At 35.1% G+C, this 144,179-nt stretch overlaps 1 long non-coding RNA gene across 1 annotated transcript; it reads right to left on the bottom strand.

Moving 5' to 3' along the window:
* Positions 1-40,180: 40,180 nt before the first annotated feature.
* LOC139080195 (uncharacterized) lies at positions 40,181-120,582 on the bottom strand. The gene is made up of 4 exons (XR_011534484.1): positions 120,474-120,582; positions 53,194-53,224; positions 46,785-47,018; positions 40,181-42,866 (listed from the first exon to the last, which is right to left on the bottom strand). It is a non-coding gene; the product is annotated as an uncharacterized lncRNA (long non-coding RNA).
* Between the last annotated feature and the right edge of the window lie 23,597 nt (positions 120,583-144,179).

Genomic DNA, 144,179 nt, shown 5'->3' with positions numbered 1-144,179 from the left:
TTTCTTTTTGATTTATTCACTTAAGAATATGTCTTGGGGACTGACCCAGTGGTGTAGTGGGCAAGTTCACATGCTCTGCTTTGGGGGCCTGGGGTTCATGGGTTCAGATCCTGGGTGTGGACCTACATGGCGCTCATCAAGCCATGTTGTGGCAGCATCCTGCACAGAAAATAGAGGAAAATTGGCACAGGTGTTAGCTTAGGGCAATCTTCCTTAAGCAAAAAGAGGAAGATTGACAAGGCAATAGACGTTAGCTCAGGGCCTATCTTCCTAACCAAAAAAAAAAAAAAAGAAGAAGAAGAAGAAGAATACGTCTTGAACAACTTTGCAGGTCTATATATTTAAGTCTACCACACTGTTTTTATTGACTGTCTGATATTCTATAGCATAGATGAACACTTCTGTTACTGACAGAAATTTGTCTTTGCTAATTTTCATGATTTCAATGTTGCCAAGAATAGATTCCTAGAAGTAGAATTACCGACTTTAAAGAGTATAAGCATTTTACATTTGACAGACATCAGTAAATGGCTCTGGAGAAAAAAAAATTCTTCCTTGATTTATACTCCAAATAAAAGTTTAATAGATGATGCACCTCACCCCATCACTAACACTGTTCTTGTTAAGATCTCAATTCTCCAAGTTGCCAAATTCACAAGCACTATTCTCTTCTCCTTTTATTTGACACCTCTGCCACCGACCACTTCTCTTCTGTTCAAATAAGTGGGGGCTTGATTTCTAACAGAGTATATGGAGGAAACCCAGCAAAAGTGCTCCCAGAATTCCCTTTAATCTCATTAGTCAGGACTGGGTTTCGCAGCCGCTTCAGCTGTAAGGAATCTTGAAAATTGAGTAATAGGATTTCTGTGTTGGTTTAGATGAATCATAATTCATATCCCTCTATAGCTTTACTTAAATGAGTGTTAAACTCTGAATTGAAGATAACTGAAATCATTTTACCAATCAGGGGCTACTGATGAGGGGTCAGTGTTATAACATTAACAGAGGGAAATTATATAAAATCGCCACATGGCATAACATTATGCAGGAAGTTATAAAAGTGACACTGATTAGGTATCAGATGGCCTGGGTTTGGTCTTAGTTCTATCCGTAGCTATGTGACCTTTATTATGTCAGTAAACTTCTGGTTTTTGCATCTGTTAAATGAGGCTGATAGTACCCGCTTTGAATACTTTTCAGAGATGCTGCAAAAATAAAAATGAGATAATGGATATGGATGTTGCTCTCAAACACTGAAGTATCATATGGATTGATTTTGATTACACATATATTAACTGTCATTTTGCTAATAGAAAATACAAGTATTGCAAATAAGACAAAACAATTATCTTTCTATCATACTCATTTCCTGAGCCCCATCCCTAGCATGTCCCTCAAATTTGGATTTCCTTTGAAATGAAGAAGGTACATTTCAATTTGTTCTTTGTGACTTTGTCGTCCTCTGCACAGTTTAAGTAGGAAAGAATGAGGGAAAGAGCACAGGTCAGGACCTTTAACTTCCCATCTATTTCTCTTTTATTGCAGCATAAAAGCCCCTTGAATTAAAAATATGGCCAATTCTGGGATTACAGAATGAGGAAAGCGCCAAGATTATTCTTGGCAACAAGACAGAGACGGAAACACACAGAGAATTGAAGGGAGAAATAATGCAGGCTGCTTCTTGCGCAAGTCTTTCATGTTGAATGAATAGTGACGACTGGGAGCCAGGACTTACTGGGAGTCACCTTACTCGGAGCAGAAGTCCAGGCCTTCAGTAGAACCACGATCCTAAATTCTTTTGAGTCTCTTGAGCAAACAATTCTCTGCTTGAGCAGATATCTATTTATATTGTATTGCTTTTGTGTGTAAAGAACTTTTTCTGATTATGAAAGAGTTGCTAGAATAGTCTAAAAGGTCACTTTCATGGTATGGGGGTGAGAGGTGGAGATGGAAGGGGTTTTAGTCTTTGGTGGAAACCTAGAGAGGTATGAAGAAAAAATAGGTCAAGCACAGATGGATTGATTATTTACTGGGCTCAGAGGCTGTCAACAGGAACTTAGAGGGAGGTCCTAACGGGAGACTTAGAAACAAATTCTGTCTGCTGCTGGATGTCGGAAACCGCTGATCAAAAACAAACGGGTTTCAGTGATGATGGTGCCTGCCACGTGATCACAAGTAAGACTAGAGTCAGATGCTGAAGAAAATAGGTGAAGAGATCAAGTTTTATCTAAAGAAAGTATCGGTCTTATCCTAGCTAGGGACAATGCTTCACACAAATTCAACAGATCCAACGTATGTAGACAAAAATGAGGGACCCAGGCTTTTAACCCTCCGAGAGAGATGTAAGAAGCTAATGACAGATCAGTACTGGAAAGTTATATTTCTAATTTAGAGACAGATGACTGCCGCACAGGTAAATACCTTTCTTACCAATGATGCTCTAACCTGGCTACCTCTTGACAGTTTCACCCAAGCCCGCAGACACACCATGGATCCTGACCACTCAGATCCGTGTTGCTCACACTCATATCTAATATTTTATGTTACTCATGGAATTGACTTCTCCCTTTCCTGTACCACTTGCCCTGCCCATAAGAATGGGTCCCATGACTGAGTCATACCTATGAACAGCATATATTGGAGAATCTATTTGTCTTCTTTGTAGTACATCTGCTAAACATGTTACTGATATCTAAGCATTACCAAGCATGGTTTTAATAAGTTCCATGAAAGCAGGAATGAGGCCTGTCTTGTTAGCCACGTTGTGCTCAAGTACAACATAGCAGGTGCTCCATGAAAGATTGATTGAATGAATGAATGAATAAATGAATGAATCAGACTGATAGGAGAAATAGTGCATTTCTGATTACCTTTTCAACAGACATATCAGTGCTAGATTCAATATCATTTGTATATTCCATAAATCTGGAACATTCTTGGTTAAACAGGATTTTATGGCCTAACTTGGGAACACAACTGACAAGTAAAACGTTGCTTCTGTGAGAAATGTGTTCTTAACAACTGGTCTGCACATGAACTTTCAGAACATAAACCATGTGGATGTTAGGGACTGCCTGTCTTTAAATATATTTATCGAGTGTTTTTTTCCCCCATCTCAAAATTTTTACCTCACAGGATATGTCTTACCATGTTGATTTGAGATTTTTCTTGCTTTTTGTTCCTTTTTTCCTTTAAAAATGAACCCTCTGAAGGTCTTGGCCACGTGTCAATGCTGTATTCACAAGGATTAAGGATCAGCAGGACTGCTGTGCAGCAATTCAGAAATTGAGTACATCCTGTGGACTGGCAGCACATAGCCTGCTATTGTGCAGGAGGCACCGGTGTTCCAGTAAAGGCATGTTAAATTTAGCATCTGTCTTGTGTTTGTCATTGGGGATGGGGTGGAGGTGGTTGGCTGTAATCTAGATCCATTTGCCAGTTTTCCTGGAGACTTTAAAGGATTCATCTAAAGGGGAGCATTTCGTATATTCTTATTTTCTGTAAATTGTAACAACTTTGTAATGGAAACACAAACACACTCGTGCACAAACATGCATATACTGCACGAGCTGGATTCTTTATGGTTAACATCTCTTTTGTTGTAAGGACTCTGTTTAATTCCATATAAACTCTCAGGCCACTCAAAAAGAACCCCTGGAGGCCATCAGTCTGGTTATTTTTATTCATAATCGAGGCCTATTTATAACACAGAAATAAATCATTTTGGATGTAAGTGGGAGAGGGTAACGAAGGAGTTAACAGTGAATCATTTGTTGTGATGACATGCGGAGGGATTTTTTTCTAATAGACATTCACGCAGGTGGGTAACAACAGATAAACTCATTTATTTTACATTCCCTACTTATCCCATCCATAGTCTAATTATGCCAACTACAACAGAATCAAGGAAACTTTAAGATGGAAGGAACTTTGGAAATCATCTAGATCAAGCCCCTGTTTTCTGACAAAGAAAAACTGAGATACAGAGAAAGGACAAATGAATTAGAATAAGACAGTGATGGCACAAGTGAGAACAGGACACTTGACTTCTAGTCTAGTGCTTATTGTACTGCTTTACATTACTTTTGCACCTCACGAGTGTGATATAAAGCCCTTCTCTACACTCTGCTTTGAGACTTGTATCTCTATATTCTTGAAACTTGCAGATGCATGGGGACTATTTCCAGAATTGGTTCTTATAGTCCTTTGCCAAGCTTTCTAAAGGGATAGAAAAAGTTGACAACCCATCCTCTTAGTGTTTGGCCCCTTGGCATTCAATCTTATATACAGAGTGAGGAAGGACAAATGCCAGGGTAAGGAAGGCAGTGTCCTAGGGAATGACCCTAAGGAACAATTCACAAATTAAATCTATGTAGAGGAGGAAGAATTATTCCTCGACCCTCTAGGTTCTTCTGGCTGGTCTAAGAATTGAACTGACATGAGACAGAACAACTCTCTGCCTCATGTCAATGAAAAAATCAAATAAATAAAGTTTAATAACGTGTATACGTGTGAGAAAACCAAGAAAACTGAGCAACTCGCCGAAATAGCCAAAGCCACCACCTTAAATAACATCTTCAGCTAAAGACAAAAGATGATGTTGGGAGCAGTGGTTTTAATAGATCTTTTAATAAGGGGTGAGCAGACATCCTACAGGAGAAGTAGAACAGGAATGACTTCTGTCTTCAGGTGGGCAGAGGAATGAATGGGCAAAGCCGAGGGTGATGGAAGTAGTAAACACTCTCCACACACTTAAACACTACGAATTTATTTTCTCTACTAATAAAAATCATTTAAACTCATAAGCTCTTTTAAAATACATCTGTTCTTGAAGAAGTATTTTCGTAGATTGAACATTTCACTTTTGGGGATGAATTTTTAAGCCACATAATCCACTTTCAATGAGACAAAATATTTAATATTCAAGGCAATGCAAAAGGCATGTGCTAATTATGAAGCCTCAGGGATCCAAAGATGAACAAGGCACATCCCTTGTCCTTATGAGATACATGATTTTCCCGTCCCATCTGTAGTATTTGTAGTATTATTTACTTTGGTTTTTTCTTTGAATCCAATTTAAACCAACTCACTTTTATTTTTAAAACTTAGTTTAATCCTGAGCAATAATGCCTGTCAAGTCATGAATTTCAAATGCATATTTTATTTCTCCTATCATACATATATTAAAATACATACACACAACTATTAACATAAAATAGAACTTTTATTGTTGCCTCATCTAGAATTACTCATAAAATACCAGTGTCATACAAATAATGTTTAGAGAAGCATGCTCTTGGAGACACAGACCTATGAACAAATACCGTATTTCCTCTCCTCCATAGCACCATTGAACGAAACACAATTGATATAGTAACATCATCTAGGGGAGCAAAACACAACACTACCACATCAATTACATACATCACATGTAAGATATAAATTCAGAAACTACTAAATAGGGGCCGGCCCCGCGGCAGAGTGGTTAAGTTCGCACGTTCCACTTCAGTGGCTGAGGGTTTCACTGGTTCAGATCCTGGGCACGGACATGGCACCGTCATCAAGCTATGCTGAGGCAGAGTCCCACATAGCACAACCAGAGGACCTGCAACTAGAACGTGCAACTATGTGATGGGGGGCTTTGGGGAGAATAAGAAGAACAACAACAAAAAAGGAAGATTGGCAACAGACGTTAGCTCAGGTGCCAATCCTAAAAAAAAAAGAAAATACTAAATAAAAAAAGTACATTATAGAATCAATGAGTTAGGATGATGGAAAAAGGCATGGACCAGGTAGAGTAATACCACAAATGAGGGAATGAATTATTTCAAAAAACAGCATTTTGATTTTAAGCAGTAGAGAGAAGGAGGAATCATTTTAAGATGGAAAATATGTAGTGCTGGAAAATCCTAGATGATATCTTACTCTAGGGACTTTGAAAAGGCAAGGAAGCAGATAGAGAGTATTGGGTACAGATAAGAATATTCTAGAATGTCAGAAAGGTGAATAGGAAGTTTTATCCAGGAACCTGTAGGCCTGAATCCAAGAGTCAGTAATGAAAGTCATTCACTGTGTCACTACTGACACCAGTCCTGTAGAACTGCTGAAGTCTGTCCTATAATTTATTCAGCAGTTGGTTTTGGGGACTCCAGCTACGTTTTCAGCAAAGGTAGAAAAAAAGATTTTTCTTGCTCTTAAAGTGGCTTTTTGGTTTTTTTATAGCTGATTTCATTTTTTCTAGAGGTTGAAATAGTTGCATCAATGGTATCAAAGGTAGGTAGGACAGTTAGGTCTGAATATGGTCCCAGATTATGAAATGTCTAAGGAAAAATAGTCTAGAGATCAACCATTATCCTTAAGATTCTATACGTAAGTCAAACCTGTCTAAATTACCGTATCACCCATCTAATAATAAGTCTTTATTCTTGTTGTTGTTTCTTTTTTTTTTTCTATTTTAAGATTTTTCCATTTAAAAAGCAGTTTATGTGGTAAAATACAGAAAAAATCCAATGTATTTTCCTTACAAGTAGTCTTTAAGCTGGCAGACATTAGAAAAATCAAGTAGTTTTAAATTTAGTTTTTCAGTAAAAATTGAATGCATCTAAATAAAACAGAAATTCAAAGATCATAGCTGAAAGTACAGATTCTTATTTTAGTTTTAAACTTGAGCCAAGCCATTATTATAAGTTCCAAAGTCCAATACATTTATTTAGATCTCTAATTTATTTTACAGAATTTCAATTTGGAATCATCCTTACTTCTCTTCAGGAAAATACTTAGCAATCATTTTGAATGGAAAATGTGATATGCTGAAATTCAGTAACCATGTGGGTTGTGATATTGGAGTATGTAACATCCTTCTGACTTTCAAAAGCTGTAAACCTTACCTTTCATTCATGTTACTCTGTTCACTGAAGTGCTAATTGTGTGATTTTTTTTTTTGAAGAAAGTTAGCCCTTAGCTAACATCTGCTGCCAATCCACCTCTTTTTGCTGAGGAGATATAAGGATCAGTATAAGGGATCAAGACTAGTTCTTACTTATTTTTTAGTCTATTTATTGGCAAAGATGTTCTTTTGGTTAGTGTTTGGTCAACTTGGACTTCATCTTTATTATGTATCAGAATTAAGTCATTTAGATTATGTTACTCTCAGGAAAAATTGCATTAGTTTTGTACATTTCACAATCATAAGAAGACCTCCTTCTCACTGATGCATTCATGTCCATTAATGCATTGTTTTTAGTTTGGGATCTGTTTTCCTCTTCCTCCCTTGTGACATGGAATAAGGGATTATATCTCTAACATGTATTTACAATATTGGGGCTGATTTTCACTTGTATGCAAAAGGAAATATAAGTGGAGCTTAATACAGCTGGAAAACAAGTAGTCAAAAGAATTTGTATGCAAGGCTGTTTCACTTATCCCCATCAATTTTCAGTGCAAATAAGAGTATGCAAGCCGGTTAACTGTACCATGAATATTCATGCCGGGTTGTCTGTATTTAGAATCCATATTTTCACATAATGTTACATTAACATATGTTTGTTTATGTAACTTTGTTTCTCTTTGAATAAAAATAAATAAGTGAATATATTACAAGATTGGCAAGAAGAGAAGAGTAATGGGGCCTTGGCAGAGAGTATGTAGTTCTCAAACCTGGTTGATGATCAGAATCACCCCGCAAGCCATTAAAAATAAGAATTCTCATTTGTATCCAGTGGGGAATAATTACAGGGCAGTAGTGATTTCGCTTCTCTGGCCACCTCTTCCCAGTGTCAGTAGCTCCAAATCCTGAGAAAGTATACGAGGCTCTCTTTTTCCCGTTAGCAAAACTGCTTTCAGGTTGTCAGAGTCTCACAATCCTTGTTGAATTTGTCTTGACTGTTAAGTCACAGTGTCAGAACAGTGTTGTCTCAACTAGTTGTACACAGGTGGCAAGTGATGAGGAGCACATGCAGTAATGAAGAACACTGGAGTCTGGCAGATTTACGGTGTTAATGTATGAATGCTCTATATATGTTATATTTTGATGATGAAAAAGGCATAATTTTGCTTTATTTAAACTATACACATTTTAATTCCATCTAAGAAGTTCCTTAACTTAAGTTTATTAAAATGTTCCAAGTTACTAAGATAAAATATCTGCCCAGGGGCGTTCATGAGAAAATAACACAGGTTAACCATCAGGACACTCGGAAATCAGGTGGGAATAATAGACGTAATTCGATTCAACTGAATGGAAGGATGTATTTATTGTGTTACAGTCTTCCCTCTGTTTATCTTTCCTTTTCTTTTACATTGAATTTTTGTTCTATGCTTTCTCTTTCACCACCTTCAATTTATCCATTTGAATTACTAAAAGAAACCTAAATTCTAACTGTAAACACCCTCCTTTCTCTTCAGCGGAAGACAGCTTTTAAGGGAACAGCCTCTGCCATTTTGGCAAATTGTTCAGTTTCCCTGAGTCTCTCCCATGTATGCATGTTATAAAGCTCTTTTGATTTTCTCCTGTTATTCTGTCTCACATCAATTTAATTTGTAGCCCAGTCAGAAGCACCCAGAGAGTAGAGGATTTTCTTCCTACCCTACCCTGCCACTGTTTTCCAAATTATCTGTACCAATTTGCATTCTTACTAGCGGTGTATGAGAGTTCCCATTATTGGAGGGTCAGTTATGGGAGATCACCGGAAAAACACAGTAAACCAGAGTAAGGTATTATGCAGATTTAAGTCCCTGCCTTCTGCATTGACAAGAGTTTCTAGAGATAAGGTCATCCCTTCCTCTTCCTGGTACACAGAGGGAGACATGTTTACAGATGGAGATTTCCCTTACAAATATAAATGTCTCTTACAAAGGGGAACTTCTGCTTTTCAGAGTTTCTCTCACGTCTGCAGTTTTTAAAAGTAACCAGCCCAAAATAATCCTCATGTCAAAGAGATGCATTTTGGGGTGGCCAATTATGATTCCCCACAGCAGCTTTTTGTAAAGCTAAACATACACTTACAAGATAATCCTGCAATACTACTCACAGCTATTTGTTAAAGAGAAAGAAAAGAAAATACATGTCCACACAAACACTTGCATGTGAATTTTTATTGCATCTTTATTTGTAAGAGCTAAAATTGGAAATAACACGTGTCCATCAACTGAGGAACACTTAAAATATATATATGTGTGTATTTATATATATGGATATATGTAATAGAATACTACTCTGCAAAAAAAGAACAAACTACTACCATGCACAATAATGCAAATGAATCTCCAAATGCTAACTGAAGGAAATCAGACTCGAAAGGCTTCATTCTTTATTTCTGTAACATCTGGAAAAAGTAAAACTGTAGTGACTAAAATCAGATCAGTAGTTTCCAGGGCTGTGGTAGAAGCAGAAGACTGACAACAAAGGAGCATGAGATGATATTTTTAGGGTGATGGAAATTTTGAATACTTGATTGCTTTGGTAGTCGGAATATTATATACATTTGTCAAAACTAATTGGAGGGAACACCAAAAAAAGGTGAATTTTGGTAAATTTTAATGTATGTAAATTCTATCTCAGTAAACCTAACTTAAAAAACAAAAACACTGACTTAGAGAGGAAAAAAAATGTGACTCATTATGGAACTAAAATCATAACACACAACTTTAAATTTCTCTACTGTTAGCCAATGCATTCAGAGGCGACCAGCAAAAATATACAGCTATAGCAAGGTTGAGAATTGGAAGTGATTCCAATGTGGTATTATAGCATAAGATCCAGTCCAGTCTTGAACAAAAACTTCATGTGGAGGACTGGGGTAAGAATAGAGTTATTGGATTGTGTTCTAGAACAATTCATGGGTAGCTACTGAACTCAATGGCTCCTATTGTTGGGGTTCACTCAGTCAGAGCTGCCATTTCACTCATCTCCTATCCATCTATATTAAAATGAAACATAGAGGAGTAGTAATGAGAACAGAGAATCTTGAGTAAACATTGTTGATGTGCTACATATTTGTTGTGTAAATTGGAGTCGAGTTACTTACCATTTCTAAGGCTAGATTTTTCTCATCTATAAAATTTGCATACTAAAATCCACCTCATAGTGTTAGCTAATAAGTGGAGTAAATCATTTTGTAAGCCACACAGCCTTATTCAAATACCATTATCAGTAGAAGTCCGAAAGCTGCCCTTCCAGAGTCCTGGAATCGTTTCACTATGTTCCACATTAGTAACAACCAGATTAATTGTGTCAGTTTTCAATAGATTTAAGATGATGAAAAGAATCTGGTAAATAATAAAAATGAGTCAAGGCATAGAAAGAGACATTGTGAAGAAAGGTTAAAGTGGTGGGAGGGAATTAATGTAAAAAAAAAAATAGTTGGCTTTGGTTCCATCATTGTTTTCATATGAAGAATGGAGGTCAACTGTTAGTCATCACCAGAGTCATAAACAAAATGGAATAGGCACACATTTACAAATTACAGAAAACACAATAGAGTTCAAGTAAGCATAAAAACTTTTTGAATATAATGGTAATTACATACTGGAACATCCTTCAAGAGGAAGCTTTACTTTCCTGGAAGTAAGTTAAAGAAACCATCAGTAAAAGGATTTAGAGTTCAGATACATAGCGAGTGGGTGGGCCAGGTCACTTAGTGAGGTGGCATCTACCTGTCTGCTTTGACAGTGAGCACAAAGGTGATGTTTATTTATGAAGGGTAACTATGCAGGGCTGTCTGAGAGCTCATGCTTCACCTCCTTCTCAAGGTTACTTCTCATGGTCTGGTCGTGGACTACTTCAATCAGAATCATCCTACTTTCTTGTTAAAAATAGCAGATATCTGGAGGCCACCATGAATGCAGCACTTAGATTCTCTGAGCATTGGAACTAAAATCTAAATTTAATAAGTGCCTAAAGTGATTTTGCTGCAGAATAAAGATTGAGAACTGCTGTTTTAAACAAATAACCTAATGATCTGAGTCACTGCTGTATTCCTATAAAATTATATGTGTTAAACTTGTTTTGTATTTCCCAGATGTCACAACTTCCCTAGCTCCTCCCCAGTTTAGTTAGCCTCCATAATACCTTTATTGGTAATTAATATTTTCAACCATCTTTATGAGCAATTAAAGTTTTGCTTGTCATTTGATTCTTTAATTATCCAGTTGTTTTAAGAGAATAAACAAACAGTGTCCCCTTCCACCCTACCAGCTGGCACACATACTCTTTTCCATACATAGTGTATTTGGTTGGCTTTTCTAAAGGTAGTGAGAAGAAGGGTGTTGGTAAAAATAAATATTTAATAACTGCACAAGAAATTATTAAAAGCATATACAGTTATTTTTTTCTTAAGTAAGACTGTAGGAGGGGCACAGGAGATTTTACGGCATGAAAATATTCTGTATAATACTGTAATGGCGGATACATATCATCACGCATTTGTCAAACCCATAGAATGTACCACACAAAGAGTGAACTCTGATGTAAACTATTAACTTTAGTTGATAATAGTGTATCAATATTGGCTCATCAGTTGTGACAAATGTACCGCAATAATCAAAATGATAGGAATAAGAGAAACTGGGTAGGGAGAGGGGAGATATAGTTATGTCTGGTTTTCCCTGTGTCCTCCCCTCTCTTACAGATTCAAGAAAAGTTGTTGATTTTTCAGTCCGTTCAGTTTTTTCCTTGTTGTTAGGATGGAGAGGTAACTTTCAAGCTCCTTACATATGGGACTAGAAACCAGAAGTCTGAGTTACATATTTTTGCTAACATAATTTTAAGATTCTAATTTCCAAAAATAATTAAAATAAAAAACTAGCATCCTTCTGAGATTATGACAAAGAAGTATGACTCATTTTTAGACTAAATAGACTATCTTGTTTAAAATTTTTCCGTACCTCAATATACAATTTTTTTCATATCAAAAAAACAAGAATTAAAATAAAACTTGGTTGAAATAAATATCTCAGGCTTAGATGAATGTGTATTTCTAGAAGAGGTAAAGTATAAAGACAGAAAAAAATGAAATCATCCTCTTCTCTGGTTGAGATTTATGGAGCTTATTTTCTGGTGGGGGAAGACTGACATAAAATAAAATAAAAACGAGGAAGGAATATAGACTACATAATATAGTCAAATGGTAGCTTGTGAACCGGAATAAAAGCCAAAGAAAAAGGAGAGGTAGCATGTATGAGAGGGTATTCAATTTTGAAAGGGGACAGGTAATGCCTCACTTAAATGTAACATTTGAGGGAAGACCTGAAGGATACGATGGAGCAAGCCCCGTGGATCTATCCGGGAGAGTATTCTAGACTAAGGGAAGACCAGGTGCAAAGACCTCAAGGCTGTGGTATGAAGTTCCAGGAAGAGCTGGAGGGGAGCCAGCTAAAGCCAAAGTGGTAGGACATGAAGCAAGAGAGGTAGTATGGGAGATTTATTGAGTGGGACAGGTAATTTGCAGCAGAGTTTACCAACAGGTAAAGATTATAGACCAAACTAAAAAATTAGAAATAAAGAAAAAAAATATGTTATTTATTACATGCTTCCAGATATCAGAAATATTTGTGGGCACATCTTCTTTTCCTACCAGATCTTAAGTTGCTTGAGTATGGGTATTTAGTCCAATAAATCTTTAATTTCTGTAGCAATTGAGGTACTTTGTTGCAAAGAATAAGCACTCAATGAAATTCTGTTGAATAAATGAATGCCTGATTGGATGATCTCAGTGAAAATGTCAATAAATAGATAAAGAAACTGTCTTAAGCAGAGTGGGAGTCTGTTGGCTTACTTGAATGAGAATTCCAGCATCTGAGTTGGCTTCTGACACTGCAAGAGCACCAGAGCCTCATTTCCTTCCCTGTCCTCTCAACTCTGCTCTCTTTCTTGTGTTAGCTTCATTCTGAAACTTCAAGTAGTGAAAGGACACTGCAAATAACTCCAGCCTACATACTTTTGAAGTCAAGACTACAGAAAACATTTCAAAGAGAGAGAAAGATTGAGACAGAGGTAACAAATTAATTCTCTCCTCCATCAATGAAGAGAGTCTTGGGCGTGGTTCAGATTGGCCCAAATTGAATGAACTAATCCCTATAGCCAGGGAGAGGGATATGCTGGTTGACTAACTGGCTAATCAGGGTCCACTTCTACAGCTAGTCCACCAAGAAAATTTCATTCATATTTTATGACAAGAAATTAGATCCAGAGCAGTAAAATAGCAGATGTTCACTAAAAAGAGGAATTTAAATCATCTAAATCTCCATTCCCACTCCTGTGCAGGACCAAATACTGTGAAATCACAGAGGACATGCTAATCTTCCAAACTAGTTCTAACATGAACTCTATTCGTATACCAGTGTATCCCAGAGGTTAATAGAAGGAGATTATTATCATTAAGGAGATAATAATATGCATAAAGATGAAAGTTTAAAATAATACATGAAATTCTTTTCTCCAATTTCAGGAACAAGTGAACAATCTATTATTTAGTTGTTAAGACTTGAGAGTAGTCTTGTCTCTTCTGCATTCATCTGCTCATTTTATGTCATCAGTTTTAGGACTTCTGTGTAAAATTTAATTTAAATCTTAATTTATTACTAGGATCTTGTGCAGATGGTGCATTCTCTGTGTATTAGTTTTCCATCGTTGCACTAAAAAATTACCCCAAAACTCAGTGGCTTAAATAACAAACATTTTTTCTCTAACAGTATTAGTCTGTTAAGAATCTGAGCTTGGTTTTGCTTGGTGCCTCTGGCTCAGGTCATGTTTTCTCATGGCTCAAAGTCTCTCATGAGGCATCATTCATTTATTGGCTGGGGCTGCAGTCATTGGTCATCTTGACCCTCAATTGTGGGAGAATTTGCAGGCCTCATGCTCACAGGGCTCTTGGCAGGCCTTAGGTCCTAATTGATTGACCGTGGACATCAGTTCCTTGTCAAGTGGGCCTTCCCACAGGGCAGCTCACAACATGGCAATTGGCTTCTCCCAGGGTGAGGGCTCTGAGAGAAAGTGAACAAGAGATGGTGCCCAAGATGGAAGCCAGTCTCTTTGTAATTTAATCTTGGAAGTGACATCCCATGTCTTCTGCACTATTCTATTTGTGAGAAGAAAATCACCAGATCCAACTCATGTTCAAGAGAAAAGGACCGTACAGGGACATGAACACCAGGAGGCAAGAATCATCGGGGACCATCTCAAGGCTACCTACCATGATCTAGGCATCTCATCTATCTATAAAGTAGTGAACAGAAGGAGATCCTCAATAAATACTTATTAAGTGACAAGTGCTTCTATAATATTAATGATATCTCCATAGAAAAATGGAATGTTTTATCAGAATGTAATCTTTCTAACAATTTAATTTTAGAAAAAAGTATACCTATATTCAAAAAGTTTTTGTATTATTTAATATATTAGTGGCATTAACATATTTTGACATGTCTTCAGAGTGTTAAATATAATTTGGATGTATAATAAGCAAAATTAGGTGATACTTCATTTTAACAGGATTATGCTAATAGATTTTTATTCTTCCTAGCTGACTACTCTGATTTGAGGTATTTTAGTATATTTGTTCTTCTCTTAGTTTCTTTTATCCTTAAATTTTTCTAACATTTGTAAATCTTATACAAATATCATTGGTATTTACTTTGAGATTCTCTAGAATTCTTGGAATATAGACTTTCTGAATTTTTATTTCACATTGGAAGTATAACCTGTAAAGAAAAACAGTTCAGTGTATACAAAATTGGAGCCTATAAGTGTATTTTCAAATCACAAATTTCTTAAATAGCTAGATAATGAAAAAGGCCACAGGACAAGAATATTTCTCTCTTTTTCTGATTTATTTTCATGCCTCAATATTCACTTTTTAAGCAGCACGGTTGAGAAGAAAGAACACAAACTATGTAGTAAGAAGTTGATAAATCCTGATTTTGACACCTATTCAATGTGGTATTGGTCAATAACTCTGAATCCCCACATGAAAGTCAGAAATAGACACAGCTCACATAGTTGTAAAGTCTGAAGAAATAAGGCATATAAAATGCTTCATAAATTGCCAACTGATAGAGAAATAGAATTTATTACCAGGCAGGCAAAAAGACAAAAATCATAGATGGACAATGCTCTCTAAGGCCTTGATACTTTCTTTAATAAACTAGGATTGCTGGATTGTAATAGTAATAGCCATTTTTTTACCATTTATTGAATGCTTTTCCTGGATTAGCTTCCATGATAAACACAAGGAATATGAAGATGAAAAATGCACAAACCTTGCCTTCGTGGCACTGAAGGTTTATAGGTGAAAATTGTAGCACAACTAGACATTTAGTGAAATTAGGGAAAATTTCAACAGTCCAATCAAGATTGATTCATAAGTCTTTAGTTAATAATTGTAACTAAATCCTGTCATAAGCAAATATAACCTCTTCCAAAATCAATTCTGAGGTTAATGACTAGAGAAAGAACATCTTTTAATTGTATCATTTTGTAGGTTTTATTTCTGGATGTAATACATTTTTTCAGACGCAGCAGTAATCTTCTTTGAAATTCTTTGGAAATTCTCTGTGTTATTTATGGTAATAAACATAGATACTGAGGACATTGAAATTTTAAGACTCAATATTGACAAGAAAATTAGTTCTTTCCAACTGTGCTAACAAAGGACAATGTTTCCTCATTCGTTAAACACCTAGCTTTTGTAGTTGTTTGGGTGAAGTCTTCCTCAAGGAGAAAATAATTCAATAATTTACTTAAATAATAACGGTGTGTCCATTATAACAGTTGATCTTCATATCATCTATGTTAGTCAGCTTTGGCTAGGTAACAGATCACCCACTAAGTCAAAGAGGTTTTTATAAACAAACATCTCTTTCTCATGTTGCATGAGGCCTGTAGTGTTTATGGCTCTGCTGTACGTGTATGCGTTGACAGGGGTCTGCTCCACTTGACATTTTATTCTGTAATGTAGGCTGAAGGAACAGCTTGTATCTAGGATAGCCCATTCTTATAGCCGAGGGCAAAAGCACAAGATAGACCAGGTTGAACTAATCTCCTTGCATTAAAGCATTTGTTCATCCATGGCATGCTGTTGTATCCACTCAAAAGTCATTGACCAAAGCAAGTCACACAGACAAGCCTGATACCTTTGGGTTGGGAAAGAAGGATAAATTTTCACAAAAATAAAGTCCACAACAAAACCCTATTAAGTAGATAGAGTAGAAATTATGTCCTCATTTAAAGGTGGACAAATCAAAATATGCAAGTTAAGGGTCAGTATTGCTTAATGGTTGCGAACGTGAGATGTGAGCCAGATAGGACACTGATTTCTGGCTCTGCCATTTACTAGCTGTGTGATGTCTGGTGATGATCCCTTTATCTGTAAAATGGGAGAATAATCTACATTTCAGTATAATTATTAATATTCAGTCAGATAAAATATGTGAAGAACCCAGTACAGTGTCTACAATATACCAATCACCTTATAAATGCCACCTTTTACTTTCACTGAGATAGATTTCCTTCACGAGTGAGAGGGCAGAACTGCAATGGAACTCAGAACTAGTGTTTCAGTCTTACGTTCTTTCAGAACGCTTATTTGTCTCCGTGTTAAATGGTGCTTCTCAGATGATATTTTACTATTGTCTGAATCTGATCAGTACTACATGGGGATTTCAAAAACATTATGCAGAATGGTTCCAAGGGAGCATGAGACATTTGCACTCAGTATATATGTATTCTTGTTTTCTAAAGTATGGATAAATAAGAATGTTTTGTTACAGTTTTTTTTAAAAGAAGGTGATCATATATCCCACAACATCATGAATCACTGGATGATGGCCATATTCTTTCTTTGTAAGTAAACTGGTTTCAGAAAAATAAATCACTTGACAGTTTTTCTTCTCTTTTACTAATGGATAGACCTTTTATTAATATTCTGATCAACTCCCTTGAGACTTGCGTTAGCACATTAGGTATTCTCCTTTTTGAATTTAAACATTTGAATAAATTTGTCCTTTATCTTGACTTTCATTAAATGAATGTGATTTTATTTTTTAAAAAAGGTGTTTTTAAGTAACTTAGTCACGTTTCTCACAAATAATAATTTTATAGTATGAATTATAAAAATCAGTTACCTGGTGTCAAATTATTATATGTTTCTGAAACAGTGGGTAAAATACTGGTTTGCAGGAAAATGCAATGGTACGAGGCCTAAACAAAGCTATAACTGAAACAAAACCTAATAAATTACCTAAGAAAACTCGTATGAATAGTGTTTACTAAGATTAAAGAGCTCTCTCAGGTTATAAAACTATTTTGGATATAGATTCTAACTTAGAATAAATGTCTGAAATGCCAAAGGAATCAAGTAAAGAGCAAAATAATTTAGACACTTTCATTTTTCAGTTAAATGGAACTAATTCCCTAACGTGATAATGGCCCAGCATTTTGCTCCCCTGCACTCCCAACAGCAAAATGTCAATATTTGTATAAACAAAGTGAGACAGACTTTGGGCAAGTTGCTGTAGAGAACTAAAATAAAATCAAAAGCATCAGTTCGTTTCCTTCGGTACAATTGATGACCAACCATTTAGAAACATGATATAAAAATCAGTGGCTAAATCTCTTGCTTCTGACAAAAAAAAAAGAGTTGGTGGTATAGTCAGGATGATAAAATCTGTTTTTCCAGTTCACTTGCTGATATCATTGCCTTCTTATACACTGCAAAATACAATTTTTTTTTTTTTTATAATTCCCCATTACACACATAGAATTCAACCATTGCTGGAACAATGAGCTGCTGAAATTAGAAATTCTAAAGCAACAATGTGAAGGGGCATCCTCAGCATCATTTCAGTTGTGTGAGAACTTGAGATGTTTGGCAAAATAGCATTTAATGATAAAAAGTACTATGAATTACTTTGTGCTACAAGAGAATTGGGGACTAAGTTGGTTGGGTTATATCATCTTCCCCTAGGTCCCTTGAAGCATTAAAATATAGCAAGTCTATGAATAATAATAGATACTGTTGACTCAGTTACATATAAGTAGTATTGCTATGTGTTTTGGGTTATGAAAAATAATATTTACCGGAAGAGCTGAGGACAGAAGAAAATGTGTTGTTAGAATCATAGAGAATTCATAAACTGGTCACTCTTGGATAATTTAATTAAATTTGGTGCAAGCATATGCTTTAGAAAATGTTGTAAAAGAAGAGAAATAAAGACTCAAGGTCTTAACCTAACTTTTGGTTTGGGTCTGAGAACCACGTCTGTGCCATTCCTTATAACCGAATGTAGCTCACGAAATGTGAAGTTCAACATTAAAGCAGGTTGGTATTCAGGTATAAAATTGTAAAACTCAATTAATGTATCCAACAGTTTATGCAGAAGATTTGTTGATTTTATGCAAAATTGAGTCTCATTTTCAGAATACTTAGAAGAAGAAATAAGAATATGGTTCATGGAGATAAAATTTATTTTTGCAAGGCTGTCTCTACACTATGCCTCCATAACCTCAATCTTCATTTTCTATTCCAAAAGTGTAAATAATTGCGTTAGTTTGGTAAGATTATGGAATAAATAACATTTCTTTACTATTATTGTAATGTTGCATTTCACAATTAATAAAACTTGGCTTCCAGATAGGCAGTCTTCCTTAGTAAGACCTTGAACCTGCTTATTTTCTTCAGTTGCTAAGACATGCTGTTCCAAAACAGTCCCTATCTCCTGACTCCTTACTTGAACCTTTTTCTCTCTCTTAGAAAAAGACTTGTCCTTATACATTAGAGAAGAAATAGAGTCCCTCAGATTAACAGTTTCAACTGACCACTCTTGCAATTTATAAATGTATCTATATTCCAAAAAAATCTTTACCTTTTTTTGCTCAGCTTCACATGAAGTGGTGTCTGTCTAATTTGTCCAAAGCCAATCTATGCATTTACGTCTTCAACTCCATTCATCTTCTATCTTTGCAAATTTTTATCCTATCTCCTTTTACTTTATATCAGTTATTCCTTCTTGCTCTCTGGAATCTCTTCAATCTCTCTCTTCCTCTCATTTCTTGCCTCTCAGACTATAAGCGTAAACTAAGTAACAAACAAATAAGTCAAAACCAAAGTCATCCAACCAAACAGAACCTTTTCTAATGACCTTTCAACTGCCACACCCAATGAATTTTATTATTTTTTTTTTTTTGGCTTTTAACTTACTGCACTTCTTGGCTATTAGTCTCTTTTGATATTTTCTACTCCCTTGTCTTTTTTATACAACTTTTTCTTGGTTTTCATTACAAATTTCTAGCTAATCTTTCTGTTTATTTCCTCTATGATTTTTCCTTTCTCTATCTGTAATGAAAATTGGAGTTCTTGGTTTCTGTCCTTAGCCTACTGTAAATCTTATCCACATGTTCACTGTGGGTGAACCTATAGTTGCATATTGTTTTATCAGTGCATTTACGTTTTGTCATGGGTGCCTAAAAACATGGCAATTAAGATCATAAATTTGGGAGTCAGATTATGAATTAAGTTCTATCATTTATACATACAAGCTTCTGAATTCCACCTCTATCCAAGGTTTAGATGGATGTTCCTATTCTAAATCTGCCTCTATCCTTTTGCCGTCTAATTGGTATTGTGACTGTATGCTTGTGGCTCTCCCTGACCCCATTAGGCTACTACAGTGTATGTGGGGGAGACACAGGGACTTAATTCTATTCCAATAATTAGCACAATGTCTAGAACATGGTTGTGTGAAGCTAACAGTTCCGGCAATCTGTCCTGACTTGCATCTCCTTGTTTGAGCTGAGTACTTCATCTTCTCTGATCCTAACTCTACTGCAGTGATGGTCAAAAGCTTTTAAAAGATGCTTAGGTGCTTATTCTAGCATCATGTTGTAATAGTGGTAAGATGAGAACTGGATTCTATTTATCTTTTGTCATCAATGCCACCATTAATCAATATGACTTTTTAATGCATTAAACTTTAAATTAGTAGTCTCTCAAATCACGTGCTCAAGGAAAATTATTGAGGCACTAGAGAAAAAATAGAGATTCTATTTACATTCAAATATATTATGTAAGATAAAAACAGAAAAAATAAGCATTACTAATATTTCCTATTCATATTAATAGTAGTATGAGTATATACTTTGTAGCTGAATATACACACCTTGAGTTGTGGTTCACAAGGCTGCTGCTGGTCAACATGGTGCCTTTGTGTGAATTAGATGTAAACTTCTCTTCCTGCAGGCAGTCACAACCCCACAACAAGGCACACAGCTCTATGAGCAGAGTGCTCAGTGTATTTCTATCCCAATCTCCCCCTTGGGCATATGCTGTGGTGCAGGATACAACCCGTAGACATTTATGGGGTCTTCTTGATTGCTCAAAAGAATTTTATTGATGGGGTGAACAATTATCTTCTAGCCTTAAGCAAATATGGACAATTTTCAAAGTCGTTCTAAATTATAATCTTACAGTTTAAATTTACAGTCATCAAAAATGATCATTATTTCTAAATAGGCATGATATTACTTAACCAGTAAATAAACCAAATACATAGTGAAAATAATTTCTTTAATGTTCATGGCTGTAAGAACCCTATTTCGAACTCACTTATAAATTCCTTAAGTTCAATAGATTTAACTCATGTATATAGTGAAGTAACAGATGATAATTTATATTTAATATGCACTTATTTTACCAAAGCAGGGTCAGAGGTGTTTTATATGAATTAAAAATTCATCTTGGAATGAGATATGTTGGATGCAGTTTCCAGATGTACAGAGGAGGGAAATGAGGCTCCTAACTTGTCCAAGGGAACATGCCTGGTAAAAGAGAAAAGGATTCCATAGATATTTAAAGGGCAGTTTAAGAAGTTGACCTTGATCCACCTTCACATGACTAGAAAGCTGGTTTAAGGGGTGTAGCCCATTAGAGTTATGTTAGGGCTACCACAAATGCAATTGCTTATTGTGGGTTCATCATCCATTGATTCATTGATGTGTTAAAAATATCCTTATTGAATACCTACTATGTGCCAGTAACTGTTCTAGGCACTAAGGATAGAACTATGAAGAAGACATTTCAAATCCCTAAACCTCATGTAGCTTGGCGGTGGGGAGGGGAAGTCTTAAGGAACATATTCTTTCCAAAAGTAATAAATAGAATAAAGTCGTTTCTTTCCTCTAGTCCTACAATATGGTTTTGCTTCTTTTTTTTTTTTTTTGACATTTGATGTTCCCTATGTAGTTATCTAAATGTGTGGAAAGGGTTTTCATATTTTTTAGATCATTTAACTTTGTATAAATGCTTCAGAGTTTGAAAATGCAAAACTAATGTAATTTTCATAGTGATGCACTTGGCTTTCACCATTTTATCCTTGTATTATGTTTGATCCTGTGGAGTCTTTCAAGTCTTGATCTGGAAGTCTACTTTGTATGCTACTGTGCTTCATTAAAATCAACACACTGTAACACTGAGCAAAGCAGATATTGAGCAGCAAAGAGAAATGTTTTAAGATAACAATTTAAATTCCTGTGATGCAGTTCAGTTTCCCATAGTTTTACCTTCTGAATGAATGCATAGATTGATGAGTTGAAATAGCAAGTGACTTTTTTGTGGACAGAATCCTGACAGCTCTGAGCGTCTAGAACATGGATGCAAAATGGGAGGTGAACAACGGTAGTAAAAGATACTTACTCAACATCTAAAACAGCATTCTTGTTATAAAAAGCTTAGACATTTTATTTCATGAGTGAAGAATACAGTCACTGGCAACTAAATTGACAGGTACATAAAGTTTACTAAACTTTTTTTTCCTATTATTTCTATTAACCTTAAATCCTTAGTAGAATTGCAGAAGATGGAACGTTAGAAGCAATGAGAAAAAGAATTAAGGCTCATCAATATGGTTGTACTGAGAAGTGAAAGAAAGAAAGAGAGCAACGATCAAAATCATGACTGTCTGGACGACAGCCTGGAATTATTAGGAAGAGGAGAAAATAACCTTTCACAGCTCATTAACTCTTGAGGGCATTATCGTCTACACTATAAGATGATAAGTTCAAATGACTCCATATTGTGCACTCTGTCTAAATATTCAAGAAAGTGAGTAACATAGACTTCTAATATCAGAACAGTTGTAATCAATGTACTGTGACATTAATTTAACATTATATAATATATATTATAAAACGAAAGTTTTAAAAACTCCTTAAATGAAGGTAGGTCTGCAAGTTCTTTATGACTACCTCACTCCCTGAGAGTAGTATAACTTGTATTTCTGGGTGTATGTCTCTCTGCCAAGACTAACAATGCCCTTGGACAGCAGCTGCATCTCTGTTACTGTTAATACTTTGATAAGCCAGTAACGTGATACCTGATAGGAGAAGTGAAAACAATATCATTTAGGTAACAGATTATAGTATAGCCTTTCAAGCAACCAGACTACATTGTGTATCTTATAGATCTGTTTGATTTCCAAGAGTGGATAACCAAAGGTTTTAAGATGAGACTACTGCATGTCATCAAACGAATCAAAATCCATTCTTGGATACTAACTTTCAGGGAAATAACTATCTTATGAAATGATGAGGTAGAATTCTTGATAAAAAGAGTATTGATTTATATCAGAGTCCAGTTAACATTTACCAAACGTAAATGAAACGCAAAGATGTCTGTAATATAAGCAAATATCAAACCATTCTATATTTTTTATCCCACCATATAGTTTCTCAGGAGAAAGAACTTATAATACTAATATGTGAACTTTAAATTTTTTACACTTGAGTCTCCTTATCCATCAATGAAGAAATTGATGAAAACTTCGAACACTACAATTGTTAGTATCTGACTTCTAACCATTTATTTTACAATATCTTACTATTTTACTATATTACAATATTTTACTAATATATTTGGTTTGAATTTTTAATACTTAATATAGCTAATAATAGTCACCACCTACCTTCTACTAGCACAATACACTTCTGACCTTGCCATTTTACTCAACTGTTAAAATATGTTACTTTGGCACAATTACTTGAACTTTTGAACAAAAGCAGAAAATGAGTATTTGATCCCATTGGAGAGATCAGCACCATACATAGCTAAGAAACTATGTAATTATACTTACCCAAAAGATTTGTAAGCATATAAAATAACATCACCATTTTCACAATTCTCTTATTATTTAAAAAGTATGGCCATTTTTGCAAAAAGTAGATCTGTGAGTAGTTCCTCTTTGTTTCATGAATTGTGACTACTAGAAAAAGAGAGAAAAATTCAAGAACATTTTAATCAATAGTAATGCTGACCAAAATATTGAAGATGTTTCTATTTAGTGGTAAACTTTGCTTGTAGAATCAGTGACGATTCCATTTTCTAAAAACATTTTAGGGATTTGCCAATATATGTAACGGTACCTGAAGGCTATATAAACATAATGGCAGCACGTCCATAATGGAATCGGTAGTCTTTTCAGCAATTATGCTGGAATAAAGATACAAACCATGCTACCTTATTGAAAGTTAGCATTTCCTAACAAAGTCTTCTTTGATTGATTACAAATAAGTTGAATTTTCACTCTATCTTAACCTTTACACAAAAATTGGGTCTATTACTGCTTTCAGCTCATGAAAAGTCCACATAATTTCCACATGCTTCCCATATTTCTCTAATTGAGTAGTCCCTGTGCTCTCTAATTGGGTAATTCCTTAAATTTCCATCAGTAAAGGCATTTCTTTGGATTGAGACATTGTTTGAAGTCTTCTGTTAAAACAATGAAAGTCCAATCAAATTCCAGGCAGCTTTTAGAAACTCATAAGATAGTGAAAAAATTTATATGGAAAACAAAGGAGTTAGAACAGCTAATACGATTTTTTTAAAGATAAATGAAGTTGGAAGATTCATCTGATTTCAAGACTTACTATGAGGCTACAGTACTCAAGACAGTGCAGTATTGGCATGACAATAGTCAAATAGATCAATGAGGCAGAAGATACAGTACAGAATGCATATGGTCATAAGAAAAAGTTATTCACAATTTATGTGGTCAATTGATCCTCTTGAAAAATCCATATGCAAAAAAGGAAATCTTAACCTTTACTTCATAATGCATAAAATGAAACTCAAAATATATCATAGGCTTAAATCTAGGAAATAAAACTATAAAACTTCAAGAAGAAAAGAGAGGAAAAACTATTTGTGATGTTGAGCTGGGCAAACATTTCTTAGATAGGACACAGAAAAGCACAAAACATAGGGAAAAAATAAATAACTGTGATTTTATCAAAATTAAATCTTCCGCTCTTGGAAAACATTACTGAGAGAATGAAAAGGCAAGCCACAGACTAGGAAAAAGTATTTTCAAAAAAGTCCTCTATACATGATAAAAAAACATGAATCTAGAATACATAAGGACTTATAAAATTTAACAAAAAGAAGATAAAGAAATACAACTTAAAAATGGGCAGCAATATCTCAAAAAGCAATTCCTCAGAGAAGACATAGGGATAGTAAATGACAAGAAAAGATGCTCAAATCAGTAGCCATCAGTAAAATAAAAATAGATAAAACCACAAATAGATAGTCCTACATACACGCAAGAAATGCTGAAACCAAAAAACAAGCAAACAACCTGACAATAATAAGTGTTGGTAAAGATATGGAGCAATTAGAATCCTGCTCATACATTGAACGAAGAAATGCAAAGTAATATAGTCACTTGGAAGAGCAGTTTGGCAGTTTCTTATAAAGTTACAAATATGCTTTGAATACAACCCAACTCAGGTATTTATTCAAGAGAAATGAAATGTTCATACAAGTATCTGTATGTTAATGTTCACAGAAAACTTTTTGCATTAACCAAACACAAGAACAGACACTGAATTCCGTCAACTAGTGAATGCACAAACAAATTGTGGTATGTCCATACAGTGAAATATCACTCAATAATGACAAAAAAATAAGTACTGAGATATTCAATAAAATGGATAAATGTTAAAAGAATTATGCTAAGTGAAAGAAATCAAACATAGAAGTTTATATGCTATACAATTCTATGTATATGATATTTGAGAAAAGATAAAACTACAGAGATAGAAAACAGATTAAGGATTGCCAGAGGCTGAATTGGGGAGACAGAAATAACTGCAAAGAGAGCCATGGAAACTTTTCAGGGTCGTGGGAACTTTTATATTTTGAGTTTGGTGGTGGTTGCACAATTACATACAGTTGTCAACATTCATCCAACTGTACACTTCAAAAAGACTAACTTTATCATGTCTGTCATATACTTTAATAAACCAGGTTAATGAAAAGAGGAAATAAAAATCTCCCCAATTGATTCCATTTCACTCCAAAATACTGCGCTATTCACCAACCTACACATTAGGGCTTAATTGGATTGATGTTTCACAAACATTAGAAGCAGACCCAATCTGGACCGCAGTGCATAACACAATTGAAGGGGAAAATGAAGGTTCAATGTAATAAAATAACCATCAATGATTGGATCTAAACCTGAGGTAAAAATATTATTCCCAAGACACAATAAGAGGTCAGGAGCCACCGATCCTAAAATAAGGTAGGAAAATGTCCAATGCCTGGTAGAGAACATAAATAAAGCTAGGTACTGGGCAGTGATTATTGAGCATTGATTGTGTGATAAAATTGCAGGTGAGCTGGCAAAATTTAAACTAGTGGTTACTAAAAAAGCAACATTAGGTAGGCACAACTATGCAATCATTGTTTTTTGTTTGTTTTTTACTTGCTAGCTATCACAAAGCAGGGATCAAGGGCTAGGAGAGAGTAGATCATACAATAAAGATGATTTGATGTGAGTGAGTCAAGAAATGTCTAGAGCAAAGGACTTGGCTGTGGGACCTACAGTTGGCTTAAAGCAGGTCCATGGAAGATAAGGGGAAGACTAAAGATGTTTCTGCTGCAGAAGGAGCACAAGTAGATGAAGATAAGTGTGGGAAAGCGACTCATTGACTTGACTTTATGGTTTCATGCCTTCTTATGTTTTCACTATTAAAGACACACATTAAACTTAAAGAAAATAATTGTAGAACATTAATTTAGATGCGGTGTATTTATCTCTGCCTCTATCTCTACAGCTATCTATTTATCTGGAGGTATATATACCACTGTGTTAATACAAAACCTTTTATTTTAGGAGCTGTTTTTATTCTATAATATAAAAAGTTTGACTTATTAAACACAAAACAACAGCAAAGAAAAACCTAGGATAACTATTGCCAAGTTATAAAGGACTATCTCATGTTCATAAAATGTTATTATCTGTTCTTGCATTTTCTCAAATACTATGTTAAAAATAAAGTGAATATTCACATATTCTATTACAATAATTAGAAATATTTTGTATGTGATTGAGACCCCCCAAATTTTTAAATTTGATCATAATGTAGTAAAATTTCATAGTCTATATTAAATTCTGGACAACCTAAAATAAAATTTGCTTTTCTCTTCTAACAAATCATCCTTTTGAGTCCTCTTGCTAGTTTAGCTGACAAATATTTTCAATTGACTAAGATTTGTGTCACAATAATTATTTTAAATAATCTCTTAGCCTTAAAATAAGAGCATAAGCTACTTGTTTCCATGAACATCTCTACTTGCAGTATAATTTTAAAAATAAATAAAAATAATTGAACCGTTAGTATTTTTTACCTAAGAAATGCTGTATTAGGGCTGAATTTCTGACTCTTTCTATGCAGAGGTTTCATTTCTATTACTACAACTGTTAATGAAGAGGTGCATTACCGGTAGAGTAAGTCCCATGAGCTCAGCTTTTTCAGTACTAAAATAAATCAACAAGGCTAGAACCAGGATGAGGTTAGCATGGCAAGGTCAGAAATACTAGAATAAATCGAATAGGGGAGAAAATAGCAAAGTAGAAATAAGTTCCAAAGGTCTAGTAAACGGAGCAGGTAAAGCACAGCACAGGGATCAGGCAGCTTTAGCTCCAGGCTGACCTTGGACTAGAATCTGACTCTGACTGTAGAGTTAGTTCTATTTTCAGCCTGACTGCCTTCTAACTAAATTTCAACGTATTTGATCTTTTTTCTATTTCCCTCCCTCCCTCTCTCCCTCCCTCTCTTCCTTCCTTCCCCTCTTTCTTCCTTCCTTCCTTTCCTTCTTTCCTTCTTATACTTATTCAACAATTATTTAATGAGCACTTACTACATGCTAGGAACTTTAGTAGACACATGTAAGTATTTAAGTTATTTTAATATTAATAGTGCATTATTTTATTTAATGTTTAAAATGTTACTTAGCAACAGAGAGTTTATTCTAAAATAGTGCTATTACTTTTCTCATTGTAACAATACATTTGAGTATAACATGTACAAGTTATTACATAGTAATCAGCGGTTTCATTTATTTTATTTTTTCTATCAATTGCTTGAAAATTTCCACTTGCATAATTTTTGGGATTCTGCTTTTGAGGTTTTCCTCTTCCTTAAATGGTCCGAGAACCTAACACTGTTTATGGGGAAGCGATCCTGTGTCTGATGCCTGGAACAGATGCAAATGGAAAATGTGCAGTCGTGATTTCTCCTGACACATTTTTGCTATCTAAACGGTGGAGACAGCACTGCAGAGATGAAACACTGTCCTCACTGAAACGATAATTAAAATGTTTAGTACAAATCACACGGATCACTTGGAGCAGCACTTCTCTCATCCATACCCTTAGAGCTCCTGTCTACATTTTCAGTGTTTAACAGACATTCACCTCCTGTGGCTCCATGGATTGCGTCCTCACTCACTCTACTTGCTTCTTTATGATACTCTGAAATGATGAAATACAAGTGAGAATACACTCTGCAACATATGCAGCTTTTCATTCTTTCCCTTTCCTTCTATTTTGCTTATTTGGGTGATATCTCCTAAGATGCGGTGTGACGTGGTTATGCCTCCCAGTTCCAGACGTATTGATTGCTTGCACTGAGGTTTTGGAATATAAGGATAAAGAAGTAAAAAACAGTGTGCTATGAGAGAGGGAAATAGAAATTAAAAGACATATTCCTCTTGCCGCATTAATTGAAATTAGCATGATATAGAGTAAGTTGCTCAATATTCTTGATCATACAAGCCTTGGATCTCCAAATCAGGAAGAAGGAAACGGAAAAGAAAACATCTTACAGCGCTCTTTCACAGACCGATGGGTCTGTTTATTTTCAAAGGATAGATTTTTTCAAAAGCTTTTACTCTCAAATTGATTCACATTTTCGACAACATAGGCCTTATAATTAGTGAAAATTCATCTGAAATAAGATTGCTATCCCTCTTAGTTTTATGTATTGTTAGAATTGTGTGCTGTCATACTTTTGTAAGTCTTCATGGAAATCCTATATGGACTTCCAAGACAATGAGCTATCTTAAACAGGAAGGCTGGCTATTAGCAAATACAGTATCAGAATAATTTTTAGTTATTTATGTAGAAAATATTAACTAATTTTTAAAAAATTAAAAACAAACCTTGAGATATCATTATCAATTATATGTTTAGCACTGTATTCAAACAGGGCAGCGGCCTTAGCTAGACGTTATATGTGGTTGGTTATTAGTGTTGCTGTTACCGGCCAATGTACCTCTTTGCTACACAATTTTTTACATTTGGGGAGCAGTGAACATGAGGTCTGAAACTTTGTGGACTTACTTGGTGCAATTTTAATTCACAACCTGGGCACATTTGAAATGATTTCATGTGGTTGCCTATAGATTTTTTTCAACGAGAGATGGAAGCAAAAGAAAATGTACATACATTCTTTTGAGCTTATATATACTAACTGTAGGTAAATTTTTTTCTCTTTTCTTCGGAAACAAGAGAAAGGGTAGAAATCTTTGATGTGACTCATAACTCTAGGATATCATATTATTTTTTAAACAGTCTGAATATCTCATCAAAGCAGGTTAATGACAACATAAAACATAATGTGGGACAGGATAATCCATTTAAATGGTATTGTCTATTTTTTTCCTCAAAGTTATGAGACTCAAAAGAACAAAAAGGCAATTGCTGCATACCACACATTTTCCAAAGACAGCCAAGGCTTTGAAGACCCAGGCTGTTAAGGGCTTGATTCAGGTTCTGTGAGTCTTGCAAGTGAATTCTGAGAGCCCTCTTTAAGGAAAAGAATACAAAATTATGAACTCAAAGTGAAGTTTGAAAGTGAAGATTTATTTAGAATAAGAAAAGAAATTACAACAAATTACAGATTTTAAAGAACAGCAAAACATCACAAAACCCAGAAAAAAGGCATTTTTTATTACCCAAACCATCTCTATATTACTTTTCACCCCTTTATCTTTCTGTTGTTTACTCTTTGATCATCTTTTTCATATAAAAAGGATTTTATGATATTGTTATGTACAGAGGAAATAAAAGTAATTCAGTCACTTCTCTAGAAGTTTGGTCTAAATTGGATTCTTTTACTATTGAGAATTGAGAAAAGTTTCAGCTTCTCACTCCTGTTACTGACGAGCCTGTGAAACCACGCTAGCAATAATGTAGCTGTACAGAGATATGCTGCAAACCACCAAAACAGACTCGACTCTGCCAAACTTAACTCCCTTTAACCAGATCTCCGAAATAGCCTCCCTTACTCTCATGCTTTCTACCAACACCCTCTATTCTACACACCTCATGCTTGAGGGGAATCTACCTAGCTATCAGAAAGGAAAGAGATGGTCATTAAACCAATTGTGGTAAATTCTTTGATCTTTTGTAAATTTTACTGGAATGTGACTTCCAGGTGAACAAATTGCTAAGGTCTTTTCAGGGCTTTGGAAGGAGACTTTGTAAAAGTGGAGTGCTGAAGCTTAAACTTCTTTCACTTCACAGTATACCTGCCTTTGATGCCATTGCCAACCCTTCCCACATCCCCTAAATACACACACAAACACACATATACCCTGTGATTAACGAGTGTGTTATAGAGAAAACCTCCTCAAAAGTCTTCATTTAAAAGGTGTTTTTGTTTTTGTTTTGTCCTATCAGGAAATGGAGCTGGAACTGCCCCAGATAAGCAGGAGGGAAGTGAGTCAGTGACGGTGGCCTTATCACGAATGGCCCAGTGGGGAAGGTGTTCTCCAAAGGCTGCGAGAACAAACACTACTGCCAGTTGCCCCAGTCATGGGAATTGAAGCCCTAGTCAAATCTGGCACCTTTCTTATGGTGAGTACTAAATATGAGCTTAGGGATGCTAGACTTTAGATGTTAGACACCAGCAATCTTGGCAAAGAAACTGTGCCTCTGGTATGGAGAGATTGAAGAGAGGGTCTTTGACTGGACCATGTGGCTCATTTTGTTTTTTTGGATGAAGAGTTTTTTATTGTTAGACCAACAAAATATATTTAATATGACAATACTTTAATATACAAACTGCAATCACAACAGCACCCACATAGCAGCAAGAGGATGGGGTACAATGGGGAGCATGGTATGAGGGAGGAAGTTTTGCAGGGTCCCTACTGCTTCCCTCGCCTGCAGTCACTCTGTGGCCTGTGAGAGCATTAAGTCTGAGCAAAGGGCAAATCAAGGCATCAGAGGCAGAGAGGTACTGATGCAGACACTGAGACAGACCAAGCACCGCGCATCCTCTAACACATCATCTCCTCCCCATGGCAGACTTCAGGGAAAGCCAGATCCAGTTAGGAGGTAACAGGAAGTTGGTTGTGATTGAGAGGAGAGTCAACTATCATTCCTCAGCATCCCGAAGATCACATGCACAAGGACCATGCACAAGGAGCAAAAGGAGAGTTACTATGACAAACTGATGACAAGGATAAATGATGGTAAAAATGATACAGATTGAGGGGCCAGCCCAGTGGCGCAGAAGTTAAGTTCACTTGTTCTCATTCAGCGGCCCAGGGTTCGCCAGTTCAGATCCCAGGTATAGACCTGCGCAGCACTTGGCAAGCCATGCTGTGGTAGGCATCCTACGTATAAAGTAGAGGAAGACGGGCACGGATGTTAGCTCAGGGCCGGTCTTCCTCAGCAAAAAGAGGAGGATTGGCAGCAGATGTTAGCTCAGGGCTAATCCTCCTCAAAAAAAATTTTAAAAAAATGATACAGATTGAATTTCCCAACTACTTGGCAGGCAGAGGCTATTCTAGAATTAATTTTGATTAAGAAAATAAAGGATAGTGGCATTTTTCTACCTCAGGAGCTATGCTACAGATTCAAACCTGTTACAAATACACCAGTATCATTTAAAAAGAGATCTGTAATATACCTAAAACATTGAAATAGATCAAAAGGATCACTTTTTATTCTCTCAGGGTCGTGCAGTGGCACTTCATGCCTCTAGATGCCTGTCCCTTCATTTGATTTCCCGTTTACTATTCCTTAGTATATTTCACAGCTCTGATGGAAAGGTGTTAATTTGTAGGAAACTAATAGTGATGCAAGTAACTATTTTTCCTATAGAAATGAAAAGATTCCTGTCCCATAGCCTTGCAAATGAATTTTATTTGGTAGAGATTCAAGTGATATCAGCAAAATTACAGTTTAAATGTCCTGTAGGACATTAACTAGTTTGGTGTCTAAATTAGCAATCTAATTGAAGCATCTTTCTGCCATAAAAAATTCCTGTGCTCTCTCCAATTCACTTTGGAGCTGACTTACAAAGTTGCTTGTTCCCTCATTAATGAATTAAGTAGATCTTGGACATATGCTCACTTTGTATTTGTAGGAGAATCAGGCTTTAAGTTTTTGGAAATTATACATATTATGAAGAGAATTTCTTGGTACTCTTCTTGATACTTAGATCATGAGATGGGAATAAGAACTTTGCTTCCTGCTAAACTGACTGCCAGAATTTATTGTTCCTGGAAGAATACCATCATATAATTCTCCTTGCTGGCCATGGCTTTCACAATTTTTGAAGCAAATTATCTACGAATGAAAAGAGAAAATGGGAAATTGCATAAACCAAATAGGTAATTATTAATATTATTGTTAATATTTTTGACTAAAGGTATTCAGAAAATTAAAAGAGTTAAGGGAAAGCATAGAATGATCACTTATTTATTAAAAAATGTTACTGCATTAGAGTGAGTCTGTAACCATGAAAGATATGTGACAGTATCTCTGGATATGTTTGTATTTTTTAAATTAACGTACATTAGCATTGACATCGTTTTTGCTGTTGGCATGAAATTCTATTAGCTTTAACATATGCTTGTTTTCATGTAACCACTACCGTAATCAGGGTACACAATTGTTCCATTACTCCACGCTGGACGTTAGATCCTCAGAACACATTCATCTTATAACTGGGAGTTTGTGCCCTTCAACCAGCATCTCCTCATTTCCCCACCCTCCAGCTCCTGGGCAACCACCAATCTACTCTCTGTTTCTATGAGTTCAGCTTTTCAAAAATTCCACATATAAGTGAGATCATACAGTACTTGTCTTCCTCTGTCTTATTTCACTTGTGATAATTCCCTAAAGTTTCATCCATGTCTTTGCAAATGGTATATTTGGATACTTTTTTATCAGGTTAAGGAAATTCCCTTAATTTCTAGCGTGCTGAATTGTTGGGGGGTCCTTTGTTTTACTTTTTTAAATAAATGGGTGTTGAATTTTGTCAAATGTCTTCCTTGTATCAGCCAATATGATCATATGTTTATTTTTCTTTATAAATATGGTGGATTACATTAAATAGTTTTCAAATGTTGAACCAATCTTGTGTTTCCAGGATAAATTGCACTTGGTTGTGATGTATTATTCCTTTTATATATTTCTGGATTTGATGCACTAATATTATGTTGAGAATTATTTGAATCTATGTTCACAAGGAATATTTGTCTGCAGTTCTCTCTTCTTGTGCTGTCTTAGTGGGGTTTTGAGATCAGGATAATTCTGACCTCATAAACTGAGTTGTAAAAGGTCCACTCCCTATTGTATTATCTGGAAGAGATTGTGTAGCCGTGGTGTTATTTCTTGCTTATGTTTTATAGAATTTTCCAGTGAAACTATTTGAACCTTCAAATCATCTTTTTCAGAAGGTTTTGAACTGCAAATTACATTTCTTTAATTATTATATGATTATTTAGCTTACCTATTTCTTCATGGGTGATTTTTCATACCACAGGACTTTCAGAGAATTGCTTTATTTCCTCTAAGTTATTATATGTATGTGTCTAAATTCTTCATATTATCCCATTATTTTTCCTTAATTATCTGTAAGGTCTGTGGTGATAGCCCTCGTTCATTTCTGAGATTGGCAGTTTGTGTCTTTTCTCTTTTTTCTTTGTCAGTCTAGTTAAAGTTTTATCAATATCATTGACATTTGCAAATATAAATATATAGAATATATATTGCAAAGAATATAACATTTTCTAAATAACTTAAGGGTGAGTATATCTTCATGATATATATGCTTCTATAGATAGGTAGATGTACATATAGATGTAGATCGATTGATAAGTATGATTGGAGCAAAACACGAACCATTGGGTGAATCTGATCCTGTGTTAATTTGGTAAATTTTCTTTAAATTTGAAATCATTATAAAAATAAAAAGTAACAAAATAAGTCAACAAGTAGAAATACTAAATATGGAAAAACAAGAGCTAGAGAATCAAAGTACCATACCATCACCAGGGCATTTTAGATTTTACAGAGGAGTAGTGGAGGACGGGATTTATTTAGTTGTGCTTTGTGAACTATTATGTACAATGCTAGATGTTAATTAATATAAATTAACTCTAAATGGAAAAATTTAAGAATTTAAAAATTACTGAGTATATTAAAAAAAAAGAAGGGGGAGAGAAGCAGAACACGTGTCTTATTTGTGTGAGACTCTGCAAGTGTCCTTGCTTTGTCAGTTTCTCCATCTACAGTTGCTTCCATCAATCAAGGTCCACGCAGCCCAGTGTCTGCTTTCAGAAGTGGGGGTGGGAGGTCTCTCCATATTCTTTATTTCAATTCTACCAATAAATTTTAAATAATATGAAAAACATTTAGACCATTCTGTTTGTTTACTATATCTATAAGTGAGAATGGCTTACTGAATTCTACTCATCCAAACCTAAATGACACAGGCTGCTTGAATTCAGCTAATTGACTTTCTCTTTTCTGTCTTTTTTCTGTCCCTGTCTTTTTTTTCCCCCATGAGGAAAATTAGCCCTGAACTAACATCTGCCACCAACCCTCCTCTTTTTGTTGAGGAAGATGGGCCCTGAGCTAACATCTGTGCCCATTTCCTCAATTTTATATGTGGGGTGACTACCAGAACGTGGCCTGATAAGCGGTGAGCATGTCCACACCCAGGAGCCAAATGGCCAACCCCGGGCCACCGAACCAGAGCTCGCAAACCCAGCCGCTGTGCCACCAGGTGAGCCCCATCTGTCTACATCTTTTTCTATTTCTCTCTCTCTCTCTCTGTCTTTATCTCTGTCCCTCTTTGTCTCTTTCTCTCTCTCTATCACTTATCTATCTATTACTGATCTATCCATCTGTTACATATTAGGTATATATTATAGCTTATATATGTATTCCATTTTCTTAAGGAATAGATCAGTGACTTTTGCAATGCAAGTGCTGTCTCCATTGCTAAAGTGTTTCAGCCCAAGTATATGTTAAATCACAACTCAAAGAGTCAGTGAAGAGAAAGCGTCTCAGTTTATGAGTTTAGCTTTACACTCAAAAAGAGATGGGATGCTGTCTGTTCTTAACAAATGCGTTCTCAACACCAACAGTTTTTACTAGTTTCAAAGCGTCTTTTGCAAGTACTTTTTAAATAACCGATTTAAGGGACTATGCCATATCTACCAAATTCCATTAAAACATTTAATTTTTTTCAGACTCATTAGCATGTTTCCTATATACACAATTCAATGTATTTAATAATGAGTCTTTTCAGGAACTCAGAAGTGACCTAAAGTCTGTTTTATATTGATTATCAGCCTTTGTATACTGTGTATGTATAAAAACTTAAATGATTATTGATTTTAATTACTAAATATTGAAGATCTCTTTAGACATTATGGAAAGATGCATAGTCATACGCTGAGAATACAAGAGCAGCTTTAATGTTAAAAGTAGTGAAAACAAGATGGGCCCTGTCTTTCCTTATAACTATGGCTGGAGATTTACTTTTGTATGTGATCAAGGTTGCTAGGATAAAGTTAGTACAAGAAGAATTCTAAATAGCTAATTTAAAAAATCTCATTTGAAGCTTTTATTCAGAATAAATGCATATGTGTCTTGTCAAAAAGGAGACTAATTAGTTTTGAAATATTGCTCTAAAGAGACCAGGCATTCTTTCAGGGTGGGAAGAGAGTGATGGTAAATTTTATCTTACATTTCATCAAGCAAATAAATGTGCTATGATGGCTAGGATTACTGCTCATCATCATTGAAGCTTAGAAAATTAACCATTTTTATCTATCAAGAAATAAATTGGAATATTTTGGTAAGCTACTCTGCATCTCACATATGAATGTCCCTTATTTGCAAAACAAGTAATTCCTTCCAAAAATCATTTTTATGTTTAGGAAGCATTAAAATATGCTCTTTGTCTGTCAAGTTTAATGATGGTGGCATTTTACATATTGAAAAATAAAAAAAAATCTTGACAGGTTTTTTTCCCTGCTAATGCCGTATAAGCAGTTTTTCCACTTGTTAAAAATTGTTTTATTCCTCTAAAGTTTACTTGTCAGAAACTATAAAAAATAAAAATGGATTTCATACTTTAAATTATGCTAGCCTCAGGTAAAATATCTTTTAAAGCCCACTACTTCCTTCTTTTCTAGAATTAAAGTCTACTGGTAATATGGAGACACATTATTATTATTCTTATTATGGCGTAAATGATACATAAAGCAGCAATGTGAATATTAAGTAGAATTTATAAACCAAGGGAGATGTTGCTTATTTTTTTAGCATGAATACTAATAATAGAGTATAAACAGGCTATAAATATAACAATTTTATTTAGGCCATCAACAGTGTATTGACTTATAGTTGTGATTCCTTTATCAGTATGTTTGAACTGAAATTATATGAAAAATAAATTATCAATTAGAAGTATAATAATACTGGGAAGAAGTTCCATCTGGAATTATGATGAACTTTATTTATTATCAAATCCAACATTCTTAAAGGCCATTTGGGAGTAATTTATGGGAATATTAAGTAATGAGCTATAAGAAATGGCCTATCAGTGGAAAGTATGGTATAATTTGCAGGAATACAGTATTTTAGCAACATTAAAAATGTAATACACATGAAAAACGGGTCTGTTATTTTGTGGTAATTTAAATGGTTTACTGTATTTATGAGAATATTTTTAGTAGACTACAATAACATTTTACTTGCAATTAGCTTAATTTTCAATAATGTGATAATTTCTCAGTATATTTCAATTTTTCTTAGTATATTTAAAACAAAATAATTCTCTTATGCAAATATATTTTTATGAAAATATATTTTCCATTACTTGAATAGTAACAGTGTTTGTTCTATAAGTACATGCTCTCCTAATTTTTTTACAGACTTTATGAATGTTGCCTAGAACTTAAAATCTAAGCATGTTATGAAGCATGATCATGTTTGGCTTTATAGACTTATCCTTTGACGATAAACTGACATGACTCAGCAACCGACACTTTGTTTGACACACCAGAGGAAAGACGATGGGCACCCTGAGGACTGGTTCAACAGTGAAGGCCTCTGAGGAAGGCTGAGGGTAAGTTCGTTCACGGAGGAAATGCTGTATGCTTGGAGAGAGGCAGTCGTGGAGGGAGTGGAGAAACACACTGGATGGAAGACAGCAATGGGAGAGAAGGGGGGATCCTTAAGACAATAATCCTTTCTCCAGCAAAACCTAAATGTGTTCAGACTATGATCTTTCAGTTTCTGTATAATCAAAGAAAGAAGTCAACATACAGTTAAAAATGCCTACTGACCTGCCAGGGGCTTTGACAGCTCAGCCATAGTTATTTCATTCTCTGTTCCTGGTGAGAGACTAAAAGTTAGTAAGTTGAATGCAGGCTGCCCAGTACCTATAAATGAAGCCAGTGTATCAGGCAGGTCCTATCCAGAGGTACAGGTGCTGTTGGCATCGAGAGAATGTATGATATCAAGAATGAAACTGGGCAGAGAATGGACACGATATTGATAAGCAAAAAAAACAAAATCCCACTGAAATTGTAAGAAAAGAAAAACCATGTTACTTACATATAAGTATCTGGAATACAAAGCCAGAATATTGACTAAATCAAGCTGACAAATACAAAGACAGCTTCAGAACATCCAAGAATTTTCACTGTTCTTAAAAGTTCCATGAACCATAATGTTGGGCTTGTCAACTGTCTTTAAAGAACCAGAAAAGATGGGCATAACACCAATGTTCTTGAACCTTCTTAGGCCTGAGGTCTTCATGTGTATAGGAAGGTTTTGAAGTGAGAACTTTCTCCAGGCTCAGCCCTTTCCCAGTGAGCAAAACACCAGAACTGATTGTAGTGTCAGTACAAATCACAAAGCATTTTTTGATGTCTTCAATATCCTTGCCCATAGTCATGGAGATTAAATACTGGTTTTGTGGGTGGAGGTTGAGGTCATTGTACATTGACGTTGATCTGATTCTCTTTTTGAGGGCTAAAAGGTTTGGAAAAATAATGAAAAATTATCCCAATGGCTGAGGAATGAGGCCTTCTGGATGGAGGGTTTCAGTGAGGGTTTTTATTTTCCTTTTAATTCAAATTCAGACTTGACCAAGCAGATGGAAAAGTTGTGTTGACTATGGAAGGCATAGAAAAGGAGGTACACATGGACAAACATTACACCAGGTATAGTCTGTAAAAGTAAGCTGTAAGACTTCTTGGTTATTTATGTATTCCAGTAATTAGCTGAAACATCCCCTCTGGCCATTTATCTGTGGGTTTCCAGTGGTATATTTAGATGTGAAAAGTTCCCAATGTTATCTTGCAAAACAAATACAAACTGAGAACGTTGGCTATTTCTTAAATGCCTGGGTTGGTAGAAAAGGAACTTCTTTAATAAATGGGAATATCTTTATAGGAAGTTGTTAAAAAAGATTGAGAGGTTGATAAAAGAGATTAATTGCACCAATTTGGTGAGGACATTCATTTATGAAGAGTATGGTAGAGCTGTAAGAAAATGGTTCTAATGAAATACGTCTTGGATTTGTCCTGAGATATTCAGGGCTTATGAGTGTATGTAGCAATATTTCAGTCTACTCAGATGCCTTTGCCCTGAGAGTGTGTATCACAGGTGTTTGTATACTACCGGCCAATTAATATCATTAATATCTGGACTGGATAGTGTTCTAGCAGCTGTGTGAACAGCAGTGAACTAGTCAAAGTCCATTCTCCTCAGAAAGTTGAAACTCACAGTTCTGATATGGAGCCATCAATAGTCACTGTAATTATATTTAAGTTTTGGAACACAGTCTGCTGAGGGGGTGCTATTGCCAGCCTCCCCATCAGAAGAACAACTTTATTTGCTCTTTCTTCACCTCAGGCTCACCTCTGAATGGCTCTGGATCTTGCTCTGTTGCTGTGGCACAGATGACTCTTCTTACTGCCAGTCTTAGATCATCATAGTCAATTGTAGATGTGCTTATACCATCACAAAGTTCTCAGATTGGAGAATTTTGTCGAATAGATTCTCCTCTGCTGTCCCCAAATTAGATCTGTGACAAGATCTACCCTTTGATTTAACTTTTACTATATTTGTGATGAATTTTAATTATTGAATTTCTTGAAGAAAGTAGCCTGAAGTCTTTACCAAGAATTACATGTTTGACTCTGCATTAGCTGCTCCAGGATATAGTGGTCCAAATGCAATATTGGATGTCCCAAGGATGACCCAAAGTAGCATCTGATTTCTCAAAGTTAGTCTTGATTGTCAACAACACTCAGTACTATACAGTTTAATTTATTTTTACTAGAAGTACCTACCTGCAAAAGCAGATATTGGAGTTTAGAGAGCAGGTGTCTGGATTATACTGTGGGAAATAGACTTTCCCACCATGTGGGAAAATCTGTTTTGATGATTTAAAACCAAGGGTCAAGGGAAACCATCACTGGGGCAGAAATGAGGAGGGTTGTGGATGCAAGGCTAAGAAGTGACAAAAGGCCAGAAATTTTTCTTACTTTTTCTGATAGTTACTAAGTAGCTTAGGACAGAGAAATGGAGCATCAGAGTATTTGACAACATTCATGGAAACTCAAGAATTTCTGAATATTCTTGAATTCCTAGGGCTTTCCAGTTAGGACCATGAATAAGTAGGAATTTCTCCTACTGACTTTCAGTACACACTAATACACATTTCTTAGGGGTGGGCTGGAGATGATGCAGTAACAACGGCACCTACCCAGATCAGGGATTAATAATAGATCTATCAAGTGCATTTGAATGAAACTTCCATTCAGGAGATCATATATGAATCCAATCATTAAATACTTCTAAGTCTGAGTTACATGAAAGATTTTCTGGAAGGAGGCATCTGTGGGGGATCAGAATTTGCCGCCCCAAAGTGTGTCTCTTTAGCTTGATTATTTTTAAGAACAAAAGACTCAGAAAGAAAATTTGACCTTCCCCCTTACAGCCTAAAGGAATTTAACATAGAGGGCCTGTCTTAGGAAGGAACTAATACGATAGATAACTACAATGTTAGAAAGTAAAAGATAGACAGGAAGGAACCTACCCCTTCCCATGGCCCATTGTCTTTGCAAGCGTGGCAAACATTTGTTTACCAAACATTTGCTTTTCCATCTACATGTGAATTGCCTTCCTTTGCTTTGAAATCCCAAACCACTACCCACAACATCCTCTCTCTTTAGCTCAAGATGGTATATAAGGTGGTGGCTTAGGTCATTTTGGTGAGTTATTCAGTTTTCCTGGGTTTATCCCTCATTTACATGTTATTAAATATGTTTGAATTTCTTCTGTTATTCTGACTCATGTCAATTTAATTCTCAGACCAGCCAGAAGAATCTAGAGGGTAGAGGGGTCTTTCTTCCTCCCCTACGTGTCCATAATCTCTCAAAGGATGCCTTAGGGAATACTTACACAATGTTAATAGTTGAGTTTTAATGAGAAATAAAGTAATTACTATAACAGATATATTTTTAATCTTTGAGGACACATTATTGGAATAAAGAAAATGCAGAAATAATTTTATATCTCTTTTTAAATCATACAATTATTTATTTTAATAAAATTAACATTACAGTGTATTGCATTCTAATTTTGTAGCTAAAGAAGGGATGTGTGTGGTATTTCCAGAAGTTGGGTTGTAAACACAGAATGCTGATGTTGATGGGGTAACATAATATTTAAAAGCCTCCATCAGCAAGTGCTTTGCCTTCATTGCCCTGTTATTATCCATTTCAGTGCTTATACATTACCCACTCTTCAACAACTGTAAGACATCTTATGGTTAGGCATGTAATTCAATATCTTAATCATGTTCTGCACTAACATCAGCCTGGATCTATCACATTCACTGTACTAAGTGGCAATCAGTGCATTTTATTAAACACGTCAGAGTAGGACTCAGCTAAACTTACTGGTACACCATCTAGTGAAACACCACATGGTGGGAGCTCACTCAAATTGTAGACAAAATACTCAGGTAAAATAAACAGGCTCTTCATCCTTAAATTTGAAAGGTCAAACCTGTAAAATGAAGGCAAATTTCATATGTAGTTATGCCTTTACATTCTTTAATGAATGACACAGATGGAAAGGAATTATTGACAGGAGCTTCATATTGCAAATCAAATGAGGTGCAGAGGTCTTAAGGTCAAGCTTGACTAGAACATGGTGAAATGTACATAATTTCAAGGGATATGGTTAGACATATAAATGAAGTGGGGTAATGAGATATATCAAAAGAGAGACAATTGGAGAACCACATTTAAGAATTGTAATGAGGGGGCGAAGCCTTAGAAAAGTTAGATTTTTAAGAAAGAAGAAATGCAGCCAGGCAAGGTAGCACATTTTGATCCTTGTTATTTTATGTAATCACTAGGAAAGGTTCTGCCCACTCTCATAAACCCAGCATGCTCTTTGCTTTGCCCCCAGCAATTATTTTATGATCTTCTTGCTTTGGAAAATTGTTTTTATTTCTTTAATAACACGTCCTAGTAGGGTAAGGTGATTTGGTCAAGAAGTGGCTGATGCTATTGAATTAATTAAAACTGCACTTTAACTAAGGTAATTCTGTGTGAATTTATTTGCATTAAAATAACAAATAGATCCAAAAGTCATGGACAAGAATGGAAAACAAAATAAAAACAGCAAACTCTTTCTATTGAATCTAATTAAGAAGGAGAATTTTATCTTAACAAAAATATTTTTAGATTACAATAGCAAAATTTACAATGATGAGGCACAAATTAGTCAATAGAGTCATTAAACTTAGTTATAAACTTAGAAATTGATTATAATTATTTTTAATTTGGAAAATAAAGCAAATTTATAGAGAGTAAGCATCGCTTCCAATTCTCTCTTTTTTTTTGGTGAGGAAGTTGGTCCTGAGCTAGCATCTGTGCCAATCTTCCTCTATTTTGTATGTGGGATGCTGCCACAGCATGGCTTGATGAGGGGTGTATGAGGGGTGTGTAGGTCCATGCCCAGGATTCAAACTGGTGAACCCTGGGCTGCGGAAGCGAAGCTTGCAAACCCAACCACTATGCCACTGGGCCGGCCCTCCAATTCTCTTTTTCAGCTAGCTTAAGTAAATAAAAATAACTTATCCTTACATGTGTAACATAAACTCATTACTACATAGAGGAGGCAAAAATCTACCTCTCCTCATCTTAGCTTTACTACTGGGACTCATACAAAAAGACAAATTAACAAAAGAAAAATAATTTATTAATGTGTGCAGCACACGTCATATGGGAGAAACCGTAAACCAAACATAACTCAAAATGACAGCTTAGAATTACAGCTTACATAGCATCTTCAAAAAAAACCCCACACATTTGTAGAGAAATGACAGGACAGAGGAAAGCAGTTTTAAGCTTCCAAGGGTGGCAAACTATGGGAAGTAAATATATGGGAGGAAAATAACAGATTAAGGTCTGTTTGCAGACTCCTCTGGTGCAGTCTCTGGATTGGCAAGAGTCTGTCTCCAGTTAAAGGAGACCTTATATCCTGCCTCCAGGCAGAAAAAGGGGAACTTTCCAGGGGTTTTACTCCTTCTTAATTAGCTTCAGCTCAAAATGATTTTTATGTCAAAGAGGAATGTTTTGAGGTGACATATTCTGGTTTCCTTTAGTGAGAAAAAGAAAAAAGTACAGAGCTAGCCTTGATGGCCTAGCAGTTTAAGTTCCATGAGAGCTCCGCTTTGGTGACCTGGGTTAGGTTCCCAGGCATGGACCCACACCACTTGTCCGTCAGTAGCCATGCTGTGGCAGCTGCTCACAAAGAAGAACCAGAAGAACTTGCAATTATACACAACTATGTCTAGGCCATGGGGGTTGGGGAGGAGAAGAAAAAAAAGGAGGAAGATTGGCAACAAATGTTAGCTTAGGGTGAATCTTCCAAAAAAAAAAATTCAAGCAATGTTTTAAAAAAAGAAAAAAATACTGATAACCAAAAAAAGGCAAATAAAAATCACATTCAGTTTCAACAAAGAAAATCCCTATTAAAACTTTGGCATACATCTTTAGCTTGATACAAGTTCATTTCCCGAATCTTTGTAATATTAACTTCATTGTACCACTCTATTAAATAAATGATATTCTTCTAAATGCCAGAGGAGAAGACTGGTGTCAGAACCAAGTTCAGATCTTGAAGTACTTATGTAGCTTCAAATTATTGCTTGATTTTGTGGTTCTTGTCATTTGCTTATTTATTTCCTGTGAAGGGGATCAAAATGCATGTTTTATTACAAATTTGATTTAACATTGCAATTTTTAATTCTAGAATTTGCATTCATTTTATACTTTCTATTTCTCAGCTGAGATTTTCTGTCTTTTCATTCATTACGATTGTATTTTATTTTTATATCTAATTGAGCATAGTAATAATAGATGCTTTAAAGTGCTCATCTGATCGTTTCAACATCTGTATCGAGTTCGGGTTGTCTCCATTGGTTATCTTATATCTTGAGAATAGATTATGTTTTCCTGGTTGTTCATATATTAAGTAATTGTACATTGAATATTAGACATTTTGAACATTATATGGTGGAGACTCTAGATCCACTTACATTACTCTGAAGAACGTTAATTTATTTTTTTTAAGCAGGCAATTAATTTGATTGGATTCAAACAAACTTTTGATTCTTGTGTGGCAGCTTGAATAACAGTTCAATTCTTCCTCCTCCCAGCTCAGAGCTGGGTTTTTTTCAATTTGTCTCACACTGATGCTGTTCAGGGTTCAGCCAAAGTGTTGGGAAAAATTTATACACAAAATTTGGGGCACCTCCTTTCTGGATATTTTTCCCTTACTTTTCAACAGATGTGATTTTCCTGAAATCTTTTTGTGCTTCAAGTCAGAAAGACTGTGGCTCAGCAGAGTTTAGCCACATCTGAGGCACCGTGACTTCTTTCCCTTAGGCTAAAATTAGGGAAAAAAATCCAGAAAACTCACACCTTGTCTTCTTTGTGTTTCCTTCTTCCAAGTTTCAACTCTTCTCTAGGATTTGCCTGATTTTGCTCACTCTCCAGAGCCTTCAAGTATTTTTTAATGTTTTTTTTTCAGAGTTTGTAGCTGTTATTTGTAGTAAAGACAGTTGGTTAAGAGCTTGCTTGACCATTTAAAAAGAATTATATATATATACACACACATATATATTATATATATATGAAGTGTATGTGTGTGTGTGTGTGTGTGTGTCTTCGTATGTAGAGACAGAAAGAGTTAAGATGTAGCTGGCCACAGTTTGGTTTATTAGTCTTGTTCCTTGGGCACTGAAACATGAACTATTCCAGGAAATCTGCTTATACTTTGCCCCAAATGGGCATATTACAAACAGCAGCTAGCTGCCAAGATAAATATCTGGATGGTCAAGCATCTCCTTAACTGACTGTATTCATCACTTATGGTAGATAAACAAGTTCTAGATGTCTTCACTGTGCTCCCAGGTTGTGCAGACTGTGGAGAGGGCCATCAGACCCCACTCTGGTCTGACTCCCATTGGAGGAGTCCCTTATGTGGTTTCCCTTTCTGAGAGGAAACTGGCCCAGGAGATCCAGTGGGCCCAGGCCCAGTCTGGCTAATCCAATACCTGAAGGGATCAGTGAAGTTCTGCTCTGGCTACTCTAAATAATTGAATGTCTTAGGTAATAGTCCTAATCTCTTTCCTCTCCCTTTTTACCTTTTCTTCCTAGATGATCTCATCCATTCCCAGAACTCTAATTACCGTCTATATGCTAATGATCATCAAATTTATATCAGCAACCCACTTCTCTCCCATGAGTTCAAACTGGAACACCCAACTGCCTAATTTACATCTACTTTGACTGTCTTACAGACATCCCAAATTTAACATGTCAAAAACTCTTAATTTCTACCTCCCTCCTCCCCACACCTCCATCTCCCCCAAACTTTCTCTAATGAATGGTTCAAGACAAAGACATGGGTTGGTCTCACTCTAATTTTAAAAACTCCTAGAAATCTATGTGGAAAGAAGACAAGTAACCCATTGGGAAACTAGGCATGTGAAGAGGTAGTTCCTTGGATAAATGTGTAAAAAGATATCAAAATTTACTCGTATGAAGAGGAATGCGTGTATTCTAAAATATCATTTCTCACATATCCAATGGCAAATTATCCAACAATTGGAAAACTACTATATCTGTGAGGTCAGCACACAAACAGTGGAACAGCTCCTCTGAAGGAGGTAAATATCTGGCAGTATTTACCAAAATTTCAGATGCATTTACCCTTTGATCTGGAAACCCTACCTCATATAATCTAAAGAATAATTGGAGTATTCTAACATATATTCAAAGTTGTTAAGTGTGGCATTCTTCAGAATAGTAAATGATTGGAAATAATTTAAGTATCCAGCAATAAGGAGCTGGTTAAGAAGACTGTCTTTTATCCTGCAAAGAAATACACAGTTAAAAAAAGGGGGAAAAATTTTAAGTGCGACATATGAAACCGCAAACTGTAAGAAAACATTTGATAATATAAACTTTATTAAAATTAAAAACTTAAGCTCTTCAAAAGATATAGTTAATAAAATGAAAATGCATGCCAGTGGTTTCAAAAAACTATATATAAAAATAAATAAAATACATATTTGACAGATGGTTTGAATCCAGAATATATTAAAAAAAACTCATACAACTTAATAATAAAACAAACAATCCACTTAAAAAGAGGGCAAATTATTTGAACAGGCAGTTTACAAAAGAAGATATCCGAATGGTCAATAAACTCATGAAAAGGTACTCAATATCACTAGTCATCAGGGAAATGCAAATTGAAAACACAATGAGATCCCACTTTCTACCCATAAGAATTGCAAAAGTTAAAGGAAAAATAAAATCCACTGAGAAGGGCATGTGCTGGAGATAACCAGAGCACTTAAAACCCTTGCATTTTTGATAAAATACAGGACACATAGCCACTTTGGGGAATAATTTGATAGTTCCTTTTAAAGTTAAATGTATACTTTCCATATGACTCACGCACATTCTTAATATTTTCTTGCTAGAAATGAAAACATATGCCCACATAACAACTTGTATGTAAATGTTAATAGCAGGATTGTGAGTAATATCCAAGATCGAAAACATATCAAATGTCCATCAACCAATTAACGAATAAAATGTGCTAATGTCTATACTACGGGATACTACTTGTAGTTGGAAGGGGTTTGAGGGATTTTGGAGTTGATCAAGGGCAAAAATATGACCATAAGACCCAGCAACACATGACGAGCTTTATCAAGTGGCTCTCAGAGTTGCATGAGAGGACAAGTCCTTCACAGCATGAGAATGTCCTGAGGTTGACAGCAAGGGGCTACCATCCAGGAGGGGAGGAGAGCAAGGAACTGCCAAGGGACAGGGGGACCAGAGAGGGGACTTACACGCTAGGTGATGTCTCTCAGCAGAACAGTGGGGAGTCTCTGGATCAGTGCCCAGTGACCTACCAATGGCAACAGTGACTGAAGTTTTTATAACCATAAGGCTTTGTTTTATTAATGATCAGCAGAGGCTGGGTGTAGTTCCTCAGGGTATGCAAAGAAGGCAGATCCTAAATGGCTAAAAACCTACTCATTTTAAAACAACTGAATGTGTAAAAATTTGAGTTTGGCGTGTCAATGAATAAAAGGCATAAACTGCAAGAAAAGTAAAAGGTTATTTGGGGTCTCAGGAATTACTATTTGGGAGACACAGTTTCCAGTAGAAACTCAATGTGCTCCGAAGAGGACAAAGAAAGCCAGTGTTCATAAAGACAAAAAGAGATAAATTATATAGGTTGTTTTGCAGAATTTGTGATTGTGCTGGCAACAACTGTTACTTCATGGCCATAGGTGATTGGTTGCTAAGGCTATCTCTAAGGCAGAAAGTTCTCATTTCTGGGAGAAAGCATATCGCAGTTTTTTTTTTTGAGGAAGATTAGCCCTGAGCTAACATCTGCTGCCAATCCTCCTCTTTTTGCTGAGGAAGACTGGCCCTGAGCTAACATTCGTGCCTACCTTCCTCTATTTTATATGTGGGACGCCTGCCACAGCATGACTTGCTAAGTGGTGCGTAGGTCCGCACCCAGGATCCCAACTGGGGAGCCTTGGACCACGAAAGTGGAATATGTGAACTTACCTGAGGTGCTACCAGCCTGGCCCCAAGAAAGCATATGTCTTGAATGAAGGTCAGGATGCCAGCAGTGAAGCATAATTCAAAAGTTTACATACTCTCTGGGTAAAGAGGCGCATATGCCGCACTTCCCTGATGGCTTCCTGGGTCCATTTAAGGTACTCTTGATGCATGTGACTCCATTTTGTAATCTTCTTCCACAAGTGCCAGTGGGATATTGAGCTGATGGATGTCAGTGTGCTGTGAAGAAAGAAACAACTTAGGGGCCGATATACAGGGTCCAGCTTTGGCTCATATACAGTAATGAAAAGGGAAAGTATTGATATATTCAATACCATGCATAAATCTCAAAAGCATTATTATAAGTAAAGTAAGTTAAATACAAAAGAGTATATACTGTTTTATTTTGTTTATATGAAATACTAGAAAAGACAAAACAATAAAGGCAGGAAGCACATCAGTGGTGTTTAAGGCTTGTGGTTGAGGACAGACAGCAAAGGAGAAAGAGGAAATTTGGGCGGAGATAAAGCTGTTCTATAGGTTGATTGCGGTGGTGGTTATAGGACTGCATGGAATCAACAAAACTCATAAAACTGTATACTTAAATAGGAGAGCTTGATTGTTTGTAAGTAAAAAAAAATCAATGATGAAAGAAACTTCTTAGTTTATTACTCCTACCTGACCTTTGTGCTCCTGCAGTTTGCTTGTTACTATTCCCCACTATATTATGATGCAGCCAAAGGTTGATCTAGATTAACGGATATTCTAAAAATCCGTTACATTATCTTTGGAACTCAATTTTCAAAGCAGTTTGCTTATCTAGGAAATTTGGTTCTACTTAAATTATGAGGCTAATTTTTTAAAAAAAAATCAAGACAAACAGCTATCTCTTCTTCCTATCCTGTAATCTTACCCACAGCCCATTCTATGTACTCTCAGCTCTAGTTTAGCGCAGATTTAACCTGACTTAGGTCTTTCAAAATTTCTCTGGAGCCGGGAATTGTTAAATTGTGTGGTTTCAAGGAGGATGATCAAAAACAAACAAAATAAGGCTTACTGTAATCTGAAATAGAAACACAGCTAGTAATTATGTTCCATACATATAATATATTTCTATTTCATTTTAGAAAGAACTCTTCTAAAACAACAGGTAATTGTGGGGATGAAGCAAATACATAAGCTTAAAAAGATTTTCTGAAGGTCTGTTGTACACACGTAATAAAATGTTCAAAAAAATTTAAAATTTATTATTTTGAAAGCTCACTCTTATATTTACGGAGTAAGCCTTTTTTGCAAGGATATGTTTCATATTATTTCGTATTTCTTCCCTCTCTACTGTGAATTCAAGGTGGATAGTTCACCTTGTTTCATAGTAGACGTCTTAATTTCCCCTTGTCCATATGTGATAGGTAATATAAACTATAAGGTCACTTTATACTTTGTTATTCATGAAATCAGGAGATCTGGGTTCTGGTCTAGTTTTATATCATCTCAGGTTAGTCTCTTTTGCTTTGAAAACCAATGCCCTCATCTGTAAAACGAGACAGATGATATCAGCTCTGTCTGCTTCATAGTGAGGTTATGAATATCAAGTGCTTTTGAAAGAGCTTTAAGCATTGAAAAACCATCTATAAATAGAAGATGTGCTTAGCTTCAAAGTGGAATAATAATAAACATACCATACAAGGTCATTTTTATTCATTCATGTATTCAACAATTCTTTTATTGTTGTTTTTCCTACTGAACAAATACTAAGCATCTCCTGTGTCTCAGGGATTTTCCTATGTGCTGGAGATGAAGAGATGTAAAGGACAAGAGTTTATCCTTCAGGCATTCAACGTCTATGTAGACTGGAAGACTGGAAGAAACTAATTAAAATACAAAATCATGATTGCCATAATAGACATAATAACAGAAGGCAGAAGAATTAGAAAAATCCAATAACTCTGCCCAAGAGAAAAGATTCACAACAAATGCAATAAGAGATGAGTCTTTGTAGATTGATGTGATTAGAAGTTTTTATTTTGGGTAAGAGAATAGGGGTAAAGGTCAAAACTTAAGTTGGAGTCTGAGGGTGGAACATCTGATAGACCGTTCTTTGTGTTGAGGTTTTGCAGGAAGGATATGCATTTCAGTCAAGATTACTATGAAGACTCTAAGCTGGGTAAACCAGAGACAGTTATAAAAAACAGGCCTCTGAATGGTTCAGAGTAATAATTTAACCACATAGTTTTATGCTTTTAGAAGATTATTGACAGCCAGCCTCACTCTAAGGGCCGCAGGAAATAGAAGTCTGGTGCTACGGGAATGATAAATGCATGTCTTGTTCATTGAGAGGAATTTTCATGTCTAATTACAAAGTCCTACAAAAATTCCAATCCAATCTGGGAGAAATTGATAGAGAGGAATGAAGACAAGGTATAAGTATAAAACTTCCTGAATGATGGATGTGAAGGGATTTAGACAATGACACCCAAAACATACCAGTTAGGTGTGTTGATTATTTTGAGCTGAAGATGAAAGCTGAAGGAGAAATGGCAGACGCAGGAAGGGCTCTCTAACTTCCCTTTCTACCTAAAAACAAGCTGTAAAATTTCCCATGAGAAGGGTGCCCTTCCTATACCAGAAGGAAACAAATATTCTTATCACCAGAGACTTTGAGTCAATGCCAGAATGAACCTGTGCAAACAAACGAACTAAAATAACCCTTATCATCCATTATTTTCCATGTATTTTCTAGTCACCGACCTACAACTTACTGTCCCTCACTCAAGCTCTTTTGTCTTGTCACATCCCCACAGTTTACCATGTTTGTATAAAAAGATATACAAACATTTGAGCCTAATGGCTTCTTTTGGTCTTCATTTTCCCTTTAAAGACTCCTGTGTACATATAAAAAAAACTTAAATTAAATGTGAGTATTTTTATCCTATTAATCTTTATTATGTGTTTAATTATTAGGCCGGCTGCAGAACCTAAGAGGGCAAAAGGAAGTTTTCCTCCCCTACAGAGGTAATTAGGATAGTCTATAGGCTACCTTAAGTTGTCCAAATTTTGCTTGACTATGGAACTGACTTAGACCAAATGGGAAAATAAGGGTTTTATTTTCTGAGATATTAGCATTTCCTCACTCAAATGCTAATATCTCCACATTTTGAAAAATCTTAACCAGGAAAAGTGATCCGAGCATTAATATTTGGTAAACATATTGAATTTTATGTGTAGGCAATGAGGACATTTGCAGAAAAAATTACCGTTAAATTAGTTTTGGCAAATGATTATTCTGGCAGAATCAAAGTCAGCAGATAGAAATAGGGATGAGCTTGCAGTTGACAGGAGAAAGGGAGAGTGGTTAAAAGTAACTTACTGACTTATAAGTAAGATCATCCACGGGGAGAAGGGTGGTAGTGGTGGTAGAACAGAGATAGTGAGAAAGGACTGTCCTGAGAAAAACTTCTACAGTACCATTGACAGTATGCAACAAGACTGGTGTGGAGAGGAGTCAGGAGGAGGAGTTAAAGATTCTGGTTGTGGAATCTGTGTAGTTAGCAGTACCATTAACTAAGATATACCGTATAAGTGGAGTGGGAATGGCACGGAAGATAATGAGTGCAATTTGGACATGTTCGTTTTCAAGGCACTTGTGCGATATCCAAGTATAGATGCCAACATGATAGTTATAAATATGATTCTGGTCCTCGAGAGAAAGATCTAGACTGGAAGTAAATATTTGCAATCATCAACTTGGTTCAAGACATGGAAGAAAATGGAATGATTTTAAAAAGACTATCTTAATTGAAAAGAGGGCAACATTAAGAGCTAGCCTGAAGATCAGATACCAACAAAGGATTCTGAGGAAGAAAGTTGTAAAAGAAAGTAGTGTTAAAGTTAGTGAAAAGAAGGTCTTAAGAAGGAGGAGAGGGAAATGGGGTACAGACAAAATAGCCAAATGTTCCAGTGATATTGGTAGATAAAAAATAAAAAAAGATTTTTAAAGTAGAAAAATCAAGGACACTGGTAACCTTAGCATAATATTTTGGCATTGTGGTTGAAGCAAAATTCAAATTTTAAGGAGTTAAGTAGTAAATAGATGCTGAGAAAGAGTACAGAAAATGCATATCCATGTTTCCGAAGGTTTGTTTAAAAATAATAAATACAAAAGATTGTAGCTTGAAAGGAAATTGGTGTAAAGGGAAAGGAATTTTTGTAATTGACTAATCAATTATGAATTGATTTCATTTTATGGAAGGGGTATATTGCTAATAATAGAGAATATCAAGACTGGACTCTGGATCCAGTTTTGCTACTGTTGAGGCAGGCAGCGTGTTGTAATGGTTAAGGTATGAATTTTGGAAGTAGGCATCAAGTATCCAAATCTCACTTAACAGGTCAGTACCTCAATTCATTTACATATAAAGTAAAGGAAATGATTATTCCTATCTCACAAATTTTTTGTGCCTGGCACATAGTAAATACTCAATCTGTACTAATTATTATTAGATATTATTGTAGATTTCTTTCTATATAAGCATAGAGTACTTTTGAAGCAAATACATATGTATTTATTAGCTAAGAATTTGGCACCAAGTCAATTCCTGGTCAAGATTTTATGCCAACGCAAATACTGTTCTCTCCCTACATGAGAGGATTACTTTTTCCAGAATTAATGGAACCTGTTAGAGCATGGAACTGTCAATTAGGCCTCCTTTAACTCCCCAGCAAGTTTTATCCATGCTAATAACAGACTATCACTAGAGGTCAAGATCTTTTCTCAATGATAAGGACACACTCTGAGCATAAGGAACTGGTTTTTAATAAGTACAACTGGTCTTTTAATTTGAGGTTTCTGCATAAGTTTGCTGCCCCAAAGCAAGTTCCTTGGGTATATTTTTAGTTTAAATGGAAAAAGCATGCTAGATGCTCAATTAAAAAAACAAAAGAGAGAGAGAGAGTAAAGATGGCCAGAATCTCAACATTCTTAATTAAGTGCCTATAGACTAAACCATAGTGATTAAACATGGGGGTTACGGGATCAAACTTATTAGTTCAGACTCGGCTCTAAACATGCCTGTGGGTGTGACAACAAGAGAGCTGAGTAGAAGTTCCTGTAGTTTTAAGCAGTCTGATCTATAGCTCTTTTCCAAGATGCCCACTCTGATCCTACTTGACAACTTTTTAAAGGGAACTATATCATTTCAATTAGGAGAAGACGCTAGACATGATTCCATGGCAGTTGAAAGCAAAGTAAAGCATTGATGATAAACCCATGCCATCTCCATTGATAAGTTTCCAGAGATTTAGTCATCTTCCTCCTCCTGGTACAGGGAGGGAGAAACCCTTACAAATGGAGATTTTCCTTATAAATGTAAATGTCTCTTCCAAAAAGGTAAGTTCTACTCAGTTTTTAGTTTCTCCCATGTATGCTATTTTTTAAAAATTAACCAATTCAAAATAATCCTTATGCCAAAGAGGCATATTTTGGGGTGGTATATTCTGCTCCCCTTCAGGAGTAAACATTTCTAATTTAGTCTGAGAACAGAGAACTGTCAAAAAAGGATTTATCAGGCAAAGAAGAAATGCAGCAGTGCATAGCAACTTTTTGAGAGAAATACTCTATCTTGCAAAAGCATCTTTCTTTTTGGCTTGACACACAGGAGACAAATTAAAAGCTTCCTCTGATACTTCTGACTATTCAAATCTGTGCCAGTAATATAAACTAAATAAAAATAAGGGAATGTCATTTTGCTTTCCATAGTCATGTAACATCACTTAAAAATATTTATGGCTTAAAATATTTGAAGTCTATGGTAAAGATAGTTAGAAAATCACATTGGTTTCTTTTTCCTGGTGAAATACACAAGCTCAAGGAATGTATATTTTGAAGTGAGTTTATGTTAAATTAAAGTGAATTCATGGTAAATTAATTTTATTTGGTTCAGCACCTTAGCAGAAGTGCCTTCTATTGGGAGACTTTGGTTCTTCCTACTAAAGAGGTCATATGGGAAAGTGGAAATTTTACTGAACCGGGCTCATTTTGCCAGCCACACAGTATGCCAATGACTGTGATGATGAGTTTGGTGGCAGTAAAAGGGTTTATTCACAAGGCAGCCAAGTGAGAAGACAGGAGAACAAGTCTCAAATCTGCTTCCCTGAAAATGGGGATTAGGGATACTTAAGGCAAAAAGGGGCAGGGTGGTCTGAAGTGTGGAGATAGATGATTGGAGGTAAGAATAAGTGAGGTAATTGATGATCTACAGAAGCATAGTCAAGCTTTGTGGCTCTTCATAGGATGCGTGTTCATAACATGGTGGCATTAGCATGATCTGAAGGGGGAGTTTTTGACCCTCCTGACATGAAAAGTTCACCTATCAGCCGTGCATACAGGCCCACTGATGGGTCGGTCGTCTCAACTCACCTGAACTGGACAAGAAGTCAATTCTTACTTCCTGAAAAACAAATTAAGCACCTGTTACCATGGTGACCCAAGCATCAGGGATGTTATCTATAAGGAACCTAGTGGGAGTCGGATAATATATTCCTTGTCTGCATGACTTTTAAGAAAAAGCAGCACAGCTAATAGTGGGTGGTGCCAACAGCTAAAGGCTACGATTAATAACTACCTAGAAAAAACTTTAGTTACTAGCTACCTAATCATTAATGGCTATCTGGCCACTGGTTTCTAAAAGTGAACACATTTTGGTGTTGGGACACTTGGGTTCCAGACTCAACTTTGCTCTGTAACCTTAAGCGATTTACCCATTGAATCCATGTCTTCCTTTCTGCCTCTCTAGGTGACACCTAAATGTTCCATAAAGATTTTAATATCTACCTTGACTCCCCACAAGATATGATACACTTAATAATTGGGTCAAACATTCTGATGGTTACTCTGATGAACAGGAAGTAAAAAATTTCATTGAGGTATTAAAGCAATGACAACAATTCTAAATTCTAATTTCACCCATAAGCCTGAACTTGAAGGAAATAAAACATAAGCACCAATTTTCTGTCTCTTTGCAAATCTCTTATGCCTAAGCCCTCTTTCTTATTCATAAAGGCATTGATACATTCATACACAATCATGGTTCTCTCCTTCCTTAAAGTATTTCTGCTTTGAGAAATATTTTTAGGAATGAATTCTTAATGTTTTATGAAATATGAAACAACTCAAAATAGTAATATTGCTGACAAGAATTTTTAAGTTAATAGATTTACTCAGCATGTTTTCATTAAGCAGTGATTAACTCAAAAATCAAGTTATATTTATGCCCATACATGTGTCTCAACACGTATGCATAGTAAAATGACATGCAGAAAGGAAATAAACCAAAATATTGGCAAGTGCTGGAATTTGTGGATTTTGATTTTCTTCTTTATGCCTTTCTACGTTTCCTAGATTTTCTGTAAGTATCACTTTTACAAGTAGTAAAGACATCTGCTAGACTGGAACCTGATGGATAACAGGAAAAGTCTGGATATTTCCGTTGGAATGTTTTGATAACTTAGTAGGCCTGAAAAGGCTGCTGAGCATCTCTTTCATCCCCATTCCTGATTTTGGAAAGACAAATTTTCTAATGCTCAAGACCATTAGGGAAATTCTTTCAAGTATATGTAGAAGTAATTTCTGTATAAGCAGATAATAAAAATGAAAATTGAGTGACTAGAAAACATGGTTCCTTTTCTGCTACTGTATTTAGAATATATTTTTGCCTTTAAGGAATCTAATATTAATATCTTTATCTGGTAATATTTGTTTGCTGGTTCAGTTTTATGATTTTCTCAAATTCAGCTTTTTTCTGTGTAACTTCTTTTAAAAATAGAAAATTATATTAACACACTTCCAAAGTCCTGTTAGTTTGAAAACACTAATGGGCTAACTCTCTGTAAAGTACACAGTGACTAACTCTTCCACTGTCTGGGGTTTGAAACAGTCTTTGGAACTAGGCAAAATGGTTTCATTTATCATCCAAGGATTCATCATAAACTAATTCTTTAAAAATCCTTTTCAGATGCAAGATGTGGCTCCAGGACAAGCAAAAAGATCAAAGGTGTACAAAGGAACACAAACCAGGTTTTAGATCCAAGAATACTAACTAATTTCAACTTCCAATACTATTAGTCAACAATTTTTTTAAAAAAAAATATTCTGGACAGTTGGTTCTTGCCATGGAGCCAATTTCTTTCTTTTTTTTTGTTTCAAAATCAAGCAAACAAATATTGAAGTGACTGCAATTCCATGTGTAAAAGAGGGAAGTGGAGTTGCTTGGGTTGAAATGGGCACTGACTACCTGTCTCTCAGTTCCTGCCCTTCCTACCCAAGCTGGAAATAAGGGGTTCTTTAGAATCCTTAGGATTTCTGAAAGCTCAATTAGAAAATTCATCTTATAGTTTAAGATTTATCACAGTTTCCTAATTTTATACGTAGAGTTTTGGTTATTTTGGAGGGAGTAGATGGGAGGCAGCAACTGAAAGAGGGAAGCAGCTAGTCAGGCTGTAACATCTACATTTGCCCCAATTCTTAGCTATGCTAAATTCTCCATGTCATACTAGTAGAACTCAAAAATGCTGCTTTGTAAATTACTAGTATCCGATAGGATGAGAGGCATCAGCAAAATCTCATCCTGTTATTCTCTCAGCAAATAAACAAACTAACAGATTAGTTAATTTCAGTGCAAATTCCTATTTCGGAGGCAGGCTTTTGTTGGAGTTCTGAGTTAATCTGGCAATTAACAAACTGGGCAGACTACCACTTTTGGCTGAAATTCACAGGCATTTAAGTATATGTAAAAAAATGCAAAAGACATTGGAAATAGTTTTCACCTTGTGGAAGAGACCTGAGGATAAGGGATGGGATGTGCTCAAGCATCACTGAACTAAATATTTTCATAATTTGAAATGTGGTCCTAAGGTAGAATTTTTTTAGAGTTGCCACATAAGTGGGCACTCAACAAAAGTGACAACAATAATCACAACTACAATTATAACATAGGTGGACTCACTTTATCCACTTTTACTTAAAATTTCTCTTTTCATATTTTACATCCAATAACCAGCAAGGCATATCTTCAGAGAATATTGCAATAAATACTTAATGTCCATATTATATTCATGAATTTTTTCAAAGAGCATTGATCCTATTTCTAGTTTTTGACTGGTTACATGGACCAGGTCATTATTTATATTGATAATAGACTCTTACCTTTAAAGATCTTAAATCAGCCTTTATTCACATGCAGTTTTATTTGCTTTGTAAAACCAGTAGTACCATTATTTAGAGACATCTTCAACATTTTTTGCATGAAAAAGTGAGTTTACTATTTAACATCCATGTGCTTATCATTTAGAGAATAATCTCAGCGATTTCTCTTGAGATTTCATTCACTGGAAAAAGGACTTTTTAAAAGCTCTGGACTTCGAGGCAAAACAATTGGCATTGTCTATTATGCCTGGATAAATGTTTGTACTTTATGGTAGTTTCCTAGCATTCTCTTTTTAAACAATGCCTCGTCTCAAAATCAACATTGCACTCAGTGATGTTTCTATTTTTGTTTTCCTTCATCAGTACCAGAGGAAGAAGAACATAATGTGTCCAATAGAAAGCCTGTTCAGGGTGATGTGGAACTCAAGGGAAAGCTAACCATGTAATGATTTCAAGGCAGTTTAAATTCTTGCCACCTAGTTCACTTCTGTGAACAATCGGTGTCTGATGAGTGCCGAAGGGCTGAAATATGGTGAACTTCTGCTACATTTACAAGAATAAAGCAGTACACACGTACAAAGCATGTGAGACGAGAACTACTCCATGCCTTTGCCAGAACTCAGCTCCAAAACAAGACCAAATGAAACAGAATGTAAAAGAAGTTATAACTATGAGTAAATGTGCTACTTTGATTTTTTAATATGAAATATCAAAAGAAAAATATGCAAGTGAATATGAATCTATTTTGAAATTGAAATATATATTTAAAAAACAGAATGGAAATTTGGAATTGTTTAATGTTAAATTTGAAGGAAATGTACATGAAAATAACTCAAGTTTTACAAAACCAAGCTTGTACACGGAAAAATCCCAAAGATTGAATAGGAAAACACTAGAAGTAAAATGCAGTTTTACTTAAAAGTGTGGTAACTTGGAGGCTGAAAACTCTTCAACTAAAAAGTTATTTATGCAAATTTTGACTTCTTACCTAAACATTTTTTAATGTTTAAAAACGACATTTGTTGGTTTCCGAGTGATGGGACATTTCAGACAAGAATTACTAGTTGCATAGTTTCCTTTTCCTTGAACCAGTATGAAACCCTTTTTTAACAAAATGTCTTTGGTAGTGAATCACTGGCAATGAAGAGCTCAAGGCCTTGTTTAAAGAACCTCAATCATGCCAAAAAGCTGAAGAGGATATGAAAGAAAATCTGGACTGAACATGGGCTAAGAAATTAATTTAAGACATTCTTTTTCCTCTTGCTTCTTCCAACAAAGTAATAACAGTTGGGAGTCTTTCACATAGAATTGGCCTCATGCAGTCCATGGAATTGAAGCTGAAATTGTTTCAAAGACCTCAACCTACACTCTCCTTAAATATGCAAATAGAAGACTTTAAAGATGGAACTAGGAAAGTCCGGTTGTTGGAGGAGAGAAATGGAATCCCAGGTAAACACTCAGACTCAGGGCTGAAAACTACTTTAGGTTATAAAATCTAAAATACTTCGCCTTATATTCTAAGGAAAATTTTGAACATATTATTGTGGCAAAAATCAGATATCGTTAATGGAATCTCTGTTAAAGTGAACATAAATAATGTATTCATTTAAAAAAATTACAATTTTAGGTTTAGCATTTATCTGCACAAAGGAATTACATTAAAAGATTGCATTTCATATAGTACTAAAAGCTAAATGTTTATATATAAATAGATAAATATGGGTTATAAATAAATATAAACATACAATATATTCATACTCCAAATCATGTACTCCCATACCACATACACAAGGTATATATGGGTATGTGTGTGTGTGTGTGTATATATATACATCATATATGTATTATATTATATATTTATGTTCTATATGTCTAATAGGTTAATAAATCTATAAATCTCTCTATATATTTCCCTAACAATGTCAACTTCTCTCAAACTAAGACACACAAAAAAGATTTCTTCACATAATGCCATGAAATATGAGGCAGAAAGAACTAAGACAGACTCACGAAAGTTGGTTAAGATGAATAGTCAAAAATTAAGATCAAAATTAAGATGCTAAGAATGCCAAGCTGAGAATACATAGATATCATTTTTGTAAAGTAAGTTCAGGATCTGTTATACCCCACAGTCTGTTTCTAGGATCTGATTATTTTACTTTGTTTATATGTAAAGATGGTATAAAAAGATAATGAGAATATTTAAAAGTTGAGGATGTGGCTAGGATTATGTTATTAAATAATTAAATGTAAAATAATTTTTGCAGTCCTCCAAATACTCAGTATGTCCAAAATTCCCAGTAATAATAATAGCGAACGTGTGACCATTGTTATGTGTCAGACAATATTTTAAAAACACATTAATTTATTACTCACAACGACCTATGAGGTTTTACAGTTGACATCAATAATAGCTTGCTCTCCTTCCAAACTTGATTCATGCCTGCTGGGAGATGATAGTATGGTGCAGAGTTCATTGTTATTGAGCAATGTCCTGCTCTCTTCGCAGGGAAAGCAGCTCTCAGATACTCCTCTTTCATCTTGACTTAATTTTCTTTAATTACTATTTTAAATAAATACGGTCAAATATATTACGTATAAACTCTTTATGTTTATTGATCTAATAAAATTATAAAGCCAAACAGATTTTCAAATTAAAAATGAACAAATTTATAAAATTGTCAAGGTTTTATTGTCCTTTTGTAAGATGAGTAATTTTTACATCTAATAACTGCTATTTTGACATATCCCTCAGTTTAATATTGTGTCCCAATATTTAAGTGCAAAATTTTAAAATTATTACTTAATGAAAAATTTGTCCTTGAAGCAAATAAAAACACAACACACAAAATGTTTTAGTGATAACAAATTGCATTCTCATTTTATTAAATAAATTAAGAAATGAATATGCTGCACTCTGTAAATATCTTCCTATCAGGCTTGGAAACCACTATTCAACCGAAACTGCTTGGTGAGGTTTGTGGTGACCTCCAAATTGTGCATCAAATGACCTGTTGTTAGTTTTGATCCTATTTAACAGCCAGCAGCATCTGACATAGTTGATTACTGCCTGTCTTAAAACATATCAGCTTGCTGCAAACCCAATCTTCTGGGTTTTCCTCCCACCTCTCTTGGCTGTACCTTTTCACTTTCCTTTGCTGATTTCTCCTAACTTCCCTAGACTCTAGAATTACAGGTCCAGGGCTCAGTTCTGTCTATACTTTTTCCAATCTTTGCCCACGATCCAGAATTTTCTTCTATATTCATACATCGTATGGCCACCAGCCTCTTTTACTTGAATTCTTGCGATGGCCTCCTTACATGTTGCTTCTTATCTTGGACCTTTGCTATCTATTTTTGACAGTGCAACCAGAGTGATTTTCTTTCCAAGTAGGCCACATCACTTTATTTGTCTTCTTGGAGCCCGTCAGTGGCTCCCATCATACTCAGAATAAACCTACATCCTTATGGAAGCCTCAAATTCTACCCAGTCTGGTTCCATGCCTCCTCTGTCCTACTACTTTGACTCTGCTCCTTCTGCCCCAGCACACTACCTTCTTTGCTATTTCCTTGAGCACACCAGGTACCCTGCAGCTCAGGCTCTCTGCTTAGAGGGTCTCTTCCTGGATTGCTCTTTTCCCAGACAATCTCAAGGTTCACTCTGTTCTCTTGATTACCCTATCCATTCTCAGATTAAACATCACCTTCTTAATGAGGTCTTCGCTGACTACCCTCTCTTAAATTGTAACCCCGTAGCCTCATAGATCTCTTCATCTCCTCCCTGTGCCCTGCTTTATTTTTTTCACTATCATTTATCACCATTTGACATTTAATGCATTATTTATTTATTTATCATTTATTGTCTGCTTCCCTCACCAAAATGCATACTCCATGAGGTGCGTGTTTTTGTGTGCTTAATTTCTGCTCTATCCCCAGGGCTTAACAGTGTGACCAGCACATTCTGATCAATAAGTATTCTGGAAAATAGTGAATACAAAAGAATTCATCTTTGCAACAATGTTAGATGTGGGCCACTTGTTGCCTCTTTCATTAGAAAATTGTGAACTAATGGCAGCCATGCATATTTAGTCAAATAGAATTTTCAAATCTAGGAGAATATAGCTGCAAACTTTTAAGTAGGAGAAACACTGGCATATAGATTAATTGCATGGATTTTGGAGTTTATAGACTTGGTTCAAATCCTGGTTCTGATACTCACTAACTGTAACATCTGGCAGTTTACTCAATCTCTCTAAGCCTCAATTTCCTCATCTGCAAAATGGATATGAAAATTTCATATGATGACTATGAGGATTAAATGGAAACAAATCATTTAACTGTAATAATTATTGATTATTTAGTTATAGTATAATTTTATTTTAGTTTTAATGTTATTATAATAAGACCTTTACGACAGGGATCTTGTGTTCCTAGATGGGGACAGAGACTGTGACTTCTTAATTTAGAGCAAACCTGACTGATTTAAGAGACGCTCAAACCTGTGATAGTGTCCTCAGTAGCATCTGCTCTAACCACTTGAACAATCATTCTCCATTGTAAAAAAGATGTTACAGGCTTATTTTAATTCTGTTCCTGCTAAGAGACCATGAGATAAAAGGAGGCTTTAGAATAAAGGATCATTTCAATTTCATAATTGGATGTTCATTCAGAGCAGTGACTTTTTAAACGAATGTTTCTGAAAATGTGAGGTACTCTAGTGCACCCCCTTGGACCCAGATTCTTAATTCTTATTAATCTATAAGAACTGCTTAATTACTGTGTAAGCGTTGAAAAAGTCTCCAGTGGTCGTTTGTTTGTTTTTCCTTCTTAATTGCTTTCTTTGTGCTGCAGGGACATGGTTCTGAGGTTTATCAACTAGATCCTGGGATTCTTTTTTTTTTGGTTTCCAGGTTTATTGAAGTATAACTGACAAATAAAATTGCAAGATATTTAAAGTGTACATTATGATTTGATATACATATATGTTGTGAAAGGATTAATTAACAAATCCATCACCTCGTATATTTACCTCTTTTTTTTTGCTGAGAACATTTAAGTCCTACTCCCTCAGAAAATTTCAATTATACAATACAATCTTACCAACTACAGTCACCTATGTGTTGTTGAGACCATCTGGTTGGGATACATGACAGAACCCACTTAGGTCCTCTATAATAACTTTTAAGATTCAGGCAGGAGATGTGGCGATCTGCTCATCTTGTGGTGTCCAAGACAAGCCTCGTGTGTAAGTTCCCCTGCTCATTAAAACTGCCACCTACCAATCGGAAGTGGTCTGCCTCTTTCTTCCTTCTCTCCTTGCCCTCAGTGTATGGGGGCAGTTTCAGATTCCGCCTGGGGATCTCCCAGAAGGAGTGAACCAAGACCTTTTAGCAGCCTCTCTTATTTCCCCCACACCCTAGCCCTTGGCAACCGCTTTTTCTACTCTCTGTTTCTATGAGTTTATCTTTTCTTTTTCAGATTCTGTATATAAGTGATACCATGCATGTGTTTGCCTTTCTCTGTCTGGTTTATTTCACTGAGCATTTACCGTCCAGGTTCATTCGTGTGTCTCAATTGAGAGCATTTCCTTCTTTTTTAAGGCTGAATAATATGTATAATGATATATAGATAGATACATTTCTTGACCTCTTCATCCATTGATGGACACACAGCTTATCTCCATACCTTGGCTACTATGAATGATGCTGCAATGAACATGGGAGTACAGATATCTCTTTGAGATAATGGTTTCATCTAGGATTCTGTTAAACTAAGGCTTCCCTACCATCTTCGCCTATTCCTCTAATGTTAACCTTAAATTAAGTAGGACAACCATACTTATCAATTTATTTAATCATGAATATCTAGAAAGAATGGAGGATTTCTGTAGTTCATATCCTAGACTCAAATGTATTATAGAAAGGCAATATAATTTCAGTTTAAAGAATTTTCTTCTGAAAATATCAATAACAGAAAGGTCAAACATAAAAAACTACACAAGGAAATCTTAGGTTGACTTGGAAACCTCCTTAAGAGATGGTTCCATTGAAGCTGGAAGATCCTTTGTCCCTCAAATTTGATTTTATTAGTGAATCACACCTGTTACAGTCAGCATTTATGACACAAAAACCATTATGAATAAACAATACATCATCATCAGGTGTATGGAAGAACCCACAGTCAAAAGAATTTTACTGAGAATATTTTAGAATATAGTAATGCTTAACTAATTTAGTCCTCAAGGATTCATAAACTAATTCACTTTTATCTCCTAAACAAAAATGGGCTTTTAAAATTTTAGCTTCCCTTTGCTTCTGAAGCCAGATATGATGAATTTAGTACATTATTTTCCTCATCTCAGTTCAAAATGAGATGGTACAATTAATGAAATTACTCTTACCTAGCCTTTTTCACCATTGTATCATACTTTAAGGCAAGAGTTTATGGATTGTTGTCCTCATTTACTTACGGTAGTCTCTAACCATGCGTTTCCATCACTTCAGTTGCCCTTCTATTCTATTTTCAGACATAGAATTTCTCAATTAGTTCAATTAACCATTTATTGAACATTTATGCATTACGCACTGTACTACATACAGGGGCAGCAAAGAGGAAATTTTATAAATTCTATATACATAGTTATAGCACCTTCAGCATATATATAACTATTTACATAGTTATAGCACCTTCATAGTTATAGCACCTTCAAGATCTGAGGTATGATAAAAAAATTCAAATATAATATAGAAATGTAAAAGAATTTTAAATTCTCTTTGAAGTAATCTAAATTAAAAAATGGGATAAAATAAAAATAACAAAAAGCTACAGCCAAAAAATTCATAATGCTCTTAAACTTTTTAAGGATTATAGATTTTCTAGATATTGGAGTCAAAATCATGAAAAAAAAATCCCTTAGTTGTCTGTCTGATTCAAAAAATAAAATTTAATATATTCATCTTTCCTGAGAACATTTTCTTATATGTTAGACATTTGAGAGTTATGGTTTATTTTTAAGGTGAGTGCCTGGAAGGTTAATATTCTGTGTTTCTAATTAAAAATCTGTCTATCCATAAGCTTTAGCATTTGATCAGACTAGATTAGATTAAGGATGGGTTAGATTAGGGATGTTTGACAAAATGAAGGCATGATTGGTGGCCTCACTCATACCTCTATGGAGGTGGGGCTGCAAAGATAAACAGGCCACAGTGAAATGGAAGAATAACGTAATTCCACACAATAGTATCTCAGTACAACTGTGCCCACAAAGGACACCTCCACCCTGTATTTATCTATTGAACAGCCATCCTTGAATAACCTTCTGTGTGCTAGGCACAGAGGACACAAAGATGAAATAAAACAGTCCCTGATCCCAGCAAACACAGCATCGTGCTCGTTCTTGAAAACCTCTGCTCCCAACAGCTGTTTCAGGAATAACAGTGCAAAGAAATATGACTGAAAATGACTCCCACAGGTGATTTTTCTCCTGCGACTTTCACAATGGAAATCAAAGATCATGTGGACTGTCTTTATTCTCATTTAATTAAAAACAAAACCTTCATAAACAATTCTTTTAAGTCACTGTTGCTTGTCTGCAATAGTATTTACATTACATAAATAGACCTCCTAATCATTAAAATACATTGCTGGCTCATGAAATCTGAAATTAGAGTGAACAATGAAGACTTGGCATGTCACTCCCCAAAGGTCACCAACCATTGATTTAATTGTTGAATGCTTGAAGTCATATGTGCTATATGTGTAACGGAAAAAAAAAGAAAGAAAAGATAAGCATCTGGAGCAAATACTTTGATAAATGAAGCCTTTCTTTACTCTTATGAACAAAGACTACTTTTCTCGGTAAGAAAAAATCTCGTTTGTATTTCAAAGATAATACTCTGGCAACTTTATCACAGTCCCCGGAAGAAAAAATGTCAAGTATATAAACGCCATTCATCTGTGAACACCTTTGTTTTCTCCTTTTGAAAAAACATAGATTCTCATCATTTTCTCTGACAAGGGATAAAAATAGAACACCGTGAAAAGCAGCGTTCCTCTAATGAAGTTTTCTTATTGGAAACCCCAGCGTCTCGCAGTTCAGCTGACGTTTGTGCTTTTTGATTTTAATGGTGCAGCTCTGTCTTTTGGGCGGCTTGCTCTGACACAGAACCCGATTTATATTTGCCTAATTAGAATTCAGGAGGCAAGGAAAGGTCGGAGATTTCTTAAACTGCTTGCCAAAATCTCCTTTTCGTGGCTATAATTCAACTTTTTTAATTCATAAAAATTTCATATAAAATCAGACAAATCTTGACACGGCAACCAAGAGCATATCGTTTTGAAACTTAAACTGTTGTCAAATACATGCATATAATTTACAATGTAAAATTGGCTTGAGGATAAAAATTTCAGACAGTTGTTCACCTGAACCTCTTACAGAAGATCAACTGGAGAATCATTAAAGATAAAAATCGCTTAGTCTTTTAAAGTAATTTGTAATAAAAGGTACACCTAAGTCAGGACATTCAGAGTCCATGTAGGATGCCAATTTGTCTAAGGCTTCCATTTTTCTCACTCCGCCCCCCATTGGTAATGTTTCTGGATCCCACCCAAGACATCTGCTCTGCTGTGCTCTGGTCCTTAAATGTGATGATGCTGTGATTAGTGGGGTAGAATGCCTAGTGCTGGGACTGGATCGTACACTACGGTCCACTGTTACTTAGCCTGCCCCTTCTGCTCATTTGCTGAGCAGATGGTCAGGGTTGGGGCACATCTGTGACCACGAAAGAAATGTGTTTTGAGTGCAACCCCAACTGGCCTAAATAGGAAAAGAAACTTCTGGTCTTTGCCTTGTTTAAACCTTATTCTAACAAAACAACATAATTGGTCCAGGTGCTAAGTCAGTAAACTAAGGAAACACTAATTTGCGCCCCAGAAGAAAATAATCAGTTTCAGGATGGTATTTTGTTGTGGCAATATTTATTCAGGCAACATCCCAGAAATAAAAAGCTGAAACTTTCAAAAGTAAAGGACGAAAGACAAGTCAGGTCACACAAAAAAATACTTAATGAAGAATAGCTGAAATGTTTTAGGCAGTTACATGGAATGGCAAAGAAAAAAGGAGGGACACAATCTGGAAGTCTAGAAGAAGCTCCACGCTGAAATTTAAAAATCAGATAGTTACCAGGGCAATAATGTTAAGCATTATCCTAAGTGCTTTACACACATTATTTAATTTAATTCTCACAATATCCTTCCAATGTAGCTATCTCTATTCACATTTTACAGGCTGAGGAATCTGGGATTCCAGGAAGTTAAGTGACTCTCTCAAGATAACGAATATTTCCTAAGGTCGACATTCTTAGGAATTGAAAAGAGGATGAAATAAAGAGAGATAAAACAAAGTCAGCAATTAAAAAAGAATAATGTTACTGAAGTGCCTACATTTTAAAAGGATTATTGAAAAAATGACAGAAATGTATTAGAGTATATTATAAAAGAAGAAGCTGCAGAAGATATGAGCAGTGTTTGAAACCAGTGGGCCTGTTCTGCCAAACATTTACCTTTATTTATGTGTCTGTACATGTGGGTGACATCTTGCTGTTGATGTCTCTGGGTGAAAATGTGCAGATCACCTTCTAAATGTAGGCAGCATATGCTAAAGCAGCTGGTTCTAAAATATACGACAATAAGGGTAGCAATTTAGCTGGGTAAAATGACAAAAGGAACAGGGGACAATGCCTTGAGATCAAGGATAACCTGATTGAGATTCAGGCTATTGTTGAGGTTTGGGTATTAAATATCTCAATTTGAGTAAAAGTAGAAACTGATGGTCACAACAGAAATATTTATACAGAGATAAAACTAAGGATCCTAATAACTTTCACAATGTAGATTAAATTAATGTTATATATGGCTATATAAATAATGCACATACATACAAATAATATAACACTATTTTTTCTATTAATCACACATATAGTACCTATATATAGCTGTATGCACAATTAGCTATCTTATAACAATAATAAATATACATACAAAATTATTTAGCTACTATATACTATTTATATATATAATTATTAACCATAATAATCATATATACATATAAATTTTAAATATTGTATATCGTATGTGCTATTTATGGTATGATTACCTATTTTGGTTAACATTTAGGTGTTCACCTTATCTTTTCAGGAGACCAAAGAGGAAAATTTTAATATTCTTTTCCTTTAATTATTCAATGTAAATAGGACTGTATTATTATGCTATTAATATCTCTCTCTTCTACCAGATCAGTCCATGAGGTCTGGAACTCTATGTATTTTTATGTACTGTTGATCTCCTGTACCTAGCACTGAGGCACAAATATTATTGAATCTCTTAAAAAAAAAGGCCAAATCATAAAATATCTAAAACTAAAGAATTGGAGAAGCATGGTAACAAAATAATGCCAATTCCTGCTTAACAGTTACTGAGAGCTGATGCACCAACAATTTATTGTAAGAAACCTAATGTCAATGAAAGGAAAAAAAATTAAGGTCTTAGTATAGCAAGTTGAAAATTTGAAAAAAATACGTCATCAAAGATGTGGAACTTTTATGTAAGACAGATGTCATAGTAAGATTTTTATTTTTTGAGATAAAGATCTAAAACTATATCTTATAGTTTTGTCACAAGGATGACGGGGAATATTTTATCTGTCTATTTTTTTCCTAAAAGTAGGTTGTTGAAAACTACCAGAGTAGCAACACTTCTGTATTTGGCAGTCTCTAGCCCATAAAAAAACATCGTGTGGGAAGCTTAATAGACAATCGTGCAGATAGACACCCATATGAAAGCCTTAAATAATGGATATTTAAGAACAAGTCAGATGAGGGCAGGAGGTCATTTAGTTACCATGACTTAATTTGACATTGCTAACGAAATACAATCAGCTATTTTACTATCCCAGTTTTGGATCTTTTTCACTGCTTGCTTTGTTGATTTGTCATAAACTAGGAAGATGCTACAGCTCTAGCTCCTATGTATACATGATGCTAAATAGCTCCTAGCTCTTTATTTTCTATTTTTTTTTAAGATTTTATGTTTTTTAATTTTGTTTCCTTTTTCTCAAAGCCCCCGGTACATAGTTGTATATTCTTAGTTGTGGGTCCTTCTAGTTGTGGCATGTGGGACGCCACCTCAGGGTGGCTTGATGAGCAGTGCCATGTCCACTCCCAGGATTCGAACTGACAAAACACTGGGCCGCCTGCAGCAGAGCGCGGGAAATTAACCACTCGGCCACAGGGCCAGCCCCACCTAGCTCTTTATTTTAATGGTAGAAACAGATTTAACTTTTCTTTTGCTGTTTACTTATGAATCTCCCGCAAGAATAACTCTGCTCTGATGTCTTCAATTTTGTCACTCTCTTTTGACCTGTCTTTCATGAGATAACCCAGTATGTTACTTCCTCAAGAAAATTTAAGTTCTCTGACATGAATTCAGCATTTTTCCTTATCATCAACTTGACAACTTTTTCTATCTATCCCCTTGACTTTCCTCATTAGATCTAGGAAGAAGAAAGTTCTCTCTAGAGCTAGTTTGTCATTTTATATTTGTATTCCATTCCTCTCTGATTTTCTGTGGATCTTATCATTCATAAATCCGCTTCTTAACACAATTTTTCTTTTACTAAATCCAAATTTTGTTTTTGTCTTTTTTCTCTTTGGACTCAGTTTGCTGAGAAGTAGACCATATTTCTGTTTTTATCTCTAAGTCTTATCTATTTCTGCATAGAGATTGGCTACAGTACAGAAGGGTGTAAATAATTTACCCAATGGAGAAATCTCCCATGATATCACTTTTCGGGGCCCCTCCTACTCATTGTCCAGATTCTTGCTGGAAACTTTGGTCTTTACATCATCTTTTACCTCAATCCCTGCCACGCCTGAGCAACAATAGTCTGACCTATCAAAACTTGGCTTAAGATCCCAGTTCTATGTCCACAAAAACTCTGCCATTTCTATGGCTGCTATCCACTGTTACCTAATGCTTTTTTCTGCCTTTCTAACCTTTAATCAGCTTCTTGATCTTAAACTCTCATATTCAAATTCAATTCATTTCAACAGATGACTTGCTATTCCGACTAAATGCCAGGGGCTGTAATAGGCCCTGAGAACACAATTCTGAAAAATTATCCAGATTTCTCCAAGGACTGATGATTTTGTTTATTCTCTACTCCCCTTCTGCCTTAACCTTCTGCCAGCTGGCTTCCATCATCACTGATCTACTGAAATTGTTCTCTCAAAGGTTGCCAATAGTTTCCTTGTTCCAAAATTAAATAGTTTTTAAAAAAAATTTTAATATTCTCTTTCTCCTTGACTTTCCTCCTATTTTTGGTTCTGTTGATCATCCACTTTCAACTCTGCTGTCTCATCTTGTCTATTACACTGCGTTGTTTGTACTCCAGCCTCTACAGCTGTTTCATTTTATTTTCCTTGATATTATTTTACTGACCCACCTAAGTTTGTCTAATATTAGATCTTGATTTTTCTGTTCTCTCTTTTCACTGTCTTCCCAAAACAAAACAAACACCACCAAAAATCTAACTTCAAGACAAACCAATGAGGAACTATATTTTATTCATCTTCTTGTACTCATTCATCAAGCACCTTTTATTTATCTCTAAGTCTGCTGTTTTGCCTAAACTTTGTTACCTAGAAAGTGAGGAGGTAGATTAAATCTTTAAATAATGCTGACCTTTTGAAATTTTATGGCAGTACGATAACAAATCCAGCTTGTCTTTGAAGTTCCACATTTAAATTTATGGTTGCTTCCTTGACTTCAGCATTTCTATCACCATAAAATGTCCCAGCACAAAATGCTCTTAATCTTAACATATCCACAGTTTAACAAATTGTTTTTCCCTCTAATCCAGACTCTCTTTCATGTATCCACATTTTTATTATTAATAACTTGAACATAAACCTAAATTCAAGAGTAAGCAAAGCATATTTGGGAAGTAAATTATGGCCCAATTTTTTTTAAAGACCTTACCATTGTACCAGTCTTTCAGACCTGGAATCCTGGAATAATTGTTGAATTTACTCTTCTTCACTTTGCAGATAAAAGAAGTTGCCAAATCTTCTAGACTTAGCTTCAGCAATAAAAGCAATAATAAATATCTGATACTGGAATACAGCTTGGAAGTTTACAATGCTAACTCTCACACATTATCTCATTAAATGGCGAGGAGATGGGTATGTGATAAATCACAGTGTTATCTCATCACAATCTTACTAGCTGGGTATAATTGTTCCATTTAACAGATATGTGCGTGGAGGCTGAGTTAAACGATTTATAGTTCAGGATTTATGCTAACCCTATTGTGCCATATGACACTGCTAAATGATATACAGTGACTCTCAAACTTGTTTTTTCCTTCCCATATTTCCTACTCATACACTTTAAGTCTTATTATCGCCAACCTAAGTTAGTAAATCAGTTTATTTTGTAACACTACACCATTGTTATTTCTTCTACTTATTATCATTCTGTGTTGTATTACATTCCATTTAAAATTGTTTATTATTTTTGTCTGATTATAGAATGGATAAAAAGATTCTCAAATGTCTGAAGACGCTTTATTTGTTGTCTTTTGGTATTTACTTTTGTGGAAGAAAAATCTGAGGCCTTTTCAAATTTTGTTTCTTTGAAGATATCTTTTTATCCTAATTGTATGTTTGTAGAAATTCATCTACATTTGCACAAGTCTGTGTCTAATCATTGGACTGTTTTTGTCTGTTTTCAGTTGCTTGTTATGTTTGTTTATATTATCTTTCTCTACTCTCCTTCCAAAACTCATGTAATAAGCATATTTTAGCTCCTGCATTTGCTTCTGTTTTGTTAGTAATATTCTCTCATTTTAATTTGTGAAAAAGGGAAAAAAAGAGAAAGAAGCAAAAGAGTCTGAAAATTAATGAAGATTTCACCTTAAGAAGTTAGAAGAAATAACAATAAACATAAGTAAAAAATATGACATCATAAGATTTTGAACAGAACTTAATGAAATAGACAGCAAAATTAAATAGAGAGGTTCAACAAAGCCAAAAGTTGGCTCACTAAAGTGACGAATAAGAGCAACAGACCTTTGGCAAAGAATAAAGACTTCAAATCACCCTAACTTTTAGGAAACAGATAAACCTCTGGGAAGTGATTTAAATACTACACTGGTCTTTACTAGCTAATGTCTATATTCTTTCAATTCTTTTCTTGGGATGTAAACATTTAACAACTGTTTATGCCTAATAATGTAAATATGCTATGGGGTCTAGATTTACACTGCATTTGAAGATACAATTGAGGCTAACAATATAGAAGCTAAATATTGTAGAATAAAATTTTCCAAATAAAGAAAGAAAAAATTATTTTTAGATTTCTGCTCCTAAGACTTCCTAAGTTTAAAACCGTCTGGAGGAAAACACATTAGTTTAATTTATTTAGGAGATACAAAATTTTAGCTCATTGAACCTTTCTTGGGTGTACCAGGAATAGTGAAGCACTTGGAAGCTCACTCTCAAGTTCCTAAAGAGAAGTCCTTGGTTAAGCTTCAAGAAAGATGTGAAAGCATCAGATTTGTATACAAAGTAAGATCCATATGAGAATTCTATGAGTCAAAAAATTTAAGAACTACATCAAGACAAGTCTTTATAGATGAAGATGTGCTCTGCGTGTGTGTGTGCCCATGTGAATGTGTGTAGAGGGTAGAACAGAGACTATGCCATGCATTAGCACACACAAAGGATGCTGGCATTTGTGGATTCTCAAATTTAAAAAAAAGTAAAACAAAAAGTATGTGTGTGTGATTTTATATATATATATATATATATATATTTTAGTGATTATTTCTTTATCTCACCAACAATATATATCACTAGTTGCCTCTTTCTTGTGTGATGTCTTTGGCACACTTTCTAATGGATTTCATTTCATTGAATTTGGAAATTTCATGGGGAAAACTTTCTAATAAATCTCTTAATGTCACCTTTGACAGTGGAAAACATAACCATTTGCATGCTTACTATTCATCACAATATAAGAAATGTAGCATTTGCATGCACCATTTAAGAAAGGAGGTGAAAAATGCCTCCCATTTTATGAGCACTGAAGTCACGATTTTCAATTGTCCTTGTATTAATAAAATTTGTGGCTTTTGAGCCTGGGGAAAAAAAATCCTGCTTATAGAAGACTTTTACCCTGTAGAAACAACACTGCATGTTTATTTTCCTGAGGTTTTATTTTTTTTCTGTACCATTGAAAGGTGAAGGATGTATTAGATATTATGTAAGAAGACCGTGTTTTGTTAAAGCTGGTATTCACATTGTGTGTGTTTGGCAGGAGGTGGGGGAGTGTCAGAGAGAGAGAGAGAAATTGAGAGAGTTGGCTGTAAAATGTGTGACCTCCTAGCTCATTAGATTCCAGATCATAAATGATGAATTCAAAATGATATTTCAACGCTATTGAAACATTATCTCCTTTATTGCTAATTTTTTTAAAAGCTATACTTTTGCTGCATTGAGTCATAAATGCCAGATTCTATGAAGAGGAGAATAGGAAAAAACAAAAGAGGTTTTGAGGAGCGTATATTCAAGGCATCCTATAAATGTGATGGCCCACCATTCCCTTCATTTCAGGAACCGCATGTTCTGCTTTCCTGTCTAGAGGAGATATAACACAGATGAGGTCTGGAAGGCTTTCCTTGCCCTTAATATTTTTTAATCCTTGTCTTAAATAAAGCTGGAATATTAGAAAAAGAGATATAAAAATGTACAAACATGCTTTGTGACTAGCAGCAATACTAACATTTCAATATAAAACACGTTGGCTTTACATTTCATATCCAATTTACTCAGCATAAATGAGTTTTGGAGCTGCTATATTAAGCAGAACCCAATTAAATAAGCTAGGAAATATAGACATTCATTTCTTAAATCAAAATATTTCTCTTTTGTAAATAACAAAATAAAGATGAACACTCATGCTAACGCCCTAAATCAGAAGTGAAATAGAACATAGAAATTTGGAGACATGAAAATGTGTTTTTGATAGCTAAATTTGGCATAGATCTTGCTTACTTGTTTAATTAACACGGTTATTTCAAACAGAAAGCATGCAGGATATCATGACATACCCATGACCCAGATATGTGAAGCTGACTTTTAAATGCCTCCAGCTGTCTCTAATTAATGCATATCCCTCACCTTGAAATCTGAAAATAAATATAACATCAAGGGGTGTCATCAGTGTTAAGAAGCTTAAATATAGCATCATTAAATGGTATCTGAAGGAAATCTAGTCTGAATGACTTTTCCTTAAAAAGTTAGGAAAATAAAAGTTATATATATTTCATTTCATCAAAAAGATATCAACTGCCATATATGAGGAAAATCATAGAAGTTGTTACAATAAATCTACCATATCTTATATCAAGATTCTTAATATCAGCTTCTTCCATAAACAAAAAGATTTTTATATAGTTAATTAATGCTTTAACATCAATTTTATAATTAAAGTCAACTGTAAGACAACCTAGATTCAAAACGTGCTCTAAATATTGTGTTGTAGACTTTTTTCCCCATAGACTTTAAAAATAATATCCTATTTCATAGTTACTATGGGTCATCAACTAGTAACTAAAATGTAGATGTGCCTAGGAGTATATAAAATATTCCACTGCTTCCAAAAGAGCTGTGCTAATTCACTAGCCAGTAAACATGTCAATAGTTAAAATTTCATTTAAATAAAATTCAATAATTTTTTTTTCTTTTAAGGATTGGCACCTGGGCTAACAACTGTTGCCAATCTTTTTTTTTTTTTTCTCCCCAAACCTCTCCCCCCTCCCCGTACACAGTTGTATATTTTAGTTGCTGGTCCTTCTAGTTGTGGGATGTGGGATGCCATGTCAATGTGGCCTGATGAGCGGTGCCATGTCCGCGCCCGGGATCCCAACCCTGGGCCGCCACAGCGGAGCGCGCGAACTTAACTGCTCGGCCATGGAGCCGGCCCCATTAATTAATATTTTAAAATTCAGTTCCTCACATATCAAGTGCTCATTATGCACATAGGCATGGTGGGTCCTATATTGGATAGCGCAGATATAGAACGTTTCTGTGTGGCAGAAGTTCTATTGGACAAGGCTGCAAATAGAGAGTCCTGGAAAGGATTTCAGCGGCAGGCACTCAGAACCTCAGAAAGTGTTAAAAATGTCAGAATTACAGTCTGGAGAGAAAAAAGAGGCCTGGCCTCATGTTGGTCGTTGAATGACAGAAAGGCTACAAAGAGAGGCAGCCAGCTGTTTTTCATATACTGGGTAGAGACAGGAGGAATTCATTTAAAATATAGTGGAGGGATTTGGGTTAAACAGAAAAACTGAGCGTTATTTAAAAAGTAAATGACATAGGAATTTTCTCCTTCATGGCTTTCTATGAGAAAGTCACATACCTAGAGACATCTGCTAATATTTATCGTTGATAATTAAGCCAAATGCTTAGATCTCCTTTCTCAACTCGGAGAGATAGAGTTATTCAATCAATCAATAAATATTTATTGGGTGGGTATTATGTATCAGGCACTGTGTAAGAGAGAGGATATACAGCAACACTGAACATGATTTACCTAATTCCTCCCCTTACAATATTACCTTCTAGGAATGAGGGAGATAATGAATACACAAATAAATAAAATGGTTTCAGGTAACAAAAGGGGTCATGAAGAAGGTGCAGTAGCATCATACGGAGGAAGTGACAATGGGTAGTACACGAATTTGGGAAGCCAAGGAAGGCCCCTCTGAGGAGTTGATATTTGTGCTGAGATTTCCATAGGGAGGAGGTGGCAACTGTGAAAGAATCAGGTAATCTAGGGGAAGACTGCTCGAAGGAGAAGAAACGAGAAGTGACAAAACCTCAAACTTCACATATTAAGGGTAAAACAAAAGCTACCGTATCTGGAGAATAATAAAGGACAGAAACAGTGGCTTGAGATGAGTTGGGGAAATATGCAAGGGCCAGTTCACATAGGGCCTAGTGGCCATGATATAAAGTTATTTGTCATTCTGGTTGCAATAGGAAGCAATGGAGGATGTAACAAGAGCATTCCGGCTCTTCTTTGACAACTGGGATGTGAAGCTATGAGGGGAGGGACAACGCAGGGAGAGAAGTTCGTGAAAGATATGGTATAACTTCAGATTTATCAGTAGAGAGGTCAATAAATTGGCAGATTTGGTATGTTTGGAGGTAGAACAGGAGCCATTGATGGGTTAGAAGTAGCGAGTGTGTAAGATAAAAGAAGTAAAGCATTGGGGCTGGCCCCGTGGCTTAGTAGTTGAGTTATCACACTCTGCTTTGGCGGCCCAGACTTTCACCAGTTCGGATCCTGAGCATGGACATAGCACCGCTCATCAACCCAGGTTGAGGCGGTGTCCCACACAGCACAACTAGAAGGACCTACAAGTAGAATATACAACTATGTACTGGGGGTCTTTGGGGAGAAGAAAAAAAAAGGAAGATTGACAACAAATATTAGCTCAGGGCCAATCTTTAAGGGGGACAAAAATCAGTAAAAGATTATTCTTAGTGTTTGACCTGAGAAAGGGCAAAGGGATGAATGGTAGTGGAGCTTACTGAAACAGAGGAGGCCTGGTGGGGGCGTATTTGGGCAGAGTTTCCTGTCAAGTCTGAAATATATTTTTGATGTTAAAGTTGACGTGGGTAACAGGCATTTGGATTTAGGAGTCTGTGAATCAGGAGAAGGTCAACCAGAATAAATAAGTTAGGATTTAGAAAATCTGAACTCTGTCAAACATCTTGATCTAATGGATGTACTACCACAAAGAGTACAAAATATATAAACTTTTCATGTGTATGTGAAAGATTCCCCTAGATAAACCATCTGCTCAGCCTTAAAATGTCCAATTCAGAGATTAAAATCTTATAAACTCTTATCTAAAAAATACCACAGAATTAAATTAGAAATCAAAAACAATAAAATATCTAGAAAATATGCAAATATTTGGAAATTAAGTAACTCTTGTAAGTAAACTGTGGATTAAAAAAAAATCATTAAAAAGCAGGAAAATATTTCCGCTGAATCATAATGAAAACATAACACATTAAAATTTAGTGGATACAGCTAAAGCATTTCTTAGAAGTTTATACTTGTAAATGCATATATTGAATAGAAGAAAGGATTAAAGCAATGATCGAAGTTTTCAACTTAAGAAGCAAGAAAAAGAAGAGCAAACTAATCCCAGAGTAAATATAAAAGGTATTAAGAAATAAGAGCAGAAATCAATAAAACACAAAACAAAGAAACAGACAAAATTCTTAAAAGCCAAAATTTGGTTCTTTTTAAAGGTTAATAAATTTGTCAGATTTACCCACAAAAAAGGAGAGAAAATACAAATTACCAAATGGTAATACAGATTGAAATAAATGAATGAAAACTCTCTTTATTCATAGTTGATATAACTGTTTCCAAAGAAACTTCTAAGAAATTTATAAAGATAGGACTAGAACTAATAAGAAAATTCAGAAAGTTCATTTCATACAAGGTAAATATGCAGAAATTACTTCTATTTCTATATACTAACTGCAAACAATTGAAAAATGGAATTAAAATAAAAATATTCATTTACTGGGGTGAGGCCCAGTGGTGTAGTGGTTAAGTTCAGTGCATTCCACTTCAGGGGACTGGGTTCGCGGGTTCAGATCCCAGGTATGGACCTACACTACTCATCAAGCCATGCCTTGGCGGCAAGCCACTTACAAAATAGAGAAGATTGGCACAGATGCTAGCTTGGGGCCAATTTGTGTCACCTAAAAAAAAAAATTCGTGTACAGTAACATCAAGTAAATTTAAAGTGCTTGGGAATAAATTTAGCAAATGATATGCAAGACCTCTACATTGAAAACTATAACATATTGCAAATATAAATTAAGGAAGACCTGTTTAAAGACTCAATACTGTTAAGATTTCACTTATCCCTAAATTGATATGTAAACTCAACACACTCCTGATCCGAATTCCATCAGTCTTTGTTGAATATATTGACAACCTGATTCTAAAACTTCTATAAAAATGCAAAGGATCTGCAATAGCCAAAACAATCGTGTAAAATAATCAATGTGGAGGAATTATACTTTCTGATTTTAAGACTTAATTTAATGCTATGCTAATCAAAACAGTGTGGCTCAAGCTAGAAATATAGATAAATGGACCAGAATCGAGAGTTTTAAGATATACTGACACTTATATGGTCAATTGATTTTCTACCAAAGCAATTAAATGGGAAAATAAATCTTTTTGGCAATCAGTGCACAAACTAGCTTTCTAGGTGGAATAAAATATACTTAAACTCATACCTAACAGCACACTTACACTAATTTCAGATGGTTCATAGATCTAGACATAAAAGTTAAAGCTACAAAAAATTCTAGAAGAAATCATAGGAGAAGACCTTCGCAAACTTGGAGTAGGCAAATATTTCTTTGGAAGGAATCAAAAAGCACTAACCACAAAAGAAAAGAAAAAGAAAATGTGTACTGGGTCAAAATTAAAAATGTCATGAAAAGATTACATTAAAGACATAAGGAGGTAAATTACATACAGGGAGGGGGAATACATATATATTTACTCTCTTAACATAGATGTAAGATACACATACATATTATCTGACACAAGACTTCTAAGAGAAGACATAAAATAACTGCTATATATCAATATTGAAAAGACAAATTAAATGTGTGTAAACAACTTGAACAGGCATTTGTTAGAGAAATGAAAAACATATGTCCACAAATAAACTTATAGAGAATATTAATACTATCTTTACTGGTAATAGCCAAACATTGGAAACAATCCAAATCTCTAACCACAGGAAAATGTATATACAAATTGTAGTATATTCAAAATATGGAATACTTCTTGGAATAAAAGGAATAAACTATCGGCACACAAGACAGAGTAGATAAATTTCAGACTTCTTTTGTCTGGCAAAAAGAAATAAGCCAGACACAAAAGAGTATATGCTGTATGAGTCCATTTACATGCAGTTCAATAACAAGTACTATTAAACTATCATAGCACTGGAGGAAATGCTGCCTGTGGAGTTTGGGGATGGACTAGAAGAGGACAGAGATGTGAGTTTCTGCTGATGACTGAGGCGAATGAGACATGGAAGGACTCACTGTAGAAGTCTTGTCACTCGGTGGTTATGTTCCTGGGGACAGCTACTCTTTCCTGTGATGGAGAGGTGGGCCCCTGAGTAAGCAGCAATTGAAAACCTCAGTGGGCAGATCATGAAGATGCAGGCCTTGGTTTTACACAGGCACTGGAACAGCTATGGCAGCCAGAAGCAAGAGAGATACAAGACTGATGCTGGAGATGTTGGGAAAGAAAGGATGACTTTTAACATTTCATTCCTTGTTCACATGGAAAATGCATTTCTCTAGCAAGCATTTGGTGTTGAATTCTAAGTTCTTACATAGGGCAATCTAATTCTGTTACTTTTTAAGAAAGACTCATTGATAACTTTGAGCGAAGTTTCCTGTTTATTTTTTGAGGAAGATTAGCCCTGAGCTGACATCCACTGCCAACCATCCTCCTTTTGCTGAGGAAGATAGGCCCTGAGCTAACATCTGTGACCATCTTCCCCTATTTTATTTGTGGGACACCTGCCACAGCATGGCTTGATAAGCAGTGTGTCTGTGCCTAAGATCCGGGCCAGCGAACCCCGAGCCACCGAAGCAGAGCAGGCAAACTTAACTGTTACGCAACCAGCCTGGCCCCAAACTATTTCCTTTTTAATACTGTTAGTACATACTTTCATTATCAATCTTTTTTATGTATAAATTAATCAGCTAGAACCATGCAAAGGAAGTTGATTATAAATTTAAGCAGAGGTAGTCTAGAATCAAATGATGAGTACTCAGTGATGTTCTTCTGAAAGTTTTCTATAGAACTGCACAACATATCCTAATAATTATCTTACTTTTTCTTATAGCTGCATAGAAGAGATGCATTGAATCACTTAGCTATTTTTCACAAATGTCATTAGAAAAGTATTTCATTCATTCATCATTTATTCATCCCACAAACATTTGCCAAGTATTATGTGTCAGACACCATGCTAAGTAGCTAGTATCGTCCCACAGAGTTTTGTTATACAGTGAAAGCTGATTCTACTGAAAGCTATGTTATGTTAAAAACAATTCAGGATAGTCAAAATTCAGATCAATGTAATGTGTTACTGTGTAGCTACAATAACAGGGAATGCTTCCTGGGTTACTCATCGTCTGTTTATTACATCTTCCCAGCTTTGGGGCTCCTGTTAATCCTTAGGTAGTCCATGCAGAAATAGTTAAGACATTATCTCCAAATGAATCAAGAAACTGGATTTTTTTGATGAACAGGATAATTCCCTCAAGGAATGTTGGAGGCATTTGTCAAAGGATAACAATTTCTGTCTTTTGTAGGGAGGGTGGGGGATGAAACTCATTATAAACAAGTTCCTTATATGTGCTGACAATTGTTCTGGATAATTTAACATAATTATGTAATGTAACGTTCACAACAATTCCAGATTCTTTATGTCTGTTTTCATAGGAAACTGAGATTCAGGCATGTTGAGGGTTGTCCAATTTCATCCAGCTACTGCAAAGCTTTGTCTGCGTCCTGTAAGAGATTATGACTTTTCATTTTAGCATGTATAGAATTGTTGAAGACAATGTTAGAATGATTCAAGCAGAAATGATCACAGAACCTTAATGTATATTTTGTTTCAGAGTTTGTAAAATGTTTTCATATATATTATCTCATGTGATCCTTTAAATCACTCTTATTCTTGGCATTCACATTGATAAAAATGTTTTGGAAAAAATGGCACACTAGAAGAATCCTTTTGATGTCTTTTCAGTGGAAGTGAGTTTAATATAATTAGGTTTATTTCAGATGCAGAAAAATGAAGCGAGTTTTTAAGAATGTAGTTAAGGAAACATCATTGTGCTACACTCCCAAATATATTTTAGTGAGATATTCAAGACCACCTGCTTATTTTCTAGAGCTAAACACAAGAGATTACTCAAATAGTTTTCTAGGTATATCATTTCTCTCCTACTTCCAGCTCAGTTAATTATAGTATTGATAGGGAGGTTTGGTTAACAGAGAGGCATAGGTGTTGAAATTGGTGAATATTACAGTGATTCATGACCTGATTTCTTAACATCTGGGCTAAGTCATTTTAGGGGTAAAATATTGAGCTTGAAGTATACCACCTCTCTACCATATTAACAATGAAAACAAAACTTTTTATTCTGAAATAATTTTAAACTCTACGTGGAAGTTGTAAAAATAGCACAGAGTTCCATGTACCCTTCACCCATCTTTCCTCAATGATAACGTCTTACATAATCATAATAAAAAGATAAAAATAAGGAGATATTTTTACAATACTGCTAACTAAAGTACAGACTATATTCATGTTTCAGCTGTTTAATTTTTAATTTTATTTATATTAATTTATTGTTCTGTTCATTTATTTATTGATGCTTTCTTCGAAGTTTTAACTTATGCTTCTGCTGAGTTGTCAAGAGATGTCAATCTTTATATTTACAGTCAAATTGGGAGTGGAATAGAAGACTTCTTTCTGAGGAGTAAAAGAAAATTCTATGAGTTATTCCAAGGGGAAAAAAATATCTTGTCTTCCTTTTTGTGACCATAGTTAATATAGAAAGCTTCCTTCTTTGGTCTTGCTTACTCTATTCAAAAGAATGGAAAGTAGAATAAAAATACAGTGTATGCGAATATAATCTAGCTTACAAAACAATAAAATATGTTAACATGTAAAATATGTATCTTTTATCATTAAAAATCATTAAAAATCAAGTGAGAATTTTTGATGGAAATTGGAAGACCTAAAAGCTGCTGATAGAGGCACTGCTCAGGTTAGGCATAAGCCCAGTTTATTTATTTATTTTAAGAGGACTTCATGAGGGTCTTTTGGGAAGCCCAGGGTATCTTGGTAGTTCTCTGGTTGGAACACTTGGGGCAGAAAACTCTTAACTGGTGCAAGGAGCTTGTTCCATTGCAATTTCAATCTCCAGAATTAACTGTAAATCACCTGTTTGCTCATAATTTGCTTTTAAAATCCCTTTTCCTGTATTTTAAACTCTTATTTGATTTTATTTTTGATCATTTCTCTTTGCATTTTTTAATACTGTAAACTATTTAACCTACAATATTTAAAGCATACTATTATAAAACAGTCATTCTTATTAAGGCCATTCCATTCACATCAATACAACCAGTAACATGTAGAACTTTCTGTATACTGAAATATTTCCTGAGTTCTGGTACATAGCCGAACAATGGTTTAGTTCTGGAAAGATAAGGTGTATAAAATCCATATTTTGACATCACAGGTCTTGGGCCAAGTAATAATTTTTGGTAAAAAGCTATTTGAATATATTGGAAGTGGTAAGGTTGGATCTATACAACTCATTTGTTCATCAAAAAATGGAATTACTTTTTAATATTATTTACTCAGTATTACTTTAAATTTTATCCCAACTCAGAGAAAGCTGTTTATATTTCTAAACTAGAGAAAAATAACCCTTATAAAGTGCACACTACGTAATAGGAATTATTCTAAGCATTTTACATAAATAACTTCATCACTCTAAAATCATTTAAGTAGCTGTTAGTATATTCCCCTCACTTTTCTGATGATTTAACTCATGCAAAAAGAGATTGAAGAGAAGATTCTCATATTGCTTGGAAGATTGGATAGGGTGAATCTGTGATCTCTTTCAACTCTAAGATTCCATTATTGCAAAAAAAAATTTTAACAACTATGAATAAAGAAGGATGGGAGGAATACTAAATGTCACCATACACTTACCTTGTTAGAAACAGATCATCAGTTACACTTGCTAATGTACTTGCAAGAATTTGGAATTAGCTCTCGTTTATCTTTTTGGGAATGCGATTTTTAGTAAAATAGTCTTTATAATAACATCTTTTACAATTAAGGAAATAGAGATCTGGCCTGTTAAACTGTTTATCACAAATGCTTCAATAGACATATTAAGAGCATAGAGTAGAAAGAGTGAATGTAGAATGTCCATACTACCCAAAGTGATCTATAAATTTAATGCAATCTCTATCAATATCCTGGGGCATTTTTCACGGCAATAGAATAAACAATCCTAAAATTCATATGGAACCTCAAAAGACCTCAAATAACCAAAGTAATCCTGAGAAAGAAGAACAAAGCTCGAGACATCACACCTCCTGATTTGAAGGTATACTACAAAGTTATACTCAAACAACATGATACTGGCATAAAAATAGACATATAGACCAATGGAACAGAATTGAGAGCCCAGAAGGAAACCTCTGCATATATAATCAATTAATGTTTGACAAGTGAGCCAAGAATATGCCATGGGAAAAAGATAGTTTCTTCAGTAAATTGTGTTGCAAAAACTAGATAGCCACACGCAGAAAAATGAAATTGGACCCCTATCTTACACCACTTACAAAAACTAACTCAAAATGGATTAAAGACATAAACATAAGGCTTAAAAACATAAAACTCCTAGAAGAAAATATAGGGATAATTTCCTTGACATTGATCTTAACAATGATTTTTTTGGATATGATGCCAAAAGCACAAACAGCAAAAACAAGTATCAATAAGTGGGATTACCTCAAACGAAAAAGCTTCTGCATAGCAAAACAAACAATATGAAAAAGCAATCTATGGAATGTTAGAAAATATTTTCAAGTCACATATCTGATAAGGGGTTAACATCCAAAATAGTTTAAGAACTCTTACAACTGAATAACAAAGAAACAATCTGATTAAAAAATGGACAGATAAGTTAAATGGACATTTTCCAGAGAAGACATACACATGGTCAACAAGTATATGAAAAGGTGAACATCACTAATCACCAGAAAAATACAAATCAAAACCACATTCAGATATCACCCCACACCTGTCAAGAATGGCTATCATTAAGAAGACAAGAATAACGAGTGTTGGCAGGGATGTGGAGAAAAGGGAACCCTTGTGCACCATTAGTGGGAATGTAAATTGGTACAGCCACTATGGAGAACAGCATGGAGGTTCCTCAAAAACTTAAAAACAGAATTGCCATATGATCTAGCAATCTCACTTCTGCCTATATATCCAAAGGAAATAAAAGCAGGTTCTCGAAGAGATATGTGCCCTCTCATGTTCATTGCAGCATTATTCACAATAGCCAAGATACGGAAACAACCTAAGAGGCCATCAATGAATGAATTGATAAAGAAGATGTGGTATATATACAGTAGAATGTTATTCAGCCATGATAAAGAAGGAGATCCTACCATTTGAGATAAGATGAAAGGACTTTGAGGGCATTTTACTAAGTGAAATAAGTCACAGAGAGAAAGACAAATACTATATGATTTAACTTCTATATGAAATCTAAAAAAGTCAAAATTGTAGAAACAGAGAGTAGAATAGTGGTTACCAGGGGTTGGGGGCTGGGGGAAATGGGGAACTGTTGGTCAGAGAGTACAAACTTAGAGTTAGAAGATGAAGAAAGTTCTAGGAGTCTAATATACCAGCATCGTGAATGTCGTTAACAATACTATACTATATACTTGAAAGTTGCGAAGATAGTAGATCTTAAATGTTTTCTCCATGAAAAAGAAGTGGAATTATGTGCTATTGTGGAGGTGTTAGCTAAAGCTATGGTGGTAATCATATTGCAATATAGAAGTGTATCAAATGAACGTATTGTACACCTTAACCTTACATGATGTTCTATGTCAATTGTATCTTAACGAAGCTTGGAAAAACAAGAAAATACACATGCTGTAAGTACTAGATCGTTTATATTTTTCAACCTTACTTTCTATAATTAAATGAAAATTTGTTAAATTAATAATTCCATATGAATTAAATTATAATTTAAATCACATACGTGAAAAAGAATCAAGATGACAGACCTAGGTGTCATCTTAACTATGTTATTTTCTGCAAACAATTCATTCATCACTCAATTTTGTTTTTTTCCAAGATTGGCACCTGACCTAACATCTGTTGCCAATCTTCTTTTTTACTTCTTCTTCTTCTTCTTTTCCCCAAAGTCCCCCAGTACATGGTTGTATATTTTAGTTGTAGGTCTTTCCGGCTCTGCTATGTGGGATGCCACCTCAGAATGGCTTGATGAGTGGTGCTAGGTCTGCGCCCAGGATCCAAACCAGCAAAACTCTGGGCTGCCAAAGTGGAGCACATGAACTTAACCACTCGGCAACAGGCTGGCCCCTATCACTCAGTTTTGATTTCCTCCTTTATAAAATGTAGATAATGATAGAAACCTCATAGGATTGTTTTGAGGATGAAAATTAGATAAATGTCATTTCTTATCTTTTTGATAACAGCCATTCTAACAGGAGTAAGGTGATATCTCATTGTGATTTTGATATGCATTTCCCTAATTAGTGATGTTGAACATCCTTTCATGTGTCTGTTAGTCACCTGTATATCTTCTTTGGAAAAATGTCTATTCAGATCTTCTACCTATTTTTTAATCAAGTTGTTTGTGTTTTTGTTGTTGAGATCTAAGAGCTCTTTATATATCTTGAATATTAACCCCTTATCAAACACATGATTTGCAAATATCTTTTCCCATTCAGTAGGTTGTCTTTTGTTTTGTTGATGGCTTCCTTTGTTGTGCAGAAGCTTTTTAGTTTGATGTCATCCTACTTGTTTGTTTTTGCTTTTGTTTTCCTTGCCTTTGCAGTCAGATCCACAAAAACGTTGATAAGATCAATGTCAAGGAGATTACTACTTATGTTTTCATCTAGGAATTTTATGAGTTTAGATCTTATGTTCAAGTATTTAATCCACTTTGAGTTAGTTTTTGTGTATGATGTAAGATAGTGGTCTAGTTTCATTCTTTTGCATGTGGCTGTCCAGTTTTCCCAACATCATTTATTGAAGAGACTGTCCTTTCTTCATTGTATGTTATTGTCTCCTTTGCGATAAATTATTTGTCCATATATGTGTGGGTTTATTTCTGGTCTCTCAAGTCTGTTCCATTGATCTCTGTGCCTGTTTTTGTGCCAGCACCATACTGTTTAGATTATCATCAGTTTGTAGTGTAGTTTGAAATCAGGGAGTGTGATACCTCCAGCTTTGTTCTTTCTCCAGATTGCTTTTGGCTATTTAGGATCTTTTGTGGTTCCATACAAATTTTAGAATTGTTTATTCTGGTTCTGTGAAATATGCCATTGGAATTTTGATAAGGATTGATCAAGATTTCTTTGGGGAGTATGGACATTTTAACAATATTAATTTTTCCAATCCTTGAGCATGGAATAGCTTTCCATTTTTTCGTGTCTTCAATTTCTTTCATCAACATCTTTATAGTTTTCAGTGTACAGGTCCTTCACTTCCTTGGTTAAATTTATTCCTAGGCCTTTTATTCTTTTGGATATAATTGTAAATGAGATTGTTTTCTTAACTTCTCTTTCTGATAGTTCATTATTAGTGTAGAGAAATGCCACAGATTTCTGTATATTGGTTTTGTATCTTGTGACTTTACTGAATGCATATATTACCCTTTTTATGTCTTAAATATTTTACCTTGGTTTATGATTTATACTTTTACAGGAATTCGAAAGTGTAGAGAAAGCTACATTTCAAGAAAATAATGTCTTGCTTATGGAAGGATGCTCTATATAAGAAAAACTGAGGCAGTCTTGTGCAAAGGAATACCCTATGAAACATTTTCTCTGTGTGTTATGGCTAATACAGAGATTTTTTTCTGATTTCTTTTTAAATTTAGGGAAAGTTTTCACCTAGTAGACTCTATAAATCAACCTGAAGAGAATTTAATTCATCTTTAAGTGGGATGAAAAATAAAAAGACTGCCTTCTCTATCCTCCCACGTAATATTCAATATTCTAATAAGTAGTTCCAGAGCAGTATTTCAAATCTGGATTTTAGGCAACAAGAGCTTATGTCAGAGTGCTGTCAATGCCTTTAGAATTTTAAGAAAAAAGTTGTAGATTAGTTGCATAATATTTCCTATTTCACTTTTTGCTCTCATCTAAAAGAATTTCCTTAATATGTCCTTTTGCAGTTCATTGATGGTTTGTGATTTCAATCTTGAAGATTATTTTTTCTCTTTTAATTTTTTTCCGGTTATTACCATATTGTGGACGCATGCAATGCATAGCCCTAGAATGCAAATCTTTATGAATCCTTATAATAGCCAGCTTTTTATGTCTCTGTTAGAGAGGAAGAGATGATCATAAATAATGTTGACCGAACGTGGTTGTTGGGTAAACCAGTGAAGGACCAGAAATAAAAATTCAAACAGCATTTCCAAGACAGTGTTGTTTGTAGACAAATTGCTTAAGTAGGAAGCTGAATGAAAGAATTTTATAAAGTCAGTGCAACCTCTGAAGAACTTTCCTGAACTGGGAAGTTGCACTAACTGGGAAAAATACTGGACTATAAGTTTAGAGAAACATGTTTTATTCCTGTTTGCTCTACCTGTGACCTTGGCCAAGTTACTTAACTATCTTGGGTCTGTGTTATGTCATATATGAAAGGATGGAGTTGGATTCGTAGAACTTTAAAATATTTCTGACTTTAAAATTTATAATGCTCTTTGGTTAAATGCCTCATTCTGCACAGCAGAATTTCCTAGTTTTATTTCATAGCAAGTTCCTCTATATTCAGATGATACCGCAGCTCAGTAACTTAATCTACTTTATAATAATACAAGCTTTTTCAAATTTTGGAAATTATATAGTTGATTTGAGCCTTTAGAAAGTGGATATAGATTGAATACAGCTTCTAAGAAAAATATTATGTTGTTTTATTTTGTTCTCAGGAAGAAAAAGGAATTTGTTACAACCCTAGATGTGAAGTTTTACATCATAGAAGGGAAAATTCCTTCAGGAATGTTTCTGATTAAGTTTCCTTTATTTGCATTGTGCCATCCCTTGTTCCTGTACTCCGAATCTTGTTAGGAAATTCCTTTTGGCCATGCCTCATGTCCTGAAGCATTTAACATTCGTAACCTATTTTCTTAGAACTTGCTTTTCATTTCCTGTGCTGGGCAAGCCAGTGAGTTTGACCTTTGATATATAAAGAATGCTCTTCAAGAAATCTCGAGCAAGGAGAATTATGGCATCTTGTCATCTTTCATATATTGAAAAAAAAGGTTTTTAAAAACATTGTGACCATGCATAAAATTGAACAAAATACATATTTAGGTTCTTAGCACATCTTCCCAGCAGATGTATTACAGATTAGGTTACGGTCAATGCCTCATGCATTTTTTAGGTTACTACCCAGGCAGATAGCATTATTTTGCATTCTTATTGTCAACTTAATTATTATTCAGAAGGCAAGAACAAATAAGTAAGTCACTTTGTTGCTGTGTACTTCTAATATATTTGGTTTATTCTTCAGGCTGAATATATAAGCATTGCATGTATGCATTTAAATCTCCCAATTGAAAATAACTTCAAATCATTTTTAATAATAAATACATTTTGTTCATTTGAAATATCCTAAGAAAGCATCCACTCAATCTATCCAAATGGTAACAAAGTTTCTGACTACTTATTATCTTCTTTAACATATATTCAATAAAAACAACAAAACATTGAAAGGAAGCATAATTAAGTAGCAACATTTACTAGTTTTATTTTGCTGTATGAGTATGCATTCAAATTGGTCATTTGCATTTGGTGCAAAATTACTCACTGACATGGATTGCCTTTGGTACTTACTCTGAAGTAGAACTTGTAAAAACTGCTTTTACAAATACTATAAATTTCATTCATTCAACACACTTATTGTGCATTTATTCATGCTGAACATTATGCTAGATGTTGGAGATACAATATGAATAAGATACGGTCCTGTGCTCAAGGCAATATATAAGTAAGTGGGCAATTAATTCATGATAATTACTGTGGTGGGAGTCAGTACAGGATGCTATAGGGACACAAGGGAGCCACACCAATCTCATCTGGGAGTGATGGAGGAGGCAAAGGGGAGGAAGTGATGTTGTAGCTAAGACCTGGAAGTTAGGAAAGAATTAGCCAGGTAAAGAGGAATTATATTGGGTGGAAAAAGTGCTCCAAGGTTTTTAAGAGTTTCTTCAGATATACATCAATTCCTCTTGCAGAACTCTCCTGATAAATGTCAAACTAGAACATACCTTGAAGAACATTGCCAACCCCTCATTTTATAGTTGAGACTCATGGTCTTGACATGACCTACCTCATGATAGAAAAAATTAATGACATAATCAGAGCTCTGACCCAGTGCTCTTATGAACATCTATTCCCCTGAAGTTCCCAGTAAATTGCTACTGCATGACTTCTCCAGCAATTTCTATAGAAATCTTTAGCAATTTAGATGTTGAATAAGATTACTAAAACTTTATTTAAAATACATGATATTTAAAGGAGTAATTTAAAAAAAATATTGTCCCTGGTCAGTTTTGTAGATTGCCAGAAAAATTAATTGAGTTCATAAAGTACTTTTGCCATCTTCACAGCTAGATTGAATTGAACAAACCAAATGATTATGTGATCACTAGCCAATATTGTTGTCATTACTACAATACAAGTGCTTAATTATTCACAGTTTAATTTGGTCATGTCACAATGACAGCCATGAAATGAAAATCAGTTAAATGAACATGCAAAATACCTTTTGATTTAATTGCTTAAATTAAATTTCAATAGAGGGCATACATGGAGGGGATCCAGCTGAGGAAGTGTGAGTTATAATCATTGATTATATAAAAATGGGAAAATATTTTACTATATTTTGAATAGTTGTCTATTTTGGGAGTCAAGTTTACTCTTCCTACAGATGACAATATAAGACTTTTGTTAATTCGTAATATTTTATATAGGGATAATTTTTATGGGTCCCAAAATATAATAATTCATTACCACTGTCAAGTAAAAAGCTTTTATTATTAATAAGATTGTTGAGGTAACAGGGAGAAAAATCATAATTGATGGTTGAGTCATTCCATCAGAAGACAATTATTTCTTGCTACACATCTATTTTTCTATACACACGTTCAGATTAAGTAAGACGTCAACAGATGGTTGGTTATATTGGCCCCACAAATCAGAAGTATTAGAAATATATTCAGGGAATTATACTGTAGAATTTCTCTAGGTAACATATGTCTGTGAAATTAAACATCAAGTATTAAATTAATGGAAAAGCTATTAGCTTCAAGTGTGGACCAAAGAATTGTTGAATTATCACCCATAAAAGCAATCTGGTAAACTATATATCAAATAGTGAGGATATTAACTTGCTGTCAATTTTAATAGAATAAGGCAATATGGCATCTATTAGCCAATAAAGAAAAATAATATAAGTTCACTAGCCTTCCAATTACCCTACCACTCGTCTAGAATTGTTGGCCAACTTGAAGACTGTTCTGCTTATGTTTCTTCAGGGACTGTTTTTCTTTTCTTTTTAAAATGTCTTTTATTTTCTTTCACTTCTATATTGAGCAGAACTGTGAAAGAGTTACAATTCACTACAATAGCTAAAAAGAAATTGATAAGGACTGGTGGGATACATTTTGGTGTGCAGATGTTGTCATCACAAAAGCTTCATTCTTTAAGAAAGGATTGTGTGTATTCCAACATAGAAACTTTAAAGAGTTCTTAACTTGACATCTTGTGTCCCAGGATCCTATGCACTTTAGCATCTGTCCCAGAATTTTTCAATGAAATATTATTATTAGTTGTTGTATTAAAATGAGACAGAGGATGTGTTGTGTAGACCCATAACTTGTACCTCCGTCTTTAGTCACGGTCTGATCTAGTGGCATGTAATAAATGGGCAGTGAGCAGAGGTTTTATTTTAACTAGGTAAATCTGAAAGATGACCAGAGAAACTTCCCTAAGTTAGAGAAAAATAAGGTACCTAACATTCCTTTTCAAGGACAGTGTCCTGGGTGTTAGCTGATAAACAAAGTGCTCTCAGAATAAAGCGGCTAGATACAACTAACTCTGCCATGTACCAACCAGTTTACCTGTGGCCTGTATTGTACCCCATAAGGTGCACTAAGTCACTCGGCCACCAGTCAGTGGAACCAATGGGAAAATTATACTTTTGAATTTTATGCAAAATATTTGTGGAGATTAAGGTTTGATCTATTCTGTCCTACAGTATATAGAGAAAAATCTTGATGTCCTTGCTACAACGGTTTTCTCAGTTTTTCTTAATTTACCAATATTTAGTTTTTTGGTTTGGTAATACTTATTTTATTCTTTTATTTTACAGTGAACTCTGTCAACAATGAATGTGAAGTAGACAAAAGCCAATGTCTAGTGAAGTGTCTGCTACATTTTAATTCCTCTAGAAAGCTGATGCTAAACATGTAACTTCCACAAAATATTTGCCGGTATTTGTATTTTCCACTTACTATGGGAACAATAGTCGTATTACTGAACACATGAAGACAGAAATGGCTACAAAACCTCAGCATCTACTGCAAAATTAGGAGTTATTTTAAGAACCCAGGCAACTTCAGCAAGCATGTTTGTAATTTACTTTGTGAAGATTGATTTTGCAATTAGATCAAATTGCTTGCTTTGAATTCCAAGTTTTCTTGTGCGCATATGGAAAGTGAAGCAATAGTTATTATGCTAGTTCCATTAACAGAAGACTTTCACAAGTATTTAAATAATACACATTTTATGTCATCAGATATTTCATATAAAATATCAAAAATAATTCTGATAAATGTGATATTGTTTCATCCAATTCATGTAATCTAAGTAAAGTTCTAGGAAACTCATTGGGTCAAAGGTGAAATATCTGACTCTTTTGAATTATAAGATAAAGTCAATTAATGTTCAAAATTGAAGGTAATTCTTTTTGAGCTGACAGACAATGAGAATACGATTTTTGGTGGAGCACGTTGTAGAGACAAAACTACTTTCTTACTAATTAGGAAAACCTAAGAAAGAGAAAAATACTTGGAAGTGGTTGTAGTAAACACCTAATTTATAATTGTGCAGAAAATAGCTGTAATATTATTCCAATGCAAACAGAAGTTGAAGTGTCAAAATATACAACTATTCTTATTCATATACAAAGTAATTTTTTTGAAGTAAAGTTGATGTTAAATACTAAAGAATATTTCAGCTTTGTAGCGTGTGCTTTCTGGCTTAGATTCCTATCATCAATTTGATTTTAAACATATATGAGTTTTTGAAATCTACTTTGTAAATCATCTTACATGTGCTACAATGATTTTTAAATTTTTGGTATATCAGGCCTCTACATTTTATTTACATTTTGTTGAAAATTTCTTTGAAATCTTTAATCAAAGTAACCAATAGAACACCAAGAAACTTTGGCTTTTAAAGCTTTTATTGAATCAAAGCTTTATTTAAAATAAAACAGGAAAACAAAATTTATCCCCACAAAAGCAAGGGAGGAACTGAACAAATTAGATGATGAGAGCTTACACAGTGTTTAAGATTTAATTTCCTAATTGCACTTTAGAATATTTCCACTTGTACAAATCTCTTTTGATTGTGTTCCTATTTTTAATTGATAAATTTGTTATGTAAAGGAAGGAACTGAAATTAAGAAGGCTTACAATTTCACAGAACCTAAGTTTGGCAAACCAATCAAAATAAACATGGAGATATTAGGTGATGCATTTTATCTTGCAAAAATATTTGTTTTAAGAAAGGTTCACAATGAGACAAAAATACAGTACCCATGCAAATTCATGGGCTAACACGTTTACGCATTCAATTGAGAAAAAACAAGTAAGAATTGAGAAGAATTTTCATTTCACAGAATTTTCTCTGATCTTGCTAGGTAGCTCCGTACTCATAGAGAAAGAATTTTGTCAGTTAAAATATTATAATCTTCAGAGAGAAATTCAATTAAAGATGTCAGTTTTGTTTAAGATGTCAACTAGTCCTAGTTTAGGTAATAAAATCATGGTCATACTACCCTGAACAAGCTGTACATTTAAAGTCTGGAACATTCCAGCTTTTCCACAAGCAAAAATGCATATTACACTGGTAGGTGTTTCAGTAGGAGACATTAAAAAAGTGACACTGTCTTTTTTATTTTGAAGTATTTTTTATTTCATACATACAGAAAAGTGCACGAATTATAAGTATACAGCTAAGTGAATTTTCACAAAGTGAATACATCTGTGTAACCAGCAGCCAGATCATAAACAGAACTTCATCAACATCCTGGAAGCCCCCTCCTGTCCTCTCTCAGTTTCTACACTCTCACCCTCAGGGTAACCTCCATCGTAACTTCTGAAAACGAAGATTTTTAATGCACGTTATCATGTGCAGATTTTGAATTTTATATAAATGGAATCAAACATTATGCTTTTTCCATCTGATTTATTTGATTAAATATTATTTTCATGAGATTCATTCACACTGTTTTGAATATTGGTAGTTTTTAATATTCTCCCTCCTGTGTGACATTCCATTAGAAAAATAAACTGCAATTCACTCATCTATACGACTCTTGATGGACATGTGGGCTGTGTCTAGTTTGGGGCTGTTGTGTATAATGCTGTGATGAACATTTTTGTAGATGTCTTTTAGAAATTTATGCATATTCCTAATGTAGACATTTAAAACTTCATTTTATTTCTTAAATTTATTTTAAATAAATTAAATCCTTTATTAAAGCAATTTCTTCTTTTTTTCCAGATGAATACAAGGGCAGTTTAATGCCTTGAGTAGATTGGTAAACACGTTATGATGCTTTTGCTTTTACACACATCCATGTATTAACTCATTTTATTTTCTGCTCAGACATGGAGTTCAGTGGCAGTTCCCTTGTAGTTGAGGCTATTTTAGGAATACTCACAATCTTCAATTGATTGCTTTCATAATCTTGCAGAAAAGACCCATTTATCAGTGAAAATCTCAATAATAGGACTTTGGTTTCTACTTGACTATAGATTTCATCCTTTTGGAACAAGGTGGGTTATAAATCAATAGATTAGTCATATAAATAGGCTGTCCTAAAAATATTGATTACACTTTTTCTGCAAATGACAAGAATAGTTTAGGGAAAAACAATTAAATTGTAGTTTCAAACTATAGAGAATCTTCAGTAAAAAGTATTTATGCTTACATAAAACATACACCTATATATTGGATATTGGACACTGGTATGGGACTAATTTGTGGTTGGGAGGTCTTTTCGTTCATTTTCTTTGATCAGCAGGGAATTTTTTTGAAATGGGATAGTTTTTTTGATGTTACATTTTAGCATTATCTATTTTAGTATATTTAGCTCTATAAAATATGAAATTACTTGTTTGAAATCATATGAACTCCTTGGAAAAATTAAGACCTGGGAAGGAAGTCTGTTTTGTCTAGATATTTCTGTGTCTAAGACCCATGTTAGAAATATAATGGAGATTAGCAAGAAACTACCAGAAATTGATTACGTGTTAAGAGAATTCAGCCAACTTAATATTGCTTAACTATCATTTTATATGTCTAAATCACTGTATACTTAGTGATAGTCTATTTCTACATTTTTGGTAAACCAATTTGAACCTCTATATAATTGAATAAATTTTAGGTAAACTTAAGACATATTTAGGTATTCTGATGTAAATACAAGTCATGAAACAAAATAATGTTACAAAAAATATTAGTTTCTTGGTATTTGAACAAAAAATGAGAGTTTCTCCAAGTGTTTTTTTCTTCTTTTCCTGAGGAAGATTCTCCCTGACCTAACAGCTATGCCAATCTTCCTCTATTTTATATGGGTCACCACCATAGCACGGTCGCCAGTGAGTGGTGTAGGTCCATGCCCAAGAACTGAACCCACCACTAGGCCATGGAGCTAGCCCCTGAGTTTCTCCAAATATTTTTGAGAATAAAACTGAAAAACTTTTAACAAATCAAACCAAATATATTTGGATCTGACACTTAATAATAATAAAAAACAAGAGCAACAGCAGTAACGAAAACAATAAGACCCAGTACTTATTGGGGGCTTATCATCTATGTGCTGGACATTTGTGTTCACTCATTTTATCCCAGCAAAACCCGAGATTTAGGGAGGTTAAGAACTTGCACAATGTTGCATAGCTGGTAAGTAGGAGCCCTAGAACTGGAGACAAGACTGTCCAATTTTAACATCTATCTCCTTTAGCCACTCTAATGATTCTCATTAGAATCAAGAGGAATCCTTAATAAGAAATAATAGAGGGAATCGAGTTTTTTCTATAGCATGGTTTTTAGTTTTCTTTAAATAATCCTACATTTCATAAAGTTCTCATCATGCAAAGAGAGTTCCATGCACTGATTGCCCTCAATTACAATGGCAGACAAATTCTTCACATCTGCTATGAGGTGACAGGTGTGCAGCATCTCTAACTGAGCTGTGAACAAGGCTGGTGCTGTTTCGATGTGCAGTTGGCTTTCCTGGCCCTACAGTAAAGGATCTTTTAAAATTCCCTTTTCTTCCAAGTACCTCTTGTTTTTATACCTATAACACATTTTTCACTGCCTTCTCCTCACCACCCACATCAAGGTCAAATCTCTCCCTTTCCCACTGCTCTGCTGTTGCTCCTGCCTACATCATTTCATTCATTCCTCCCACCTGCTTTCCTAATGTCTCCTTTCATTTTAAACAAGTGCATCTTCCACCTACCATGATGATTTGACGATTTCTTTAGAGAATTCTATCTACTGGTATATAAATAGATCTATTTTCCCAGGCAAACTTACTCTGACAAAAGGTGAGTTCGCTTTTCTAGGCAAGTACAAGCCCAATATTCCATACAGACTCTTCTAAGTATTAAATATACAGACTCTTCTAAGTATTAAATGAATACACTTCCTTGTTGAGTCTTACCAATAAATTATGAAATTTTCTTGGTATGATTTGTATAATTATGATTTAAAAGTTCATTCTTCATCCTTTATAATTAAGAATAATACTTCTACTACCATATATTTGTATTAGCAGGCATTATGATAGTTTGCGATTTTTTCATTACCCTCTTATTAGCTAGCAATTAAGAAATCTTGAATTTTACTCATTCTATATTATATTTTAAAAGAGTTTTAATACAAATAAAAGTACATTTTCTATAAAAATAATTTTACAATTTTTAAATTCCTTTATTCATTAATTCATTCAACAAATATTATTTGGCACCTACTATGTGCCAAGCAATACTGTTAGTGCAAGGAACACCATGGTGTGTGAGTCATGGAAAGTCCTTGCTTTTATGAAGACTGCAGTCTAGTAGGGAAGACAGCAAAAAAGTTAACAGAAAACAAAGTAAGATGTCTAGGATCTTAGAGATATCCAGATTTTTTCAGTCAATGATCAGTGGCCCAAGGAGATAAATAAAAAGAGGCAGATGGAGTATAACAGTGATGGGGTCAGGCACAAGTATTTTGATGCTTACTTTAATATGTAATACTTACAATTTTAGATTCCTTTAAGGACCTAACCAAGCTCTGCTACGTGTGATATTGTCTTCCAGGATTTCCATGTGCATGCAGGCACACCTGCTGTGTCACTTACTTCAGTGAATGTGCCTTTCAGCACTGGAAGGAGAGTGGGGAGAGGAGATTTCCACCCCCACCTAACTTACATGGACAAATCCTTAGGCTATAAAAAGAGTTTCGTATCCATAACATGAATTTGGACTAGTCAGGGTTTTTAACCAAGGGTCCATAGAGTCTTAAAGAGTCTGTGGGTAAAATTCATGGACACTATGAAATTAAATGAGAAAAACCATCCTCATTTTCAACAACCTTTAACTAAAGTTTACCATTTCTTTCAATTATGAATAAACTGCAATTTTATCAACCCTACCTGTGAATTTTTCATCAGTAGAAGTCACAGATATTTTTGTCTATTCTACAGTTTTTATAGATATCTCAAGTTGTCATTTAATCCCATCACTATTGAGAAATTATAGTAATTATGAGATCCACAGCAAAACCATGCAGCTAAATGCATTAATAAAGAAGGATGTATATGATTACGTCAAAATTTCTTTTATATATCATAATAAAATCAATTTAATATAATTTGTTTCCTTTGTAATCATATGTATTTTATTTTGTAAAATAAAAGGACAGGATGAGAGAGAATGATTATACGAAACAAAATATGTCAATATAAAACAGAATATGCAAGCTCTATTTTGAAATGCAAGTCAAAGAGGTGCTGTGCGGGAAGAGATATTTTAACTGAGAAATACAGAATAAGGAGAAATGGAAAAGGGAGGGTGGAGACTCCAGGACAAGGGAACAGCCTAGGCAAAAGACCCCAAAAGGAAAGAACTTGGTGCATGTTATAGGAGGCAGGAAAACATCATGAGTGTGGCAAGAGGGAAAGTTGAGTGTTTGTCTCCTGCCATGCTCAGCTCCTTGGGTGTGATGAAAATAGCAAGAATAATAATGTTTTCACATATTGAAGTATATGGGGAAGCCATTCTGGTTTAGATCTGATTCAGTCTAAAACTTTCTTTTCCCAGAGCAGCCTGACACATGGCCCACCAAGCGTGCATTGTACATGGGCTCCAAACATCTTCCCAAAGCAAAGAATGCACTCTTTAAAGATAGGGATGACTATCTCCCTTTCTCTGATGCCAATACCAGTACTTCTCTGAAGATAAGTCTTTCTTCTCAGTGCACTAAGGTCAAGCTGACCTGCTGTGTATGTGCTGAACTGTGGCAAAACATCTCCTTGTGACTTCGGGAAAAAAAAATGTATTCCTGTTATGCTTGATCTTCTTTGTTCTGAAATAGTATAGAGTCATTCTGTAAACCACACTTATCCAGAGTGCTTACTTCCCTAGGGAAAAGAACACTTCTGGGCTAGTCCTCACACTAGCTCGTTAAATATCTCTCTTATCTATAGATTGGTTATTGATGATTTGTGTCAACAGGTGCACAAGCCAAATGGGTGGATAGATGAATTTTAACCAGGGTTGTGATTTAACCAAGAGAGTTTGACAAATCAGGAGAAGGGCGATAAGGATATATGCTTGGGGTTGATAACAATGACTACCATGGAAATTTAGCAAAATAAGGAGGACTATGAATACTGGAAGTGGAGAGATAGAAAAAGAATAGTGAGAAGATGGTAAGATTAATGAGTTGTAGGTTCTAGTGAGGTCTGAGGATTGTTGGAGCTGGATAATAGAAGGAATATGTAGGAAGCCCACTTTAGTAGTACGAGTAAACGATGACAATGGCTATCATCTTAATCAACTTGGGCTGCTATAGCAAATACCACAGACAGGGTGACTTAAACAATAGAAATTTATTTCTCACAGTTCTGGAAGCTAGAAGTCTAAGATCAGGGTGCCAGCAGGGTCAAGTTTTGGTAAGAACCCTCTTCCTGACTTGTAGATGGATGCCTTCTTACTTTATCTTCATGTGGCGATGAGAGAGATCATGTTTGTTTCTTATAGGACACTAATCCCATTCATGATGGCTCCACCCTCATGACCTAATTAGCTGCAAAGGCACCATCTCTAAATATTATCACACTGAGAATTAGGGCTTCAACATATGAATTTTGTGAGACACAAATATTCAGTCCATAACAACTATGGAGCTTCAGAGAAATACAGAATTCAAGACACTTTAATGTTGTTATTGCTAGGATATGGAAAAGTAAGTTCAGTGAGGTAAGGAGTTTATTCTTCACTGTTTTATTTGCAGCTCTTGGAATTGCGCCTGGCACATAGAAGGTGATTAAGAAATGTTAACAAGTTAAATGACTGAATTGTATGTGTAAACGAGATATAGGATGACTACCAGCCTTCTGAGTGGTTACAATTTTTAAATTAGGGAGAAGAGGATGGGGAAAAGGTATGTGGTTATTTCTTAAACCTTGATATGAAACATACATATTATTACCATCAGCTTCTTATCAATAGCAATGTTTTTGGAACATCTATTCCAGAGAAAATACCATGAAAGTCACTATAGGAAAAAAGATATGAGTTGTATGATTCCTCCTTTCCTAGAAATAAGAGCATGTGAGGGATGCAGTTAAAATTTCGGAAGGTAATGTAGAAAAGGGCAATAGATTTCTCCCTAGCAAAACTGACCATTAAAAGAAAATGCAGAAATACCTTCAGTGTCTTCATTGATAAGTGCTTTGAATCTTGAATTCCATTTCCATCTAAACGATCAATCAAGTGTGAGCAAAATAACAACAGCTTTACAATTCACAGACTAAGAAAGCCTGCACTCTTTCTAAAAAGTGTTATTTGCAGATATATTTTAGCAAAGCCAAAAATAACAAGTAATCAATAAATTGTGGAAAGGCTTCAAGAATGCAATTAAAGAAAATCTCTGGATTATAGATTTACCAAAGCCTAAGAAGTCTCCCCAATGTGGCTTTTTAAACAAATATATTATTAAGCAATGGGTCAACAGTGATTTTTTGAAGATAATTACTTCTTATTCTGTAAACAATTAGAAAACAAAAGGAAATTAGCAATTCCAGGAAAAATAGATAGCCATTCTAGACAGTTATAATCTAAACAAGAAGTAAAAAAAAGGTAATATTATTTTGATCAAATAAATTAAATAAGGAAAAGATAATCCATTTGATTTTATGATTGAAGTATTTCATTTGTGACACAGTACCAATGTTGATTTCTTATCATCTTCAAATTCACTCCCACTAGTTATGCAGTTAGACAGAATTTCAGTATTTTATACCCTTGATATTGCAAAAACTGTTTATTTTTATATTTAACACTCAACTTATCCCCAAGCATGGAAAACTTAACAGCTAAATTGAACATTCTTGGAGGACAGGAATTCTGTCTTGTTCACTGCTGTATGAATATCACCAAGAGCTGTGCCTGTCTTGGAACACAGTATGTATTTCTTGATATACTCATAGGACAAAATGTATCTATTATTCACTTTAATAGAAGATTGGGGAAGGGGAGGTGGAGAGAAATGTGGGGAAATAATTTGTTGTAAGTATTCCTTGATAAAAACAATAACAAGTATAATAAATGTATCTATTTTAAAAATGGATGAACAGACACAGTCCCTGTCCTCACGGAACTTACAGCTGAACTAGAGACCAACCATAAATAATTGAAAAAGTAAAATGTTACAGATTCTATGATGTTGGCATAAACAAAATATAACAGTAAAAAAAAAAAAGCAAAGCTTAGTTCACTTGAGAGAGGCTGAGGGGACTGAGGAGGGGAGACACGTGATAAATCTTAAAAATGAGTATCAATCCTCAAGGAGGTTAAGGATGGAATGCGGTAAAGAAAACAGCCTAACAGGAGGAAGATGGCAGGAAAACAACACAGTCTGTAAACAGTTTGGTGTAGAGGAAGAACTGGGCACAAGCTGGAGAGGGAAATGAGGGCTGAGCAGCACATGGAGGGAGTTTAAACCCTATACTTTGTGCCTTCCGCACAGTTGAGTTTTCTAAAAACCTGTGCACCTAATCATTAAAAAAAATACGGTTGTGGGAGATATTCCTGAAGAAAGTCAGCTTGGCAAGTGAAGTTAAAGCTCATTTGGAATAAGAGTAAGAACAGAAGAAAGATACTTAGGCAATCATGAAAACAGGGATTACCTTCCTCAAAAGAGTGACTAAATGACTCTTCATACCGTAATAGTCATATATAAAGAGCAGCTTCTCTCCTTCCAGCAAAACTCAAACACCACACATGTATAACAAATACAAATTATTTAAGAAAGCTTCTCACGGGCCCCAATTGTTCTTGAAGTTCAATTTTATTGTATGTTTTTTCCTTAATTTCTCTATGAAGGCGGGATTGTAGTGCATCCGTGTCTAACATCTGTGCCTTCTAACTGCCCTTGTATTAAAAATGTAGAAGCCATCACTAAAGCAAAAGAAATAAGGAAGGAAGGGAAGGAGGAAGAAAAGAGAATAAAAGAAACAACAAAAGAAGAGAGGGGGAGAAAAAAAAATTGATGAATGTACCAAGAATTCCTGTGTATTGCTATACTTAAGCATTTATTGGCAGAAAGGCAAATATGCATCTTGCTTGCTTTCATTTTCCCAAAGCACAACTTAATTAATGCTGTCATATAGCTCCTGGTAACAGACTCATACCATAACAGTCCTCCCACGCCACAAGATCAATGGAACCCTGGAAGCTACAACAGAAAGAAATTAGAACGTGCATCAAATTTGTGAAGCTCATAAAGAAAACACATTTGCCCTTCATGTATTTTTAAAGAGATTCTTGCTTCATTATATCTTGTAAATGGTTTCTCTGTTCAGTACAGCAAATAGAATTGAACTTTGGTGGTATCCCATTTTTCAGAAGAATAGAATGCCATTCAGTTTTAATAAAGGTTTTAGTGGTGATGTTATTATGGTTAGGTGTCCATTTCTTCTTTAGGGGCTTTGTAATGTCTGAGAAAGAACTTGGCCTGTAAGCTCATTTATTTGCCTCATTTTCTTCTTTCCTGGCTCTTTAGTACCCAAGAATTGTCTTATTTCCAACTTTGAAAGATTAACTTTTTGATCAGCTATCCCTCATGCTTTATTTTCAGTAGCATATTTTGGATCATACTATAGGAGAAATAAAACTGATAATTTAGAACAATATTTAGGAATAGGCATTAAGTTAAATTGGTTTGCCTTTAGATCATATAACTTTTCGATGAAAATACTAATTTTGGAGTCATGACATTTAAGTAATTAATTTAACCTAAGGACCAAACTGTCTGTGCGAATGGAACTGAGTTGTATTTTAAAATACTGTTTCATGCAAATAAAAAAAAATTGCATCTCTTTCATTCCATGTGTAGTTATTTTTGCGTCAACACATTCTTTTTGACTTTCTGCTTTAGGTTTTGCCGTTTGCTTTTCCAACACTGAATCATTCCAAAATGGAATAATTAGTTGAAAACAATAATTAGTTGCAAAAGTGCATTTTTCTTGTTGATTTTAATATTTTATGGTATTGAAAAGCAAATATTACGTGAGAAAAACAGATTTAATTTATTATGGTTTATATTTTTTGAATTTTTGAAAAAGATTTTGAGCTCAATATTCTTAGATTTATTGAAAAATGTTTTGAATAAAAAATGTTTAAAAAATTACATAATTTGTGACATCTAAAATTGTTGATAGTTTTAACAACTATTTTAAACAGATCTGATATGTCTATTATATCCATTGATGTGAGACTCTTACATTGGTTGCACAATCTAGCATTAGGTCAAGGTCATTCCATACATATTTCAGTATTTTGGAGTAGTAATAGCTGTTGCATTATTTGCTCAGTTTTTTCTTGTTATTGACCACTGCTAGATTTGTAAACTCTGGTTTCTTTATTCAATGACTAATTTTAGTGAGCTATAGGACTTTTAATAATGGATTTTATGATTTTGTATCTACATGTTCTACACAGACTATTAAACTGGTTTTAATTCATGCTATTAGTATAATTTAGAAAGGAAAAGAGGTTCATTAACTTTCTTACTACCAATTTAAGATTAAGTTTTATTTCTCTTCTATTCTAAGTAACGATGCACATCTTCAAGATAGTTTGCTAAAGCTATTTCAGTTATTTTGGAACAACATTTTAAGAATTTAATATCAGCTATGCACTTATAATATTTCTGGCATAACTGCAACATAGATGAAAATATAGACTTTTATTATGCAGGGAGTTAAAAGAATAACTATTTAAAATGATCAGAAAATGTGTGTGCCCTTGATTAATACTAGTGATTGTTAAATAATATATGAAATCAATATTTTGTCAGAAGGATGAAATTCAAGTTTTTATAGTTGTCTGTGAATAGGAAAAGTATCGATAATGTAATGAAAAATTGCATTATTGTCTTACTTCATTACTGCCTGCAATGAAAAATTAATGCTCAAATATTCCAATGGCTAAATTGCTCTCTTTTTTGAGATTCTGTGAACAGATAAAATTCTGATTTTTCTGAACATAATAAAGCACATAAAGAAAAGGATTGCTTTCAGTTGTCTTTTTTTCACAATCTTTGTATATATATATACACATTGTATATATAGATATATATAATTGTACAGATAGATAGAAAACACAGTTCTTAATTCTCTGGAATTATTTAACAAATACATTTAAGAAATATGATAATGTCAAAAACAATAAATATAAGTGCACATTTTGTATTTTTCTATTTTGTGCACCAAATCTGTTCATATGATATTCTAACATTTGACTCAAAAATGAACTACTTTCTAGGGTAGGCTAGAGGAACTAGAAGCCTAGCATATAGCTGAAGCTGTGTGCTAGAGATTGAATTACTTTTGGGGTTTTAGCAGACCTCCCAAAATCTTAGCACTAGGTTAAAATTTTAGTAGGCAAACTCTTTACCTATATAACCAGTATAATTTAGCTGGAGTACACTTATAATATTGGTAACATGGGCAATTTTCACTGCATATGAGCCCTCCACTATAATTGTGTGTCAATTTAATTTGCTTTCACTAAAAGTAGGTCCAAGAAAGTGTGTGTGTGTGTGTGTGTGTGTGTGTGTCTGTGTGTGTATGTACGTATACATGTCAGGATTTAGGGGGTTAAGGATTAGATATTCCCAAGTATTTCATATATACCAAGGAATGTTGCCATAACGTAGATTTTTCGTGGCAGATGTACTTAACATGGAAGTTGCAAAAAATAAAGGAGGGTAGTTTGTAATACTACATAAAATGACATTTATAACAGATGCTTAAGTCACTGTTCATGGCTGGTGTCAACAGGAAATTCAGAAAGAAGTCTTTCCTATGAAACCCTGAAATAAAGATGAAGACAAAGCTGGAGATGGTATGGAGATAAATTGGGAAATGTTGAACCTTATGGTCTATATTTATTTTACTAATGGGAGCAGCACTTACTAACGGCACTTAATAAGCAAACACATACTATATTCCAGGCACTGTAATAAACTCTTTATGTGTATTACCTCATGTAATCCTCACAGCAACCTCACAAGATAAGTACCATGATTGTATCCAATTTACAGTTGAGAAGACCGAGACACAGAACAGGTAAGTATCAGCAATTTACAATCTGGAAATGCCATTCACATTTTTAAGAATATAACTTTCAACAGAATGTAAATTTTACCATCTGGTATAATAAAAAAAGAGTGGCCCTACCAAGATGACAGCTAGTAAAAGAAGAATCTGGAGTCGAATCTATGTAATTAAAGTTTTAAGTCTGTGTTCTTAATGTGTGCTTTACCCATCCTGGAAAATATTGCTATTCTAGGAATCCAATTTTAGTTTTCCACTTAATTATTTATATTCAAAATTTCATTGGTCATATGCAATCTATTGATGTGAGTATAAATCTACTAATACTGGTAAAAATTACTACAGTTCCTTCTTTCCTATTGCAACCACTGTGATTACTGAATTGAAGGATCTCATGATCTGTCCCTTTGAGCATCAGTTTATCAGTTATTCTAGTAAATTATAGCTCATCTTCCATACTATTTTGGGCATCTCTTTCATGAAACAATTTTAAATTTTGTGAAAAATTACTGATTATCTGTTTCCCAGATTTCAGAAAGCCTCCTACAAAACACTGTGCAGATCCATAATTCATATTTCATTATACAACATTTTCATAAGCAGTTTTGTAATTTTGTGCATCAGACCTTGGCCAGGAACAGCAAAATCTTTTAAAAATACTGGTTTTCATGGAGAAGAAATTTAAGTTAAATTATTCTTACTCATGCCCCCCTTTTAAGAAACTCTACCTGCTAGCTTTTTGAGAACTGATGAGAAATGTGATACTGTAAGGACAAAATAAGCAAAACTCTTTATGAAATAAGATTTCAAAATAATATTCTAGGAAGCTGTTCTTTGAGGTCTCTGTTGGCCATTTTCCTGTGCTCATTAATGTACTAAAAATATTTTTTGCAGAGAACCCTTGTCTATGGGGATAATTTCATGTCAATTTTCTACCTCTTCAGCCACAAGTTCTCATTAGGCATTTCAAAGTCCACAATAAAGTGTTAATTATAACCCCAAATCTGGTTGTTGATTAAGGCATAAATATGAACTTATTTAAAAATGCAGAATTGTTGTAGTCTATATACTGTAGGGGAAGAAGAAATATTCCTCTACTCTTCTAGGTTCTTTTGGCTGGTCTAATAATTAAATTGATATGAGACAGAATAACAGGGGAAAATCAACGAAATTTAATAGCATATGTACATGAGAGAAACCCAGGAAAACCAACTCACCAAAATGGCTGAAGCCACCACTTTAAATACCATCTTTAGCTAAAGACAAGGGAGGATATTGTGAGTATTGTTTTGGGACTTCAAAGGGGAGGAAGGCAATTCACAAGGAGGTGGGAAAGCAAATGTTTAGTAAACAAATATTTGCCATGCCTCGCAGAGACAATGGGACATGGAGAGCTCTTTGATCAAATGGGCCTTGCTAGGTTCCTCCCGGTCTACCACACCTAGTTCATATCATATTCTAGTTATCTATGGTGTTATCTCCTTCCTGAAATAGGCCATATATCTTAAATTCTTTTAAGCAGTTGGAGGGATGTTCAACATTTCTTCCTGAGTCTTTTGTTCTTAAAAACAATGAAGCCAAAGAGACACATTTTGTGGTAACACATTCTGCTAACCTAGAATACTTTCCAGAGAATATTTTACTATCTCACTGATATTCAATTTTTATCAGTCATTTAAGAAAAACAGTATTACAGGAGGATAGTCTAAAAGATAAATTCTTTTCAAAAACTGTGAAATTTATCCTAATATCACTGTAATATTCTTGTTAAGAATGTTTTCTTTTAATACGTTTGTAGCTTACAATATAGTCAAAGTTCATCTGATGTTTACCAGATTTAATGAATATACATTAGCATGAGTAAGTTGTTTCAAATGTAAGACTCATTTGGCCTAAAAGAGCATGGCTAATTTATTAGAATGAAAAATCTTCATCATTATAGAATATAATTTGTCAATATAATTTATAATTCATAAATTATCACTTATCAGTGATCAATTATATAGACCACTGATATTTGAACAAAGACCAACATTGATTATGAATATAAACTTGAATATAAAAGGAAAATATCATACATACTAGAAGAACTACAAAGTTTGCAAATAAAAATTTAAGAAAACTAGTTTATTATTTGAGGCTGACATAAATAATGTATCCTATTAATTTAGCTATACTTAACAATTGCTACAAATATCCATGCATGTCAACAACAATATAAGAGTATGTGGGGCAGATATTGCCAGTTGCTTAATATTTACTGAATAACAGATATTCAGTAATGGATGAATTTTGCTTGGTATGTCAATGTCTTGCTTCTGACTCCCTTGCAAATAGGTGTGGTCATATGATATATTTCTGGGTTAATAAGACATAAGGTGATATATTCCAAAAAAACCCTACCTCTTCCTACTATTCCCCATTTTTCCGTGTGACTATGGCTAAATGCCATGCTTAGAGTTGAAACAATCATTTTGTGATCTCAAGAATAAAAGTTAGAAAATAAGGGTAGCAAAGTAGCTCAAAACTATCTTAACCGACATAACACACAAAGGAAACCCAGAAAACAGCAGAATCTTGTCGGAATGATATCAATTTATGAAGCCGTGTCAATGGATCCTATCTTGCTGGATTGTATAATTTTGTGGAAAGGCTGCGTCACGGCCCTGACTTCTTCCAATTACAAGTAGTGCAATATTTGACAAGATAGTGCACTTCTCCATGACTTTTCTTATGTCTCAAATCAAGAGGTTAATCTAAATAATTTATTTTTTAATTTTATTTATTTATTTATTTATTTGTTTAGGAAGATTAGCTCTGAGCTAACATTTGCTGCCAATCCTCCTATTTTCGCTGAGGAAGACTGGCCCTGAGCTAAGATCTGTGCCCATCTTCCTCTACGTTATATGCGGCATGTCTACCACAGCATGGCTTGCCAAGTGGTGCCATGTCCGCACCTGGGATCTGGTGAACCCTGGGCTGTCGAAGTGGAACATGCACACTTAACTGCTGCACCACTGGGCCGGGCCCTGGATAATTTATTTTTAACTGAGGGGATGGAAGGTCAAAATTTCTAGGTTGTACTTTTATATTGCATATTCAATATTAATTATGCAAAGATAATTTATGTATGTTAAAGCTTGATGACCTCTACATCAGTTTGAGTAGGAAAACATATTCGAATGATTACCAATAAAAAGGGACAAATATCCCATGGAAGAGTTATCGTAGTCTAGGAGGCAACATCACATTTTTAAGTTTATCAAAAGGAGATATAGCTTATAGTACATTGAACCATCATTCTAAATGATTTTCAAGGGGCTTTTAAAGTTGCCTCATTTTGTGATTAATGATCAATATCACGATATTGTTGGTGATGGAGTTGGAAAATTCCTGATTTCAACCTCAAAGTTCTTTCCCCTGTCTCTGTATTTATGCATTTATTTATAATAAATATAAGCCTTTATTTACAATTGGATTCAGAATGTACTGTGAATATGTGAAAATTTGGAAATTATTCCTTAAAAATTTAAATAAAGAATTTCTTTAACTCTCATTGCCCTTTAAATTTTATGGAGCTGGAATGGTATATTTTTGTTTAAGAACTTAGAAGTAGACTAATATAAAAGTTGAGGCCCTGGATTCTTTATAGCTATGACCTTGCATTTCTTGATGAAAGTGCTTCTTTATGTGTTTTTCAATATACCCTCAAATTTTTACAGCCCAATCTAATAACTGTCACAGAAGGCCTAGAGGAAATATGGGTATATATAACCAGCAATCTGGAATAGTGGCTTGGATTTCAAATGAGCTTCAAAATCTCTTTTGTTCACATGTAGACATAATGTAGTGCGTGATGTGGTTTGTCTCAGCTTCACAGTAAATACACATGGAAATATACCAAAAAACTAAAATGTCAAAAGCTGAGAAGACAGAGTAAACTAAATGTAAAAGAAAACTATTTAGTAAAGTGTTGAGAAATACATCATTTGAATGTTCACCACACCTCCACCCTCTGAATTAGAATACCACAAAGATCTACCTCCCCTCTCACCCTCATCCACCTCCTCAAATGAAAAAAAAAGAGAAATCTCACCACTATCCCATTGACCCCTTTAATTCCATGACACGCAAAATTGTCTTTCACTCTCCCAAATGCTCATTGACTATTTTTGTGGACAGAGCCTATCGCTCCCCTCCACTCTTGTTAGCTCTTTCCTGCCTGGATCCCTTCAATGATTCAACACCCAGGAGGGGACAGGGTAGCAACTAGGATGTAACCCACAGAAACACATTGCAACATATGATGCTAAATTGCTGAAGAAAAAAATTGCTGTCAAGAAAGAAAGACAGGAAGAGCACTGGAAGCGCTACGGGCTTTGTGGCGTAGCATTTCATATTTTTATTCTTGTAGTGTAAGCCCTGACAGTTGGTTTTTCTTTTTGGAATGCAAGTGCTCAACTTAAGCTTTGATTGCTGAGGCATCCACTTCAAAGAGGCATCCACTTCAAAGATGGCTATTTCAATAAACACATTGCCAGCCATATGACTAGATAAAGAGCCAGGCGCACCCCCACCCACCCACCCACTACCTCCAGGTTCCTTTATTTTAGAGATCTTGGTTGATTTCAATAACAGCATTTGGGCTACTTGTTTTTCTCTTCCTGCATTTTAAATTCTCACTCTTATGTTTTAAATTCACCAATAATGGGTGAGCCCACGAAACCCTAAGCCCTCACCCTCGACCCCCCAAAAAGCCTGACCTCTCTCTCTCTCCCTCTACCTGTAACCTCACTATGTGGCCCAGGTGTGTCATGTAATTTCCAGGTCTTGGAAGTAATAAACATTGTCTTTTTAAAAATTCCCTGATGATTATTGCTGAAGGCATCTTGCAATATAACAAGAACCACAAGGGTCAGTCCAGCCACAACATTGGTTATCGATATGCTGAGAACAGCACAAAACAAGTCTATAGAAAAGAACACAGAATCTCCCAGGTGAGAGAACCTGCATGAAACTGAACCTCGGTCCACCAGCCCCACTTTCAATAAATCTCTGCTGGATATCACAAAGTAACTTAGGATCCTGGTGCATCAGTCTGGCCTGCTCTAGAGCTGAGTGGGGACATTTATCGTACCCTAGAGAAGAATAAGTACACAATGAAGGGGCTGAAAGTCTCAGCGCCATCAAATGCTAGGCCCAGATTCATCATGTCCCGTCTGAGGGTGACTGAATATTCAACAAACGTACAAAGCAAATAAGTGAAATGAGGCCTTAGAAAATGCAAGAACTGTCATGAAGAATGAGCAAGAACTTAATATTGAAAATTGTTTTCTGAAAGAAAGAGGAAATTTAGAACGTCGATTTAGAACATCAATTCTGTGTTCTCCACAAAATATGAAAAAGATTGACATCCATAGACAAGAAACATGAATCAGCAGATGGAGACAGGGCTGAAAGTTGGCCGTTCAACAAATATTGATTGTGATGCAGGAGATATACATACACACAAAACTTTACTCTAAAAATTTCAGACTTGTTTCCAAAAGTAATGTAAGAAATAAAAATATGTAATTGTTGCTAAGGAGCCCAAGGGATGCTGCAGAAGGTCAATTCAGGGGAAGTGCAAAGGGAAAAGACAAAAATATAAAAGCAAGAAAAGAGAATGGAAACTAAAAGTAGTTTAACTTAAATATTTGCGAAGTGTAATCAGAAAACATACAAACAAAGATCCTCAGATGAAGCAGAACAAAGTAAAAGAGAAACCATCTTTGTAGGAAAAGAAAAAAAAGAGATTATAAAAGGTCATCATAATTTCTAAAAATAGAAAGAAACAAGACATTTTCATAATTTTCTCCCTTAATTTCATGGCTACCAAAAAAATGTTCTGTATTTACCCAGAAAAGGATACTTCAATTGAAATGGCTTCTAATCTAGAAGTTGCATCTCAGCATCCCATTCCTTGATTGTCTGCATAGTCACGGTTTGCTTTCTTTATTTTACAAAGAGGAGAGCAGAGGGCATAAGGATCTAAAAGACAAGAGTAAGTGGCCAATTAGCATCAGAGCTGAGATTGCAGGCCTGGTCTGAATGAAGGCCAGTTCAGAAATCATTTCACAACATGCCATCCTTTCTTGCTATTTTACTACAAATCATTTCAGCAAGCACTTTTGAACATGAAATCTACTTCAATCCAGTTGATTTTTCAAAATAAAAAATATGAATGGGGGCAGCCCGGTGGCATAGTGATTAAGTTCAGCTCACTCTGCTTTGGCGGCCCGGGTTTGATTCCTGGGTTGGACCTACACTGCTCGTTGGTGGCCATGCTGTCGCAATAACCCACATACAAAATAGATGAAGATAGACACAGATGTTAGCTCAGGGAGAATCTTCCCCAGCAAAAAGTAACAACAACAACAAAAGAATGAAGAAGAAGGAGAATGGTATTTCACGGGCAGTTGAGGAATAACAAAATTACTGACTTTGCCCACCTCAGTTATTTTTATTCAGGGACAGTTTTTCATAGAGGGAACTTGTGTTACTTTTATGTCTATGGTAAATACTCAGAAATTTTTTAAAGATATGTAATTTGTTATAACACTTGGATCTTAAGAACTACTGGTTGTAAAATTGTGCTGCCAGTGTACTTACTTCCAATTAATAAAGTCCTTAAAGTATGCTCTATGAGATGTTTGTTATTCTCTTTGAGAGAACTACTTCAAAACAAACATTTCTATACACTCCACGCTGAAAGCCAGTGAATGATCTGAAACATGTTACAAAGTGTAAACTGCCCAGCACAGTTTCTGGTATATAGTCAATGTTTAATAATTAGTTATTTGATTTTCACTTAAGTTTTAGTAGATGAAATGTCTTGTGACATAGCTAATTCAGTGTTTAAAAAGTTCTCTTATTTGGGGGAAATCTGCGGAGCATTGAGAGCCTTTGAGGGATACTCCATCCATATCTTCTAACAGAATGCCTTCCGCTCATTCAACGTTTTCCAGATGGGGGGAAATAATGCGCCATATTGTCGCTGTCTTAAATGTGTGAATAGTAACACATTGTAACTACTGTGAATTTATTTATTTTTCATCTCTCCTAACTAATGAAAATCGTGGAGTTCCCACATAGGTGATTTGCCACAGAGTTTATCTTTGTGAAACCAACAGATGCTAGAATCTTAGAAAAAACAGCACTTTCATCTTTGGTAAGAATGAACATAAACTGTCAGCTGTTTCATAGTTTTTTCATAAAAATTTCCACTCTATTCAAACCCTATTTCCTGATTTTAATAAAAGAAAATCAGCATCTGTTGACATGTACTAATAGCAACAGTAAAAAAATATGAACAATTTGATTTTTTCTTCTCTTTGGTTCCTATTCCCTTATTCCTTGGTTTGTTTTTCCTTGGTTTCTTAATTTTACAAAGAGAACTTCTGCTAACTAGATAGAAGGAAGCAAGTGTTACCTTAAAAATCCACACCCAGTATTTTCACTGTACTGTCATTTTTTTAAATAAAAGAATTCATCATGATACTTTGTTTTAATAATGTGGAAAGTCAAACATTTGAAAATAAAATATCTTTAATCTTAAGAGTGAGGATGCTACAAAAATTTCTTCCATGATAAGCTAATAAGCATATTTTAGGGGCCAGCCTGGTAGCGCAGTAGTTAAAGTTGTGCGCTCCACTTCTGTGGCCTGGGGTTCGCCAGTTCAAATCCTGGGTGTGGACCTATGCACCGCTTTATCAAGCCATGCTGTGGCAGGCGTCCCACATATAACATAGAGGAAAATGGGCACGGATGTTAGCTCAGGGCCTATCTTCCTCAGACAAAAAAAGAAAAAAAAGAGGAGGACTGGCAGGGGATGTTAGCTCAGGAATAATCTTCCTCAAAAAAATTTTTTCTTAAAAAAAACATATTTTAGATGATTAAATATAGCATGATCTCATTTTATAAAATAAAAATCCTCTTTACATAAATACACAGACATATGCATACATACATATTTGGTTATGCATATATGACTCTATATAATCATAGAATAAATTCCTTGAATCACTTTTTACTCTTTGCTTACAAGCCACCATAGGCACCTAGTTTTCCTCTTACATCTCTGGTTCCTTACTCTTGTTTTCCTTTGCTAGTCTCTCTACTCTTTCCAGTTATGTAACTTCAAAGTTAGCTAAAGCTTTATTCTTAAATCTATTCTCATTTCATCCACAATCACTTCCACTCTCGGTCTTTAAACGCCATCTATATGAGGATAACTCTCAGACTTACATCTCCATTCTGGATCTCTTCCCTAACTCCAAACTCCTTTCCAACTGCTTACTAACATCTCTACTCAAATGACATGTCATCATCCCAAAGCTAACATGTCTAAAATGTGAACTGGTGGAACCACTGTAGAAAACAGTCTGGAGATTCCTCAAAAAATGAAGAGTAGACATATGATCCAGCTGTTCTACTTCTGGATATTTATCCAAATAATACAAAAACAGTATTTTGAAAAGATATATGCAACCATGTATTCATTACATTATTTACAATAGCCAAGACATGGAAACAACTGTGTCCACTGATGAATGAACAGATAAAGAAGATGTACTATATATATATACACACAATGGAATACTACTCTAACATAAAAAAGATGAAACCTTGCCATTTGCAATAACATGGACGCAATTTGAGGGTATTATGCTGAGTGAAATAAATCAGACAGAGAAAGACAAATACTGTATGATTTCACTTATATGTGGAAAATAAAAACAACCACCAAACACACAAATGTAGAGAACAGACTGGTGGTTATCAGAGGGGAGGGGGATTGGGGGGGAGGGCAAAATGGGTAAAGGGGGTCATTTGTACTGTGATGGATAGAAACTAGACTTTAGTGGTGAATACAATGTAATGTATACAGAAGTCGAATTATAATAATGTACACCTGAAATCTGTATAGTGTTATAACTAAGTTAGCTCAATAAAAACTTAATAATAAAAAATAAAATTGAACTTCTGATTCTTAAACCATCCTAAACTTACTCTGACAGTCTTCCCATATCACTTTATGACAACTCTTTCTTTCCAGTTGCTAAGGCTTAAACATTGGGAAGCATCTTTGAATCCCTTCTTTGTCCCATACCCCACATCTAAACCACTAGCAAATCCTACTGGCTTGACCTTCCACTTATATGCAAAATTCAATCACTAGGATTTCTAGGACTACACTTTCCCTCCACTTCATTCATACAAGTCCCCTTGCTGTCCTCCGACATTCTAGTTACATCCTCAACTCAGAGCATTTGCTCTTCCTATTCCATCTGTGGAATGTTCTTTTCTAGACGTCTGCATGGTTTCACTTATCACTTCCTCTGTGAAGTTTTCCTGGCCGCCCAATCTAAAATCTACTCCTGTAACCCTTCCCGTCCCCACTCTAGAGTTATTTTTCTCCTTACCATTTATCATTATATTTTTCTCTTAGTTTTCTTTCGTTTGCAGGTTTTCTCAATCAAAATATAAGCTTCACGAAATAAGATAATTTTGTTGTTGTTGTTTAGCCCTGTATCCTCAGCTCCCACAACAGTTCCAGATACACAGTAGGTGTTCAATAAATACTCCACCATTCTCTCCAGGCAATATATTGGAAGAAGTGAAGGAGAAACTTTCAGTTCTTTTTTATAAGATTTTAAAGAATATGGTCATTGGTGAATTTTACTTTCCTTTCTTTGTATGTTTCAAAAAATAGCATGAGGCAAAACTGCTTTGTGGTAAAATTGGAAGTTCTAACAACATTTTTCTCATTGGTTAATAATTTCAAAATTTTGGTTCTAACTACTTATTATTCTTGTCAGATCATGTTCTCATAGATCCCAAAATAGAAAGCATTGTTAATTGCTTTCATAGGTGAAAGAAAATGACTTCTTGTTATGAGTCAGGACAACTTGGCCAATGTGATTATTTATTTATACCAAGTTAAGGAAGTTTCAGGCTGGTTTTTATGTCAGGGCCATCTGTAAGTGGAGATTCCATCAGAAGAGCAAGGCAGCCAGAAGGCTATACAGGAAGGAGCTCCAAAAGAGCCACAGATTGGGAAAGCCAGGTGTGCGATGTTCAGAATTCTAGGAAATAAGATAAATATTAGATGGAGGAAACTGATGACCATGGATAATGAAGCCTTGCATTGAATTGGATTTTAGGTGAAGATTCCCACACACATTTATGGGAATCCGAAGAAGCTACGTGGGTCCCCAGCTATAACTGGGATAAGGTAGAAGCTGGCAATTTACTGAAATCAGAAAGTAAAGCTGTGACCAAGACAGAAACCTGAATCTGAGTGACACTCACAGTAATAGGGAAGGCTCTGAAACAGGACGTTAAAGGCTGTTGTCAGCAAAACAGGATAAAGTTTGGCTAATGCAGAAGCCTGGTGGTCAGTGCTGGGATTAAATGCCCCCGTTCAATGACTGTGGATTTGACATAGGAATGCAGCAGTCACTCATGGGGCACAGTGCCTTGGGTTGTCTCAATTCTGAGGCAGAGATTGCATTGGTACGTCCATCCTGCCTCGTGTCAACATTGGTCTGTGCCCTTGCAGGGTGGAGATGACATGGGATCAAAGGAAGCTAGTAAAGTAGTTTATCTGTTTTTTTTAACAAACATTTTTTTCACTGTGACAAATTATCTACATTTATTCCTTCAACCAATAGTTATTTCATTACTTCCTAAATGTCACCCTGAGCCAGGCATTGATAATAGAGGAACAAATAAGACAGATCCAATCTTTGATCTCATGGAACTTTGCTTTAGTCATAGCTTTTCTCTTTAATGTATTATCCTATATGGAATACATGTTTAAAACATTTCTTTTAATTTTATGTCTTGCTCTACCTTGAAACATTTTTACGTTTCAGTCTGAAATGAAATGGTCTTTAGAGGGATTTCACAATGAACTGAGGAACTGCCCAAAGGGTTCTTTCCTTCAGTTCATAGCTGTCTGGGGTCATTCCCAACCCTAAGGAGTCATAGATGCTCACATTTGGAAGAGATGCTAGATATTTTCTAGACCATTTCTAGACCAAATCTTTATTTTATATGCCTGTGGCCCAGAGAAGATATAAGGCATGCTAAAATTTACGTAAAAAATAGTCAACTCATTTGAGATTAGAATGGGAATCTCCTGAAACCATAGATGATTGCTTTCCCTCAATGACGCTACCCAACAGGCTTCATATTAAAGCCACATCTTAGACTGAATTTTTTGTTTGCCAATCACATCAGTGCATACCTTGCCATTTCCTTCAAATTACAGCATTCACATTCTTTCTCTGGAAAAAAAATTGGCTTTCGTTTATCTGTCTGTATTTCCCTTCTATGTACCACATAAAAGGGATTGCTGAAAAAAAAATTAGGTCATTGAAAGCTATTAAAAATAAAGAAAAAATGCTTTGCTATAAATTTCAACCTGAGAAATCAAAGTATGTAGTTAGTCTTTAATATTTTAAAAAAGAAAAGTTGACATTGTAAAAAGGAGATTTTTTTAAATCAAAAGACTTTGGATGAAAAATCGTTTGAGTAAAAGATCAACTGTGTTCACAAGTGCATCCCTCATCATCTTTTCCTTTTTGTTTTCACTAGTCAGAAACATTTCTATTCAAGAATCATATCTGAGGAAAACCAGTGTTGGGAAGAGGAGGAGAGACAGCAACCTCTTTTCTTAACTGGCCATTGGTATAGTCCCCTGTTGGTTGGCTGGTGTTGCTGCTGATAACCAGTGATGGGCCATGGCGAGCTCTACACAGCAGGTGAGCCATCACTTGTTTCTGTTAGGACGGGTGAGGAGTCTTCTCCTGATGTCACACTCCCCTGAGGTGGCCTTCAGTTTCCATCACTCCCTCATCCGTCTACCCTTATCTCCTTTTCCCTCACATTTCCACCCAGGAGAAATCAGTACAACCTGCAGCTCAAGGGAAGTCTGGAAAGTAAAAAAGGAAGCAAAACTTTAACAGCGTGTTATTGCCTTACATCTCTTGAGCTTTATGTTTTATTTAGCATCTTGCCGGGTCCTTCCTCAGCATGATTCACTGTCAATCGTTCTGAGGGAGCTTCTTGGTACTACAGGACTCTCCCTCTAACTACCTGCACAGAGTTGTCTTCAAGATTCATTTGCTCCTGATCACAATCCAGTTTTACCACGGAAGCCCAAGGTCTCTAAACCAGCAGAGGTCGCTGCTGATTCCAAGTGGTAGAAGCATTCTCAATGCTAGCCACTTCAAGGATTTAGGCTGAGGACTCTTGAGGTTACCAAGAGAACTTCTCTATGAACCTTTTTAGGGGCTTCAAATGGACTGCTGACCATGGACATAGATTAATCACATCAGGTGTCTGAATACTTGGGTTTTAGTCTGAATATGCCTATAACATCAAAGCTAGCTTTTCTCTCTCTTCTTTCCATTTTCATCATGCTCAACTACCACCCAAAATACAAAGTCCTTTAGTCACCTATACTCTATTACCCTATTATGTACAGACACTGTTCTAAGCATTGTGCATACAGAGGTACATGAGAGTACATGGAGTGTATATATTAGACTAATAAGTTGTAGCCAGTGTATTAAGGTATCTCAAATCTATGACATAAAAAATACGAATTTTTTTTCTCTTATCTATTTTCTATTGAGTTCAATTTTTGTTCTTAATCCTTTCTTGGGAAGATTCCAAAATTCTCTGGTAATTTTTGCTTGTTAAATGTTAACTTTCTTCAGTTAAAAACTCCAGTATCATATCTGATTCACAGCCTTACAGCTCTCCTTTCTTCTGGCAATTGTTGGGAGCAGAGTGGAGTAAGAGGAAAAGAGACAAGTGTCTCTATTCCCAACTTGTGTTTGTTTGTTGTCACGTTTTTGGCAAATGCTTCTTGGCATCTGGTACCTTGTGTATGACAGGTATCCAAACTCTGCCTCTCTTGTCAGGCCTGAAATGAGATTTTCACATGACGTTCTGAGGTCTTTGACCATAGAACCCCACAGTTGGAGAGATGTAATTCTAATGCTGCCTCTTGCATTGCCTCAGCTCCCATCCCAGTGGTGTACTCAACAGAATCTCTCTGCTGGTGTCACCTTGATTGGATATCATCAAAATAGCCAAAGTCCAACTACCTTATGGGGTGTCCACTCATGAGAAACATCCTCATACCTGCCTCACCATCTAATAAGATTGCTGTCTTTCCTCTCCTCTTGCCAGGTCATTGCCCTGTGTTTAGGTAGTCACACTGACATGATAGCTCAAGTAGACATACAGTGGGGAATGGACTACTACTATTTCCTTCTTGCAGACACCCCCAATTTCTACCTTTTGTCATACTTGGCTTTGGGGGAGGGGTGAGGCAGAACACTCTGCCTCTCTGTTCCCCAGCCATCTCCATAGATTCTCTATGGGATGGTTGTGTGTTGTGGTATTGAGAGAAGGGCCAATTTTCTTGCGTCTAAATAAAACTTGAAGAGAATTGCCTTCTTCTAGCTATAGATTTTTTTTTTAATTTCCTTTTTTTAACAAAGAAAAGAGAATATAGGGACAATTAATATCTCTTGTTTTCAACTGTGAGAACAAGTTGCCAATCCTAGACTTGCAGTAAATCCCAATGAACGTTCTTTACCAACCAAATAATAAACAGGCAAATATCAGATAATAATAAAAATGTGAAAATAAAATAAGGTTATGTGTCAGAGCTGTTAGCTCGAGAGGTTATAACATTGAGAACATGTTTAGCTGAGACGCAAATGACCAGAAAGATCAATGATACAAAGATCCCGGGGGAGGAGGGCACAGATAATTGTAGGCAGAGAAAATAACTAGCAAGTAAGTGAAAACTTCCCAGAATGAGAATGAACCTAGCATCTATGAAGAAGGGAAAAAGTCACGGTGGCTGTAGCACAGTTTGAGAGGAGAATGATAGGAGATTGTTTGAAGAGGGAGACAGAGAGAGATGATGGCGGCTGAAACAGGGGTGTCGAGTTGACTTGGTTGAATTGGGGTATATTTCAGGGTAGAGTTAAAAGAATTTGCTGATGGATTAGATGTGGGCTCAAGCAGCAAGAGAAAAAGGGAAATAAAAACTGACTCGTTGGTGTTGGACTTTAACAGCTATAAGGACAATGGTACCACTTACTGAAATGACAAACACTAGAGGAAGAACAGATTGTTTTTGCTGTTTGTATTAGTTTGCTAGGGCTGCCCTCACAAAGTATCATGGACTACATGGTCTAAACAACAGAAATTTATTTCTCACAGTTCTAGAGGCTAGAAGTCCAAGACCAAGGTGTCAGCAGAGTTTGTTTCTTCAGAGGTCTCTCTCCTTGGCTTGTAAATGGTCAACTTTCCCCTGTGTCTTCACATTATCTTCCCACTGTACCTGTCTGTGTCCAAGTTTCCTTTACTTATAAGGAAATCAATTTTGTTGAATTAGGGCCCACACTAATGATAATTTTATCTTAACTATCTGTTTAAAGACCCTATTCCCAATTACAGTTATATTCTGAGGTACTGGGGGTTAGGACTTCAACATATGAATTTTTAAGGGACATGATTCATCCCATGATACTGTTGTTGTTGATTTGTATATATTTTGGTGGAAGAAAATGAAGGATATCATAAGCTCTGTTTTGAAAATTGCTTTAGGACATTGAAGATAGGAGATAAAGAATACTCAGTCATCTTAAAGGGATACTTCATATCTCACATACTATGAGTAGTGTTGGCATTCCGTTTCCCCAGGTATCACCAGACAATACACCTTCCTCTTCATGGAAAACTCTTTATATGTTGGATACTTCTGTTTATAAGTGGTTTGTGCCAGCAGTTGAAGCTAATCTCCATGCCAATGCCTTCTTACATTTTAGGTTCATACTTTTTTCTCTCCTCAGAACTTTGACATCTGTTTCATGATTTGCCTCTTCACTTTAACTACTGCCATCACTCTGGACATGACTTCAACACTGACGGGGACCAAACTGCCAACATAATAGTCTCATTACTCCTAAATAATTTTGACTCTTACAACCTTAACTCTACTTCCCTTTACCCCTTCTCTCCAATGACCACAGTTTTCATTCCTTCAACAGCCATTGTGCACATACAATGCCCCATCCTCCAGGAAACTGCTGGGGATGCACAAAGAGGAGTAATACCTGCTCTCTGCTCTCAAGTAGTTCTTGTTCTTGAGGAGGAAGGAGACAAGTGAAGAAAACCTATTATAAAATAAATTCATTATTTGGTATTTATTTACTCAACAAATATTAAACAGTAGTAGCTAACACTGTTGAGTGCTATCATTGCTCTGTAGGCTTGACATATGTTAACTCATTTTAATTGTCTCAAAAACCCTATGAGATAAGACCTATTATCATCCCTGTTTTGTAGTCGAAAAAACTGAGATATTATAAGGTCAAATAACTAAGTTATTCAAGGTCACACAGTGTGTAAGTATCAGAGCTGGAACTCAAACCTAAACAGTCTGGCTTCAGAGTCCATTCAATCACTACACCATGCTGACTCTTCTGTAAGTACAATTATGCAGCGAATCTAAACTGACATTCTTGAAGTGATACCTATGCACCTGATGTTGCCTAGCATAAAGAAATGGCAACTGTTCTACCTAGTCAGTCCTGTCTAGGGTCCAGAGCAGCCCCCCCCCCCACCACCAGCCTGCCAATTTGGCAGTCATCACTGCCCTGCCAATAATGAATGTATCAGAGACACAAAAAGGAGTTTGGGCATCATGAGCTTAGGATTTGGGTAAAGGTGTCAGAATAACATGTAGTAAAATATACTGGAGCTTTAGTGAACCCACCATGTTCTCAAGAAGAGCTTTCCTTTAGTATCATGGCCAAGCCAAGACTCATCCCAAGGGTGTGAATGGACCTGATTCCAAGGGAAAAGGGAGCAGAGAAAGTAGTGAGGAAAAGTCAAAAGAGGAGTGGAGCCCACCATTCCTGACAATGGGTACAACCTCAGAAGAGTTCCCTCTTTTGCCTCCAAATTGAAATGGATCCCATTTCTCTATAAGAAAAATTCTTGCTCTGGCTGTATACTGCTTGTGCTCAGCAGCAGCACTTGTAAATTTGGAAGCTCTTAAGAAAAAAATTGGGCACGGGCCAAGGGCAGTCAGAAAGTGAATGAAAATCTTTCTGAAAATTTTGTTGATGATGGAAAATCTGGCACAGAAAATATGTCTGGCAGCAAACCTATCTTTTGTAACAAGGAATCAAATGTGCATACACCATTCTTTGTTTTATAATGGATTATTTGTGTCCTTACTATTAATGCTTTCAAGAAAGATATTTAGTGAAAGATAGCCACCTGTGTATCTCTTCACTAGGCACTATGGTAATATGAATGAGTCTTAGATCCAAGGTATGCATTTGGGGTGGAATAGCTTTGGAGGAAAAGGCATGGGATTCACACCTTGAAAGAGGAAGTGTTTTTGGCTAAGCAATAAAGTACACACTTTAAGGGAGGAAATAGCATGAACTAAGACACTGAGAAAAGAATGAGTCAATACCAAGTACATGGAAGAGTCTGGTCTGATTCAGAGAGAGTACAGAGGAGGTTAAGGAGTGGTGGAATATTGTGAAGTTTGTAGCACGTACTGGAAGGTAACATACAACCTTGGATTTAGCTTGACTTTGCCACATAGAAGCAGTAAGACTCAGGCCAAGTTAGGTTACTTTTCACAGCCTCAGTTTCCCCATTTTTTTTTACCACCATGAATTAAATGAGATAATATGACACATTTAGCACAATACCTAGGAAAAATGTTAGCTTTTATTGTTTTTACCATCATCATTAGTATTCTAAAAGTAACAAAGGCTAGTCTGTGACTATCTTGAAAAATGTATGAGATTGGATTTGATATTGTAGACAGTGTTAAATTCTTGAGCAGAATAAAGTGATAAACTCTGAATAAAGTGATAAAATTTCATCTGATAGCACATTAAAGATAAATTGGGAGAGAATAATAAGAATATATGACTTCGATCTCTTGCCAGGGACACGAATCTTCATAAAGATAGAATCCCTAATTGGAAGTTGGAAAAACCACCTCGTCGTTGTTCAGAAATACTCTATTTAAAATTTCCAATTTTTCTATAATCTAGGCACTTAAACTGTGCCCTTTTCTGTTTTCTTTTTCTGACAGTTTGGTGCCATTTTATTAATTATACTCATCTTCAAAGGCACCGAGTAGGGGCCTGGAAAGGAGATAGAACACAAATTAGATTTTTCTACTTGCCTGGAGAAGGGTAACACTATTGGCCACTTCAGGACTTCTTTGTGGCTCTCATTGTTTCTTAATATTCCCTTTTCCATGAATGTATTTTATGGATTGCTCCCCCATGTTTTGGAAGAAGGGACAGTGAGAGAAATGACCACACAATGGACAATTGTGCAATTTCAGAGCACAACTCTCTGGTACCTATTAAGTATTTTGTATTTAATTGGTGGCTTAATAGATCAAATAGCATATTATTCTAATTATACAAAGCTGTATTGAAAATAAATGATGAATGTATCTCATTCTTTTTATAAGAACACTGTTAATTACTAAATAATGGTTTAATGATATGCAACTGGGTTAATCACATCATGGCATATTGTAATATGCCAATTTTATATCAATCCCAGGCAGCAAATAATCAAACATAATCTTCAAATGCATACATTTAAGATAGAACCATAATCTCCATTAGTTGGAAAATAGGATTATCTGATTACACTCACATCTACTTAAAAAAAAAATCCTATTGCTACCAAAGTAACTAAACTTTGCTTTAGCCAATTCAAATTTTCTTTGTATATTTTGTTTTTTGTCTTAAACATTGATTTCCCTACTTTCAAAATGTGAAAAAAATTTATATCATGAAATGAGTTGAGAATAGGAACTTAATATGTACTTTCTGATGATAGTTGTGAAAAAAATTAAGCCTCTAGCCTAACTTAAACGAATCTGTTTGCCTTTGTATTGCTATAATGGCATATTCGTCAGGCAGGATAGCAGCTTAATTTTTTCTTAGTAGTCCATTTATTTGTGCAAGATTTATATTCAAATCCATGCTGTTGGAGTCAGTCATTGTCAGTCTTACAGAAGACTTCCTTCACTATTTCTTGTAATCTTATTGGTGTCACATTTTGAGTACACATTTCAGTTCTATCCTTCAAAATTTTTATTGCATTTGGATTTGCACAGATGGAACAAAAATAAATTTCTAAGACATTGGCTGAAAAATAAAACATTTCTGTCTCTTCAAAACACTTTAAAAGATAAGAAAATATAAAGACCTGTAATGATTTTTCTTACCTTTCTCCACTCAGCAGTGTGACATGGGGCATTTACACTCCTAGATGGCATCAGTATAGAATGCGAGCATCTCTTTGAAATCAGATATTTCTGTGGCCTGTCAGATTCTAGGGAGCGTGAAAAAGAGAGCTGGCTGGGTGGAATGAATGTAGTGAAGAATTATGGGAAATGTAGTAGGAAATAGTAACTCAATGACAGTGATACAAGTAAAGGGGAAAGGACAATAACATTTGAAACGTAAAGATCCTAATATCTGAACTGACTAGGCTGTGCCATTGTAGTGGTCACCCAGGAGAGTCAAATATAGGAAAGACAGCAGAAGATTATAAAAGTATTATCTATAAGCTATCGCCACCATGCTTCTGGACTCAAGACCTTGGGAACTGAATTTGAATATACTTGTGCATCAGCCTGGAATCAGCCTTGAAACAGTCTGGCGTGAAACTAAACTTCCTAAAATACTGATTCAGCTTTGTCAGTCCTGCACAGAGCTCTTCAGAGGGCCTGACAGCTCTCTCGGCCTCTGTTTCAGACCCGTAGAATGTGTTTTGTTTGGTTCACACTATGTGTTTTTTTAAAAAAAGCCAATGTGTTAGAATTGGAATATGTCATGTAAATACTCAATTTCTGACTTTCCTTAGAAATTGGTACATCTAACAATATTGAATCCAGATTTCCTTGTTGACACAACAGATTGGAATTGAGAGAGGCATATCATTAAACCAGGGAGTATATTTCCCACAGCACACATCGATCCCTCTTCTCTCCCTTATACTGTGGCCAACTATTAACTGCGGTTTATCATCAACCTTATAGCTTATTTTACTGTCTTTTTTATTAACACTAGAAAACCTTTTTTTTTTCTTGAGGAAGATTGGCCCAGAGCTAACATCTACTGTCAATCTTCCTCTTTTTTTTATTTCTCCCCAAACCCCAGTACATAAGTGTATATCCTAGTTGTAAATCATTCTAGTTCTTCTGTTTGGGAAGCCTCCACAGTGTGGCTTGATGAGTGATGTGTAGGTCTGCACCCAGGATCAGAGTTAGCAAACCCGGGCCCCTGAAGCAGAGTGCATGAACTTAACCCCTCAGTCACAGGGTCAGTCCCCTTTTTCTTACCTGTTGCATTTTTGTCATCTTCTAGGAAACCTACTAAGAATTTGAATTTGTGGCATCTGCTTTTTTGGCTCCCTGTTATCCATGGTCTGTGATTAAACTACTCAGCCTGCCATATGTTTGATGTTCTCTCACTGTGTATCAGTCATTTATTCAACACGTGTTTATTGAATGCTTGCCATAGTGCTCCACACTGGAGCAGTGGTGGTGGCACTAGTGGAGGGACACAAGGGTGAAATAAGCACAGTCCCTGCTCTCAAGGATCCCAGAGTCTATGAGGACAGAGAGATTTCATAGAATTTAAATTCAGTGTAGTGATAGGTGCTCTAAAGGAGTGTGTTCATAAAATATTAATGTTACAGAAATACACAGGAGAGCAAAATCAATTCAAACTCAATTCAAACTGCTTTGACAGAGGAGATGACAGCTGGACTATACTCTGAAGAACTTTATGAAGCTTTGTAGATAAATATTCAATGTTTTTGCTAGTAACAATAACGTTCACAAGTCTTTGATACTCCCTTTTTTGGAAATTACTCCTTTTCTTTGTTACGGAAACAACTAGACATTTTGGAGACTTTCCCCTCTTCATCCTCACCGTTTTCAGGATAAACTCTCTTGAGGTTCAGCACTGCTTCCACCTTCCATCTGCTTCCCAAGAACCCTCAGAACTCAAAGGTGTTCTATGGTCCTCACCTAATTCTAGTTTAGCTATTGTATGGGTAAAATGTTCTTGTGCTGGGCAGTCTGAAACAATTTACAATTTGCATGAGTATTGTGTTTTCTCAGTTCTGAGCAATTGTCATGCTCATTTGGGGTGTGTGTGTGTGTGTGTGTGTGTAGAGGATACAGAAATAGACAGATGGAACATTTTCTGAACTCTTAGCATAATTTGAGATTTAAAAACACTGACATTGACAAATCACTTCCTAATACTCAGAGTTATCATTAATTAAGTTAGATCTTTTGCTGGAGAATCAAACAGTATTCTTTTCTTATATTCTATTTTTCTGAGTTAATTCAAGAAAGATTATTTATCTTCAGTAATTCATACTGCACAAGACAGAACTAATGCATCTTGGTTTATTTTGGTTTTAAATGATCTATTTATAAATCCTAGAAGAGCTGGCATTTATATAAATAACTGACAGAAGATGAATGGCCAACATTAGAATCTGTACCAGGACTGACCAAAGTATAATGCATAGCCTGGGAAATGGATTTGTCACCTTTTGAGATGAAGCAAACACTATTTGTTTGTCAAAGTGTAGACTTATTTATTATATTTGACCTAATATTGGATGCTTGAACTCATAATTTGAAAAAGAAAAGTGTAATCTTTATATCTATTCTTAAATAATCAAATAGAATTAAGAAAATAAGTTTTTCAGCAACAAAGACATATTTGACGCAACATATATAATATAATATATATCATGCAAATATAATTTAGGGGTTTTTTTGTCCATTAGAAAAAGCTCTCAAATGAACTGTATACATGTCTCCTTAAAAGAAAACCACAAAGGAAATGAAAGTTTTCCTGAAATCCTTAAATTGAGATATTTTAATGCTTTCTATTCTCCCTTTGCATATCAGAAAAGGTATCAAGTTATACTTCAAATTAGAGAATTCCAGATACTTAACTTCTAAACAGTATTTATTTAAATATTCAGGCATTTTAAGCTATGCACTAGTGTTCCTTTTTCCCAATAATTTAACTTAATTCAATGGCACTAATTAATAAAAATCGATGTATTCTTTGTGAGGCACAAATACAACTAATGTACTTCTTCCTGAATCATAATTTGAAAGCTATCAGTCAAGACATTGGAAGAAGAAGTCTTGGCTCTACCGTTTTGAAATGAGACCAAAACTTAATAGAGAGCACTTTCTACTCAATTTTGGATTGCTTTGTAAAGTACAATTCCCAATTGGCACCAATGATTTTCGAATTCACAGAACAGGAAATTCCACTTAGATTGCTGTCCACATTCTTCTGTTGCTCCAATTGAATTTATTTGTATTGTTTTGCACTGTTATCATGGTTACACTCTTGATCCCACTGAATGGTAGAAATACACATCTTTTAAATGTCTATTGTTAGAATAGGAAACAGCCTTGATTGTGAGACATTATTCGTTACTTGAATGAGCACAGAGTGGTAGCTGGGGTTACAAGCAGGAATCTATTATACAAGACAGATATCCACTACAAGAAACCAACATGGTTTGAGGGATCAATTCCAGAAAGCTTAGATAGGCTCCCCTGGGATTATAACACAGTGCCAAAGAGTCATATGAAGCTCATGAAATGCCAGGGTATCCATCATAAGGGCAGGGTACAAAAGTGGGGAATTTAATAGACCAATAGTTCTCTGGCCATGCAAACCAAACTCCAGCCAGCAGACCAGAAAAAGTCTGGAACTAGTCCCATGGAAGTGAATGACAAGGCATAAGAAGGGTACAAGGGACACAGGCAAAGGAACTGAGTTTCAAGGTAAGTCTGTGCTTGTGAGTAGGTTACTCATTTGACTTATATTTATAGATGATTACTACGTGCTGAGTATCTGCTAGAGCTGAGAATGAAAAGTGAGTAAGATACAGCCCCTATTCTTAAGGATCTCATAGCTTAGTGACTTATTTAGGCACTTGCACAGAATGTTGTGTACAATGAAGGAAATCACTGGTTGATAAAGGCACCAGAGATTATGCAAGTTTTGATGAAAGGCAGCTAATTCATCCTGAAGGATTATGCAGTAGGGAGGTGAAAGGCATTCCAGATTAGGAAACAGAATGAACAAAGACACTGAATGGTGTGTGTTCAAGGTATCAGAAGTGTTTCACTCTTGGATGAGCATAAAGTAAAATTAATGCGTAGCTGGTGAAATAGGCAGATTTCAAGTCAGGGGGACCTTATTTTTCTATTGTACAATATTCTGTTCTGTATATGATAGGAAGTCACTGAAAGGATTTAATTAGGGGAGTTTTATAGGTAAATATTTCATTTTACTTTGATTATTCCTGCAGCTGTGTAGATGATAGAAAGGAAAGGTTAAACCAGAAGGCAGTTTGGAGGGTGTTACAGTAGTTCTGAGAAATAACAAGGTCTGTCCCATGAGAATGAGTTTAGCTGGATTAAAGATAGAGGTGGTAACAGATTTGAAATGTATTTAGGAAGTAGAGGAGGAAAAAATGATTTGACATGCAATGGTTATGGCAGAGACGATGTTGTGTTCTCAGCTTGCCCCTTTACTTTTCCTCCAAAGCTAAAAGATAAACCACATTTTCCAGCCTTGATTGCAGTGAAGGTGGTCTTAGGACTTTGTACTACCAGTGGAATATAGCTAGGATTGTTATTTGTTACTTCAGGTCCTGGGTCACAAAAACGTTTTGCAATCTCGCAGTTATTCCTCTGACTCCTTTGGATGCATAGGGCTCTGAGAAGTCCTCCAAGCCGCCAGGAGAGGACGTAGACTTCATAGAAGGAGTCTGCATCCCTGAATGACTCTCAGAAGCAAAGCCTCATTACTGACCTGGATTGAACTTCACTGTATTTAATTAAACATTTATTGCTATAAAGTGATTTACCTTACACAACTTACATAAGTGAAAAAATGAACCAAATGAACATATTTACATTGGAAAGGATCATTTCAGTTTTGACATGGTGAATTTGAGGTGATTATGGAGTGATTACCAAAAAGGTGAAACCGTAAGAGCAGATGTCATTCAGGAGAGTGTTTGACTAAGGAAAATAGTAAATAAAAGTTGAAATTCTGGGAGCACCAAAAGTTAGAAGACAGAATATAAGAAAAACAAGGAGCTGAAGCTGGAGAGAGTCAAGGTCAAATCAAGGGGGACTTCACTTTGCTTTTAAGGTGTTAGAATTTGACTCTTCAGATGATGGGAAGTCTCTGATTGATTTAATCAGGGAAGTGAGATGGTAAGATTTGCACTGTAGTTAGGTTACTCTTGTAACTCAGATGACACGTCAGCCTAAAAGACCAGAGAAGAGTTAAGAGGCTACTACAGCAGCCTTCAGGGTTAACGTGAAGCTGTCTTGGAAACAAAGTAAGTAAAATTTTAAGGACAGAAAATTTGTTTAATGGAGATAATGATCAAAGGTGCCAAAAACAAGAGAGAGTTTCATTTTTATAACACTGAATTTGGCAATATAATAGTCAACAGGGACTTTAGTCATTTGTGATGGGGCGAAGCGTAACCAGAAGTGGGAAAACAGAGACTGTGAAAGTACACAGGCTTTGTGAGAATGTAGTGGAAGAAACTGGATTGTAGCCAGAGGCACGTATGGAGGGTTAAGTGATTTTTATTGTTGATTTTTGTTAGGATGGAAAAGGTGTAAACATATTTACATGCTACAGGGAAAAAGTCAGAAGAGAAAGAGACGGAGCTTGAAGATTCTGCAGAAGGAAGAGGTAACTGAGATGGCAAAGTTCCAAGAGTAGAAGAGGAAGTGGAATCAAAGTTCAAATTGGTGAAGGAGTTAACTTGAACAGGACATGAGGGAAACCTTATTATCAGAGACTAGAGGAAAGGAAGCAAGGAGCTACAGCGTTAATGTCTGTAGGCGTGGATGGCAAAAAGATGAAATGGTCCATGCCCGATTTCCTCTGTCTTCTCTAGAAGAGATGAGCAAAGATGTTGAACAAGGTGTTGGGAAATGCATATTTAGAATGGTCATCGAGGGGCCAGCTCAGTGGCACAATGGTTAAGTTCCCACGTTCTGTTTCAGGGGCCCAGGGTTCATTGGTTTGGATCCCGGGTGTGGACATAGCACCACTTGGCAAGCCATGCTGTGATAGGCGTCCCACATATAAAATAGAGGAAGATGGGCACAGACGTTAGCTCAGGGCCATTCTTCCTCAGCAAAAGAGGAGGATTGGTGGGAGATGTTAGCTCAGGGCTAATCTTCCTCAAAAAGGAAAAAAAAGAATGGTCATCAAGGGCACCAGAACATTGTAACCAAGGACAAATGAAAAGACCTATATACATGGTTCTGAACATTATTTTTACTCAAGAAAATTTGAAGCCAAGGATAATAATTGGTATGAAGTTTCAAAATTCCTGTTATAATGGCCAATTCAAGTGTTAGGTTTCAGTTTCTACAGCCAAGTATTTGGTAGTGATTTGGGGGTTTAAATGCAATGATATTTTGTGATGAACACTGTCATTGCTACAGTACCTTTTCTATTGACATATTTACCAAGTATATAAACATATTTACCATATAATGAAAAAAATAAAATAATGTATACTGTATAGTCACTTACACAGGACCTTTCTCCCATCTTCATTTATTAATCCCACTTGGGAACACAGGTAGACAGGAGTTCATTTCCTTACTAATTCTACCTCTCAATTTTCATTTCTCACCTATCACCCTAAAGCATGAACATAGGACAAGGAAAAATTCTTCCTGAAATAGATATCAAAGGATGTTGGCTCTTTGTTCATGGAAGAATTTCATGAAATAAGATTGCCTATAAAATAAGCCCCAGGTGGTGTTGATAACAAAATCAATACTATTATGGAAATGTCAAACACCACTTCCTCGGAGAGACTTTTCCTGAAACACTCAGGTTCAGTTGGAAGCGTCCCCTCAGAGCTCTTTTATGAAACCAAACACAGCTCTGACACAGCACTCGATGTGAGAGAATTAGGTTCCCTTATCTGCCTGCCATAATAAACTCAGTGTCTTGAGAATTGGGACTGTAGCTTATTCATTATATTTCTAGCACTTCAAAGACTGCTTGGTACATTGTAGGCAATAACAAACCGGTAATTGAATAAAGTATTGAAAATAAGTGAATTATTGAATAAAAAAGTAGACGAATATTCTCACATTCAGAAAAGATATAGATTTCTTTGGTTTAGTACTAGACCACAAAGGTAAAGCAACAGTTTATTTCCTCAAAACAAAAATTAAAAAAAGAAAAGAAAAAAAAAAGTAAACTTTTCCATTGTTGGCTGCAAGAAAAAGCAGACCATATATCTCATTGATACATGCAATAGCTGGTGTCATCCTTATTTGCTTAGAAAAGCTAAAGAAAAATGGAAGAAATGCCAAGGAGCAAAACATGTGCAATTGCCTTCATGAGCAATGCTGCAATACACAATACGATTGGCAAAAGGCTACTTTTTGGCCTGGTAGTCTATGGCTCAGGAAGAGAAACTTCAATTAACAGCTCAAGTCACTGCACTGCTGCAGGGATGTAAATCTCAGAGTAGACAGACCTCTTGTATTGGCTTTTGGGTTTGCTAAGCAAAGAAGAAACATGGAAAAGCTTTCTGCAGATTCTTAAGGGTTACCAAATTTTTCCCTTGTGTTCATTTTTTTAGTCTTTATTTTGAATTCTTCAGTTCTGTGAGAAAGGATGAAAAAGGTAATTGAATACTCGTTTTATAGCAAAGGCATTAGGCCTAGAAATGAAATTATTCATTTTATAAAATGTATTGCTTTGTAATATTAATAAAGAAAATACTACTCTCACTGATTGTTATTATTATACACACTTGAGTTCTTATTAAAATGAGTTCACACTGAACAATTTCTTACAGGATCAAATATTCAGAGGCTATGTTCACATTTGAACGTTGCAAATTTTCCAAAAATGATGGTTTAGCCCAATTTTAAAATGATTAATAATTTTAACACATTATTCAATGCACTGGTACTAATTGTGTGAATTGTAGTAGGATTATTTCCTCTCTTCTCAAGTGAATTCATGGTGTGAGTACTGGTAAATTTAACCTGTCACAAAAAGATAAGTGCAAAGAACATTCTAATGTCCTAATTAGACATAAGGGAGCTGTACTCTGTGATCTGAGGCAAGTGACCAAACTACTCTGAGCTTCATTGTTTTCCTTCTATGAAATTACTGTATTATGAGCTATCTTATGTCCTTTGGGGTGGTTTTGTGATGATCAAAGCATATACTTAAAACACTACCTACATGGAAATTGTTTTTAAATACTAGGCAATTATATTTTTGCACATATTTAGAGTAATTTGAACTACTGACCAATTGCTTGCATGTTAGCCACAATTCTTTTCGTCAATTATGTGTTGAGGATTTTCTTCACAATTGAAAACATCAATAAACAAAAATAACATATATATACACATGAGCCTCTCTGCTTTGCTCCAAAGTTGCTTATTCTTTTTTCCCTAATTGCTAATTACATTATGAGAAAATTAAAGCAAGAAAAGAAGCAGTTAGATACTTCTAACAGTGGTACCAGGCTGCTCTGGAGGTAGACTAGAATATTCCTGATTTCTTATTGGTTCTAAGAGTGGGAACTGAAATGTGTCTTTGAGATAGACTCTTTACTTTATCCTAGTAGAGGCTGATTTAGTAAGCCTAAAAATATACCATCTTATTACTCGTTATTTGAAGAAGACCTGAAACAGTGAAATAATGCACATTTCGGGGGTTCCAGATTAGTAAATTCATCCTTCCGCATGATGATGCTCATAGCTCACTTCACTGGTGGAGCGGTGCCTCTCTGGAAAGCTTCCTATCGTGCAAACTGTTTGTTCTATTTTGTTTTGTTTTGTTTTGGCTCTTGTATAAGCAGTGAGATGATGCTGACGGGCAGGAAAAGAAGTTAGAGAATATAGCAGAAAAGCGCAGATTCAGTCAACATCTCTCAAATATATGTTGATCCTCTATTGTCGGGTAAGACAGGGTCCCTGGAACATAATGTCAGCATATAGACTGAGGAGAAAAATTGTCAATAATAATTGCTCTGTGAATGGACATGTTGAGTGGCCGTTAAGTGGAGAGACATCTGAGGTTCGGTTTTAAGTTTTCCCTTTTTGCATTATAGTTGCACTTTACTATCTTCAAGTCTCCGTAAAGTTAAATAAGGAACCCTCTGTGTAGTAGTTTCCTGTGGTTGCTGTATCGAATTACAACTGGGTGGCTTCAAACAACAGAATTGTATTCTCTCACAGTTCAGGAGAGCAGACGTCCTCAATCAGCGGAACTGGGCTGAAATCAAAATCTCGGCAGGAATACGCTCCCTCCAGAGGCTCTAGGGGAAGAACCCCTTCCTTGATCTTCCAGTTTCTGGTGGCTGGTGGCCTTCTTTGGATTGTGGCACTCCTTGGATTCCAATCTTCAAGGCCAGCATCCTCAAATCTCTTTCCGCTTTGTCCTCACATCACCTTCTCCTCTGCGTGTGGGTCAAATCCCCCTCTGCCTTTCTCTGTGATTGCATTTAAGACCCACCCAGAAAATCCACAATACTTTCTCCATTATACAATTCTTCATGTAATCATATTTGCAAAAACCCTTTTTTCTTATAAGGTAATAATTGCAGGTTCCAGGGATTGGGACCTGATGTCTCTCTGTCACTCTCTTCCTCTTTACACCTCTATAGTTGGTAGTCAAAGCAATGTTGACCATTTCATTCCAATCTTCCAACATACCCTTCAAAAAAAATGATGATAAGTAAGAATAAATAAAGCAAAACCCACACCCACAGCATAATTAAGAGAAAGAGATACCCAATCTTCAAATTACCTGTAAGCATAAAAAGCACTCTCCTACTATATGGAGAGGTGGTGCAGCTTAGGAAAAACAGCACAGAAGAGAGGAGAGGAGGTTTAGCCTAAGACTGACCTAAAATTGCTCCTAAAAATGAAAGTATATCTTAAGTGAAAAGATACTAAAAAACAGTCATGGGAGACTAGAGCACTTATTTTGAAAAAGGACATCAATTCCATATGTCTACACAAAAAAGCCTTGTACATGCATGTTAATAGCAGCTTTATTTATAATGTTAAAAATTGAAAGTATCATAAATGTCTATCAACACATGAATGGGTAATCAAATTATAATATATTCATGCAATGAAATAGTCAGCAATAAAAAGAAATATCCTTCAATTAAATGTGGTTCTGCTTCTTCTAAGTTTAAGCTCACATCTACCCATCTACCCCATGCCAACCTTCACACACAAAAAAAGAAAGTGAGCAAAGACAAACGGAGCCTATGATAGAATCAGAATTCACGTTTCTATCTGCTACTCAATTATGCTATTTGAGCCTTGCCAATATAGAGTTTTAAAATTTACCCACATTTCAAATCAGTTGTCTTTGGGGACATCATCTATTGTCACTCAGACCTTGGTGTTTTAACTACCTGGCCTTTATGGCTCTGAGGGCTTCTTTGGAATAACTCCATTGTTCATCCAGCAATGGTTTTTGTACACTTCTCTTAGAGAGCTGAAATTTGAGTCTTGTCATTCTTAATGCCACAGCATCCGAAAGCCAATCACTTCTTACCACCTACACTGCTACAACTCTGACTCGAACCACTATCAGCTCTTGGCTGCACAGGTGCAATATTCTTTCCCTGCCTCTGTATTCGCTCCTCTACAGTCTAGTCTTCATTTTACAATTCAAGTCATGCTATGTTACTGCATTGCCCAAAACTTTACAATGACCACATCTCATTTTTCTGCTAAAATCCTTGTAGTAGTCTGCAATAAGCCCCTTAGATAATGCAAACGATCAGACTGTCAAATCAGATTTGTGTGAATCAGAGCTCTTACTCAGTATCAAGCTTTACTAATAATTTCAAGGCTAAAAGTAATCACGAAGCACAGGCCAAGCAGGGAGACGTCTAGGGGACAACTCCCCATGTCCTTTCTCACTGAAGCAGGCTTTGCTCTGGTGAACATTAACATAGGAAATCTCTAAGTAACATATGCAGCTATATTATTTACTCAAAGTCTTCTGTTTTGGTAATAAATATTTCTATTTTATTCTTAAGTTCATGACATTTTTCTTAGAACCACGTCCTCTTAACCCATCAATTCCAAGTTTACCATATGTAATCCTAGATAGATCAGGTATATCCCTGTAAAGGGGGAGAAGGGGTTACAGGCATGCTCCTTACCCAATTTTTTTCCAGAGGAGCCTGCCAGATTTGGCTTTCATTTTCTCCTTGGCCTCATCTCCCACTTATCTTTCCCAGGTTCATCCCACCCCAGCCATTCCAGTCTCCCTTCTTGCCTCAAAGTTAGCAAACTTCTGTTTTGACTTCTGCACTTGCTAATCTTTCAACCTGGTAGATCTTCTCAGATATCTGTATAGCTAGCTTTCTTTTTTAAATTCAGGTTTACTCATAGGGTTCTTCCCTGAGGTTTTCCCTAAACATCCTATTTATATTAAATCACTTTGCCTATCCAATACTCCCATCCCCTTCCTCTCTTATTTCTCTCTATATCATCTATCATGATCTAATGTATCAATATTTTACATACACGTTTTTATTGTGCATCTCTCACCACTAGAATTAAGACCATGAAGCATTATTTTTTTTTGCTTTTTTGTCCACTGTTGTATCTCCAATATTTTGAACGGTGTCTAGGACTAAGCAGTCCCTCAATTAGATATTTGTTGAATTAATGAAATAAATAAAAACTTCACTCAAAAGTTATGCGGTAACCCACATTAGCCATGACTCCCTATGTAATTCTCCCCTCATATCCTATACATGAGCTCATTTCAAATCCATTTCCACAGAGTTATGGTATTATATAATGTTATCTCCCTTGGTATGCATTAACAATTTTTTTTCCAGATGCCTCTTTTCCATCTGATTACCAGACTATTTCTTTGCTTTAATCTTGAGAATTGTACACTTTCTTTGCTATCTACCCACCTTCCTTCATGTATAGTTCCTTCATGTTGAAGCAAGACAGCCCTTCCTTCCATTTCTATTGCCTAAGATATACCTAGGTTGTAACCTGACCTTACTGGAATACTGTAGACATGAAAGCTTGGGTTAAGTTTATCCATTAAATGTCTCATCAGCTTATCCATTCTTAGCTTTTGATAATATGATATAAAAACCTTATGTACCCAACTGAGACATCATGGAGAATATCAGTTTCTTTCTCTAATTTTGTTTCTCAAAGATCTACTGATCACAGAGTTTGCTATTCATTAATTTATTGAGTCAATCATATAACCAACACTACTACAGAGTATCTGATATATACAAGGCATTTTACCTTCGTCTGGAATTTGCAGTTGGAAAAAGCATGGTCCCTCCCACTGTTTTTTTTTTTTTTCACAGATTCTAGACTCATAAATAAACCACTGCAATTCAGCTTAAGTGCTATATTTGTAATGTATATAGAATTGTTACGGGAGCTCAAAAGAAGAATGTATTTTGCATGGGCAAATTATCTCTATTTAGTCATTTAGTCCAAATTGGAAATAGTGGGTGGGTCCCTCTTACAGCTGGCTTCATTTTTTATCTCCATGTGGGCATTGAATGAAGGATATATCTTCCATGGCTATTCTATGATACAAGTGGGATTTGAAGCCTATCTAGCATGCGTTATGTCATGAAAAAATGTCTCATATTCCATTTCCTCTTCTGTGAAATAATGAAAGCTACGTGCAATTGGCAGAATGGTGAGCATTAAATAAGAGAATATGATTGAAATGTGAAGTACAATCTATGGCCAGAAAGGGTTGCTTGAGAAACCTGTACAGCATCAAGAATGACTGCCCAGGCTCTGGAGTGAGGTATTCTTGGTTCAAATTCATGCTTCACCACTTACAATCTATGTAATCTTGAGCAAGTGGTTTAACATCTCTGTTCCTACATTTTGTCATGCATAAAATTAGGATAATAATAGCACCCAGTTCATAAGGATGTCTGAAGATTAAATGTGGTAATTGCATGTAAATCACCAAGAAAAGTGCTTGACGTGTAATAACTAAGAATAACATTACCCTTTATTATTCTTCTCTTTCTTCACTACACTTATTTTAAGAGGTATTGTGAAAATAATGATCAAAGACAATGTCACCTAACAATACAGTGTGAATAGGCTGTAACTATGTACAAATATTCTGTTTTTGTTCTGCTTTTGGCTTATAAACACCTTTGCTCTGACTAAAGCTTAATTTTCCCACCTCATCCGTATGTGTTTGCCTTTTTATTTTCACTTCACCTCCTGCCATGTAATTTAGCTCAGCATTAAATTCATTCTTCTGTAATTTTTCTGTGCTCCCCTCTCTGTTTATTGGGTTGTCTATTAATAAATACCAATTAGCACTTCCAAATGTATTTCTATAAATGCAAATATTGAAATTACTTGAAAAGCTAAAAATTCCCCAAATAAAGACCATAACAGTGCAACATATTCTCATTAAGACAAATACAATTTATTTGAAAATTTATTTACAACATTAAGTCATTATTGCTTTGTACTTTGTTCTATTTCTATCTTCTTAACAACTGTTTAAGCATAGGATTAATGTACTTCTGACATTACCTAATCCTGTCTCCTTCTCCATCCTACTGAGATAGCTTAATAGGAACTCAGAAAAAATCAAAGGCATCCGAATAAACACTCCTGAGATAAATAGAAGGTGGATTTTTGGATGTTTAAATAATTCCACAGTTTTACTGAAGCATAAAATAAAGATGGAAATACTTTTATGGGCCAGTGCTAAATGTTCAATCTGGCTAGAAAAAGTCCATCTCAGATTTACTTAGCACTATCTCACAGGAAAATCCTTGTCTTTCTGGAGTATATGCTAAGTGCTTTTCATTAACTGTATTTTCTAATTTGCCTTGGGTATCAGGACTCTCAAAAGCAAACATATAGTTTGGCCCCACGAAGGGTGTTAACTCTAACAAAATTGTTTTCACATTTATGTGTTACTTCTGATTTTTTTAACATAATTTCTTTTGAAATTAACCTTACTCTTATACTTTATTATAAACTGACTCAGCTCTTTGGAGACAGGAAAAAGATTAATATATTTAGTAAATTAATAACAACACCTTCAAGATCTGAAAAACTTGGTAAGTGAAGGTATTTAAGTCTCTTTTCCCACATTGATAAACTAATAGCTCCTGTTGACATCAGTGCAAATTACAGGTAGGGCAATGGACCAGAAGATATACCACAAATAATACAAATTTTCTTCATATAAGTTATCAATTGTTAATTGCATTTTGAAAGAAGAATTAGACTGTTGTCTAATTTATAGAATAAATTAATCTGGCATTTGTGCTCTTGTGATGAAAAAAGGTGTACTAATAATGCTTTCTTCAACATATGTGAAAACTTCTGTCAGTTTCTTTTTCATGTCAATTATTCATTTCAAGAAGAGTCCAACATTATTTTTCTAGGCATAAGACTACTCCACTAATGAAGTTTGAATTGATGTCATTCACTGACATTACAAGGTTTTATAGTACTCAATAATGTAGGCTACAGCTGTGCTAAACCACTTAGAAATATCTATAGCTGGAGTCCAATTGATAACAAAGTCATGAAAAATATTCACAGTAGATGTGCTTTCTCAGTATTCCTCTTGAACAGATTAGTCACCATAAACAAAGCAAAACAATAAACTAGAAGACAACGTGTGCAACTCAAGGCAATCAAACTGTGTTAGTATCAATAATATATCTACATTCCTACCAAATTATAAGGAAAAATCCAATGTTAAAATGAAAATAATATCTAGGCAGTATCTTTACAGAAGAAAAAAATGTGAATACAAAAGAAGAAATGTGAATAGCCAAAAAACTGCGGTCAACATCATCGATAAATTTAAAACATGAGATGCCTATGGTCTTTATTCAGATTAGCAAAATTGAAAATACCACAAAGAATTAGAACATTGTCATATATTTCTTAAGGGAGTATGAATTTCTACATTTTGGGGAAGAAATTTGGCATTATCTCTTTAAAAACAGAGAGAAAGAATATATTTTGACCCCACAATCCCAAATTTAAGACTACCTTGCAACGTAAGGTAGAGTATATTGCAGGGTACTATGCAATATAAGACTAGCAATACATTGTATAAATGAAGAAGAATGCTTATTGCAACATTGTTTGTATAAAGAAGAATAAAAATTAATGACCATTTGGCCATTGTATCACTTAAATACCAGTGCCCTTCTCCATTCTTCTTATTTCTCTGTGACCTGCGAAGCTGATCTGTGTGCATTGCATCAGGGATTCCCTTGCATTCTGAGACCTTTCCAGGTGGGTTTAGATAGTGAGGAGAAGGAAAAGAGGAGACCAAGCCCAAGGTATTTATTCCCTAGACTCATTCCCTGCTAGATTTCCATGGATTGGTTATGTCCCTTGACCAAAAGCCACAGCTGCTGTCAAGAATTGCTCTTCCTACTGCTTCCTCTCTCTCTGAATTCTGATATCTGCTCCCTTCTCTTGCCCATTCAGGCTTCCTGGTGTTAGTAGCTTCCTGGTGTTACTAGCCCCTTGTTGCTACTAGCCCATTGTTGTTGTTTCTAACTCCTTTTTGAAAAGTCTCATTATTAAATCGTCTTCAGCTTGAGTGTGCCATCTGGTTCCAGCTGGGATCTTGACTGATACATCTATCAATAAGAGAATGGTTCAATAAATTCTAACATAGCTATACCCATAAAGTGAATCAGATCTATACATTTTGGCTTGGAGAAATGCGTGTAAGAAACTCAGTTTAACAGCAAAATAGGCTATTGCATAATATAAAGAGAAAAGACAGCACACAGAAATGACATATGTAACACAAATAACTAAATATATATTTGTACACAAATTATACAAGAAATCTCATAAATCAATTAGAAAAAGACAAAAACCCGTGTTTTAAAAAATATAAGGGAAATACTGTGAACTAATAATTTATACAAGAGAAAACAGCAATAGACTAGTATATGAGTCACAAGTATAACAAACACATATATGAAAATGCTTTATTTTACTTTTAATCAGAGAAATACAAATGAAAAAGAATGCCATTTTACACACATCAAATTGGTAATTTTTTAATACAAAAATATTAGTTGTTGGAGATGCTAGGGAGCAAAGGGGGCTCTCATCTATAACTGCTTAGAGTATAAATAGGTAGCATCAATAGGTAAAGAACTATACAATATAAATTTGTTTGTATACTTGATGCAGTACTTTCATGCCTAGATGTATTCTTCAAGCAGGAGTCAGCAAACTTTAGCCTGCATCAGAATCAAGTGGAGGGTTTGCTAAAACACAGATTGTTGTCTCTACCACCAAAGTTTCTAATGTACTAGTGCTGGACTGAGCCCCCAAATTTCCATTTCTAAAAGGTTCTCAGGTGATACTGATGCTGCTGGTCCAAGGCTCACACTTTGAGAACCGCTGCTCTAAAGAAACTCTTACCCATGTATGCAATGAGATACATGAAAGAGTATCTACTGCAGCACCATTTACAATAATGAAAAATTGGAAACAAACAGAGCTCTCTTACAGAATAGATATATAGCTTGTAGTATATTTATACAATCAAATACTATATACTGATTAAAATAAATGAACAAAAACTACCTGTATAAATATCAATGAAACTCACCAAGATAATAGTGAGTAAAAAAAATGTATTTGCAAAAGGATAAAATCAGTAAGTTATTTATATATTTTTTGTAACAGGTAAAATAATACAATTTGTTGTTTGTGGATAAACATTTGTGTGTACAGGTATTTTAAAAAATGTGGGAATGGCACACTCTAAATTTAAAATAGTGATGAACTTTGGGCACAATAAAATGGAATTTGGGAGGAGTATAGCATGATATTCAGCTGAATCTGTAATATATATCTTAAGATGAATTGAGGGGTTACACGGTGTTTATTATATTAGTCTCCATAACTTTTTATGCGTGAAACACTTCATTATGTAAAAACAAGTCACAGAGTAACATGCATTTTATCATAGTTGTTCCACTGCCCTCAGCTGGTGTATAGGCATGTAGCTATTCAGGTATATAGGAATATAACTGACTTTTATATATCAAACTTGTATCCTGGAAACTTGCTACATTTACTCATCAGTTTGAGGAGTTTTTTGTAGATTCTTTGGGATTTTCTACAAAGACATACACAGCATCTGTGAGCAGAAACACTTTATTTCTTAACTTATATTTCTTTTATTTCTTTTTCTTGCCTTATTGCACTGGCTAAAACTTCGAGTATGATGTTGAATAAGGGTGATGAGAGAAAGCTTCCTTGCCTTGCTCATGATCTTTGTGAGTAGAGGTGAGGGCAGAAAAGTCAGTCTCTCACCACTAACTATGACGTTACCTTTAGATTTTTAAATATCTCCTTATTAGTCTAAGAAAGTGCCCTTGGTTTCCTAGTTTGCTGAGAGTTTTCAATCATAAATTTGTCAAATGCTTTTTCTGTACAGACTGAGATGATCATGTGGTTTTTGTTATTTAGTTATTAATATGGTGAATTACAGTGATTGATTGTCAAATATTGAACCATTTTCTGTATTAGCTTTCTTGGCCTGCTGTAACAAATTACCATAAACTGAGATGCTTAATACCACAGAAAGTCTCACATAGTTCTAAGGGCTAGAAGTCCAAAATTAAAGTGTCAGCAGAGCTCTTCTCCCTCTGAAGTTTCTGGGGAAGATCTTTGCTTGCCTTTTCCTAGCTTCTGGTGGCTGCCTGACTATACTTGGTATCCTTTGGCTTGTAGCAAGTTGCATATAGAGATAGTAAATCAAAAATGTGAGATTAGAACAAGAAGCTAGGATAGAGTTTCTAGTCCCATCAGTGATTTTGTATTTGTTATTGGTATAATCTGAGTGTTCAGGGAGACAAAACAGTCATCAGTCAGGATGGAAACTGTATATGAATTTGAAAACAATAATAATGAATATTTCAAATGAAATTATTTATTTTCTCAATCATCTTGGCTGTGTAGGGATTGAATGAAGTTAAGTACATGAAAGGATTTGGTATAATGTAACCTGCTCTAAAAATGTAAGGGACTATTATAATTAAAAAGCTAAAGTACTAAGAAACTACTAACACAACACTATAGAAATGAAAAGATGTGCACAAAGCAAAATTCATGACAGATTAGTGTAGGTCCTTAATAATCCACAAATGAGAAAAAGTTTTCCAAAACGATTGACTACTAACATAGTTTTTCTTTTATTTAATTACCCTTGAGGCTTTTTTCCATTTTGCCTTAAGGTATTTTTTTTTCCTTCCATTTCTTACTTCCTTTACTGCTTTCTATTGCATTTATTTCAATTAGCAATTTTTCCAATTCAATGTATTACATAAGTGTTTTGGATCCTACTAATAAGAACAGAGAACACCAGCTTTCTCTGCCTCAAATTAAATCAGCTTTTAATATTGTTTAATGAATAATTCTAACACGTCTCCATGAAATGCAACGTATTTAGCAAAAGAAAATTTTAATTGATGGGTTGACAGTTGCTTTGTGTTTTATTTTTTGATGCAATGTACTATCATAGACAATCATCTTGCAATATGCCTTCAAGAATTCAGTTTTATTATTTAAAGATTCCCATTCAGATTTACAGAGAACTTAATAGAGACCTAATCCAAGTACCAGATCCTAAGATAGGAAAGAAAGCAAGCTCTTTAGGTGTGAAGACTCTGAAAGATCTTGACTTGTTTTTCACTGGTGAAATATCTGAGTATTTTACGATATTTTCTAAGATGCACAAGACATCTATAATATAATAAGTACAAAAAAGAGCATCTCTTTTAAGAAGGACACTTGTTTCTAAATTCAATGTTATGAAGAAGTTACCTAGAACAGATACTAATTCAGTGTAGTAAACCTCAAAAGCAGAAAGGTCTTCCTGCTGGACTTTATCTCATTCCAATCCAAGAAGATCACTTTGTTCACTTTGCTTACAGATGTCTGAAAAGAACACTTAGAATTTCTTTGCAAGAACTTTCTTGGAGTACTATTTTCTCAAACTCGCCTTATAGAAACATACAGATTTTTTTTTATATTTCTAAGCAGGTGATGTTTAAGAAAAAGTCTTCAGCCTTTCTTCCCTTAACAGTCTTGTTCTAATTCTCTTTGGCAATCAGGAAACACATAGTAGGTTCAAATTCCATTATTATTATATTTGTCCTCTGTTCTGAAGGATGGAGATCTTTTAAGAGATTTTTTATAATTATATTGGGTATTTAGTATAGTTAGTTCTACATAAATGTGGCTTTAATTAACGTAATTATAAAAATTATAGCAGAGCATATTAGAACTCCTTGGGTTAACAAGCTAATTGTAATTTATTACTTCTCAAGAATTATTTCCTGGCAACCAAGCCAAACAAAACACCTTACAATGAACATTCAACAGTTCTTTGTTCGATATAGTTCAATTGTTCATTTTTATTTTAAGTGTTATCAACTCTATGGCAATGGCCTTTCCATTTTTGCTTTGAAAATAAAGATTAACAATAATTACTTTTAAGTGAAAGGTAGTGTGTCTCACTACACTTGGTACATAATAAGACAGTATATTCCTGAGTCACTGATTGAAAGTGATTAGAACATCATTACGTAAAACAAGACAAAATTTAGCAAGTTGTATGAAATGGCCATTAACTGTATGAATGACATGTTCTACCAAAAGTCTCAGAAGGAAGGCAATTACTGAACCAAATATAATTTTAATCCAATGCTTAATTATCCATAATTCTCAGTCCTGTACAGAACTCTCTAACTCAATGACATAGGAAAGTATTTTATAAAAAATAAACTGTACCTATTATAGTATATTTTGAGGTAGTCGAGTAAAAAATAACTAACAATATCCAGGAAGGAATATAAAAAATTTACATGCACCCAACAAAGGTTGATGTCTGCCTGTATAAATGCTCTGATGGCTTATCTTTCCTACTTTTCATAACATACACTGATCTTTATAATCAGAGAAATATACCTGGGTTTTAGTCTAAAGTATATTTTAGTAAAAGAAAAAGAATAGAGTTGTATTGTACTCCAGTTGAATACTTCTTCTTTTTATTAAATGTTTTTGGTTTATATCGTCAGACACCTTTGTAATGCCAATCAATGGCAAGAATGGCAACAGTCTGCTACTCAAAGTCCTGTGGAAAGTTGACGTCATTTCCTCACTCCAGCAGTAACAGGAATATTACATTATCTCCTTGGATTGAACAATGTAAAGTAGCTAAGAGAAGCTTTCCATTTCTATAGAAACTACATTTAAAAAAAGAAAAAGAAAATTATCAAGCAAGGAAATAGTTTGAGTCACTAGAATCCTGGTTGGTTAAGTCTGTCACGTCTACCAATCTGCAGAGGTTTACCATTTGTTCCTTTACTTTTTTATACACCTGGAGATGGCTGCTCATCCATCCCCATCTATAACTATGCTGTGATGTTAAGAAGGAACACTGTTGACAGACAAGTGAGAGATGAGCCATGTTCACCAAAGGCTGAGGACCTTTGGTCATTAATATATTCCTATCGTCACAAGTATCTTTGCTAGAAGTAACACATCACCTCTTGTCAAGGTTAAAGACACATACAGGTGTTCCGGGTTAGAGCCCGGCCTTCCTTCCACATGGCTTTCAGAGATCCAGGTCTCTTCCACATTGTGGCTCTGCCTTCCTTTAGGGCCACAGAGTCCTCTGCATTCAGCAAATGAGTAGAGCCCTGATTCTCAAACTAGTACTTATCAGAATCACCCAGAGCTTATGTTAAAACAAAAATTTCTCAGTCCACCTTGAAAAGTTTCTGATTCAACAGATCTGAGGTGAAGCCCAAGAATTTGTATTTCTGACAATATCCCAGGTGATGCTGCTGCTCATCTGAGGTTGGCACTTTGACAACCACAGAAGTGAAGAATAAATGCAGTGATCACACCTGAAAGAATTTTATGGGCCAGGCCTAGAAGTAGCACATAACACTTCTACTCTCCCATGACATATCACTTAGGTAAAAAGTCTCTTCTACCTGCAAGAAAGGCTGGGAAATGTGCTTTAATTTTATGGCCAGCAAGGAAAGGAAATGAATTTTTATAAGTATCTACCTATCTCTGTCACAGGTGACAATTAGTTCATATTGTTATTTTTGTCTTTCACAGGCTCTTGAGTGGAATAATGAATCTATCCATCCATCTATCTATCTATGTATCTATGTATCTATGTATCTAGCTATCTAGCCATCTATCTACATATTTGAATTCAAATCCTTTTTTATCCAGGCCATAACTGAAAAGGTGGCATAAAGGAAAAAGCAATACCACTTAAGAGGAAATTTTAAAACAAACAAAAACAGATTATTTTCATTACTTTTGAAATGTATTTGAAATTCCTAATAAAACACATCAAGTTACATAAATTTGAAGTGGTGTCATACTAAAGCCATCTTGGAAAAATGCAAAACAATGTGTGTTCAAGGTCATCAATATATGATTATTTATAGGCTCAAAGGTCTGAAAACAAACCCAAACCTATCCGTAAGGAGACTGCTCGAATAAACTATGGTAAATAAAGAATGTAGGTCAAAAATTTTTTTTGAAATTTTCTATTAAGATAAGTCTTCCTTATAACTCCTAGAAGCTTTGAATTAAAGATGCTCCAGAGATGTTGAGGAGGAGCCAGTGAGGAGCAACTGGCTGGTCACACAACAGCATAGTGATGAGACATGAACCTTAGCTACTTGTATTCCCCTGAGCAGATTTATAAATGATGTTTAACTACTTTCCATGGCAGATTTGAGTCGGGGGTTGATTTATAGTAATTAAAACAGAAATCTGTAACCAGAATGCCAACAAATTATTTTACAGAAATGTAATTTTTTAAGGAGACTAGCTGTTTGGATCAGCTCACCTATGACATTCTCCTCTTGAAAGCCACAGAATATTAGGATTTTTCTGAATTAAAAGTTATAAAAGCATTTGTTTATATCTTTGTTGTCACCTATTTGTGTTATGGACTATCTTCTAGCATTACCATTTTTCTGTTCAGTTCCTGTATTTCTACTAATTTTGGTTTATGTGGTTCAAAGACATATTATTTACTCTGGAAAAGTCTCTGGTAATTCATTGTCTGTTGTGACTTTTGCCCTGTATTATTACAGAGTGTTAATCACAATCTTCTTTATTTTTCGCCTTGACTAAATTTTCCTAGTGTAACTGTTGCAATCATTGTCTGATTCCATTTTGTTTGCATTTGCCTTATATAATGTTGCCTGACTTCTTACATTTTAAATTGATCTGTTCTTTCTAAGTAGCATTTAGTTTAGTGTTGTTTTGTGATTGGAACTAAGAGGCTTTAGTTTAATTGGAAAAGCTTATTATGTTGGCATTTTTATTGTAATCAGTATCAAGTGTTTAGGCTTAGGTCCATCATCTTGTTCTGTAAAAAAGAGGCAGTGGGATGAGTACGAACTGTCTAGAGTCAAATCCTATCTGGAACAATTACTAGTAATTGTCGTAGTGTTTGTAAAATGGGAATAGTAACAACACCTACATCATACAGCTATTGTGAGATTTAAATGAATTAGTACAGGTAAAGTGTTTAGAACAGAACAAATAATGCATTATTTAACTGTTATTTTGATTTGTGCTTTTGCATTTCATTCTTGGTTAAAATATTTACTCTTTCTTCTATATGGTTCGTTTTATCTGATTTTATCTTACTTGGCATTTAATACGCATATATCATATTTTTCATTCAACCAGTGGTACTGCTCAGATTTTCACTACTATATTTACTTTCATATTTTCACTACTATATTTACTTTCTGAAATCTTATTCTCAAAATTGCAAAGCAGAGTTTCCTACTGAGTCTTACGTAAGCAAGAGAAGGAATTCAGAGTATTTTGTGCTCCCCCTACCACCATCTTTACCACAATTAATGCTCTGTTAATAAATCTGGAATCTTGGATTCATAGATTATTATATTATCACTTGTTTCATGTCATTGCTCTGCTTTATGAAGAATTTATGTTTCATTCAGTTTCATAACCATATGTGTTCTAAGACATTTATATTGCTTAATGTTAGTGCTCAATGTCACTAATAATGTTAGGAGTATTATTATATCTTTACTTTTTTCATTATACTTTTAATTTTGATATAATTGTAGATTCACACACAGTTCTAAGAAATTATACAGAGGAGTCTTTTATACACTTAACCAAGTCTCCTTCCATGGTAACTTCTTGAAAAATTATAATACAATATCACAACTAGGATGTTGATACTGATATAGTTAAAATACGGAAATCCCCATCACCACAAAGACCCCTCATTTTGCCCTTTTATAGCCACTCCCACTTCCCTTCCACCCCTTCCCCTCTTAATCCCTAGCAACGACTAATCTATTCTCCATTTCTGTATTTGTTATGTCAACAACGTTATATAAATATAATCAAACAATGCTTAATCTTTTGTGATTGGCTTTTTCCACTCAGCGTAACTCTCTAGAGGTTAATCCAGGTTGTTGTATGGTATGGGTATTTTCACATGCTGAAGGACATCTGGGTTGTATTGTTTGCGGCTATCATGAATAAAGCTGCTATAAACATTTATGTACAGGTTTTTGTGTGAACATAAGTTTTTAATTCTCTGGGATAAATGCCCAGGAGTGCAATTGCTGGGTCATATGGTAGTTTCACATTTAGCTTTTTAAGAAGCTGCCAAACTGTTTTCCAGAGTAGCTCTATCATTTACATTCCCACTAGTGATGTATGAGTGATCCAGTTTCTACACATCCTGGCCAACGTTTG

The sequence above is a fragment of the Equus przewalskii genome, chromosome 29, assembly GCF_037783145.1.
Source record: "Equus przewalskii isolate Varuska chromosome 29, EquPr2, whole genome shotgun sequence".
NCBI classification, from domain to species: Eukaryota; Metazoa; Chordata; class Mammalia; order Perissodactyla; family Equidae; genus Equus; species Equus przewalskii.
The sequence above is the reverse complement of the archived record's forward strand: the minus strand, read 5'-3'. Positions and strand labels throughout refer to the sequence as shown.